Below are 122,021 nucleotides of genomic sequence, written 5' to 3'. Positions count from 1 at the left end.
AGAGGGAATTGCAGTAGTCCAGGCGGGACAGAACCATCGCTTGGACCAGGAGCTGGGTCGAGTAGGGGGTGAGAAAGGGGCGGATTCTCCGTATGTTGTATAGGAAGAACCTGCAAGACCGGGTCACCGCCGCAATGTTCTCGGAAAGGGACAGTCTGCTGTCCCTGCTCATTTCACGTGTCATTTATTTTTCGTATTTTCTGTCGTAAAAACATTCTCAAACCAAATTACAGGCATATTTTACTGGACATAATGGTAGCGTAATATATTAATTCATTCATTCATTCATTCATTCATTATCCTAATCCGCTTATCCTGAACAGGGTCACAGGGGGGCTGGAGCCTATCCCAGCATACATTGGGCGAAAGGCAGGAATACACCTTGGAGAGGTCGCCAGTCCATCGCAGGGCACACACACCATTCACTCACACACTCATACCCACGGGCAATTTAGACTCTCCAATCAGCCTAACCTGCATGTCTTTGGACTGTGGGAGGAAACCGGAGTTCCCAGAGGAAACCCACGCAGACACGGGGAGAACATGCAAACTCCGCACAGAGAGGCCCCAGCCGACAGGGATTCGAACCCAGGACCTCCTTGCTGTGAGGCGGCAGTGCTACCCATTGCACCATCCATTGCACCATCTGTGTTCAGCAGTAGTAACCTAGACCACGGAAGACCACTGTAGTGGAAGACTGAAAAATATTTTCAGTTATGAAGAAAAAAACCTTTTCAACTGTCAAACATATCAAGAACACTCCCCAGGATGTAGGTATAGATTTAGTAAGACTCAAAGCCACTGAATTTGCTGAAAAGTGCATGCAAACTATAGAGTACTGGAACAAAGTCTTAGATAAGTAGCCTAAAAAGAACTGGTAGCCTAAAATGGTGGATTATTTCTTCACTCTCAAAGCAGATGTGTTAAAAACAACACATTCAATGTCATTTTTGATATACCTCTAGTTAAGGACAAAACATGTTGTGTTACTATCAACAAAGTCTGTGTGAACAAGTCTTTCTTTGTAACACATAAATTGTTACTACAAAAGTAACAGACTATCTCATACCACCTCATTCCAGTCCCTTGAATGTCTAGAAGGCTCGAAATTGTAGGGCTGTGTTCAATTAATTGGATGTTCGACCTGTGGCCTGTTCCACAAAAGCAGGACTACTGAGTGATCCAAAGATAACTGCACAAAGTAAAACCTGGAACAACTCTTTTTACTTCAGATTTTGGTGGGGTCCAGATGTAATAAGTTATTCAGCTGACTCAGAATCATTAATCCTGTTTACGGAACAGGCCCCTGGTCTATCTCCATTACAGGATCCATCTATCTAGTTGTATCATGCACTGTAGCAATTTCACCCTATGGATTCACATTATGCTACATCACTTTCAATGTTTCATGTTTTCATTAGTTTTTCATTTGGGCATGGCTAATAACTATACTGAATTGTGTACAGCTATAATTATGAGCATCGGTTAAAAAAATGCGCTCCAACTGCTACATTGTTCCCCAACACATTTTTCAGTTTAAAGTTGCTCTTGTGGTACTTTATCAATGCAAAATTATTGGGTTGGTGCAATTTCAATAACGGTGATCAACCTCTCATTGGGAGACAACTGAAGTATATGCAAGAAAACAGACTTCCCTACCTATAATGCTATAATGATACTGAGTAGTATTTTTCACCGTATACTGTGTCAGAATTCCAATATCTTGAGCCATCATTTAATGTACAGTTGTGTCTAACTAAAACTGTTTAAATTTATTTAATCCCAATAAATTTACATTTAGGTTCACTGCATGGTAAATGTTTTTCTTTACCTTTCTTGTTTTGGAGGGCCAAACAGAAAAGTTTTTCAATAGCTTTTGTTTCTATAATTCTAATTGTTTCTGTAAAATATAATATGTTTTGGCTGAATTTGTATTGTCTTAAACCTTTTCTCTGCAATATGTAAAATTGTCTAGAATACAAACTTTTCTAGAGCTCTGATATAGAGGATATATTGCTGCATCCTGATTGAGTTTTTATTGGTATAGCACTTCAAAAATATTTATATTTTGATGTCAAAATTTAAAATGAATTACCAAATGGTCAGTTTATTGCTAAGGCATGTCCTTTTAGTCCGGAAAGCTAAAATTACATTTTGGTTAAAACTACGTTTTCATCTTGAAATACCTTGCCTGCAACTAGAATTAGCTGATTATTGTGGTATACTGATGGTCTTAAGGGCAAGTCATCAGAATTTTGTTAAGGATTCCTGAAAGAGCCTTATACGTGTTCTAATTCAGAGTTCAGTTCAGAGTTTAGCTGAGCGGGCTAACCATATCTCTTGTATGGTTTGGCCTACACTTCTTTAGTAATCTGTTGTAACATATAAATGTTGATTGTTGTAAGTTCTGTGCTGTTCTGTGTTTGCTGGTTTTGGGTTTACTGTTGCATGCAAGTGCTTCATGTAATTCCACATACCTTATTTCCAAGGCCTGTATGATTGAAGGCTGTTAGTAGAAGACACCACAAAAGCCTGCAGACAATGCAGCCCGCAGATGCTGAAATCTGAGGCCCTCGAGTGTATTAAATCACTTCTCAAATAATAAAACAGATTCTTTAGTGACATCATGACATTAGTGGGTCTATGTTACCTGGACAGATTCACTTAGAACCAACTCCGATTCCGGTTCATTTGTTTGTTTAAATTAGCAAGAAAATGTTGGCAAGCCTACATAAAATCTAATTTTAAGATGCCTCTTGTGTAAACGTGCAGGTGGAGTTGTAAAAACAAATTAATACAGGCCTACTGTATTGCGATAGTATTACTGATGACCTTCTAATACAATGTTCACTTTTATAATATTGATCAGACTGCTGTTTCTGGATCAAAGATAATACAAGGAAATAGATGTTCAATTCCTCAGTAGCTGTGCGCGTGCGCGTGCGCGTGCACGTCTACGCGCTCCCGAGACAAAAATACCACGTGTTAAAGTATGGGCCAATCAGTTTGTTGATAATAGACCACGCGCGCGCACGACCTCAGTGAAGAAGAAGAGGAGAGGTAGAAAAGAGCATACACTTTTTAGATTACCTTTATTTGGATCCAAATTCAAGAGCAGCATGGCTGACGACAAGCCAAAGGTACGGTATTATCGATAATGAGTGATTTGTTGAATATTTTCCCAATAGAATTAAGTTAGCGTTAGCTAACTACGAGAATACAGGCATGGTGTGTCGGGATCGTAGCTTCTCTATCTAGACATCTGCTGCAATTCCGCATTTTAATATATGAAATTAAGGTATTTCGAAGTACGAGAGTAATTATAAACGTTTCTGGTAGATGCATAATAAACGTGATGATTATTTATCCAAGATGCACGCAAAATTATGTGTTGAGGCTTTCAGTGAAACTGCGCCATTGTTTCTCTCCCGCGCAGTTCACCTCGGAATGGAATTCCGCGTCTCCTTTTGCGGATTTTTCTTTGTGTATATGTAGTGGAGTCCGCTAGCCACGTTACGTCTTTGGCGTAGAAAATGCCGCAAGAAGAGCGGCTCTAGTCTTGTAAGCGGAAAGATGCTCTGTATCCGAAGAAAATAAATGCTTGCTAGATAACCGCCATTTGAAAGGGGAACGGAAGCTCTCGTTACCAGTTGCTAGATAGCCAACACCACCTTAATCTTCGAATGTAATTTAAAGTTAACGTGAACGCAATATTCACTCTATAGCTAACGTTAGCTAGCCGCCTTCTACTGCTGCATAAAGCGAGGCCGAGGTAATTCCACTTATGCTAACATCCAGTTATGTAAGCTTGGTAACTTGCCGCCTCTTAATTTAAATTAGTCAAGTTAAGTACGATTGACTTTATGGGGTTGAAAGCCGAGATTGTTAGATAACGTTAGATGTAACTTCAGTTTATAGCTCAGCCTGCTTGAGCCGTTAATCTAAAGTCCGGTATCATTTGTCTGTTCATTTCAAACATTACAAAACTGTATGCAGGACTGTTGAGTTTGAACCGTGATGTGCTTGCATTACAGGAAGGTGTGAAGACTGAAAATGACCACATTAACCTGAAAGTGGCTGGCCAGGATGGATCGGTGGTCCAGTTCAAAATTAAACGACACACTCCCCTCAGCAAACTAATGAAGGCATACTGCGAAAGACAGGTAACCTTATGTCATTGCTTCGGAAATTGAAGCTGTAGTATATTTGAGGACCATTGCTTGCACTTGGAGAAACAAACCCATTGGTTGCGAGCTCCTCCCTCGCTGCCAATAAATGTCTCCCCAATACTGAACCAGACCCCATTCCCTCCATGTTCAATTGGCCATGCTAGACTTAAGTATGGTATTGTTTGTCCCACTCTGTAGTGGACGTTTCCAGAGTTCTATCCAGAGTCCCAGACCTATGCTCATGTTTTGAGTGTAAATGATTTCCAGTATGGTTTTAAGAGGCTATTGACCCTTGTACATCCATGAAGCAGTGGAATTTAGTCTAACAATCTCAATTCTGGTTAAATGTAAATTGTTGTACATTTTGTTTGAGGGACTTTAACATTTCTTAAATTTATTTCAGGGTTTGTCGATTAGGCAGATTAGATTTAGGTTTGATGGACAACCAATCAATGAGACGGACACACCTGCACAGGTTAGTAGCCCATATATTTGTAGGGTCTTAATGTTTTACGTGTACCTCTTGAATCTCAAAAGAAGCTAATGTTCTCAGTTTTGGTCTTGGTAATCCCCAGGAAGGTGGTTGTTTTTACAAACCCTCATACACTATTGCACTTGTTCTTTTCAGGTTTATCAGTATGTAGCTTAAAGGAAGTTTCATAAGAGGTCACTGCGTGTTTGTGCTTTTCTACATTCACATCCTCGGCCTATTGAGATCACCGGTGGAAACCGTGAACTCTGGGCCAGTGTTATTTGAGTATTTTAAATATATATATATATATTAGCGTTGACAATATTTCACTAATACTGAAATATTGAATGAAGCATAAATATTGTTTCACAGCAATCTTTAAATTAAAAACGAAATGACAATAAAGCTACCATATCATTTCCAGTCCCAACCTAATACTGTAAGGGGTTGATGCTTTACTCTTAAAAAAAGAATAACTACATCTTCACATTTTGCTGAAGTAAAATACATTTGGCACCATGATGATTGGCAGGTACTCATTAGTATTATTGTTTGTATGCACAGAATAAAGATATTGCATAGCCTACCAAAACATGGCAGGGTACAGCTCAACCCGAGTGTATGTGACTGAGCCAAATATTCATTCTTTTCGCGGCATGGCATCAGGGAACCAAACCATTAGATTCCAAGGCCGAAGGCAGAAGCTGCTAACACCCAACTTAACGAGTCCTTGGGCGTTTGCTTCCTTTATTGTACTGAAGAAAATTGCATTAACTCTCTTTTATGACCGGCTTTTCTCCGCGATCATGCTCCCTTTCAAAATGCACACACATCAACCAAAAACTCCACTCATTCGCCCAGGATAGCGGCCTCGCATGCACATACGGACCAATCGGAACACTTAAAACAGAAACAACCCCCTTATTCCCACTCTTGAAGCTGCATACCCTCGTTTACCAATAACGGCAATGGTCTAGAGAATCAAATCCATAATAGATTTTATGTGATGAGCCTTGCTTATGCAGTATGTACAAAATACAGAACGCTTTAACAAGATGGCAGATCAAACGGCTATGCCAAGTCATCTTACACTTCATGTCCATGCTCGCTAGGGGAAAAGCAAGCAATTCATACAACAGTGAAGATTGCCCACAAGTACTATACAGTGCTCCTCTTTATGAAAAGCTTTTTTCCGGTAGGCCACAGGTAGCTTGGCTAACAAGTAAAAGAGGAAATATTTTCTAGCTATTGAGTTTGCTGTTGCAAACCTTAGCTAGCTTGCTTAAGAAATTATTTCTCCGATAAAAAAAGAAAAAGATGAATGATATTGATTCCATGAAGCAGATTGCCGGATCCTTTTGTTTCCACAGTATTCCCAATTTAGCTAATGGAACTGGTACATACAAAACAATGTAGTGGCAATGTTAAAGCTACTAGACAGTGCCCTACCACCAAAACCTTTTCTAACATTCTGTGGTGATACAAGTAGCCCGCTGAGATGCAATGCTTCAGTGAAGGAAGTAAATATAGGGTATGGGAAAACTGGGAGTGATATTTAATATTGCTTCTACTTTAAAGGGAGAGTGGTTTTATCACTGATATAATGTTATATATATTTTTGTTAAACATTTTTTTATTTTTTATTATTTTTTAAGTGAGGGTCCTGTTCCTCTTCTGGAAGCGTATGGGTCATCCCATATAGTGTATGCCACATACTCCCCCTTAGCTGCATCAGGGTCTGGCTAAACCAGGCTTGCCTGGTCTTGTTTAAAAGAAAATAATAATTATACTTTTGTTTACTGAAAAAGTGGGAGGGTGAACATGGTGTTAAAGGAATCTGAATTGTTGCCGAACCATGTAGCATTTTATTTACAGCATACGTATGATCACATGATTTTGTCACAAAATATGGTAAATATTTCATTTAAATATTATCCTTCACTATAGGAAATCACAATATTCCTAGACCCTACTCTGGACCTAGCTATCAAGCAAAATTCATGGCTAATGTCAGCTCTTGATTACTGTATCCATCTGCCACGTCAAGAACTGAATTAATTTCATAGGTAGGGCCACAGGTGGGACCTAGCCTTAGTATAGACATCTTGATATTATGAGTGCTGGCTGTGGTCAGCAGCCCCACACAATCAATCATAATGGTCCATAACATCTTCCAGGGAGGTGGAGTTTTGGTCGGAAGGGTATTCCCTACCTCGTTGTGGAAGAGTGGACTCTGTCGCGTTGGCTGTGCAGATCGCTGTGGACTGACTCCGCATTCACCACGTGCTCTATCCGCACACAATGCTTCTGCTCCAGCAACATGCGTGTCGTCCTGTTCTGGGTTATTTTTGTCCGACTCTTACTTGCAACATTTTGGATCGCGACTACTTTGGCTCTGCTGAAAATCCCACACGGGCATCCCCGCTTTTAAGAACCCAAACATTTTCTGGAAAAATTGTAATTTGTCTAGCAGTGGTGCCCTCATTGTGACGTGTTTGTAATATTCTTTAGATTTGTAACCATGGGTTGTTGTTTTCAGCTGGAGATGGAGGATGAGGACACTATTGATGTATTTCAACAACAGACTGGGGGTTGTGGGAGCTGCTAAACGGTGGACTGCAGACCTGGAGAGCATCAACTCACATATTTTATTTGATCCCTTTCCTCCAAATGCTCTTTCAACTTTATTATTATTTTTTTTCCTGTTCGTTTTTGTTTCCCTGAACCCCCCACACCCTTTTCCAGTTCTTAATTGGGTTGGGCGGGGTTTGTTTTCAGCATATGTGAGAGGACAATTTTTTAAACTGAAGCCATGCCTTGCTTGGAGTGATTGTCATTGCGTCTGCTACAGTTACAGGGTCTCCGGTCACTATAATGCTACTTCTTTCCGAATGAAGTCATACTTGGAGGTCAGAACAAGAGGGGCTGAGGAGATTAGGCTGCTTTAGGTGCAATCGACACAAATGGGAGATGCTTGGTCCTTTCGTGAGATCCACCCCAGGCAGATTTGCTTTTTGAACGCCTTTAGTAAAGCATAGTGTATATTTTAGTGTTTCTGTTTTAGGTACATTTCCAGAAAGCTCAGTTGTCAGATTTTTCTCTTTGTAATCCGTACATTTGTTCAAAAGCTTACTGCTCTGAGTATTTGAGAGACTTTCGTTTCCAGGACTTGTTTATTGACAAAGCAATTATATTGGATTAAATGGGCTAGTTTATGGACCACATCTTACACGGACAGCATTCTGATCAATGTACATGTTATTTAAAAAAAAAAAAAAAAAAAAAAAAAAAAAAGCAAAGTGCAGGTTTATTTTAATGTCTCTGAAATATTGTTCTGTATGTGGGGGTGGGGGGAGGGGGGGATGGTCATGCTCATTATAAAAATCCCTTTGTAATAAACGTGTCATGCACCTCTCCCTCTCCCCCACCCCCCCTCCCGCCAACAGAAAAGGGAAGCTTTCCCTGACCTAGAATGAGGAGCCATTAATTTCTTCTAATCATGGTCCCGGAAATGACATGCTAAGAGTGTATCTCTTGTGTTTGTGATTTTGTTTAATGGGGGGAAGGGGGGGGGGGGGGGTAGTAAAGGGGTTGGTGGGGGTGGAGGGAAATAAGTTGACCCAGTCATGTTTCATGTTTATCTACAAATGTGGACATTTGTCGTCCTTTACTACTGTACAATAAATATAGTTTGGTACTCATTTTATTTGTCTGAGATGGTTCTTTTAAATGTCTGGCAACTTCCAGGATATTTCCCGTCATACTTTAGAGCAATGTTTCTGATATGTTCAGGTGCTGCTGATCCCTTTTGACAATCCAGTTTGATGAATACAGTCCCCTTAATGGTAAAAATATACACAAGTAAAGTTTCTGTGTAAAAATGTAGTAATTTCATTAGACTGAATCCATAATTATAGCTAAATGTAATGTTGGAAGGAGTAGGAAATGTAAATGTAATTCAAGTTTTCATGAAAAGAAATACTTTGGGGTAGTTCATCGAGGTAAAAATGTTATGGCCATAAATTAAAGGTGACATTGTTATACGGTGCTTTTCTGATCACATTTAGAATTGTGATATATACTCTAGTTCTAGGCAAATGGTGAGTCTAGCTTTGTCAAATGACCCCCCACCCCAAATGCACACAGACTCATGAAATGGGCAGTGGCTGTTTTTCTGAATTTATACAATACAGTTTATAGAACAATGCATCAAAAATGCTATTTATATACATAACAGATATCTTTACTTCATTTCCTTAAGTTCCTCAAAAAGCATTTGTGACCCATTCTTATAAATGCATCAAGTATCTTTTTCACCCTGGGGTGTTTCTTTGTATATAAATCTGAGATGTCAAGGGAATTTGGTGTCTGAAATCAAGAAAAGTTCCAGATGTCTTTTGGGGTCTACTGGTTTATTTACAACTGTGTGTTTGGATCCAGATGTTTATTTACAGTAGCGCGTGTCACCAACAGGAGGCATCTGGGTTTAAGGAAAGTTGCAATGCAAAAAAAAATGGTGCAGAATATTAATGCACCAATATTGAGCTGCCCCTTTGTAAAATCAGGCTGCAGGTGTGCTGTGAAGATATTCTTTTTTGTGCAGCTTTTTCACAAAGGAATGGAGTCAATCAGCTAGCATTCAATTAGAAAATATTTTAAAGCAATTAAGGGTTTCAAATAATCAGGTTTCATCCAATTGAAAATATTTCCGAATGTTAGCCGTCTCCAAAACCCTGTTCTCTTTCTCCAATTTACTTGTTCTGTGTGAGAACAACCCACCCAGAAGAAAAATCCTGTTTTATGCCAACAGTGGTTAAAGAAAACAGTAGGTAGTCCCACATTCATTGCCATCATGATTACACAAGATGGTTTTTAAACGGTTGTGATACGTTTGGTACTGCTAGTGCTGAAATCACTCTTCTGATAGACTGCTCTGTATGCTGATGCATGAATGATTTATGGCTTTCAGTTTAAACTCATACACGGCATATGAAGTACATTAAAAATAAGGGATAGGAGGCTGTGCTGTACAGGGAGAAAAACAAAATATTACATACAATAGTAGTTGTATCTGACAACATTTTTTGGTAAAATTACTATTTACAAAATGAAAAGCAACACCAATATTCCTTGGAACTCACGTAGGAACAGCCGATTAAATCCAATAATTTATTAAAACATTTTGTAAAGCCAGTTACAAAAAGCATCTTTTTTTTTTTTTTTTAAACAAGCACAACAACAATGATAAGTACATTCCAGCTCTGGTGTATCTGCCAGCAGTTTCCCAGAGACCTCTGTGTGACAGCAGTGAGAGACAGGACAGGCAGTGCTATATGTGAGGCCTAGGTGTGATGACAAATGTGCAACACTCTCCGAGACCACATCACCACAGGTGACATACAGTACCCAGGGTCGTTAGTAAAAGAGGTGACGGTCCAATTTATGGTGTCATATGGTGTTTATGAAGTCAAAAACTACGCCAGTTTGCCTTAACCCTATTTCAAAAATCCTCTGGCATCGCTGTGGTGTGTGGCCTCTCTGTCTATTCCAGGTGAATATTTAGCCTTTCTAGGCTCACAGTGTGCTTCCCCCCACCCCCAAGCATTATAATTATCATATATAATTATCATAAGAAATTGAATAAATACCCCATAATTCACTGACCCATTGGACAATTACTCTTCTTTAAAACACGTGTAAAACATCCTCCCAAAACAAAAGGACCCAGCTACATACACATGTTTACCTACAATAATCTTTTTCCGTTTCATCAAAAGCTTCAACACTCCGTCACATTTCATTACACAAACAAAGCGGTTGCATATCTATTAGCATATCTATCACACTGTACTGTTCAGTTACTCAAGACTTTTGTTGTACATTATCAGTTTTACACACATTTGGATTCACACTACTGTAGTTTTAGGAAAGGGGATAATATGAATGTAGTGGAAGAATATAATTATGTTATTCTATACTCTTCAAATTTGCTCAATGGCTTCTCCACCAGTGTATACAGCCAGTCACAAAGGAATGGAGTAAAAAGTCAACACTCAACACTAGACGTTCATGCCAGGATAAAGTTTTATGAGCCAATATTCAGTAATGGATCCACTACAATGCCAGGCAGAAGCAGCAAGTCTGTTTAAGGCATTAGATTCAGGGATGGAGATGGTTCTTACCAGTTTTGCATCTGGACTGATATTGCTCTCCAAACCTGAAAGACCTATACCTGAAAAAGCCAGTTTTTATTTACAGACTTATCATCCACATCCTTTCCTTCTTATTCTGTGGAGTTGATGGAAAACTTGGTTCCTGCTTCATCAAATAAAGACACAAAATGTGTGCACTGAATATAAAATGAAAATGCAATACAATGTAACTGGGTGTATACAATAAAAAAGGGTTGTTGAAATAAACTCTTGGAGGGTGTGTATGCTGGTCTTTGCTCCAAACTCCACTCTTAGCTAGTTCATTATTTGGTTGAGAAATTTCTTCAGTTTCTATTTGTTGAGTGTCTCATTATAATCCCTTGTATTCTGGGAACTCTACATCTTTCTGGTTCATTAACAGGAAGCTGTTAGCCAGGAGAACTAGTTGGATTAAAACTAACATACAGGCCTCTGTGAATTCTATTTTACACCCCTGGTGCAGAAAAAAAGGATTCAGATGCTGCTAACATTTGATAGAGTGTACACTCAGTGACCACTTTAATAGGTATTTATTAGACTTATTTTTGAGACGTATTGGTCTACTGTTGCTGTAGCCCATCCAGTTCAAGATTCAACGTATTATGTGTTCAGAGATGCTCATATTCATTCCACTGTTGTTACGTGTGGAGTTTCTGTGGCCTTCCTCTCTGCTTGAACAAGTCTGGCCATTCTTCTCAGACCTCTCTCAGACATTTTCAATTCTCTGCAGACTCTAGAGACTGTTTATCATGAAAATCCCAGGAGATCAGCAGTTTCTGGGATATCCAGATCACCCAGTGTGGCACCAACAATCATTGCATTGTCAAAGTCACTTCGATCACATTTCTTCCCCATTCCGATGTGTGGTCTGAACCACAGCTGAACCTCTTGACCATGCCTACATGCTTTTATGCATTGAGTTGCTTCCACATGATTGGCTGATTAGATAGTTGCATTAACGGGCTGATGTACAGGTCTACCTAATAAAGTGGTCAATGAGTATATATCATAATAGTCACAGATTGTGCAAAAAACATACAGAAATCTGTCAAAAGGCTCCAGTATTAGAGAGCTTGCCTGGAAAGGCTTAGTAAGACACCTGCATGGCAGCTTCAGTGCCATGGAGGGGTACATGACAACGTGGCACTGATTGTGAAAGTATAACTGAGACCTGAACTCAGCCTGGACCCCACGGATGAGAGACGCCCATGCCACTTTTACCACTGCTGTAAGGAGACAGCATCCAAGCCTGACTGGTAAGAGAGCGAGTTTGCATAACGTGGGGAAAACCAGGTAAAGCAAGCAGACGGATCTGTTATGGTTTTGGCAGTTAAAACAGGAGAGATCTAACTCATCGTATATTTGTGCTCCAATTGCTGAGATAGCCATTTGTTATTACAATAATGTGCTAGTTGTTTGCGTACGTACTGAGAGACGTAGCAAAATATTTCACACGTTTAAGACACTCTTTCCATCAATCCTTTTGATGTCAAAAGCTTCCCAACCAGGTGACTGACTGCTCTAGTACAGATTTCTTTCCTGTTGCCATGCACCTCCCCTTGCTGCAAGGAGACTGTGCTGATTGGGCCATATTGATCACCTGGTCCAGGCACTGCCACAGCTGGACACAGACATCACACTGCATCTCTTCTTCACAATCATGTTGATGTAGGCTTTCATGATCTTGGTGATCTCCCCAACCTGCAGGGGCAGAAGGCCAAATATTAACATGCTGTAATGAAATACAAAATGTGAGTATGAATAAAGCCTGTTGTGCCGTGTAAGCTACAGGTGATCATCTATCTTCATGATGGGGAAACTGAGCTTGCAACCTCAAGGTTGAAGGTTTGACTCAAGGTTGATGGTCTACTTCAGTGGTCCTCACTTCATACCCGCAGGGTATGCTGGTTTTTGTTTTCACCTTAATATCAACAGCCAATTCAAACCCAAGAAACCAGGTGAGGTGAGTCAATTGAGTAAATAACAAATTAAGTGCTGAGTAACAACAAAAGCCAGCACAACCACCAGGACCAGGAGTGAGGACCACTGGTCTACTGCCATAATGGAAAAGAGCATCTGCTGAAGGCCTGAAATGTAAATGCCAGATGTAAATGAGGCACGCTGTATTTTTATATTGAATCTGAGCCACACCTGTGGGGTTTCAAAGAACATCTCTCTCTCATCCACAGTGATCTTGTAGGTGCTGGCCTGGGGCGCCCCAAAAAAGACAATGTGCTCATACTGGAAGGTTTCCAGAGGTTTGGGCTCCCCTCTCTTGTACACAGACACATTTTCAGCACTCACACTCAGCCACAGATCATGAGGAAAGCCTCCCTCTCGACACTGCAAGGAAGAAAAAAATCAAACAGAGCCCGGTCAGATATGGGTGAACCCAGAACTGATGCAGTCTGGCCTTGTTTATCTCTGTTTGGCTAACAGCACCTAAGCCTACTCCTTTTGCATTCTGGCTTACTCCTATGCTGTGTTTTTCATAAGTTGTTCAAATTTGGTAGCTGGTATGCTGTGTCAGTATTCATGTTTCTATGGATGCATTTACTTGACTGATTTTACATATGAATCTATTCAACTTCAGCTGAAGTATTTCAACCCACCTCTTCTTCTGCCAGAACAAATGGTCATGTCCGAAGTCGAATAAAGGGCAGTGTAATTAGTGTCACTCCAAACATTCCACCTTCCTGCATGCTCACAATAATTGCTGTCACCAAAAAAACCACAATGTTCATCTTTGATGCTTTGCTCAGCTGTGACACGTTTGTAGTCATCTCAGAAACTTGGTCTACTAAATTGTAAATTGCCAACTTCCGAGAGGCCATTAATGCACCAACAGTGTGTGAATCACAAATCCAACTGCTGAACGCTAAGGCAGGGCAACTCAACTCCACGTCCTGATTTCACTAATTAGCTTATCTGAACCAAGCAGGTAAAATAATTTGTGAAATCAAGTGGTGTAGCGCATGGCAGGATTAAATGCCTGCAGACGCTGCGGCCTACAGGATGTGGAGTTGAATATAGGTCTTACCTCCACGTCAAAGAGGGTAGAGCCATAGCCGGGCCACTCCTTCATGATGGTCATGTACTTGAGCATGGCCTGGTGCTGGGGCAGGCCCTGCAGACGGGACCACTTCTCCAGGACGCTGGCGCGTGTGGCCGACGTCTCCTCCTTCACCCACATCTCCAGCATCTGCTCCTCCTCCACGCGCTGCTTCTTCTGCGCGCCCGTCTTGAAGCTGCGCCGCAGGGTCCCGTCCAGGAAGCTGGGCCGCCTCTTCTCCTGGACCGCAAGGCCCGCCACCCCTCCGACCCCACCCGCTTTGGTGGACTGCAGGATGCGGGTACGCAGACGCCCCACAGGGTAGATGTTGTCCAGGCTCCAGGTGGCACGGCCCACGTCCCCGTGCAGGTATTGGAGACGCAGGGCAGCCAGGTGTTGGAGCGTCTCTTCCAGAGCAGGGAAATGGCCACTGATCAGACTCTCGTGGGCCTGGAGGAGAACAACCACCAGGGTCAGCAGGTACAGACCAGACCTTGGTCAAATATGTGATTGTTTTGGATTCAAATGGTTTTCTACGCTTTACTGGGCTTTTCTGGTAAACCTATGAAATACTCTAAAACATTGCAAATCCTGCCTTCTGGTCCTCTTGGTTGGTTCAGTTGCACCAGGCAAGATCAACCCAGCATAGAAAAGCATTTTAATCGAAACCAACTACATATTGGACCCAGGTCTGGTCAGCAGGTTCAGACATAGAAGGCCAAGCATGTCATATATTTGAAATATTACAAATTCTGCTGATATACAGGACTGTGCAGAAGTCTTAGGAACCCTAGACTTTATTATATTATGTTTTTTTTGTGTGTGTGTGTGTTAGTATAAAAGAACACATTTGAGATTTCCAAATATTAATTTTCCAAAATATTTAATTTTACAGAGACATTTTTGTTTTTAATTAAAAGAAGTAACATATTACTGTAAGCAGTTGACTACTTTTTACATAAAAACTTGATCAAGGCTGTCTGAGATCAGAAGCAAGGAGCGTGCAGAAGAACTGTGGCAAGTTCTCCAACATGCTTGGAACAACCTCCCTGCTGATTGTCTTATAGAACTGCAGGACAGCATTGGCTATCTCAGAGAAGTGATGCAGTTTTAACGCCGAAGGCTGGTCACTAAAAATATTGATTTGATTCAGTTTTGAACTATTCTGCCACATTCAATATAAAATGTATAGTACATTTATTTAGGACCTTTCATTGAATTATTTTTGAAAGAATCTTATCTGTACAGAATGTTATACAGGTGCCTTAGACTTTTGCACAGTACTGTATACAACATGAGCCCTCATATCTGATATACTGGATTGTCCAACATTTTGATGTTAATGCATTACCCCAACTACAGGTATAACAATAAATGTAAATACCTGAGCAATGACAATGACACATGCTGTTTAAGCATAATGACTACTTACTAAATTGCTTACAAATTACAGGCTACTTTAAGTTTCCCACAGCCTACATTTTTCCATGGACTAAGTAAAAAGCAATATGTGCCCCTATTTCTTTGTTTTAAAAAGTAGCAAATGGAAATGCTGCAATATATATTAACATAACCATTCACAGATCATAAAAAAAACTGGATCTGCGAATAAGTACTTCCACAAAGGATTTTTTCTCTATCTGGCAGAGTGCCAAACATTGAAGAGTAAGCTAAACAGTGCAATTTTAACTCCAGAAATACTCTATAGTCAATAAACAAGATAAGCAAGATATTTACTGTACTTAAAATATCTTGTAACAACAGGGGACTGCACTGACACACACTACCACCCTTTAAGAGTGTATTAAGATGTTTCTGTCATCTGTAAAAAATGTTTGTTAAACGTTCTGAAGGTGTCAGTCCCACAGATGGTAAATGGAATCAGTTTTGTATTTCATTCATTTTGAACTGTCAGTGAGTTCATGGACTGACCTGTTCAAACATGAAGGCAAACTCCACCCCTTCTTTTGGCACACTCTCCACATCCAGGAAACAGTACAATTTGAAATAGAGCCTCCACTGGCCTTCCTCCTCCTCTTCATCACTCCCTGCCAGCCTAGTTATTTACAATGATGTTTCAGCAGCATTACATACAAAATCATATGCCTCAGTCATGCACATATAGACATTATTAATTGTGGCTAAGGTAGATGACTGGGACCCGGAAGGTTGGTGGTGTCTGCACACCTGTTGGAGGGTTAACCCTGCATTGCTCCAGGGGGGATTGTCCCCTGCTTAGTCTAATCAACTGTGACTTCGTATAAATAATTATCCAAAGTTAAATAACACATTACTATTAAATTATTAATTGCACAAAATGAATATTAAAGGGAGTATTTCCATTGGGAAGTGATATCTCACATTTGTAATAGCGGGTAAGTCTATGAAAATGTGGGGGAGTCTTCACTGATTAGTGTGACGGGAGACAAGGGGTCTGTGTTGTCTGGGCATGAGCAGTGTTGGTACCTCTCAAACTTGGCCAGCACGTCGGCCACGATTATTCGGCTCTCTACAGCGTGGTCACTTGTGGCATTGTGCTCAAAGAGGGCAAACAAGTTCCTACTCTCCTCCATGGCCAGACCTCGAATCAGCTTCTCCACCACCTAGAGACAGAAGACCATCCGGCTAACATCACTGTGGCATGGTTCATCACTAAGGCCATCAGTTTGTAACCAGATTAATGGCCCTCTTCATGATGCATCTTTCTGTCTCTTTTAATGCAATAGAGCAACATCAGACATGCCAATCTATTAAGCAAAAATAAATATATCAGAATTAATGTGAGCCATGGCTGTGTGGATGCCTTTACTTGGAGAAACTTAAGCAAACTAGAAGCAAACTAAGGCGATTGAGACTACACACACCTCTCCAGCAGTGGTGTGGGAGTTTATGGAGATCTTGCACGAGCCTCCTCCATGACAGTACACTGTAGTGGTCATCTCCTGTCTGGTCAGCAGGGCGGCGATCTCTTCCTGAGATGGCACATACTCCCTGGTTTTGGTCTTCTTCAGTGACTCGCCGATGAAGTGGGCGTACTTCTCAATCTCAGTCCCCGGAAACTGTTCCCTGATCCTGCCAGGTAATGCATACAGTACACAGACACTGAGCTAAGCTATAGACAAGGAAGGAGGATGCGCACTGTAGCAGTGCCTACTTTATATTCATTTATTTTCATGTGGCATCTCCACTTTTTGCTACCAAACAATGAAGACCCTGGAAGCATAGACGCTCAGTGTGTAGATCAGCACAGTGCCACACACCACTGACAGGTGCATGATGGGAGTCTGTACCTCTTGAGGTGGAACTTGAGGTAGCGCAGGATGGCCCGCATGGGCAGGAAGGTGCAGCTCATGCAGGTGAGCAGGTGCCAGTGGGCACAGTTGGCTGGGCTGTTGGGCTGGGGCACGTGATTGGTCTGTTTGATCAGCTGGCAGTACACTTCATCACGCAGGGGCCGCAAGTCCTGGCACGTCTGTAGGACACCCTGGATGATTGGCACCGGGTCTGACACGGTCTCCATCTCTTGCAGAGAGTTGAAAATCTTCACCGCCTCATCCTGCAGGCTGGCATAGCCCTTCTCCTTTTGAACTGGACCACAGAAAAAGAGATGCAGTTTAGAGGTTAGAGAAATATGTGGTCTGGTGGGGATATATCTATGTGCATTAAGTTACATCATATTATATACAGTATATGAAGACATATATTTTAAAAGTCAGTAAAGAGTGTAACTGAAACAAACTTCAATTCTTCGGCTCTTATAAATTCACAAGTACAATCCTACCATGTGCATATGACCAGATTAGTGCAGAGTTTGGAATTACAAAATTAGACTCATGCACGGCAACAGGGAATTCCCCAGCAAAACTTGTAGGATATCACAGGCAAGTAAGGATCTATGCCAAATGCCTAATCCCTCAATTATTAAAAACTTGGCAGGGCTTAAGTTAAAAAAACTATTGAAAAAATATTACTAGTCTAACTAGTGTTACTTGTATCATAATCTACAGAGGTGGTTCGGGAGACTCACGGTTTGTTTTTACTTCCCCGTATGGTAGGGGCAGCAGGGGGGAGTGCAGGGGGTGCTGGGTGTATCTCAGGATGGGATTCCTGCGGTACATCTGCTCCACTGCCTCGGTGTTCAGACCTGTCTCCTGAACAGGGCGGCAGGACCAACACAGGGGTTAATTAAACCCTTCCACAAGCATGCTTTACACACCATAGAGCAGGCTTCCCAAACGTTTGACATTTAAAGACACCCTAAATGACAACTTGACCAAGGACCTCTACCTCAAAGAACATTTGTTTGATACCTTTATCTAAGACCCAATACGGCAGGGCATTATGTTTTCATCACTAATTAATTGATACCATGAATGCATGTAGCATTTTGGAACAATATAAATATTTCAGAATCATCTACAAGCTGATAGGTTTGTTTTTGTGAATGACTTCATTCTTATGTTCTAATTATGTATGAAAGATGTAAATGTAAAAAAATATATGTAATCCAAAAAATATGTTTTTACATTTTGCTGAGAAACTCACTTTGGAAAGCCTAGATTATAAGTAAAACAACACTAAGGGTGCACAGAGGTATGAAAGTGCCACACAAGTGTCTATCCACAGCGACTGTGCCATGTGCTGCAGTGCAGTATTGCATGGGGCCAGTACCTTGATGTCTCGGATCAGTTGCTGGGTGGGAGTCTCGATTGCGACCTTGTTGTCGATGACACCCTGTATGGCAGATCCCCACCTCATGGCTTCATTCAGCATTTTGGTGTAGAGGCGATAGGAGTGCTTCCGCCCATGAATAATGATGTTCCAGTAGCCTAGTTTGAAGGTGGGGGGTAAGGGAGCAATTTCAAATTACTTGATTTAAAAATTACTTGCCCTCGGGGGCAATTTCCACCTATTTTGTACTAGTCCTATAAAAGTGTCAATATCTAAAAAAATATTTACTGGACATACATGCTTGTCCCATTCAGGAATTTGAGACAGAACAAATTTATGTCAGAGCATGTGCATACAGTGTACCCAAAATATACACTAAAATACCATCTGCTTATTCATTCTGCTATGCCAATATAGCGATATTACTAAACTGTCCATCACCTGAATATGACACATTATACCTTGTGGAAAGGGCAGAAACCCCCATATAAGAAGCTTACCATGTTTTACATTAGTTTGGTACTGACATTTTTAATGGGGCAGCACACTGGTACATTTACGCAACACCAAGAAGCAGTTCAAGAAGACATTCCCTTCGGTATAGTCCCAACAAAAATATAGTTTTTCCAAAATGCCAAAACAGATTATGAAATAAACTTCACAGTTAGTCAGAAAACAGTCGTAGTGTGGCCAGGGGGAGGCTGGAGTTTTATGGCCCTGCTTTGCAAATGAGAGGCTGATAAGTATCTAAACTGCTGTTCTCACTAGTGGAGAGTCCTTTTAACAATCTAGCATCGCCATGTTGCAGTTTTATTACGTCACAGTTTTTTGTATGATATAAATATGAAGGCAACAATAATGAGATGTCGACAACTCAACCACAAGGGGGCAAAGTGGATAGGGTTAAAAGCAAAGGGTGATCACAACAAATATCCATTTGATGTAGCTTTTATTTCACAGAGCACTGTGTATGAATATTTCTTATTTATGATTACAATGACAATGGTGTTGATGGTGTTATTGCTGCATCATCATTGAGCAGGGACTCACCTGTCTCCTTGAAGACCTTCTCATCAGGCTGCATCACAGAGCAGAGGCTGTTGAGCACCAGGGTGCCCAGCTTGGAGGCACTGCGTTCAGAGGACTTGTAGTAGTCCAGGGAGTTGTTGGTCAGGACGAACCAGCGCTTCTTCAGCTTCATAGAGGTGCTCTTCCCTCCAGATTTCACTTCCTTGTGCAGCCAGCCTGAGGAGAAAGAATTTCACACACCCAAGGGTGAGAACAAAGGCAAACAGAATATACAGAATACTGGGGAAAAAAGTTCACCAAAGAAACTAGACATGTCATAAAATATAATCACCCTTGCTCAGAGTTCTGAATTTCAATGAATCAATGAACCATTCTGATACATACCATTCACAAAAACTTGACCTGAGTTAAGATGAATGTTCATTTCATATTCAAATATTTTACTTGGAGATTTGATACAACTAATAGCAAATGTCCTCCAAGCTAAATGATTTGGATAAGGGCAACTTGGTGTTTGCCCAAGCTGTGTTTTTGCATAATATGTGTTTATAACCATTTATATTCAAAGTCTTGATGACCTCCCATAGATCAATCCACTATAACATACCCGTACCTCTGACAAGGAACTCCTGGCCCTCAATCTTATTGTCTCCCTTTGGCTTCTGCAGCAGGCTGATCCAATGGTGCATCTCCTCTGGAAGATCCGTATTACAGTGGATCACTCGATTGGCTGTGATGATCACAAAGGAGTTGGGCCTGCAAGTACATGTCACATGATCGCCAGTGCAATCAATTACTTGCCATAGGAATACTATCATCTTGCATATGCCATCTTGCCTGCTCTGTAAGTCACTGTAAGTAATCAGATTCAAATGATAATAATGAAAATCATCTGTAATTTTACACGGTGCCTCCAGGGAGCAAACCTTACCTATCCGGATTGTCTGAGGCACAGACCGAATCAATCAGCCCAACATCCAGTGTTCCCTAAGAGACGACAAATAATGTGTAAAGTTCATAGTGCTGAGGCTGACAACTACATGCAGTGATAGATTGATTTGTGCTGGCCACTGTTTCACAGATGCAGTGATACTGACCACAGCATCCTTAGTAACGGATATTGTGATACTGACCACAGCAGTAGTAACAGAAGCCCTGATACTGACCACAGCATTCTTTGGGTTGGCCTGCTCATGATGCATCTCCTGCAGCTGATCTGGGGTGGCACTCTGGACCCGACTCAGAACATTAAACCAGCCACTGCAAACATGCAACAGGGAGAGAGTGTTGTAGTGCGGGGACAGAGTGGGGGATGGAGAGAGCCTCACATTGACAGAGCAGTGCTCGCGCTCCCCAATGGAATATTGTGTGCTTGGAATGAAGGATATTTCAAAATCTGTGTTTCATGCCAATTCACTTGTGTTATGATAAAAAATAGGTAAGCTATTTGTGCCATAATAGCCCACATTAATAACAAATAAATGTAAAGCATGCCCTTGTATAGGCAGAAAATAATCAGTAATACAAATGCAACTTTAAAAGGCCAACAATGGCAAACAAGAATAACCTGTTATGGTACAAGACAGCACAGTTAGCGATGATGTTATAGCAACATTGCCACAGCAGGATGGATGGGAAGCCCGTAGCATACAGCGGTATCCCAGAGAATCAGTGGCACACCTGGCATCCTCCGGGGAGTCTGCAGCCACGTGGAAAGTCCTCTCCTCTGTCACAATGTTTAACGCATTCTCCTTCTCATGATTGTCCACAATTTCCCTGTGAACAAACCCAGAGAGTCAGCAGAATTCATCAAACACAGAAAGCTCCTGATGACACACAATGAGCACTTTGCAGGTGTACCATTACCCATTACCTCTTTTATACTTTTTCCCCCTTGAATGCCCCTTGTGGTCAGTCAGGGTACAGTTGTTTTCCTCATTTTAATTGTAGATGTGCAGCACCAGTATCTCAATAGAACTAGCCAATGAGGTTGCCTAGCTGCACCTTGCAGTAAACAACCTGCTACTTGTTGTTGTCCTTTATATTGTTATTGTTTAATAAATGTACTTTAGAACAGTTTTGTAATAAGTATTTCATGTTGCATTCTGCTGGAGGCTGGTGTACAGAGAAAGCGGGAACTTACTTGACTGTTCGTACGTCGATGGTGCCTTTTAGCTTTTCCTCAGTGTCGTTCTCAAAGTACATAAGCTTAGCTTCACGCAGCACAAACCAGCGCATTTTCCAGTTCCGCCGAGACAGCGTGGACAGACCCCCGCCCTTTTTGTACAGCCAGCCTGACTTCAGCGACTCCTGTTTGGCGCGGAACCACATGAACGTCTCGTCTTTCAGCACACACCAGCGCCGCCGCCATGGGTTCATCAGCCCACCTGAAAGAGACATAGCAATGAGTCAGTTTGCAAACAACCCATGCATTTGGTCAGCTCATCATCAGACCTAAAGTATACTGAATGTGATTGGTTAGTTAGTGATTGGTTATTCATTTTTGACTCATGAAAGAAAAATGCTGCCCAAGCATTTGGTTATTAAAAACTGCATGGGAGGAAAAGTAAAGTCCAACTTTTTAACAGAATTCGGAAAGAAATTCACATTTAAACTTAGATGACTGTGTGAGCACTGTACAGTCTATTCCAGACTCAGCTGAAAAAAATAATTGTCCTCTGTTTACTCTGCAGAGAAGCTGTTCTGATTTAGATACAAATACCACAACTCTAGAAGCTCACCCTTCATGTAGAGGTAGCTGTGAAAGTATGGGGGTCCATTCCCATTTAAGAGGTTCACTCTCTCGCCGGAGGCTTCCTCGTCCGTGTCTGCATTTCCTTCATTGTCATCGTCACTGTCAATAAACTGTAAAAAACAAACCTTTCAATGAACTCATGTTTGTTTTGCTTTTCCCCAGACTCTGAGCAAGCTTGTTTTGTCTAATCGTTTCAGTGTTTTCTAACTTAAAGTTCAGTTAAAGTTCAGTTCAAGGTGCACCTAATTGTTTCACATTGTTTTTTTAACTGACAAATCTGCTATTGACCAGAATAGAAGTCACTGCCACTAGAATTGTTAGCATGTCCCCAATCAGTTGAACGATGACTCCCACTTTAAGAATTAGATTGGTACCTAAGACTCAGTATGAGGCAATGATCTGAAATCTGAGTCTCATTTAGAATTTAGAATTCTTTATTGGAATGAAATACAGCTGCCAATATTGTCAAAGCAGATGCAAATCAATTAAATCTAAATCCAGTACAGTAAATAATAAGACTACACTCTCTCTCTCTCTCTCTCTCTCTCTCTCTCTCTCTGTGGAAGTGGTCACTCACAGAGTCGGAGCTGCCGCGATGTGAGTCCAGGCTGCTGTAGGTGCAGGTGGACTTGCGCAGCACCTCCTCATCAGTCATTTGACCTTCGATGGTGCTGCCAGCGTCCCCGGAGCTGCCTTGGGCTTCCTCCAGCTCGTCCTGGTCGTAGTCTGACTCCACGTCCGGCGGGACGGTGTAAATGGGCTCCGAGTCCGGCAGGCTTTCGCGTTTGGCCTGATCGTCGTTCCCTTTGCTGGTGCCCGGCAGAGGCGGGGGTGGGGGCGGGGGCGGATGAGGTACAGTGCCTTCTGCGAAGGCAGGCGGGGGAGGGGGCAGGTTGGTGAGGATATCATGGTCCAGGGAGCCCTCCGCAGGCGGTGGGAAGTCCGGGAGGGGGATGCACTCGTCCTCCGCATGGAAGCCTTCATCCACCTCTTCCTCAGGGACGCGGGCGGTGGCGGAGGGGTTGTGAGCGGCCTCCTCTCCGGACCGGCCTGGAGGGCCTGCAGACGCTCGAGTGGTCTTCTTCTCCTGTCTGAGGGTCTCGGCATCACGCCTCTGCTGCAGCTCATTGCGGGAGCTCTCGCACAGCTGGGACACGCCCTGCTCACGCTGCTTCTGCAGCCGCTCGATCTCCCGCTCCAGCCGCAGGATCTCCTCCATCTGACGGCTCTCCTCCACAGAGGAGCGGGAGCCTCTGTTTGGGAGAGCCCCGCCCTGGAGAGGAGCAAGTGGGGTATACAGACGGGGGCAGGGATTCAAAATCAAGACACTAATGCCACTCTGAAATTAAACACAGTTTTGTGAATCTCAAGCTATGTTTTAGGCCCTTAGCCATTTTTATCATCTGTTGTATCTTTTTTCTCAAATTGGAGTGCCAAATGTTTTGGTAATAATAATAATAATAATAATAATAATAATAATAATAATAATAATAATAATAATAATAATAATAATGCCTTGCATTTATGAAACACTTTTCTCTCCAGCCTGATGAGGGGGAAACTCGCCTCAACCATCATGTGTAGCACCCACCTGGGTGATGCAATGGCAGCCATTTTGCGACAGAATGCTCACCACACATCAGCAGAGGTGGAGAGGGAGGTAACATTTTATTTAGCCAATTAAATCAGGGGATGATTAATTGAGAGGCAAATCAGGAGAGCACAGACTAGGGCTCCCTTCAGACAGCCTGCTGGCAGCTGTTGCTTCCTTTTCTTTCTAACCTGCCAGCTGCAGTGATTCGATTCAGCGCTGCGCTATTTTCACAGCTGGTGCACACAGACTGCAGGTGCCCAACAACCACAAAACTCACTCTTGTGCAATGGGGCAGGGAATGCCAGTATACAGGCTGGAACCCTTCATCTCTGGGTGAGGCGAAGGCCAACAATGCTGCTCTTTTGCAATATAATTTAGCCCTTTGACTTCAGATTGTGAGGATTATGGGGAAACAGTGAATTACCTGGGAAGCCATCTGATCCATTCCCATATTATTCCTAAGAATCAAGAAACAAATGTGCTTTTAGAATTCAGTCAGAAATGGATGCAGAATGTGGACAAACATCTGAAAGATGTGTACCTGCTGTCTCCCGTCCCCCCAGCACCCATTTCCTGTCTGGCCTTCAGCTCTTCCTGTTTTCTCCGCAGCACCGCTGCCTCTTCCTCCTTCTTCTTAATCTCCTCCAGCCTTTTCCTCTCCTCCTCCTCCTCCCTCCTCTTTCTCTCCTCTTCCTCTCTCCTCTTCTTCTCTTGCAGCTGGTAGAATAAGGCTCGAGCCAGCTGTCCACGTCGGTGCTTCTGGAAGACCAGCGTGGCAGAGCGCAGCCGCAGGAAATCGCGTCTCCGGAAGTGAGCCCGGTAGTTCTTCTGGATAGTGACGATGCTGGCCAGGACCTTCCTATAGTGCTTCCTACAAGGAATGTATAGACCCAGATCATACAAGGTGAAGCAGAGTCTGTTCACTGGGGAGCAACTCTACTTCCCCTACATGGCTAGAACACAACAGAAAACAAACACTCACTGAGAACTTTATGAGGTAGACCTGTACACGAGCTTGTTAGTGCAAATAAATAATCAGCTAATCATGTGGCAGCAACTATGTTGTATACAGAAGAGGATCTCTGAACACACAATGTGTCACACCTCTTAAGTGGATAGGCTATGGCAGCAGAAGACCAATAAGTCAAAAGAATTATATTAAACACCTTAAACGTGTTCAATACCTAATAGAGTGTATACAAATTCCCAGTATTCTGTTATAAATGCAATTACCATCTCTATATTTTGAAATGATAAAAACTGCAAATGATGTTAAACCCTTTGCCACCACAAAAAATGAGCTATTATAGGACATTACAAACAGGGGCCCTGTTTCTGGGGCCATGTATTTTAGTTCTGTTAGAAACTGTGATGTTACCTGCGTGTCATCTTGTCGTACATTACATCTCTAGCAGCCTTACTGAAAATTCTTAAACACCCCAGACCTCCCGAGACTTTCTCTTTTGTAATTGAGACATTGTGAAACAAAGTAAAACAGAAGTTACACACAAACACACACATACACGCACACACATGCATACACACACATGCATGCACAACACAGACACAATCACACACCTGGCTGTATATCTCAGTATGTAGGCTCGTATCACTAAGCCCGCCGCACGCCGCACTTCCTCCCTGGCCTTCTCCAGCCTCTGCTCCAGGGACTCCTTCAGGAACACCTGCTCGGCCATACAACATACTCATACTGTTAACATACTGGAGGAGGATAGAGGAGACAAAGTATGGTCAGGTAGAGGAGACATGGTACGGCCAGGCCTGAGGAGAGGAAGACTGGCGTCAGCTGCTGAGTGGGGCCATTCCAAACAGATTAAAAGCTATTCCTCAACACTGCTAATGGACGGGCCTGCTGCTGTCTGTCATTGTAGCTGACTAGACAGCTCTGCTAGCTACTGCAGTAAAACTGTAATGTTGGTATTGGCAATCAATGAATGAAATCAATGAAATGCCAACATTAAAAACAGGTAAAGCCCACATTAAAGTGAAGTAACTAAGCACTAATCAAATTAAGGAAATGCAACGAGTGATGCATCCCTCTCACATCTGAGGATTTCCAGGCACATCCCTTGTAATTGCTGGTTCTGTCTACCCCTCGAGATTAATTTCCAGCTAATATTTCACTTCATTTATCTTCTTCTTGGGAAACAGGATGCATATTACTTCCTTGAATTCTTCCAGGAATCCATTCTTAATTTTAACTTTAAAATTTAATGGAAATGTAAAAAAACATCAGATCAATGTATTCCAATGAGACTTTCAAGGTTATCTGAGGTGACGCTTCACCTTCAATTGCTCTGACTGGTCGAGTAACATCATCATTGATTGGTCACTTGTAATGTTTCTGTATTTGTTCGGTATGTTTTCATGTTTATTCTTGTTTATTATTCATTTTTCATAGTTACCTGGTTTATGTTTTCCATTACAGTTCTCTATTGTCCTCCCCTGTTATGTCTGCGTCTGAATGTTTACCAGTCTAGTCACTCCCCTGTCTGCATGTCCCACTATTTGGGTGGTTACGGTAGTTTTCGGGTTTTCAACATTTCTTCTAAAACTCGCGATTCTTACTTCCTGCTTTTTCTTGGTAGTTAAATGTTGTAAAGCACGATTCTTACTAACTACTACTAATCTAGGTTTTGTACAGTACTAATCCGATTAATACACTTACTGTCTGCCTAACTAACTAACTAACTAATAATCACTTTTATTGGATAGTTTAGAAATATTCACGTAACTAACTCACTAACGCAATCTCTTAGTATTTCTGCACTGTTTTGTAACTCCGCCTCCCTATGCTATCCCTGATTACTCGTTTGGTTTCAGCGAAGTGTTCGCACCTGTCTCTAACTATCAATACGTCTTCAAACTATGCAAATGTCTACTCCCTAATCCTGAGCCGTATGTTTTACATGTTTTGTTTCGTGCATCCAGTCCGCGTTTTCGTCTCCCTCCCGTTATTATGTTATTACCCTATTATGTTTCCCCACCTGTTGTCTATTTGTTTAGCCCACCTTTTTCTCTGCCCTGCCTAGATTGTCACCTTCCCTCTTGTATTTAAACCCCATTCTCAGTATGCTTCTTTGTCAGAACATTGATCATAGTAAGTGCCGATTTTGTGTAAGCCTTATTATTGAGATTCTTGATAGACACCCCTTTGCCTTGACTTCCGTACCTGCCTTGCCCTCTTGTTTTGTTTGCACTTCTGATTTTCTGGTTTTTCGACGTTTTCGCTTTGTGTTTTTGACTACGAGTTTGTTTTTGCCCTTCTGTACCGTCGCCCTGTGATTGTCTGGATTTTGATTTTGCTTGTTTTTCGACCATTCTTTTGCTTTTCGTTTTTGGCTGTGTACTGGATCTCTTGGCTTTTGATTACTGAACATTAAAACTACGATTTTGGATTATCCTGTGGTCTGCGTCTGGGTTCTCTGCGCCGTACATAACATCACTTGTCTCTAACTCACATTATAATACAAACAAACTAATTCCAAGATTTATACAGCAGCTTGATTCAACACTATAAGGAACATAACCTTGTGTCTGACAGCAGGTCTAGTCTCTGTGCCTATGACAATATGACTGTGGCCAGGTAGAGGTGCAGTGGGCAGGATGAATGCTTTTGTAGAATGCTCGTACCTTAGTCCTCCCGAGCTGCCACTCAGCCTTGGCCTTGTCATACTGTGTCAGAAGGTCTGTGCATTTGCGCTTCTCCTCACTGGTGGTGCTTTTGTCCTTGAAGATAATCTTGTACCTGGAGCAGGGAGGACAGGCTCTGTGTCATCACTCTTTGCACCTGGCCAAGCCAGGTTCTAATGGCTTCAGGTATAACTTAACAAAAAAGTTTATGTCCCAATTATCTTTAGTAGGTTCTCAAATTGGAATGCCCAGTCTCATTTGTAAGCCAAGACCACCAGCACTTCAGAAGGATTTTCAACCATCTAATGTCAGTTCAGCAAATAAGTCCTCTGCACTAGGAGATTACACATCTTGCAAAGATGGGTGCAGGATAAACATGAATAAATGTATGTCATGAATAAAAAATGTTAAAAGGAGCCAAGATATCATTTGAAATCTTAACATTGCCGGGTGTACTACAAATGACCTGTGAAGTCTCTTACCTACTGAAGAAGTCCTTAAAAGTCCTCCGAACGGGGAACCCAGCCCGCCGGATCTTTACTGTCTCCAACATCCCGGAGTAACGGAGTTGATTCAGGACAACTTCTGGATTAAAAATACTTGCATTCTGAGGAGGAAGGTGAGCAACAAGGTGATCTGTGTGTATTATACCATATATCTACAGATGAAAAATAAGAACAGCCTTCACGCTGTCTTTTACATTACTCTGGCCATTACTCTGCTTAATTCACCTGGCTTATAGCAAATATAACTATACTGCTGACAGGAGTCGAGAGTGTGATGAGCAATGGGCCCTCTGGGCAGCTTGTTCCCAGTAAAGGTCAGACCAGGCTCCTGCGGATGCATAAACTAAGAAAATGCTGACCTCATTATCCTCCGGCGAAATGGGCAGTATGTAATTGCTGGTGTGTCTGCAATGTGAGAATAGGCACCACGTGAATCAGAGGAGTTATGTCTGCCATCTCCTCTTGACGTCAGCAGTATTTATATATATATTTACATTACAGTTATTTAGCTGAGGCTTTTATCCAAACTTTATCTGACTTACAGTTGATTAGAATATGCAGGGGACAATAACAGTTGATTAGAATAGGCAGGGGAGAGTGTATTTTGGAGAGTGCATATCTAGACCTCTCTGCCACTGCTATGTGTTTGTGCTTTTATGTTGCACAGTGGAACACGTTTTCATCACAGATTTTGTTATTTTTTATTATTTGAAATGTCCAGTTACTGTTTATTTGTAGCGCAATATCTATATACCTGACATGGGCAGTACCCTGCTGATAGCAACCCTGGGTGATGCTATGGCCAATAGTACACAACCCTGCCCCAGCATTGTCAGAATTCAATATCATACATTAGGGTGTGTCACTGCATTGCGATAGAACACTTTTGTGTGAACCTATGACTCTTAAAATGGCACAACTGAGCACTTTATTAGGTATTTATTAGACTTATTTTGTATTAGACTTCTGCTGCTGTAGCCTATCCACTTTGAGGTTTGATGCGTTGTGTGTTCAGATATGCTCTTCTGCATACCACTGTTGTAATGTGTGGTTATCTGCATTACTGTAACATTCCTGTCAGCTTTGACCAGTCTGGCCCTTCTCCTCTGACCTCTCTCATTAACAAGGCATTTTTGCCCATAGAAATGCCACTCACTGGATTTTTTTGGCTTTTCACAAGCTCTGTTGTGTGTAAAAATTCCAAACCACCCTGTCTGGCCAATAATCAGTCACTTAGATCACATTTTTCCCCCATTCTGATGGTTGATGTGAACATTAACTGAAGCTTCTGACCTATATCTGTATCTGTATTTGCATTGCACTGCTGTTACATGATTGGCTGCTTAGATAATCACAAGAATAAGTGTTCCTAATAAAGAGTTCAGTGCGTGTATATATCTGTTAGTGCAGATAGAACAGCATGCCTGTTGCCTTTTGTTTGGTGAGACAGTCATTTATATTGCATTATGTTCCATTACAATCCCTAATAAGATTACATTACTCAGAGCTCACACAGAAGGCCCATCTATGAACAACAATAAGACAAATAGATTTTATTTCAGTACTGACTGCGACAGGGCTCACCTTCTCCATGTTGGGCTTGATGCAGCGGACAAAGAAGGGATTGGAAGCACTCAGAGTGGCCATCAGAGCATGCAGGGAGTCCTGTGAATGAAATAACAATCATCATCATCATTATTATAATCATCATCATTGGTCATTACTATAATCTACATCTCACACAAATATGAATGGTAAATGGACTGCAGTTATGCAGTGCTTTTATCGAAAGTGCTGTACAATTAATGCCTCTAAGTCACCCATTCACACACATTTGGCTGTCATGCAAGGCACTAATCAGCTCAGCATTGGGGGTTAGGTGTCTCACTCAGGGACACTCCAGACGACTATAGCCCTTACTTCCTTAGCTAATGTCACCCCAATGAGCATCATATTAAGCACAATATTGACTGCAAATGTACATATACACTGCTAATAGAAACAGCAGAGGTGAGAATGTTCAGTGAGACCCAGGAGACCATGCAAACACACATACACATGTACACACAGACACACACGTGCATGCACATATGGAACCCCCGCACACACAAACACATGGGCATGCACACACACATGCACACAAATACACACACAGCCTAATTTCTTGGCCAAAGATTTCATCATACTTGATCTATCAACATGGTTGCAGCAGATATTTGCGAGGCAAACATTAATTTATACTTCATTTTTGTGTTTTAACATAATTAGGCATTAGAACAGAAAACACTACTTAATACAAAGGTGTGCCTGTAAAAACATATCATTTCCTACCCACAATTCCCTGGAAATCTCACCCTGAACTGGGAGCTGACTGTCGGCTTGCGTCTGGCAGTGCCCATCTTTACAGTCTCCTCAGTACTCCGGCTCCCCACTTGCTCAAACAGGTCATAAATGAAGTCCAACCTGAAACACACATAAATACACACAGCATTCACAAACACATAACATCCACAGAATGGAAGGAGTTTGCTAAATAAATGCTAAATAAATAAATGCTAAATAAGGTTAATAAATAACATTTCAGGACTTCTTTACTAAGCTGCAGTACTCTACATTTACACAGAGAATTTACTCAAACACTGCTTGACTCTCTCCACCTCTGATTTTATTGTTCAGAATTTTATTGTTTGTGTGGGCTTATCTTCTTTTTATATATGAATGCGCATTTAATAGAGCACTGAATGGCAGCACATTGGTGTGACTCACCTGCTCTCTTTCAGCATGTTCAGAATATCATCTCTAAAAGTGTCTCTGTTTTTCTCCAGAACCCCTCTCACGTCATACAGAACCTAGGAGAGACACACAGAACTCTCTTTAATTAAAACTGCAAGTATAAGACCTGAGCCAGACAGAGGACAAACTGGACCCTGCTGTAAGATCCAGTTATGCTCAGCTCACACCCAGCTAGACCAGCTCAGTTTTCAGCTGGTCCAACCATGTCAAGCTGGGAGCTGGTCTGAACTGGTCAACCAGATAAACCATGTCGAGCTGGTCTGAACTGATCAACCACCTACCAGCTGTTTCAAAACCTAGCTTAAGCTGATTTTTCAGCACGGAGCTCATCTCTTCATTCAAATTTGTTTAATTTATTTCAAACCGCATCGCTCTCCAAATGCATCGATCTTCTGATGTCATCCTCTGCCTGCTGTGCAGTGAGTGATTCAGGACCAGTGCCAATATAGTTGGCAAGTAGGCCAAAGGTCGCCCTGCGGCAGTCGCATGTGGAGAATAGCTGGGTGTTCGCAGTGATGGCTGGGTATTCGCAGCAGGAGATCCACAGGGAATGGGAACTCCCTCTTGAGCTCAGTGGCCTGTGACTGTGGATATTAATCATTTTAGATCATTTATACTCCCCAATTTGGAGCCTGCCATTATGTATATAGAGTATACATATGTATACACCACTGTATCACAATGGGATTTTGTCCTTGTGGTCATTGTCTGTTTTGTACTATACAGCGTTTTCACTAAAAGGGCCCGTCCAGCTATACCATACAGGAAGTATCTAAAACACTCAATTTCCCCGTTCCTAATGTGAATTCTAATGTTAGATAGACTTCAGAGTATTAGACTGGGTTCATCTTTGTGCTTTATTAATTTACACATAGATTACACATATAATGTAACTGCAAGACAAAACCAGTGATTTTGTTATTTAGATTTTTGTTATATTTTATGTTCTATTTTTCTTCTCCCACATCAAATTTTTCTGAATTGGTGGTAGGATAAAATCATGCATATAATCTCACATTCAATCAGTGGCTCTTTTGAGTGTGAATGGGGGGGGGGGGGCGTTGAAGGATTCTGACTGTTCACACTTTAAGAGTTTACAATGAATCTCAGGGTTCAAAAAGGCTTCTATGGCATAGTACTCTCCACTCACATCACTCTAACAGTACAGTTTAAACATCTGCTGATGTACTGAAATTTCAGAGGAACCATTAAGAGTTTGACTGCCACAGCAACTGTAACCAGAGCTTGTGGGCAGGTTTTGAGTTATTTTAGCATTTATTCAGTTCTATAGTGTGAAATGGCATTAGAAGGCTTCAGGTATAGAGGCAGAGTGTTCCAAAATCCTAAGAAGGCACAGTGTGCATGCAGTTCTTTGGGTAGTAATCTGCAAATGCATCTCAGAACACAAATTTTAATCATCAATATTAAACAGATAATTACCTCTCCAGCATAGTGCTTTATGCCAAACTGGTGATCTGCCACCCTGGGCTTTACATAATAAGGGTTAGTCTGTGGAGGCAAGCACATGTTACACATTACACCTCATAATATAGAAACAATCTCTCATGTTTCAAATCAATTAATATTGCAATCTCACATATTTCAGAGACTATTGAGCCATTATATGAGATGGGGAATATACAGTACTAATGTTATATAGTATATACCATACATGTAGCTTCCCTAAAACAGGGGTAATATGTATAAAAATGGCTACGATTCATACATGGTTCACCAGATATGGATGTAAAAGCTCAAATTAAAATGGACAGTCTAACCTCATATCCATTGTTTCATTTCAAATCCAATGTACTGGAGTACCGAGCCAAAACATCAATTGTGTCACTGTCCAAATACTTCTGGACTACATTGTATATATAAACTTACCTTGAATACTCATCAATAATAAAGATTGGATGTTCACTGTCAATGTCAGTACTAGCAGTTCAGTTTTAATACAATCCTCAGTCTGCTTTTCACTGCTTGCCTACACAAGCAAACAAAATATCCAATTCATAATAGATTATGCACGGAACTAGTGAGAGGAAATATTATATATAACTAGTTTCTCCAGGAGTGTGTTATACTCACTGCATGATGATTGCGTAGTTTTTCCAGGAGTGTGTTATACTCACTGCATGACGACTGTGTAGTTTTTCCAGGAGTGTGTCATCTGTGCCTTTGGGGAAACGACTCTCCTCATTGATGAGTGCCAACAGGCCCAGTTTCTGGCGGATAACAAGAGGCAGATACACTACACTCAGTTTCCTAAAGGAAACCATTCCTGGCTGTATAATATGTGTCCCAACCCTCAAATCCAAATCCAGCCCTGGTTTTCTCTTCTCCCGGGTAATTAGTGCTACCGATTGGTCAGACTGTCTTCATGACTGATTCCCAGGTAAAGGAAAGGTGGAAAACCAGCAGTTTTCAGCCTTTGAGGACCAAGAGTCGTCTGATCCCTGCACTACAGTATCTCGAGCTGAAAAGGCATTCCTTTTTTAAGCTGTTACACAGGCACAGTAGTGTATCTCTTCGGTATCAGGAGCCCATTCTTACGGTTTAACACTTATCTGCTCAAGAGCCATGATGTCACTGTACAGAATCATAAACTCTCATTACTAATCCTGTCTTAATATACTTAGACAATGCAGTACATGAGTTTAATTTGTGCATTTAATAATATAGTTTGTAAATTATCATGTACTTCATATCAAACTTTGATTATGCTCGAATTAGTATAATGAAACATTTAGAGCACACCCAATAAACAGTATAAATAGAGAAATAAGGCTGAGAAGAATTCATGGCCTTAATTATTTAAAAGCTTCCCACAAAACAACATTTTATTACAGACCAGATTCCAACAACTTAGATTCAGAGTTAGCATAATGGCTTATGGCTAATATCAGTGCAAGTCTCAGTGGCCTCAATGTTGGTCTCATTGGTTGTTTCATAATGTGTGCAGGACTTATACCTTCTCAATTAGATCCAGACACTCTGCATTGTCCATCCAGTCTATTGCATCCCAGCGTATACCCTCCCTATGAGAAAAATAAATGAGATCAGTGAAACACACGTTTGTTTAGTCAGTCATACACATGTACGGAGACATCCATGCACTCAACTTACCCAATTGTCACAGCTAATGCACTAATAAGTCATGGCTAACGTGCCAATTAAGCAGGTGAATCATTGCAGCGCTGGATTACTTTATACATATATTATCTTGGTTTAGAACCCAATTGTCACCAAACATGTTCTCAAGCCTGATAAAGGGCGGGTAAGTAATAGGCTGCCACCACCCTGCCTCTGTCACTGGTGCAACTCCGAGCAACTCTGCTTATTCAGTTGAACTCTACTATACAGTACGGTGCAAAAGTCGTAGGCACCTGTATAACACTCTGTACAGATAAGATTCTTTCAAAAATAATTCAATGAAAGGTCCTAAATAAACATACTATACATTTTACATTACATTTTAGTAATTTGGCAGAATTGTTAAAAACTGAATCAAATCAATATTTTTTGTGTTTTTGTGAAACAGCCCTGCATCACTTCTCCATGATAGCCAACACTATCCTGCAGTTCTATAAGACAATCTGCAGGGAGGTTGTTCAAGCATGTTGGAGAACTTCTGCAGTTCTTCTGCAGACTTTGGTTGGCTCCTTGCTTCTCATCTCAGACAGCTTTGATCAAGTTTCCATGTAAAAAATGTTACTTTTTTAAATTAAATACAAAAATGTTGTCACGTTTCAGGTATGTCTTGCCATGTTTTATGTTTACTCATGTTGTCTTAATCACGTAGTGTCTTATCATGTATTATGTTAGTCTAGGTTCGTCATGTTGTTGATGTTTCGTTACGATTTATTTTCTTGTCATGTCTAGTTATGTTTCGTACGATTATATTACCTTGTTATGTTGAATGGTTAACGTCTTAGTTTCGTTTTGTGTTATGTTTTGATTTATGTTTATTGTTACGTTATCTGGTCGTTGTTTATGCATACACTTTTACATGTCTTTCCGCAAACCTTGCGTTCTGCCTTTTCTCTCTCTCTCTTTCTGTCATTCACTCCCTAATTGTTTCCATTTGTCTATTTACTAAAACTACTAATGCTAGATCAGGATTGGGTAGAAACTAACAAACTAATCATGTGTTCATGTTACCTTACGTTTCTCGTGCATGTCATTTACTAATTTCCATCGCACCTGTTTTCCATTTCCTTGCTACCCTCTAACTAAATTGTCTACACCTGTCTACACCCGCATTTATAGCCCAGTCGCGCAACTGTTCTTCGCGAAATTGTCTGCCTCTGTTTACCACGGAACTCTTGAGCATTACTTACGGTTTGAGTTCACGTTACGATCCAAGCCTGTTACCGACCATTGTTTATTGATTTCTGTTTTGTTGACCACTGTTTGTTTTTGACCACGTCCTCGCCTACCGTTTTGTACTTTTGCTTCGCTGATTGTTTCATGGTTTCGACTCCCGCTTCGCCCACGACTACGCCTCTGCCTGCCGTCCGCCTGTTCGTCTGCCCCGCTGACAGCTCTCCTGCTACCGGACCTCCCTGCACGTCTACCGACTACGAGTTTGCCTCTTCCCTCGGCACCGTGCTTTTTGTTTGTTTACTATTTGTTTATTTGTTTGGCTGGATCTACGTGTACGGACTTTGCTTGTTTTGACTACGCTCCTGGGATTCGTCCCGAATAAAGCCCTGAGGGGTCTTTATATAACTATTGTTTCTGAGTCGTGCATTTTGGGTCCAACCCCCACGCACCCGTCTCAAATGTCTCTGTAAAATTTAATATTTTGGAAAATGAATATTTGGAAATCTCAAATATGTGATTTTATACTAACACACACAAAGAAAAATATATATAATAAAGTCTAGGGTGCCTAAGACTTCTGCGCAGTACTGCACATACAATGATATTATATGATTTATTATACTATACACTAATATAGAAATGTAAGAAACGTGTGTGTGTGTACTTGTATTTGTGTATGTGTGTAGCTTATATGGCTTATATTTGGGTCTTGTGCACTAATCACGCAACTGCAATATTGACTAATAAATGATGAATCATACCATGAGGAGAACTGTGGTGTTCTCTCATTGAATCCTACCTGTTATACTCCAGCTGTTCAAGGGAAAAGATATGCTTGTTGAAGTACTCCTGCAGCTTTTCATTGGCATAGTTGATGTTGAACTGCTCAAATCGGTTTACCTGTGAGACAGAGAGGGACACAAAACCATATGACCACATACCATGAACTGGTATCACACTTCTGTCACAACTTCAACTGGGAGTAAGACAGAAGCTCACTCTTCTATTAGCACCTTACAGGAAGTGGGAGCACTCACCGTAAAGTTCTCAAAGCCAAAGATGTCCAAGATGCCGATGGATTTAAAGTTGTCCTTCCCTTTAATCTTCTGATTGATCTTCTTGATGATCCAAGAAAAACACTCTGAGTACAATGCCATGGAAACTGAGTCACGCGAGTCAACTGCCTGTCAATCAGATGAGAAACAAGCACAAGAACCCACCATCTGTCAGCCAGAGAGGAAAGCGTCAACATGGCAACACATAGTGAAAAGCAATGAGCCCATTAAGAATGTAATAAACATTAATGTTTTATGAGTATAGCTGGGCATTCAGCTCTATTAAACTTGCAATATTGACCACAGTCAACTATTGCAGTGCAGTCCGTATGTATTTTGACAATTGGCTTCCTTCACTGTCATTGGCACAACTCCGGGCCTCATGTCAAGAAACGCCAAGAAGACAATCCAAAGCCTAGAATCAAGACTAGATACCGAAAGCTTTCTTATCCCTTTCATATTACAGAGGACAGTCTGCACTTTAACCCCACGTTTATTGTTTCATTTCAAACCCAATGCGCTGAACTACTGAGCCAAAAGAACTGAAATTGTACCAACTGTCCAAATACATACAGACTGCACTGGATATGCATTAAAACCTCTCTGTGTTCACTTGGTGTTGTTGAGCTGGAGAGGAGCTGCTTCTCCCTCATATGCTCCTCCCATATCTGTTTGATAAGAGACATAATGCAATGTCAAAGGCAGAGATTATCTAATACTTCCCTCAGAGACTCAGAAGTGTTTCAGAAAGTGGAAGCCACACATTACATTAAGAAGGGTACAGTCCTTGACCCGGTCTGTGAATCCTAGGACCATAGTCCAGAGGCCCCTCTCCTTATTTTTTCTCTCATTGTTTTCATTAGGATTAGCTGTTTTTTTTTCCATTTGGTTGGGTGAGGGAGAGGCCGGGGGCAGACATGCGGTGGACGATCCTGTCTTTATCTCTGTGTTCATTTCCTTAATGGACCAACTTTGAAACCTAATTACAATCCTTTCACAACAACATTTCAGTGTAAAAAATATGCTCCTTAGAATCTGATTGATTGCTTGATCGAATGTTCGATTAAATGATTGATTGACAAGGCGCCCGGTCCAAAATGCTAACAAGATACATCACACACCTACATGTACAAATTCCTTTACATTGCAAAATATCTTGAAAACATACACATTTAGAATCACAGTAGAATTTGTATTTACTTAATTTCTCCCTTGTTATATGTGGCCGTTTTATGTTGAGCATTTTTACTTGGACTAAAAATAATGATACGACATACGCAATCTAATAAAGCGATAATAATATTATGACACCACTACAGGTTTATACCGACAAGAAACAACCACATCACAATTGATTACATATTGCTGAGCTTTGTCATCCCCTGCATTGTTAGTGTAATGTGTCCTCTACTGATGGAGTCCTGTGCTGTCTGACTGTAATGCATCATTCCAGTCATTCTCTGTCTAATTCTGAAGGGCAGCAGTGGCTCCATATTCCTGGTCTGAGAGTTAAGAGAGAGTTTGTGCAGGGTCAGGGAAATAGACATCAGAGCCTGGCCAGTGTGAGGATACATTATGAGGAAGTGCTGTAGGACTCCATTAACAGAGCCAGAAGAACATCTCCTAGACAAAAACACTCTGGTTTTATGTCTCTTCTCACAATAAGCAGGGTTGTTAATGGGGGCAGACCTGGGTGAAATAAATAATGGTTTTGAATTGACCATGTCTGCATGCTTTTATGCATTTAGTGCTGCCATGTGTTTGACTGATTAAATATTTGCATTAACAAGCTGGTGTACAGGTCTACCTAATAAAGTGGTCGCTGAGTGTAGATATACTGTAGGGCAGGCAGGGGACTGAGGGTGTGTCTGGGCGTGTCAGCTGAACCTACCTGCTCCACAGTCAGAGGAGAACAGATCTCCTCTCCTCGAAGGATCATGGAGCGCTGGGTCAGAACCTCAGACAGCTGGAAGCAGTCCAGGCCCAAGAGATCACTCACAATACTGACCACTGCGGACACAAGGAGACATTAGTGTACACACCACAAGGAGAACCCACACATACTGTAAGCACACACACACACATGCACTCACAATACTGACCACTGCGGACACAAGGAGACATTAGTGTACACACCACAAGGAGAACACACACATACTGTAAGCACACACACACATGCACTCACAATACTGACCACTGCGGACACAAGGAGACATTAGTGTACACACCACAAGGAGAACACACACATACTGTAAGCACACACACCCATTATTCCATGCACACACACACATGAACTCACAATACTGACCACTGCGGACACAAGGAGACATTAGTGTACACACCACAAGGAGAACACACACATACTGTAAGCACACACACCCATTATTCCATGCACACACACACATGAACTCACAATACTGACCACTGCGGACACAAGGAGACATTAGTGTACACACCACAAGGAGAACACACACATACTGTAAGCACACACACCCATTATTCCATGCACACACACACATGAACTCACAATACTGACCACTGCGGACACAAGGAGACATTAGTGTACACACCACAAGGAGAACCCACACATACTGTAAGCACACACACACACATGCACTCACAATACTGACCACTGCGGACACAAGGAGACATTAGTGTACACACCACAAGGAGAACACACACATACTGTAAGCACACACACACATGCACTCACAATACTGACCACTGCGGACACAAGGAGACATTAGTGTACACACCACAAGGAGAACACACACATACTGTAAGCACACACACCCATTATCCCATGCACACACACACATGCATTCACAATACTGACCACTGCTGACATGAGAAGACATCATTATACACACCACAACACACACGCACACACACACAGGCACACACACACTATACTACATCGAAACTACAAAGCCTGGCAAACTAATAAGATCAAAAGTTCTTGATTGACCCCTAATCACTGTCTGGCTGGGGTGCCTTGCTCTCAAACAGAAGAATCCCTCATTCCCCGTCTCTGATCAGGGGCAGGGTGAGACAGCAGGTGCTAGTGCAGGCTGGAGCAGGTCTGGTTCAGGGTCCTTACATGGAGAGGGTCATGGCAGGCAGTGCTCACCTGCCTTGGTGGTGATCTGGGCCCCCCCTGCAGTCATGAACTCAATATTGCCCATCTGCAGGACTGCCGAAAGCAGCTTGAACACGTCGCGGATCTCCTCGTCTTTGAACTCCATGACCTTCAGTGCTTCCTGCAGTCAGGAAACGAGAAGAAATTTAGCACACGCTACTGCTACCTTAAAAACCTGCAACACCCACTTTTCCAACACCCATCCCTCCACAGAAGCTTGAGCTTTTCCTTTTATCCACACATTAGAATGCACATGCCATAATGTAGAGCAAAAAACAACAGGATAATGCTTGACCCCAGTTGCTACATGTGCATATGCTGTTTGTACATATGCTGTAAGCCCTGTTTGTACGGTGACTATGCAGGGTAAGAGTCACTCACCATCACGCTGTCAAACAGCCGCTTGTCATCCAAGCTCCTGTCCTTCACACAGCCAGCCTGGCTCAGGTAGTGGTATGACTCTGGCTCTGTCAGGAAGTATTGCTCTGAAAAAGACATTCATTTCATCACCACTGTCATCCCAAAGAGCAGTTTACATAAAAATAATAATGTCTCAGTGTGCAAGAAGTGCACAAGAAGGAGCCTTGAAAAGTGTATAACACTCAGTGCCTTCACTCTTTTTTGAATGATGAATGAATGATATCTCACTTCAATTCAGTTTCTTGTATTTGTGTATGACTTCATATCATCCAAATATGCCAGCATGACCAGCTTGACAATTGAGCTGGTCAAGCTGGTCATAAAGCTGGTCTAGCTGGATATGAGCTGGTCAACCAGCATGGCCAAGCTAGTCATGAAGCTGGTCTAGCTGGGTAAGAGCTGGTCAACCAACTAGTGCTGGTAGCTTGTCTGAGCTGGTAGCTGGTCAACCAGCTAGCAGCTGTTTCAAAACATCGCTTTAGCTGGTCAAACCATGTCAACTGGGCGCTGGTCTGAACTGGTCAACCAGCAGCCAACTGTTTCAAAACCCGGTTGAGCTGTTTTTTTCAGCAGGGATAACTGGAACTTCAGCACTTGGTCTGCTGTAGTGCATATCAAACTTTAGACGTGTAACCTATTGTGATTATTCCGTGACAAAGTTACCACCCCACAGGGAAGAGGAAGGGTTTGCAGTTCAGCCTATGCCATTGGTGCTGTACTCCTCCTGTCCAGCAGGCTGCACTAACCTATTTTGTCCTTGTCAGCTCCTGCCAGTAGCGCATAGAAGATGTGAAAATTACGCTCCTCTGGGTTTTGTCGCACCACTCGGTTCTAAACAAGGGAAGAACTTTTCATAACAATCTTAAATCTCACAGATGTCCCAGTCTGCAGTTTAAGCCCTTATATCATGGGATGTTTTAGCACTCACATAAAGCATAAATGTTCTTTCAGGCTGATACTAAACACCACTGAAATGCATTGATATACACAGGCAGGAAATTAGTTTGAGAGGCAAAAGATGATGAGGTCACAGCAGGTCATAGGGAAAAAGTCACCTTTTCAAGTAAATCTGAATAAGACATGTTAAGGAAATACAAGTCAGTCAGATGTAGGTCTTTATAGGTCATGCAGGCATGAACTCTTCAGTAATGGAACAGGAAGAGACAAGAAACTTCTCCCTGTTTCTCAGTAAGTGTGTGGATGGGTGTGTCAACAGCAGAAGGATACAGTCGATTATGCAGCCTCCGTGGATGTTGCCATTCTGGGAGAAGTGCAGCAGGATAAATTTCCCAAAGCGACTGGAGTTGTTGTTGTACACAGTCTTGGCATTTCCAAACGCCTCCATAATGGGACTGCAGAAAAAGAGAAAAGAGCTATAACTAATGGCAGTTGTCTTTTAACTACATATAGCTGTTCTGCTAGTTTTTTCTATGAGTGTGTGTTTGTATGTGAGAGAGAGAGCGAGAGCGAGTATGTACAGGTATGGGTGTGCAACTGTGTATTTGTATGTGTGTGTGTGTGTGTGTGTGTGTCTCAGAATGAGAGAGACCGTGTACTTATTAGCAGATATTTAGGTTATTATAGATTATGTAAATTGCTGCTTTTGTGGACATGCTAATAAAGCATAGTTGAGTTTGAAGGAGTGTGCAGTGTATTGAATCACAGGCATGTACCTGCTTTGTACAATGGCCTCCTCTACATGCGTGGTCCTCTCAGAGGGCGGGGTCCCAGCGGAATTCTGGCTCATGACTGACAGGAACTGCAGTAGCAATTTGGTGCTCTCCGTCTTTCCTGCACCACTCTCTCCACTGCGTGCACAAACAGTGTTCCTCAACATCACGCTCTCCCCACACACTCCACACACATACACAACACATGCTATTCCTCCGCTTTACAAACACCACTTTATTTATTTTATTTTATTTATCAGGGACAGGCACATGAATCAACATTTTCAGTTTCCACATCAATGTAAATGCGCCAGAGTTAGCTAATGAGCTCATTGTCATCTGTAGTCCCAAACCTGCATATCTTTGGACTTCCATCTGCCTGAAGCGCAGCCTCAGCCATTTCTGATAAAATCAATCCCGTGTATGAGAGGGGCAGATGAGAGGGGCAGATTACTGGGACACATTCTTGTCAGCAAGGTAGAGTACGACCCCTATCCGCTATCACAGAACAAATTCCTGACAGGCTGGAAGTGTTCGGCAGACAGCCGTCAGTGTGTGAGCTCTGTCAGTCAAGGAGACCCCGCTCACAGACGCTCAGAACAGAACAGTGTGTAATGGCAGAGGTGTACACACTCCAGTAAGCGTCAGCCTGGAGTGTGTGAGCTAGCCCCAGCCATATGGGTCCGTACGAGGCCAGAGACCCTCGGGGCCTTGGGCTCACCTGATGAGGACGCACTGGCTGTCGTGCCTCTTCCACAGGCAGCGGTAGCACTCGTTGGCCACGGCGAAGATGTGGGGCGGCAGCTCGCCCAGGTGGTGTTGGCTGTAGAGGTCCACAGCCGCCAGGTCGTACAGACCGGCGATAGGCTTGTAGGGGTTCACTGCCGCCAGGATAGAGCCAATATTGGTCTGTCAGGAGAGAGAAGGAGGTGAACAAACCTGGGACAAATATGTAAGTGTTTGGGATTCTAATAGTTTTCTACGCTTTACTGAGCTAGCCTGGTGTATTGGAACATATGAAATACTCTCAACAAGTGTAAACCTCGCATTCCAGGCCTTTTGGTTGGCTCAATTGCACTAGGTGAGATCAATCAAGAACAGAAAGGTATTTGAATCCAAAGCAATTACATATGTGACCCAGATCTAGAGGTGAGAGCAGAATATCAGAATAGATGAGAAATAAAGAATAAAGAGGCAGGAGCAGAAAGAGGACACAAGGAAGAGAAGTGAGAGGAATGAATGGTATGTGTTCATGGTACTGCTGTTTACCTCATGCTAATCTCTCTCCTCTGCTCTGACCAGAAAAGAGGGCTTTTTTCGCTTGCATGTTTTATTGCTTAGGTAAATCAATGACTGATTACTTACACCGGTACAGAATATAAAGGGCTGTGATCGGCTTATGATAAACCCCTGATAAAGAATATTCATCATCTATCTGAGATTAGTTCAGCCCTCACTGCAACCTGCTTCAAAATATCTTGTTTTCTTAAGCATTCCTGGGACCAGGCAGTAAATAACCATTAAAATAAATAAATTGAGCCTTTTTATAACCACCCTGTTATTATTTGAACATTAATTTCAGTTATACGCTATTCTTTGCTTTTACCATTTAATTATTCATTACACACTATGAATTATTCATTATTATTTCATGCATGTGTAAATCCTTTAAGAGGCATGCATTGTATTCATGTGATTTTGGAGCATTCTTTATTGTACTATTACAAGCATTCTTTTAAAGATCAAGTATTTAATTGCTTGACAAATCCACCCAACTGTGTATTAGATTCTCATAGCATCAGGCTAACTGACTATGGCTCTGCACAATTATCATTGCTATAAAAAAATCAGAGAACACACTTTAATTTATTAAAGGAAAGCTTGTTAAGAAAATAACATGATGTGATTGATGTCATTTGCCATGTATGGGTCTCCTCCATTATGAAGCTGACTTGGTGTCTATAACAGATCTCCATTATGAAGCTGACTTGGTGTCTATAACAGATCTCCATTATGAAGCTGACTTGGTGTCCATAACAGATCTCTATTATGAAGCTGACTTGGTGTCTATAACATATCTCCATTATGAAGCTGACTTGGTGTCTATAACAGATCTCCATTATGAAGCTGACTTGGTGTCTATAACAGATCTCCATTATGAAGCTGACTTGGTGTCCATAACAGATCTCTATTATGAAGCTGACTTGGTGTCCATAACAGATCTCTATTATGAAGCTGACTTGGTGTCTATACCAGCTCTCCATTATGAAGCTGACTTGGTGTCTATAACAGATCTCCATTATGAAGCTGACTTGGTGTCTATAACAGATCTCCATTATGAAGCTGACTTGGTGTCTATAACAGATCTCCATTATGAAGCTGACTTGGTGTCTATAACAGATCTCTATTATGAAGCTGACTTGGCATTTGCAGTCACAGATGCATGAAGTGACAGCTGCTGCCAGTCCCTTAAAAAATGCATTTATTTGTCACTTTTGAACACAAGGGGGCAGCAAAATGAATAGTCATATTCTGGTAACCTTCTGGGTTCTCACGTGTACATTCTGCAATCCATCACTGCTGTCATCTACTCTCAGATCAGCAACTAATATACGTAATAGCCATTTTCATGTACACATACAAAATCATTCATAAGAACGACGGCAGGAAATTTTATATTGAGGAGTGCGAACAAAAGCTGTTCTGAGAGCGAAGGAACATTACCTAATTTAGGTACATTCATCCGGTTAAGGAAACAATAATGTCCATAAAACAGTTAAGTGAAATAACCATGTGTAACAGGTGAGAAATTGCCTGAGTCCGAGGTGGGATTTGAACCCCGGCCTCTCACTTGTCCAAATATTTGTTGAACGAACGCGTTACCAGTCAGCTAAAGACGAACACGCCGCTAGCTAAGGGCAACAACGTTCTTTTTGAATTCTGAGGGTTACGTCATCGGGGAGTGTTGTCGAGGTAATCTGCTACCAGCCTTCGCTTTTCACTGCACCATCCGTGCTTACTAGCGAACTAGCTGAGCTAACCATGCTACACATGCACATACTGCATATAATAAGTGAATTATGGAACACAATTTGCCAAATATATATGTATATGCACAGTATATATGCATATGAATGCACATACAGTATGTATTATTGATTAATAAAAAGCATCTTCACTGTCCAGTAAGTCAACAGCGGGCATATCTTATCAGTGCACTGCATTTTATCTGCACCTGTTTCCGGTTTAGGTAGACCATAAGAACATAAAATAATAATGATCAGAAAAGGCTAATCAGTGTTTATACGGTGTATAGTCTGTCTTTATTTATTTACTCTATTAAATTTACACTGCCCTCCCCATGTGAGGGCAGTGTAAAAACCATGGGAGAGAGATTGTGCTGTCATATTTCATCCATTCCACACCCATTGTTACATTTCTAGCACACACTCATACCATGCCTTGTCCAGACAAAATTGGAAGCAGAAATTAGAACATAACATTACATAATAATGAGAACAGGCCATTCAGCCCAGCAATGTTCGCCTTTTCTTACCACTAAATTGTACCTAATGCTAAGTTTACCTAACAGCTATAGTATCTACCACCATATCAAGCCAGGTCTTGGAGTTTCTGGGTCCACTACATGACATGGTAAATTTATGAGGCTGAATAGCAGCTGCCTCAATCCAGATTTCCTTAATTTTCAGAATATGCACTGCAATGCTAGAATAAAACCACACCCAGTTTTATCACTTCAAATCTACATAAACAGACATGGTGTCAGATGTGTTACTTCCTGTTGCATCCTGGGGGAGTAGGCTGTCATTGAGAGTGGCATGTTTACATCAGGGGGTCTCTATCTCTATCTGAGTCAGAAGCTTTAATGGAGGGTCAGGCAATAGGGCAGTAGGGTCACAACCTAGTGTTAACATGATCCTCAGAAGGACAGTGATGTCACCAGTGCACAGAAGAGGTCACCACACTGTGGAGGATGTTCTATGACAGGTCAAAACAGGAAAACATGCTCTAGAAATATAGACAAAAAGTCACATTTTTAAAGGTAAATGTTAAGCCATTAAGGCAATACACCACACCAGCAGAAACAGCTGCGTAAAAGGAAGGGTCATTTTTATTGAACGTGAATTGGATGAACATACACTTCTCTGCTGATTAATTTTACGTACAATAATTCACAAGCATACAGTATTACAAGCTAACTAACTCAGAATGTCGAAGAGCTGCATCCCCCATTGATGACAAGGTTAATGTAATCTATAGATGACTGGTGAGTATCTAGGGAGCCCTTATGTAGCAGCAGTCCCTTGTAAGTTGAAGCCCATTTTGTTGCAGCTATATTCAGCAAATTACACTGATACACTGTACAGTAAAGAATGCAATGCTTGCAAACTAGCTAGTCTGCGGTACCAGCTTAATATTTTTTTTACAAAATGTGAACCATTTTAGAGGACAGGGATAGACATGTAGAATGGGAGTTATGGACAAGGTCTTACATAGATGTTGTCCTTCTGGTAACGCTGGTAGAGGTTATGCATGATGGCAGCTTCGTGGAGCTCAGCCAGCGTCGACATGTCCTCCACCCCATCGATGCTGGTCTGGTGCATGGGGTACACCTTCTCTCTGCTCACTTCTCCTGGCTGCAGGCAGATCACCTGAAACAAGTGGGGCAGTCATTTCACCATGGGTCACAGGAAGTTGTTGTCCCTCCTCCATTTTAAGCTCAAATTTTGATGACTGTCCTGACTCTCTCCATGGATATTACAATCATTATCACTGCATCACTCTCGTCCTTCACTACTGTTATAGCATACAGCAGGAAATAGTCTGAATAGGGAAAAAATTAATCAACTGACAGCGCTATCAGAAATAAATCTTTCTCCAAATCAAAAAGCAGAAGAAACCCAACTTCAAAGAATTTCAGTCAACTAGCGTGCTTACTGTATATGATGACATTATGGCTCTTCTCTTTTAGAGAGATGTAGAGCTGTGCCAGATACATTTCAGCACTGATATCCCAGCCAGCCGGCTTTATGTGATGTTTCTTCCATGCTTCATTCACAGATGAAAAGGTTTGTCTTGCTGAGCTCTGATGAACTGCACATGATTTACTGGTGCCAGACAGGGAGGGTGTAAATCTACTGGTTTCTCAAGGTTTGCTCGCAAAGCCAAGATTAATGTTGCGCTCATCAGTGTGAGTGATACAAGCTCCATGTTCCTGCAGCTAGCAAACGCTTTTAACGCACAGCAATACTGAAGCCTTCTCTTCAGTCAAGAGGATGACTGAGTGCCACACTTGATGTTGGGAGAAGATGGGAGAAGGCATTGCTAGTAGCCCATCACTGCAGGCCCAATGCTGTTAATGCAGGAAGGTTGAATCTTTGCTTCTCTTTCCCACTGTGAGAGAAGTACAGACACCATGCAGCGATTCTGTCTGGGGACTGGAGGTGTCTCAGGCGGAGCTCAGAAGAGGAGTGATCACCTCACGGTAATACCATCTGTCTTAAGTGTTTTAGTCTTATAATGAGACTTAAAATCGTATTTTTTCTCTAAAGTACAAAATATTAACTTGTTTAAGTTTTAGTTTTTGCTTGACAAGTGAAATTTTCTTACCCCATTGGTAAATCTTGAAATGAGTTAAACGGTCTCACCTTACTGGCAATATACTGCAAAAAAGTGATAGAATAGTCTAAATATGTGGCTAAAATACTTGGTAAGACAGACTTATTTTGAGTTTGCATGCTTATTATGACAACTCCATCACTGATTACTGCATTCAATTGAGATCCTGCCTTCTGTGCCATAATCATATGCTCTGATACACAGTATTGAAACTGCGTAATACGTTTACATGGAATTAGACATATATTTTGAGATTCAACAATGCCCACTCACATTGATCCAGCTGTCATCATATAAAGTCATGGGTATGAGGTGATGGAAGACATCTTATCTCCACTGGGCTCCTCGTATTCTTAACAGACCTGCACTATGGTGCGGTTTCTCTGGCCTTCTCTCCAAACAGCTTCACAGCTAGAGAGAGGTCCATAAGTATTTGGACAGTGACACTTTTAAAGGGCTGTAATTCCTACACAATGGACGTAAATACCCTCAAATTAAAGTGTGGACTGTCAGATACCTATGTTCATCCAAATTGAGTGCACTGTGTAGGAATTGCAGCCCTTTAAAATTGCGTCACCATCCAAATACTTACAAACCTCATTGTTGTTCATTTGACCATATTCACAAGTATGAATTTGGTTAATTAGGGCTGTACTGTGTGTGACACAGAGATGTAATCACACTAGGATATGATTCAAAGCAGCCAGTCCATTCGAATGTAAGCTTGGTTTTTGGGATGTTGTCCCATGGGGTATTTACTGTGGGCGGTATGAGAGTAAATGCTTTCAAGTCCATCTGCCAATGATGAAAAACAAAAAAAGACACCAACTGTGGTAGTGAGATGAGGAGTGGTGAATTGACATATGCCACCAACTGGCTCCTCTCTACAGTTGTGTTTGTGAATTTCAATACGCAGAAAAAAACACCTTCATCTTTTCCAATGTACTTTACCTGGATTACCCTTATCCAATTAATGAGTAATAATGAGAGTATTCATCCTTAGAGGCTGTAACTAATTATCATTTGTAATGGATCATTTTAATGGCTTAAATGCTATTCCCAATGAAAGAATGAGATACAATTTTGAATGAAATGTAAATAATCAATGCCCCACTAAATAGTAAAATTAAGTGCTAAATTTTTTTACACATACACAAATGTAATCCTATGAGGAAAATTATGATATACACATCCTACTTTAGGCGCACAGAGAGACATTAATGTCTCCATAGTAATTGATGTTACAACTGCAGGATATTTATATGGTCCAATGCGGCTACATAATACAGATGTGTTGCTTGTCAACACCTGAGCTACTCGCAGCCCTTGATTTACCATATATATGCTTTGCAAGTACAAGTTATGCCACAGAGCTACGCATGCTGTCTGACTGGATGTGTGAATGGGAGGGAAAATCCATGCTACCACTGTAGTGATTTCCATATCACCTCTGAAGCCCTATAGCCAGTTCTATGAACCCTCCCACGCCTGAATTAAGTCACATCTCACATTAGTTCCTGTGATTTAGACAGGAGTCACTTTGATTAGGCAGACCCTCCACCTTCTCTTTCGAATTCAAAATGCTTTACTAGCATGAAATACATTGTTACTGCAACTATAGCCAAAGCATACACACAGAAACAGGAACAGGAGTAGTGATATCTCTCTCATTCTCCCTCTATGCTTGACAAGCATATGTGATATGCTTGTCAGTCCCAGAAGAGACCAGCCTGCATTTTCAGTGAGCCCATCCTTCCCTAATTCTCCATCAGCAGAATCACTGGCAGGATGGAAGCTCACTGGCTAAATTGCCTTCTTTATCTAAAACCAGTAAAGAAATTTAGCTTCGATTAAAATACACATGAACACACTCCTACAATGTTACTTTTCTTTTTTTTGTATACAAAAATACACACAAACAAATGCATGAATGTGGAAACACAAATAAGCAGGCACATGCACACACACAAAACATTCAATGGGGGAAGTATCATAGATATTTAAAGTGTGTGGCAAGCAAAATAGGGTTTAAATGAGCATGATCAACCATGTTCTCCTATTCTTACATGCCACAGTGTGTGTGTGTGTGTGTGTGTGTGTGTGTGTGTGTGTGTGTGCGTGTGTGTGTGTGTGTGTGAGAGAGAGAGAGAGAGAGAGAGAGAGAGAGAGAGAAAGAGAGAGAGAGAGGCTTTCCCAGCTCTGTGTGAGCAGTCTTCTTGTGATCAGGAGGTGATAAATATGTATGAATTTATATGGGACAGAGCTGAAGATGGTTCATAATGAATTCTGGGAAGCTGAGGACAGTGCATACAGGAGGATTGTACACACACATATAGCACAGTGCCCAATCCATCATTTTATCATTGTTTATATTTTTTGTTTAATTTCTAGCATTTTTATTTTTTATTTTTTTGCTGTTCAAAAATGAGTATGCAGAAAGAAATAATCACATACTGTACGTGCATTTGTGGATTCGAATACACTCTCCAACGCTCAAACTCAGACAAACAAACATGTATATACAACACACTCACACACACACAACCAGATACAGGCATTCACAATGTAGTAGTTTACGAGTAGAATCTCTTGAAAGACTATGTCTTGCCATTTGACTTGACTTCACTGCCAGATTAAGCAATAACCTCATAACCTAATGAGAACCTAATGAGAAGGCTAAGCAATAACCTTCTCAAATGCAGGTGAAACCAGTGAGCTTGCCGGACATTTAAAAAAACTACCTTTCACTGTATCAATTATTTTACCATTTGCTCAGAGTAAAACCAAAACAGGTTTCCTGTTCATGCTATTAACAAGAAGGCTACAGCTGAATGACTGCACATCATTACTTTAGTATAAATAAGCAAGTTTGGAGAAACATCTCCAGATGTATACTTGTGCTCAGAATAAGTGAGAGTAAGCGGTGCTAAGAATTGATTGGAGAGATTTTATGTATGCTTATTTGCTGTTGACAAGAGAGCTTTTCTGTGTGGGTTACTGTGCTGTTGGTAAGAGTGACAGTATTTCTGTGTTACTGCATTGTTAATAAGACAGCTTTTTGTCTATTACCGTGATGCAGATTAGACAGCATTTTTGTGTTACTGTGCTGTTAATAAGACAGTGTTCCCATCTGTGTGTGTGACTGTGCTGTTTATGAAAGAGACAGCATTTCTGTGTTACTGTGCTGCAGTATTGGAGCATTACTAACTGCAGCCTTGGGGAATTCCATACTTGCAGTGTGCTAGTAAAAAAGGTCAGTAGATGGTCAACTAGACAAGAAGCTAGTACAGACATTTATGAAGCCCAATAGGATCGGCATGGTTGCTTATGTTTCATAGCTGTCACTAGTTGTTATATATCACAGAACAATAAACCTATAATTGTAGAAGAAATATGTAAATTGTCATATACTAGATGCACACTTTGACCAGACACACACACAGCAATGCACACAAACACACATACAAGCATGCATGCATGCCCACACATGCACACACACACACACACACACACACACACACTCAGGGCAGCTCTTCTCTGCTCTATACTGTAGCAGTCCAAACTGTTCTGAGAGAAACCCACAGTATACTATAGAGGTTGCATATAGCGTGTTGGAAGTTACTTTATTTCACTAATGATTTGATATAAGATAAAACACATTTGTGCTGGGCAGTACGATGTAGTCAATACAAAAGGTAAAAGAGACATTTACTGTGTCCCTCTGAGGCATCTCGGTGGACAGTGATGCGTGGCAAGGAAAATGTGAAATACATAGACCAATCCCCCCTGGGTAGAAACCACATACACATGCCCACACACACAGACACACATGCCCACACACACACACACACACACACACATAGGCATATGTGCATATAATAAACAACATGGATAATGATCTATATTTTATGTTCAAACATAACTATATACTTTTATTTCAATACATTTACACTCGTTTCAATGTTTCTTATTTAGTAATTTATTTTTTTCTGAAGACCACAACTGCCAAAATTATTGGCATCCCTAACAATTATTGCAAAAAAAGTGAAATTGTCAATACAATTTTACTTAATTTTGTTAATTTCAGTCTAAAGTAACTATATTGTGTCATTTCATCACTTCCTGTTTCACTAGAGGATAAAAATAAACTTGTGAGTAATCATGGTATGTAGGACAAGAGAGTGAAATGAGCGACTAATATTAGTTAATTTAGAAAGAATTATGCAAATACAGCCACATCAATTTTCCATTCCAAATAAGGAGATGTTACAGGAGATGTCCGGTCTGAGATGATGTCGATGGTCCACAATCCATCTTCATAAAACTTACAAATCACACCAGGTGCCTATGTTGTTTTTGGAAAGTACACACAGTACTTTTTATAGGTAAGCCACAAATATTTACTGCTTAGTGTAAACTTCTTACAGGGACACTTGCAGTACAGGCCTTGTAAGAGTGTCCACTCCAGAAGCTAATTTCTCTATTACAGACAGGAGAGGTCATTTGATGTGGTACCGTTTTATCTGTTCACACCTCACCCCTGCGAGTGCCCTGCACCACACTGTAAATACACATATTATACAGATGCTTTTTCTCCACCACCTACCCAGCTCACAAGATACACTACAGCGACTGCAACCAGAGAGAGACTGTCACACAAGCAGCCCGGTGACGCAAAAAGGCCACGAGACCGTTAGCTTCGCAACAATTTAGGGTGAGATTCTGATCAGCTGCTGTGCGGATTGGCTCTCCCACGGTTTCCACGGTAACCGGCCCAGGCTCTCTCTCTCTCTCCCTATGCAGTGCTGGGGACGTGCAAAGTCCCAGCCCCTCTGTCTCCCACACCCTTCTTACACGCGCAGTCTCTCCATTTCACCTCTGTGACCAGTTAGCATGAAAATAAAAAATAAAATGTTAGTTTAATCTTTATTATCTTTATTTTTAAAAGGAAATCAGAAGAAAGCTTGTGTTTGTGTATAGTGTTCACAGGAAGAAACATAACAGGGTTACGGTTTTGAGCCTTTCTTTACTACTGCAATTCAAAAGGACTTTGCATTCATATTGTTTACTGTGATATATGTGGCAAAGGGGTGTTGTCTTCATGATTCACTGTAGAGGTCTTGGCGAGATATGCAGATATACAGTCTCCTTTACCTGAGCGATCTGAAAGTGCTCTCCAAGCCCTCTGTATACAAGAACAGCATTACAATGAGATGATGCAAAGGCTCCACTCAGTCATTCTCACTGAGACTGCACCTAAGGTCACAGTCAGCAGGGCATTCCAAGGCTTAAAATAAACATGTCCATCAGAATATGATTGATCAGGCCCTGCTTGATTGTGAAAATAGACAGGATTTTACAAGAATAATCTTATAGAGAGACAGTACTGCTCTACACTGGACATAATATTCACCAAAAAACCTACTGTTTTCAGTGTGTCAAAAAGATCTATTATATAATATTATTATACTGCATGCAACTGCATTGCAATTATGATGAAATGGTGTTGTATGCCGATGGCAGTCTTATATAGCTACACCATAGCTGCACCATGGTATACATATAGATATATACCTCTGAGCTTGATCCAGTTCTATAGAAAACATAATATTGCATATTAAAAAGTATGGTTTAAAAATACAAATTAATGCCACGTTGACATCAAACCCCATCTGAGTACATTTCATGTAAAATATTATGTATAGATAATTATGAAATTTAAGCCATTTCAGCTAAAGAGAATTTTATTTGTTACCTCTATTTGTCTACTTAATTCTATTTGTTGTAAATGACATTTAACATAAAAATGAATAGATTGATAAAAGCTTTGCTGCCATTATTACAAAATAATTGTCCAACCATCACCTTACTGGCAACTGGGTCACTGCAGCCCATGAATGCAAGCTGAATAATTCACAGTCACACTCCGCTCTTCGGAGAAAAACCCATCACGTTACGGCATCAAAAATTCAGGAATGCAGAAAGGCAAGCATCTAAACACAAACTATCTAGCAGGCTTTATTTTCATTCTCTCAGGAGGAGAACCTCCCAGAAATAGACTCCAGATGGAGAAGCCTGGAGTCCCAGTAAGTGTAGCATGCCGTGATACAGTGGCTAGATGTTGGGAAGATCACTCATCATCTCCCTGTGGTTCTGGGTAAGGAGTATTGTATATTGTTTCAGGAGTTGTAGTTGCATCATGATGCATGTTGGAAGATGATGCATAATTGGTAGCAGCGTCACCCATGGTTAGGGCATCTGTCAACAGGGATCCTCATGGTTATTCCAGCAACCCCCACTGGTTGATCGGACACCTGAAAGTTATCCTGTTAAGCTGCAGACAAAGCGCCTGTTCTCTGTGCACAAGCTGTGGTTTAAGTGTTTGACATCACATCCTTCAGAGGAGGGCACATGTCTGTCTGTCCTCTCCCAAATTGATAGCATGGGGACCTGTCATGGAAAAACATGGAAAAGCTGTTGGGTCTTAACTATTAAGACACTGTTCTAGCACATGAATGGGCCCCACCATCTGAATCCAGACCATACCAACAGTGGTGGTGGCCGGTGGCCCTGCAAGGCAAGCAACATGCAAGACGGATCTTCCGTCTACTTGCATAAGCCCAACTTGTGAACTTGGTGACGGACATACATACATTGCTGGAGAGCACGTTTGTCTTCACTTTCCCAAAAGAGTAGTGGAGGGTATAGCAACTGATAAACATAATTACACATTCCAATTCTGTTCATCAGTGGGCAAGAGAACATTTACATCTTCTGATAATTCACTTATTTTGCACACCACTGTCCTGTACTAATGCTTTCATAAAGACACGGTCCACAATACACCACTGTTCAACTAAGGCTGCTGCATAATGTTCTTTCCGGAAGCTTCTTAAGTAGCAGGAGCTGCCAGGACTTCACACTGCATTCCATCATACCCTTGAATAGACTACCTGCAAACAATCAGGTTCTGGCACCCTGTCGCCTTTAAAATTAATTCTGTGGAACAGATTGCAGTGGTGAGAGTGTGGCATATTTCAGTAGTACTGTAATTGTTAAAGAGATCATGTTTTTGAGGAAAAAAACAGATCACAGCACTGAACCAGGCACAGTGGTGACAATGTTAAGCAGACTGCAGGGGTGAGAGTGGGACACTTCTTTCCCACAGAGTCCCCTTTCCTGGGTAATGCAGACGGAGGGTACCTGGTGTGCATTAGAAAATGTACACATAACCGCACTCACTCCCCCAAAAATCATCACTTCCACACCCTTCAGGTGTACCAAATTCAAACAAAACCATAACATTTTCACTCCACCTGTTTTAAAGTCTCCAGCGGGTATTAGACTTAGCTCCAAGTAAAAGTAATGTACCACACCGCTACAACATCATAGAATGTTCCTGGTCACAGGCTTGTGTATTTCAGCTCAAGGCTGAAATTAAGTGGGTGGGTGGGAAAGTATTTGTGTACAGTGAGCTGATACTGATTGGGACATTTTTTTTTAGATTTGGCTCTGTACTCTGTACTCAATTTTAGATTTGGAATCAAACAATTCCCATGTGGTTAAAGTGCACGTTCTCAGCTTGTATTTAAGGGTAATTATACACTTTGAGTTCACTATGTGGAAATTATGTTTTTTATACATACCCCCCCCCCATTTCAGGACACCATGTTTGGGACATATCAATGATATGTAAATGAAGTGATGTAATCATGTTGGCAGCTTGAAATCTGTGATCCACAAACATCACCAGGTGCTGAGTATCTTCTCTGGTGATTCTCTGAAGATGGGCCTGTACTGCAGCCATCTTCAGCTCCTTTTTGTTTCTAGGGCTGGCTGCCCTAGGATTCAAGTCTGGCGAATGAATTGGCCAGTCAAGAATTTTCCAGTTTTGGCTTTGAAAAACTCCTTTGTTGCTTTAACTGTATGTTTTGATCATTTCCTTGCTAGCATGAAGCACCATTCAAGTTTGGAGGCATTCGCTTGGACTTGAGCAGAAAAGATGCTTCTGTACACCTCAGAATTAATTCTGCTGCTGCTATCAGCAATTACATAATCAATGAAGACAAATGAGCCAACACCTGTGGCAGCCATACATGCACAAACCATAACTCCCTCACCACCATGTTTCACAGGTGAGTGGGGTGCTTTGGATCTTGGCCAGTTCATTTTGGCCTCCACACTCTGATACATGTGAATCTTGTCTACAAGACCTTTTCCAAAACTCAGCAGACTCCTTTAGGTACTTTTTTAGCAAACGGTAACCTGGTCATCCTGTTTTATGGCATCTGTCGGACTAATGTTCAGGTGTTTTCGTTCAGTATGGTGAAAACGCTTCAGTCATTAACTGTAGAGATCTTCATTAGCCTACTTGGCCCTTTGCAATAACTGAGCTCACCAGTGCTTTCTTTCTTCTTAATGATGTTCCAAACAGTTAATTTTGATAAGCCTATAAGGTTTGGTGTATGCCTGGGTTTGGTTTTTTCCAACTCTGGCCCTGAAATAGGGGCAGTTCTACAATGCATTGACAGGGTGGGAATTTCAGTCTTACAACAGGTCAAACTGTTTTTAGGCTTTAGAAAAACAGCCTCAATGAAGTGTATTTCTTATGTTTTGCTAAATATGCACCAAAGCAGTGATAACATGTGTAAGGTCACACCAAACCAATATCCTATCCTTCAATACAAACTATAATCAATAAATTGGGTAGGCCTATGTATGTAGAATTTATACTTTGGTTCTTAGTTACTGTAGTTAATGTACACTGGTGTTTTAACATTAATTGCTTGTTTTGCTTATAAAAAGCCTCTGAAATGTTTGTGTCCATCTATTCTTCTTACCTGTCCATAGTCGGTGGTGATAAGCACGGAGCCATCAGCACAGGTACTGGCTGTGGAGGGGTGGAGCTGATCCTTATCTCTTGCCCAAACACGGGCCCCCTGTAACAAATCAAACAACAGTACAGAGTGAGACTGCTGTAACTGTAAGGTACAAAACTACAGTCTGAGACTGCTGTAACTGTAAGGTACAAAACTACAGTCTGATACTGCTTTAACTGTAAAGGCCCAGACACACCAAACCGACAGTCGGCCGTCGGACGTCGGTGGCGCCCTGTCGGCTGAGTCTTTCCGGTGTGTCCCGCACGCCGACACTCCGTCGGCATTTTTTGGAGGGCTCCGACGCCGATTCAACATGTTGAATCGGCGTCGGAGCCCCCGGAGCCGTCGATGAGAGAGAGCTCTCTGATTGGCTGTCCAGCTAGCGAATCAGTGCACGAGAAGAGAAACGGAAGCGACGAAAGCAAGCCATTCCAAAGTTACTATCACTACCAGACATAATTTTCGATTAGTATTACTAAATAGCGAGAGAACAAGGAAATTGCTGCAAACTGTTTGTTGTGAGCGAGACAATGGCTGCTTCTAGGTCCAACGCAATGCAAACGCCATTTTTTGAAAGACAAATACAGACTACCGTCACCTGCTGGTGTGGAGAGTTATTACCTCTCACGCAGGCGCAGAACGTACGTGCAACTTGGCCGTCGGCGGACCGTCGTTGCGGTGTGTTCGGCACAGCCAACATTAACGACGCGTATCGACGCGAGGCGATCTTTGTCGGCGCTCTGCGGCCAACCATCGGTTTGGTGTGTCCGGGCCTTTAGGTACAAAACTACAGTCCGAGACTGCTGTAACTGTAAGGTACAAAACTACAGTCTGAGACTGCTTTAACTGTAAGGTGCAAAACTACAGTCTGAGACTGCTTTAACTGTAAGGTATAAAACTACAGTCTGAGACTGCTTTAACTGTAAGGTACAAAACTACAGTCTGAGACTGCTGTAACTGTAAGGTACAAAACTACAGTCTCAAACTGCTGTAGCTTCTCATAAAAAAATGAGAGTGAAACAGCTATAACATTACAATACAACACAGAAAACTGCTCAGTGGAACCACTGATTGCTGTTGCCTTGTGCGCTACAGTAATGTTCTTGCACTTTGTGTTGGGTGACCATATATTGGATTTCAGAAAAAGAGGATATGAGTGGGCAGGCATTATGAACATAATACAAGGCTTTGATTTGTTTCGAAGAGTGCCGGCAGTCATCACAGAAACAAAAGTGATTATCCATGCAATAATAAACATTTATCAAAAATGTTTGGTCAGCAACACCCTTTTAAAATATTTATTAAACTATAAGGATGCTAGCAGGTTTTTGGAGATAGATACCTTCATCCAGGTATAAAGACAGTGATCACAACAGTAATATGTATGTTATCAGGCTGTGAAGGCCATCATTAACACTGAATGATATAAGGCAGGGACCCTTGAAAAGTCACAGTGTAATATTGTAAATAAAATGTGCAGTCCAATATAGTAGTTTTCAGTCACAATTGAGATTTTAATGGATGATATTCCAAAACATTGTATTACTCTTTATACTATCTATAAATAAGAAAATGTTTTCAACTGTTATGGACTGCTGAAATTAACCAAAATTGGGGAAAAAAGGATGTCTTTTCAGCTATGTTGAGCCACTATAACACTACCCAGTGGTGTGTTGCTGTTCCATGTAAAATGGCCGAAAGCTACTGTACATTATTCTCCTTGTCTTTAAATGTAACGAAACTGAGACTGCTATAACTTCATGGTACAGAACTACAGACTGAGACTACTGTAACTTTACAACAGTACAGACACACTGCTATAACTACAGAACAGTATCAACTGAGACTGCTATAACCTGATCTCTCTCTCTCTCTCACACACACACACACACACACATATGACACACAGCCATTACTCCACCACAGGGGGCTCTGCCCTGCCCTACCCACTTATTACCGACATTAATCCTACTGGACTGAAACTGAACTGGCCATAAATACTGTGTGTGTTTCAACCTATTATTCAGCCTTTAAACTGAATGAGGGCCCCCTGTAGTCTGTCTGCTAATATGTACTCCTTGTCTATACGTCTCCTTTCACACCCAGCAGTTTCACAGTCCTTCTCTCTATTTCTCTTAGAGATGGCTTCTAAATGATCCCTCTCTACTGTATTAGTTTCTAACTAAGATTGTTTCAGATTATAAATTGTTCTATGCACATGAATAGCTGGCTGTTTGTTTGTTTATGAAAGAACACAATTACACTTCACTTGTACTTTCCAGGTGCCTCTAAGATGCTTCAACTTGAGCCAATCAAAAATTTGGGATAAAGATCTATCCATTAGTAATCATGAAAATCTGGGATCCGATTTAGAGCAATCTTTAATGGGTATCTAAAAATCCTGACCATCAGCTCCGCACTGCAACTTTCTTCACAGAACATACACAACACTCAGAAAATGTCATATCATAAAACTCGCTCATTCTCCAATCTGTGAATTGTGTCCTCAGCAGTCCGTGGGCACCTTCATGCATATGTTTTGGGATTGCCCTGCTGCAAATCAGTTTTTTATTATTAGCCTTGATTTATGCAGGGTAGGTTGACTGAACATGCATGCCCTTTTGCAGCTATGATGTGTTAATGCCCCCCCCCCCCCCCCCCCCCCCAAGTAGCCTAATCTCATTTCTATTGTAGGAGAAAACCGTGAACCTGAGAAAACTGAGAACCGAGTACGGCCTTTTCTGAATAAAAAATCACTTGATTACTAAAATAAAATTGAAAAGAAATGAAAGGAAAGCAGTCCAAGTTGTCAAATAAATAAAGTAAAAAAATAAATTAGTTATCCATGTGAAGGGAGGATTCAAGACAGGATTGGCAATCATTTTGTCACCAATTTGGGAAATAAAATGACAATATTTAAAAAAATTTGTAAGACATGTGGCACAGTCAGCCACATTTTGAGGCATTCACAGTACAATGCGGGCAGGGGTCTGGTCACAGCACCATGTGGGCAGTCATTTGGGAATGTTATCTTTGAGTTAAGTACAGTAAAGTTCTCTTTGAGTAGAAATGAGTATGTTTTCCGAGCAAAAAAAGGTGTAAATGAGTTATATATTGCTGGCCATACCCATTCATACCTTCATTTCTGAGAGTGTACACTCTGAGCTGTGGTCACTTCTCTTTTGCCTTCTCTGCTTTCTTATTTCCTGAATAAAGTACGGTGTAATATATAAAAGAAGAGCAGACTCTTTGCTCTCCTTTATTAAGAAATTCTTTGAGCAATTGAATTAGGATAAAATAATATATTTGAGCGTACAATATAGCTCATTGCCTTTATTTCATGCAGTCCATTTTGTTCGTCTTCATGAAGGTTTTTTGAGGACATTATATATTGTTTAATTTATATATTTACCAAAACAGGGGTTTCCACACAGCTTTTAGCAAGTATCATATGACTTATTATGTGAAATTGCCACATGTTGTGTCTGCTATAGTTTAATTTTCATGATACCAAAACAATTGATTTACTGCCATACTGTTATACATTTATTTATTTACTTGGCACGTGTAACTGGCTCCTCTTTGTTGAGAAATGCTTCCTTAACACTGGAAAGACAAATGTAAAACCTCTGTAACAGCACAATGACCATTAGGGATAATACCAGACACTGACCTCTCACAAATAATTAAATCTCTTCTCGACTAGCAAGAGCTCTGGAGTGCCATGCCTTCCTCAGCACAATCTCTGAGATGGCAAAATGACAAAACAGACACGTGTTTTTACATAATAATTGGGAGAAATTAGTCACAATTTTGGCATAACTGCTGAAGGAAGAGACTGGAGAGTCAGGACTGAGCACATCTTAGAACAGACACAAATAGCTTCACAGAAATTTAAGCAAATTTCATGACACCATTTCCCCAGAGAGAGCAGTGAAACAGCACAATAGCAGATTACCTGCTGGCAGGTAAACCTATGAGGTAATGATACACAGCTCTTGAAAAATTATCCCCAGGGAAATGCTATGGATCCATTGGAATAGATCTACGTACTGCATATCTCCCGGGTACAGACCCATGGTGCAAACAATCAAGTCGTTTGTCTTTGCATTTGTTTGTTTACTGTTCATTAGCAGGGCCTTGTTTGTTTGTCAAAGCAAGATTGATCGGACAGCCCTGTCCACTTCTATCGCTGAGCTACATTCTCAACTCTACGTCGCTTTCTACAAGTGTTCTGCAGTAAGAATTTCCTCAGGTGTTAACATGTTTTCCTATAGTAAGACAGGATCTTTCAATCTCTCTGAACAGATGTGCTTAACAATGGCAGATGTGCTCAAGGTTGAGTGGGTGAATGGCTTCTTCCACTTGAATGCCATCAGATGAGAGCTCCCAGGATGCGTGCGGAGTCTGCAACAGCATGAGGAAGGACTGCAGCGGGCGCTTCAGGCTTCCCAAAACCCTCTGCTGCATCAGAGACATAACCCCTTCTCTCAGCTCAGCACTGCAATGCTCAGAGCATTAAAAGGATAGTTTACAATCTGGATTTTTACATTTATTTTTGTATTATTTCAGTGTAGGATTTCAATTGGCATAGACAGTTTCTGTTTGTGATGAAGGGCATTTTAGATCAGGGATCAGCAGCTCATGATCCTTGGTCTTTGAGGGCCTTTACCTGGGAGTCAGGTGTAAAGGGCCAATCAGTAAAACTAATTACAGAGGAGAAAAGAAAACCAGGGCTGGATTTGGATTTGAGGGACAGAGTTGATGACCAGAAACTTGGTTGGTATACAAAGAATGTCAGGATCTGTGAGTAAGTAAGTCCAAAGCAGTGTGTACAGTGATTTATGCCTCCAAAACCTGTACTGTATGTGTGTATATTACCAGATTAATACTTTGTTGATGTCATTTGTTATTGGAAGTACACATGAAACCTGAGACCACTGCGTTCAAGGAACGAAGAACCAGCATAATACTACACAGATATGTATGTTTATGATTGCGACTAAACACTATACAAATAATGTGCTCATATCTACAGCCTCTGGAAAATAACATCACTGTCCAAGCTGCTTTAGAATTATACCTACTTTAATTGTATTTCTGAATATATACACTACCATAGTCCCCCATTTATCAATGCCTCACTATGAAAGCATTAACACACCTCTCTCTGCTCATCACTGTCATTATAAGGGTGCTAACACACCCCCTTGTGGTCTCTGGGGCTTGGACGCTTCACTCGTTACCATTTTAGTTCACTGCCTCAGAACTCAACAGTATCTGGAGCGTAATGGGAGCATGGCATTTGCTCCAGGCAGAAAGGACTGCGCAGACTCTCTTAGAGGAGCCACATATCCATGGCTCCTGCCTGGATTCTTTGACTGGGGCAGCAACAACAACAGCTGAGAAGCTCAGGTCCCTGATAAAATCTCTGTGTACTGTTTGTACTCTCTGGGTAGCCTACATCTCAGGAGAGGAGATGCTCTGTGTGGTGGACCCCTTCCCTTCGCTGGATATCTAAACTATGCTAAGCATTGGCACTTCAGAAAGATGTAAGAGCTGCTAAACTGTGGTGTAATATATACTACAGATTCATAACATGCAATGTAGGAGACTATTCTCACTACTTTTCCTGAATGTTCTAGCAGCCTAAGCTAAACCCTTTTTTTGAACATAAAAATGTTTGAAGACAAGAATGGGCTGTCTAGCCCTTCTAGGTTTATCATGGTTTGAGAACAGATAAAAATGCTGATGGTTTAGTCAACATTTGGGATGTGCTTGAGAGGACTGGTAAAAAGATGCAAACTGATCAATGTCTGCTATGTGAGGCACATATTGTGTATTACAAAGGTAGGAATTATGAACTTGAACATGGTAAAAGTCAGGAAGATGACTGGACTTTCAGAGTGCATGTCAAAGTAAGCATTGCAGAGCATAGTTATTATCGCCTGAAATAGCGTTGACTGCAATAGGCTCATTAGCTTCACTGGGGGGGCTGCGAGGAGGGAATAAATTGAGGAGGCTTTTTTAATAGCAGATGGCCTGCCAGCCTCCATCTAGCACCACCCACAGCCCTGTGACCTCCCAGTGGACAGTGGCCACCTCAGGCCAGGACTAACACAATAGAAACTCCCACAAAGGAAAAAAGCCAGCTTGCAGCCTGTGGAGAAAGTTAAGTCCAGGCCTTTCATCTATGTCTGCCCCCGCAAAAATGCTCACCACCGACCCCCTCCCCCTTTTCCAGCAGCGCCGAAGAATCTGATCTCGGGTACTATCCTGTGAGATTACAAGGCCTACTGTATTTCTGCCTAGTTCCTCACCCAGTACTGCAGAGCAAGGGGATCCTGCCACAGCACCTCTCAGCAAAGTCTGTGCTACAACAATAACTGGCCGTTTGCCATACGGTTACACAGCACCAGTGACTGGCTATATCCAAGGACATGCTGCTTCAGGGAAGCTGCCCTCATAACGGATTGGGAACAAGCTCCAGAGTTAAAATGCTGAATAAGAATTTGACTCCTTTGACACTATATAGACTATATTATATTCTCCTTTGAGAAATCACCTGAGTGTAATTTATACTCTACCAAACCACACCTGCACCTCATTAGTCTCTCTACCAAACCCCCACCTCGTTTCCATTACCCATTCTATCGCACCACACCTGCCTCGCATTGCCCTTTCCATCAAACCAATATTTACAGTTTTACGTCCTCTTGCCGCATCCGGCCAACGGTTCCAGGAGCAGGGGACTGTGTCTCCGTGAATCAGCGTCCGGCGGAGGTATTATTCATGAGTTTTCTCTTTTGCTGTCTGAGTCCCCCTTCCCCCACTGCCCAGTGCAACATGCAGCGATACACAGACGCTGCAGTGCTTCTGCACCACACAACCGCACATACAGCATGGCACATTTTTACAGAGCCCACACCTACCGCATAAAAGCATGTTATCATGAGCCTGTCATCAACAGCATTCTTTCAATGTACGAGGGATGGAGGGACTAAAGACTGTGAATACTGTAAAACTCATGAAGCCAATCTGCCTGAAGATTTACATCATCCATCCCTCACTTGTTCACTGTCACAGTTCTCCATTCCTGTTCAGCCCCATCACAGCTCTATCATGCCTGATTGAACAGGCTTGGTCATGCAAGACCAGGCCATGCAGTCAGACTCATATCCTAGGCTGGCAATGAGGGTAATGAGAGGGAGGCAGTTTCATATCCTACACTGCAACACTGGGCCATGCAGCCAGACTCATATCCTACACTGCAACACTTGCCCATACAGTCAGACGTATATCCTACCCCTAACATTGGGCCATGTTTAATCAGTCTCATATCCTACCCACCAACACTACCTACAAAACCCAAAAAACCTACAGCAACCTAGCAGCAAAACCTTAGCCCTGAACACCGCGCAGCAAACAAGCACAGATCAAACTGCTTCCACACCCAGGGATTCTATCACAATACAAATCCCCGCTGCCGATGAGCAGATCATGGAAGAATCCGGGGAACGGTCCGGATTAAAGCTGAGGCGGACCACAGTTCTGAGATGAAAACCTGCCGGGAAGAGAGAGGGCACATGGAAGCAGACAGCACAAATCAATCCTGCTATGGAGCCACACCTCGCCCACTATCCCAGGAGCTCTGCAGACAGCTCCACGGGGAGAGAGGGGAACAGTGAGTGTGCAGGTCAAGGTCACAGGGTCAATTCAATAAGTGCAGCTCATCACACTCCCTACAAAGAGGCATGTATATCAGCCTGCCATGACGCATCCTGAAGCAGGTCTGTGATTCCCTAATGCAAAAGGTTTGTAAAAATCATATACAGTGGATTGTTTTGAAAATGTATTAAAAATCATAAGCTGAAATCTCTCATTTACATAAGTATTCAGACCCTTTGCTGTGGCACTCCAAATTGTGCATCCTGTTTGCTTAATTATCATTGAGATGTACTCAAGGATAATTCCACCTGTAGCAAATTTAATTGACTGGAAGACACACACCTGTGTATATAAGTTCTCACAATTCACTCTGCATGTCAGGACAAAAACTAAGCCATGAAGGAAATCTCTGTAGACCTCTGCAATACAATTGTGGCAAAGCAAAGATCAGGGCAAGGGTATGAAACCATTTCGTGCTCCCAGGAGCACAGTGGCCTCAACAATTTAGAAACCACCAAACACTTCCTAGAGTTGGCTGTCCGGCCAAAGTAGTAACCCGGCAAGAAGGGCCTTGGTCAGGGAGGTAAACAAGAACCCAACAGTCACTCTAACAGAGCCTCGGAAGTCCTCTGCAGAGATGGGAGAACCTGCCGGAAGGACAACCATTATGGGAATAATCTAATTTAAAATGTAATCCCTCAGTATATACTCCTCATGTACTGTAAGCATTAAAAAAATAGGTACAGCATTCTACAATCTACTATTAAATGGAATACGCATTGTAATGTCTGTCAATATAAAGAGTGCCGGTAGAAGATAGCAGGTCGAATTTGAGAATGAATCACGCTGTATGTTGTTTTTCTCTGATGCTGTGACCTTTCCCGAATCTGCCAAAGGCAGTCTTTTAAATGCTAGATCATGAAGTCAGGGATACAGAGATGTCACATCGAGTGATGGGGGTATTTAATTGCACAAAGTGTAATGCAAGACACAAGAGCTAAAAGGCTCTTTTCTGATTGGCATAATTTGATGATGTCCAGATTGTGTACTTGCAGAACTGCACCTCAGACACAAGCATCTTCAAAAGGCAGCGGTGCAACACAGAAACAACGCAATTTAGCCAGGCAGGACTAATCGTCCAAGAGCTCCATATTTCATCACACCAGTAAGACATGAAGCCATATCCTTTTTCAGCCCTAATGAAGAATTTTATAATAATTTTTTATTTAGCTTACACTTGATTAGACTAATTCCTCTTCACTTCACATTCCACCAGAGATCATCTGAGTCTCCATCCAGTGAGCTACATTCAATACAGAAACCTTCCTTTCTGTTTAGTTTTGAATAAAATATAACTTAATGTTACATATACATAATTATACCATCTGCCTTATATACTTCATGATGAAGATGATAAACTGTACAGTGGAAGTGCATATGTTGAAGATAAATTATATCACATTTTCAAGTTTTCTCTTTTCTTGGATGCATTAATATCGTGCTATTTAATTATGGGCAGCTGGTAAAAACAGATGTTACAGGTTTTTTGTCAGAAGTGAAAAGCCAAACAACAATAAATCTTTAGGCACATGGAACAGTTTCTTTATTAAAAATGAAAAGAAAAAAACTACATTCATGGGGTGATGCGTGGGAATCAAATCTGAGCAATGTTTTCAAATGTTCCTATGTTCTTTCAGAAGAACTGCTGAACAGAGAGCACACAGCCTTTAAAAGAAAACAATGCTGCTATATTGACATTTATTTAACATAATAAATACAAAGTTCTTTCTAAAATCTAAAACCTTTACAGCTATAGGTTTTTCTCCACCCATCACAGCATTCCTATAAATAAATTATATCCTTTATTTCATGCTTCTGCTTCTACATATGCACTAATCGCAGCAGCTTTAAACTACAGAGACATTCCAGTACATTTAAGAGATTTTCTTTGGATTAACCCTTTCAAAAGTTGCCAGATGAAAAGCAGAGCCTCTAAGGACTGTTTTCCCTGCCTGCTCCACCCCCACACATTTCTGACTGATCAAGCAATATTTTTTCTGTCTTTTCCTGCAAATTTACTTTAATACTTTCCAACTGATTCCCTTCTATCCAGCAAAGAACTGACACTGTGCATGTTATTCAAGTGACGACTGAAAAGCATTTTAGCTGATGACATTACGCTTTTTTCACCTGTAACAAAACCATAGAATTTTTAATCATTTCATTTGTGGTGATATTGTCATCAAATTTTAAATGGGATTTGTCCAGTGTTGTGGCTGTGGCTCCATTGTCTTTCTAACCACATCAGCAATAGCCACAATAATCTGTACCCATTCAGAAACAGAAAATCTTTTTAGTGAGAATAAATGTGTCCTCTTTCACTGTGTTTGGGCTTCTTTAACATTGCTTTAGTAATATGTAGAGTAATTCTGATGCTAGGGAAATTGGGTATGTTATTTTCAAGCTTGTGTCAAGAAAAGGGCGATAATTAACCAAGGGGTTAAGGGGTTGGAAAGCCACTATATAAATCAAATAAATTAATTACTATTAATATTATTATTTTATTGTTTTATTTATTGTAAATCAGTAATTGTGGAAACATTTATCTAAGAAGCAAGTGAGTTACCTATTGATGGTTAGCATATGCAGGCTAGCATTATTTAGCAAGATAGCCACTGTATAGCAATGAAATCTGCTCTAGACACTCCACAGTCTAACACTCAACTTCATCTTCATCCTTCCTGATACTCCCCCATGTTGGATTTCACCAGATTATATACCACCTCAGCCTCATACTCCATCTCCATTTCACACTTCTGTCGTAGGTAGACCCCACCCTTGAGAGATTTTATCAGTTAGTACATGACAGCAGACAATCAGGAATGGTGCATTCCAGAAGGTGCATCCCTTCAAGTTGTTACACAACCCTGCTCAAAAAAAAAGAGCTCAAGCCGGTTTTGAAACAGCTGGTAGCTTCAAGCTGGCCATAGCTGTATTTTACACCGGGGAAATGTATTGCATTATGACAATATGAAAGAAACAGCCCTGCTAGTCAGCATCTGTGCAGAGCCAGATATGAATTCATAATGGAGGGGGCAGCTGATCAGAATTAGCTAATGGATGTGGTACCCTAGGGAGAGATGCCCCCTCCCCCCAGCACTCAGCGGCAGGAGGAGAGTAGTGGGGAGAAACTAAATGCATCAGATTCCTCCTGAGAGAAACATTAACCCCAGCCTTTCTCACATACACCAGCCCTCTCAATACAGATGTGCAGAGAGGCCAGCCCGAGGTCTACAGTGTATTCCTCTGCCACCATTAACAGCAGCAACCTCCCCCCCTGTGCCCCAGAGACAATCTATTCAGCAAGCCCGGCCCAAATCCGACTGTCACCTGTTCACAGCACACAGATGGACGCAAAGGCTTGATCACACGTTAATCTTTGCTCCACCTTCTGTTGGACACGGTAATGATCTGGAACAGGATCACCATAATGCAATTGTGTGTGGTTGCTGTGGGCTTACGACATGGTTGCAGGCAGTACGTGGTAATAGCAGGGACACAACAGGACTACAGTGTGGTTACAGTGTGGAGACAAAAGGGCTAGTGTGCTTACAGTGTTGTTGCAATGTGGGTACAGTATGGTTGAAATGTGGTGCCTTTGGTTAGAGTGTGGATTCAATATGCACAGTGGTGTTGTTACAGTGCTTTACAGTGTTGGTGCAGCATCGGTTGGGACAGTGTGGGACAGTGTGAATACAGAGTGTAGATATTGTGCATTACATTACATTACATTAATGGCACTTGGCAGACGCATCCAGTGTGCATACAGTGTGAATACAAAGTGTAGATATAGTGCATTACATTACATTACATTAAGTACAGTTGATTAGACTAAACAGGAGACAATCGTCCCCTGGAGCAATGCAGGGTTAAGGCCCTTTCTCAAGGGCCCAACGGCTGTGCACATCTTATTGTAGCTACACCAGGGATCAAACCACCGACCTTGCAGGTCCCAGTCATGTAAATGAACCACTACGCTACAGTGCACTGTGGTTACAGTGTGGTGGGACATTATAAGGGGTATGATTGAGTGACCCCTGGCATGATTTTCATTTTTATATTGGAATAAAACATAATAAATTAGAAAGGAATAACCTGCAACAGCATGATCCTTTGAGTTATAATTGCTTCATAACAAAATAAAGATATACAGGACGGCTTTATTTGGCCTGTCTGGGAAGAGCTACAAGCTGTTTGAAATCAAAAGATGCAATGGTGTCACAGGTGTCAAAAAAACAAACTGTTAAAAGGCAAAAACCTTGCTATCTGTCAATCAACTACTTGACCTTCTGCAGTCATAAGTCCCTGAATGTATTTTTATCTGACCTAGCCTGAGTTTAAAGTTCTTGTGTATACAGAACAAAGTGAACTTCTGCTGAACGTGTGCTGACCGTGGGCTGATGTCAGCATTTTTGTGGCATTTCAGAAGGGCAGCTGGTCATCCTACCTCAGCTCAGATCACAGCTGACTGGTAGGGTCACTGAGCAGGAGTGCAGAAGCAATTTGGGGAATGAGGCTAAATCACAGACACAAGTTCACATTGCCCTGGATGTCTGGATCTGAACCAGCTCTACCTCAGGGTCAGGGTCCCCAAAGCAGTCACGGGCTGACTGATCCCCACCCCTTGAGCCCTGTCTGCATGCCTTCTACCTTCAATAGGCACAATGATGAGTTGATGAGTGATGTTATAGCATGTGTAAAACTCAACATTGCTTATAAGTACAGTTGTGTTCAAATAAATAGCAGTGTGTTAAAAAAGTGCAAATATTTTTAGTATATTGAGTTCAATATTTCAAATGTAGTGGAAACATTACACATTCAATTCCAAATCAAAGCAAATTTTATGAAGTCTGCATTATTCTTTTACAGGAAGCAAAGAAAAGGAATATTAATCTGTTCAAAAAAATGACAGTGTCGACATTTTTCTCTTTAAACTCTCTTCAAACTATATAAACTGAAGACATTTTTCAAGATTTAACTTCACTTTAAATTACGGAACTAATATTTAGTTGCATAACCATCGTTTTTGATAACTGCTGCGCATCTGCGTGGTTCATTTAGTCGAGTCAACCAACTTCTGGCACCTAGAAACAGGTATTTCAGCCCAGGATGAACAAACTACATTCCACAGTTCCTGTGAATTTTTGGGTTTTGCTTCAGAAACTGCATTCTTAATGTCACCCCACAAGTTCTCAATGGGGTTAAGGTCGGGGGATTGAGCTGGCTACTCCATTACCTCAATCTTTTTTGTCTGGAACCAAGATTTTGCTCGCTTACTCATGTGTCTTGTTGAAACAGCATTTCCTCTTCGGCATACGGCAACATAATCTCTTCAAGTATTTTGATGTATTCAAACTGATCCATGATCCCAGGTATATAAACCCAACACCGGAGTATGAAAAACATCCCCATACCATGATTTTTGCGCCACCATGCTTCACTGTCTTCAGTGTACTGTGGCTTGAATTCAGTACCCGGGGGTCGTCTGACGTACTGTCGACGACCACTAGACCCAAAAATAACAATTTTACTCTCTTTGGGCCAATCGATGTGTTCCTTGGCAAATTTTAACTAATTCTGCACATGCCCTTTTTTCAACAATGGTGCTTTATGGGGGCTTCTTGCTGATAGCTTAGCTTCAATCAAATGTCTTCTGACTGTAACAGCACTTACAGGTAATTGTAGATCATCTCTGATCTTTCTGGAGCTGATGAATGGCTGAATCTTTGCCATTCTAACTATTCTTCGATCTGTTTTAACAGTAGTTGCTCATTTTCTTCCGCTTGTTAAAGCATTTGAGATCATTTTAGCTGAGCATCCTATAATTTGCTGCACTTCTTCATATGTTTTCCCCTCTCCAATCAAGTTTTTAATCAAATGACGTTGTTCCTCCGAACGCTGTTTGGAACAGCTCATTTTACTTAGGAATTCAGAAGGAAACATATTTTATAACAATGTGTGAAACATTTGCTTCCCTTCTTCTTTAATAAAGGACAATTAATGACACCTGTTTTTTTCACAGAATTAATGAATTCTCAATTAAACAATTAAAAAAATTATTTTGAACACACCCCTTTCAATTAATGAGTCAATTACTCAGAACTCAGAGCATGCATGTTATGACAGTTGGGTCTGTTGTTTTTCTATTACACTACTACATCTACAAGTAGAGTATTTGCCATGCAGAAATATCATTACTACTAATAACAGTGGTTCATCAGGTTACTGAATTTGTGTTGCTATTTTCTTGAACACAACTGTATGTATTGTGTTTCTATGGTGTTGTATAGGTTCAGTATGCAGTGACAATTCCTAGACCTGCAGGCATGAGTAGTGGGTTGCTAAGACTCACTGGAAACTTGTAATCATTATAATTGCTATACAATCTTTTTGTATGCTGTTAGCTAGGCAGATATACCACTTCGAAGTTAGACTTATATGAAAATAAGGCAGTCTAAAATGACAAGAAATGAAATTATGAATGTTGGAACTGAACGCAGAGCCCTTGCAGTACCCCACTGATGTGATGCCATAAAAACAACCACATTGAAACAGCCATTATGCATCCCAACAGGTCACACAGAGACCGATGGAGCCAAAACAGGAAACTCCCACGTGTGTTCTTTGTGAAATAATATCATGCTGTGTTTACTAGGATGGTATCCTTGTGCATCTAAATCTGGGATTTGTAGGTCTCTGTAGGCAGATAATGAATGGGTCACAGCGGGTGGATGCAGGCAGCTTACAGAAAAGGCACTTCCGCAGAGGTGGGGAAGTGGGGAAATCCAGCTTCGGAAAGTAGAGGAGTCCTCCCCAGTATTTTGCTCCAATCATCTGGATTTGCTAATTAGCACAATGCTTCAAAAAGGAGGTAAAACTAACGAGTAAAACACATAGCAGAACATTTACTTTCTGACCCCTGGACTTTCCACCTCTGCACTTCCCTTGAACTGAGAGGGACTACATGTGTATTTCCTGGGGAAAATGGACAGTTGGAATGAGGTGGTATGAAAGAATACTGAGAGCTACATGTTGATAAGAACATGCCATGCTTTACAGTGGGAGAGACCCCACCTCACCTCTGCCGTTCCACCTTGCATTAATATTATATCATCTTACCCAGAGTGCCCTCTCACATTAACGTCTCATCATCACCCTGTCCTCACACTTTAGCAACCCATCTCCCCACCCCCACAGCATAATACCTGACAGATGCTTGAGAAAAAAAAAACCAGGGCGGAATTTACATGTCCAGTCATGACTTATGTTATAAAGAAAGCCGTGTATAGTACACAGTATGAGGCAGTTTTGCAACGATGGCTACAATAAATTGATTTCCAGGTGGATTAACAGGATATCTTGGTGGACGAATGGCACAGCAAGCAGAGAGAAACAAGTTAAGGGGTTTAAGCCCCTGAAAATCCCTTTACTCTGGTCTCAAAAGGGCACTCCTCCACTGTCATGACAACCATAACTCAGGGTCAGGGAAGAAACGTCTCAGACTGTGGCAAGAGCCAGTCACATCAAATATTATATGATTCTATGACTTATATTTCAGCATGAGGCAATAAAATCACACTGTCCAGATGGAAGACTAAATGTTTAATGGAGACTAAATGATGAGGAACACATACTGTATATACACATTAGAAAACATACACCAGTGGACAGGAACACATTTAAACATTAACATACTATGTATACATGCACTTACATGTTTACACATGGAACATGAACATGGCTACATACTTACACATGTCCAAATTCTTTACATTTATTCAAGTAGCAGAGCTGGGTTCGAGGCAGAGTTCCAGGAAATCTACCGAAAAACACTCTCTGAACAGTTCAGACTGCGGAGTGCTAATCCCTCCATGATAAAAAGCCACTGCCACATAAAAGGCTTTATCTATGTTGTTACCATGGAAACAGAAGCATGTTAAATCACAAGTTGTTAATATGAATTAGGTCTTTGTGAATTTGAATGATTAGAGAAAGAGTGAGAGTAAAAGAGTGGTAAATATTTAGGGTATGCCCTGGATTGATGCCTGGTACACATTCCCACAGCTGTAATTTAATAAACAACGGAATTGTATTAGAAAATAATCACATTTCTGAATAAATGCTCCAAGACTATTCATTGAGAACATACATACTTAAAATGAAAGACAGGAGAAGCGTATGCCAGCTGGGTCATTAAACTGATCTTTCTCTTGCTCCATGGATAATGGCATGGGTGGCAGAGCCGCCCCCACACTGCGTCCAGCCTCTCACACCTCCCCTCTGCACAGTGTGAGGATTTCGATGAATCATTCTCTTCCTAATTCTCTGCCTCCAGTGTGTGTGTTTGTGTGCCACATCCCACTGTTGTTCTGCTTGTGCTGTATCCCTGCGCTGTATCCCTGCGCTGTATCCCTGTGCCGTATCCCTGTGCTGTATCCCTGTGCTGTATCCTTACTCCAGCACACACGTACACACTCATATGCACAGACATGTGCGTATGAACACACACACACACATACACACACTCTTACACACATACAAGTACAAGTGAGACACAATGAATCATGAAATATGGTGCACAGAAACAATATCTGAACCTCACAAGTGTGTCATTTTATGACATAAAATTCTGATTATCATCCCCCTAATATCAGAAGGCGGCACGGATGGTGCAGTGGCTAGCACTGCCGCCTCACAGCAAGGAGGTCCTGGGTTCGAATCCCCGTCGGCCAGGGCCTCTCTGTGTGGAGTTTGCATGTTCTCCCCGTATTTGCGTGGGTTTCCTCCAGGTACTCCGGTTTCCTCCCACAGTCCAAAGACATGCAGGTTAGGCTGATTGGAGAGTCTAAATTTCCCGTAGGTATGAGTGTGTGAGTGAATGGTGCGTGTGCCCTGCGATGGACTGGCGACCTGTCCAGGGTGTATTCCTGCCTTTTGCCCAATGAATGCTGGGATAGGCTCCAGCCCCCCTGCGACAGGATAAGCGGGTTAGGATATTGAATGAATCCCCGTAATATCTTCAGTATGATAAATACACTTTTAAACCTAATAATTATTAGGAATTATCTGCATTTTCTATTGTCATTAAATTATGTCTTTTATGATATTGGCATTAGTGTAATATTGGCGACACTGTAAACTGTAAACCAAGACTTTTTAAATAAGATGTGTCAATGTCTTTGAAACTTTGTGGCTAAATAAAGGTTCAATCAAATAAAATCTTCTAAGCCTCTCCCATCTCTTCAGCATTAAGTCTGGTTCAGAGTGGCTGAAGCCATTGTATAGGATTAGGTGACTCCTGTTAAAGTAATCTCAATCCATCGCATTCAGTGTATACGCCTCTGAGCAGCTTTAGTGTTAGGTGTTACACATACAGGTTTCCCCAAGCCAAGACGACCCCCTGCAGTCAGAAAACAAAGCTCACTCTACCGGCATGATCGCACTACCATTACACTCAGAACAAAACCATGCCCTCATTCCATCCATTCGCTGCAAACATTAACACAAAATATAATGCTCTGACCCGTATAACACATCCTCCTCCTTAATATTACATAACCATGCACAACAGCATGAGGGAAACTGGTATCAGGCCATTGCTTTTCACTGCGAATTTGTCTCACAATTAATGCAACATGCAGAATCCTCAGACTGGACAGGTCCAACAAAGGCTGTTTCAGTACTGGGGACAAGATGGTGGGTCTGGCATGAGAAACAACCATGCTGAGGATCAGGGTGGCCATAATCAGAATTTTTCTGAAGATGCAATCCCAATTTGGGAAGCATGTGTGTTATCACTGGGGACAGTGTCAGTAGCCTTGCAGTGAATACCAGAGCACTGGCTACCAGTGCAGTCAAAGCAGATGTTCTACAGTACATCTGGCTATTTTCCAGCCCTACATAAAACAGCATGATGCCAAGAAGGCATGCTAAGGGTAAACCTGCTTCAGGGCAAAGCAATGCTATTTTAATCGAGATGGCTGACTACACAAAGGGGAAAAAGTTATATTTATTCCACATTGTTCGGGTCACTAATTTCCCCTTGCTTTTGCAAATGTATTTTTGCGAATGACTTTTGCTACCCCCAAATCTTTAAAAAATGGATATTTATTCCACAGTTTTTTATATTGACTGCTCATTAATGTACAGTGCATTAATCTATTTGCCCACATGCTCTTCTAAATCTGTCTTATCTGTTCTATTTTATGTCCCTAAATTGTTTTGAATTCTCATCAATGACCTGTTTAGCTCATGAATGAAAACTATCACTGCTTTAATTCACACCAGTTGGAATTACCTTTGTGAAAAATCATATTTATTTCACATTGTTCAGGTCACTAATTTCCTCTTCCCCTTAGGATTTAAATACTGTAAGTGGTATATTGGTTTGCAAGACACTCAAAGCTTTCTCTATGCAAAATATACTGTCAACTTAATATTATCTGATATTAAAACTGTCAATTGTTAAGATGGTGTGCATTAAAGTAATCTGCTGTGTCAAGCTACTGGCCATTAGTTAGCCAGTGTGTGTTTATCTGAGTGATAATCTGCTATCTGTTAATCTGTTTTGTGTTCATTTGCTGCGGGTCAATCTGCTCAAGGGTAATTAGACAATGTTAATCTGCTGTATGATAATCTGGTTTGGGTTAATCTGCTGTGTGTTAATATGGTACGTTATTCAGTCCTTTGCTAATATTTATGTGTTCTTCTAATGAGTGTTAGTCTACTATGAGTTCATCTGTTTTGTGCTAATCTGGCGTGTGTTCATTTGTGTGTTAATCTGGTACATTATTCAGTCCTTTGTTAATACATATATAAGAGCAGCTGTATCTAGGGATAGTAAACTTCACAGAGTTTGAATATTATTTCATATTATTTACATTTTTGAATGGTGCAATTGTTTGTGTGTCTGATGAAAAATAGACTAAATGCTTACAATTGCCAGCGACCAGCCGGCTTTACAACAGCCAGTATAGTATTCTTGAGTTCTGGTTACCAAGTACCAAAAATATCTTTCATCACACAAAATAATTGTCTGGGCCAATTGAAAGTACACAATAAAACTGGAATAACATTTAAAAAACCCTTTTAATCAGTTGTTCATTAAGGTACAGTGCATTCATCTATTAATGCAATACTTAATCTGGATTATATTTTATATTTTATGTCCCTAAAATGTGTCATCAGTGACCCATAAAAATATATAGGTATGTAGTAGCCTTAAATAAAATGCCATGGGTGCAATACTACCTACCATCATTCCGCCAATAGGAGACATGGCAGAAGAATGGTACTTTTGTTTAAATACCTTATCTAATTTGTTTTGGATGCTGAGATGTGATTGAAAATACTTTTTTTCAATCATCACTGTCAACATTCTGCTGCCCCCATCACTCTTCCTTGCTGCGTTTCAGCAGAATTTGAACACTATACAGTATGTGTACAAACTCTCAAATAATCCTGTTTGGTTTTAATTAGTTCTTGCTTTCAGCTTCTTACTTGAGAAAATCTGAAAAGATATTTCCTTTCATAAGTTCTCCAAAATCTTCATTGACATGCTATGATAAGGAAACTTCATGCTGATTGTAATAACTCAGTTAACTTTCTTTAGCATCATAATCCTCCCTGAAGCAATTTGTTTGAATCAATTATTCACATACAAAAGATGTACGCAAACTAGGTCAAGCCTTAGAAGTCCAAGAACTATAATTTTAGTAATGCAATGGAATATTCTGGTGTGTTTACCATTGCTTTGTTGTGTTTCAGGAAAAGTAAAAAAAATATATATAAAAAAAGTGGTCCCAATCTTCCTAAGGTTTTTTTGCCTGTTAAGTTTGACTCCCTTTGATTAACTACAAAGATTGGACTAGAAATAGATTTCTACATTCTCAGTTAGACAACTACTTAACCCATCATGATGAATGAAATAGTTTTAAAACAAGAAAATAATTCCAGATTTGGGAGAGTTCCGGGTTTTACTTGGTATAGATATCCTGCTAACTCAGTAATCCTGCTCTATGGTATAGGCCCCGGGTGAATGGAGAGAATGAGATAGAGAAGCCTTATTCTTTCCCCTACCATTTTGAACCAAACAACAATAATCAAAGGCCCATCAGAGATCACTGTAGCCTCACAATCGTGTGCTCTCTTCCACAGTATATACTGTCAGGTCTTTGCTCCTTCTTACTCCCCAGTCCACCAGCTGAGTTGCGCAGTCATTGTGGCTCCTTACACTTCATACACAACAAGTGCAGGCACCCAATCATCTATAGTCACAGTCACATTTGTGAGATGAGATCTGGGAAATTCCAAATAATTATCTCCCTCCCTGCAAGGGACTGCAACCAGTTGTGGGCCATATAGTAGCCTGAACTATGGTCAGGGTCCAATAACAGATCATGAGGCACACCCACAAACTGGAAACCAGTGTTTTAGCAGGATAATCCATCTGTCCCAATTCATTTATATTTCTCAGAGCTTAATACCATATTTACAAAAATGAATTTGCCTTGTTTGTCAGCGTAAGATGAGAATCAACAAGGGCTAATTGAAACGTTCACCCAAAAAAGATAAGTTATATTTCCACTTCCACGGAGTGCTACCTATCAATTCCAATAGTTTTTCTCTGATTTCTTACGGTCACTCCCGAACATTCTCCAAACTTTTTCAGCATGGTTAACAAAAATTACTTTCTACCGAAATACAGCAACTGTGTACACACACCAAACAAAGTCTCAACCAAAGAACAACAGGGATGTACACCAGGGATGTAGTGTCAAAATTGTTTTCATTGTTTTATCTAGAAAACCCATCAAAGGCTGCATTAGTGACTGTGTCTTTAAGGCTCATTGATATCAATGAACCTCTGTTCTGATTGGTTGACTAGCTCAAATGAACTGAACATATTCTGTGCCGAGCGCTTAGATTTGTTCCTGCTATAAGGTGGGCCGCCTTGAAGCAAAATGAGCATATCATTGTCATCATCACGGAAGTCCAAAAGGCTTATTTAAATTTTCTTCACACGCATTGTCTGAATTTATTTGGGTTCTGAGCATTTTCATACTTTCACAGTGTGTTTATAGCACTTTTATAACTTTATAATCCACATACCAAGGGAAATGACATTTTCCACAATATTGGACCTTTAAAGGCAGCAATCTGTTTTCTGAACAGAAAAACATTGTGGAGGGGATTGGTCATTTTCAAAGAACATGAGGGCTAACACATGCCAACCTGGGAGAGGGGAGATAGAGGTGACTGAAAATAGCCTGACTACCAATGTGCAGGTGAATTGAAGAGAGGGGGAAGAGATATATCCAGGTGCTTTAAGGAGCTGGCATATCCATAAAACTGTTCGATCATCATGGTAGTTGACAAAATATAAGTAGTTGTTGGTTTTGCATTTGAATAATAATAAGCAATATAATTTGTTTCAATAAGGTTCTTCATGAGCATATAGAAATGAATGAAAGCAACAGTTAACAAATGTCGCTATGGGTTAGCAGTTGGCAGTGAGGGCTGAGAAGCAAGAACCATCTTCTATTGTTTTCCTTCTCGAAATAAACCAGTGAGGAAAAGGGGAGTTGAGGTCTGGAGAAAGTTCTGGGTATTCAGAAGGAGTTCTATTAATCCACACTTAAACCAAGGGCCTCATTCAGGTTTAATGTATATGTTATTTTTTTATACAGTCCCCTCCAAAAGTATTCGAACAGCAAGGCCAATTCCTTTGTTTTTGCAATACAGTGAATACATTTAGGGTCAAGATAAAAAGATGAACACGAGACAAGAGTTCAGAATTTCTGCTTTTATTTCCTGGTATTTACACCTAGATGTGATTAACACCAGACAAATAAATATCAGACAACCCATTCTTTTGGTGAGAAAAAGTACTGGAACAGAGAGTAGTAAGTAAATTAAAGTATATAACACTTATTTGGTAACATATCCTTTTCTTGCAAGAACTGCATCAAGGCTATGACCCATTGACATCAAACTGTTCACTCTTTATTTGTGATGCTTTTCCAGGCTTTTACTGCAGTCTCTTTCAGTGGTTGTTTGTTTCAGGGGTCTTCAATCTTCTCTTCAGGAGGAGAAATGCATGCTCAATTTGGTTATGGTCTGGTGATTGACTTGGCCAGTACAAAACCTTCCACCTTTTCTCCCTAACAAAGTCCTTTGTTGTTTTAGCAAAAGCTGAAATTTGGATCTGTCATCTCATGTACATCCGTTTAACTTAACTTAACAAAGGAGCAGACCTTGCTGTTCCAATACTTTTTGAAGGACTGTAAATACATTTCCTTCTTCATACCTCTTATCATTGGTACTTTTAGACAATAGCAAATACATTTATCATTACATCATAAATATCTCTGCATTAGCTATTTTCAGCCCCTGGAATAGGCCAATATTGAAGCCGCACAGGAAGTGATGTGTTTTACATATTCAGCACAGCACCATAACCCATAGCAACATTTGTTAACTGTTGCTTTCATTCATTTCTGTATTCACAATATCTTTTAGTAGCGCTTACTATTTTAGTAGCGCATAATTAGCTATCTTCATACCATACCAAACGCTAGCTTGTTGTAGAAACGGATCTATTACCGTATTATGCCAGTAACCTAGCTAAAATGCTGCAGTGTCTAAAAATATGTTCTCATATCCTATTTTAGAGTTCTGTGTTGGTATTTGGCTGGCGAATGCTGTGATTACATCTTTAGTTTCATAACTTTGGAGGGGGAAAAAACATGAGCTTTACTTCTACGATACTTGGGCATATGCATGTGCATTTGTTTGTATTGATGAACGATGCCTTTATATTTTGTATTCCTTTCAACAAAAAACGAGAATATTGCCACTTTAAAGGCATGCTATGCAATAATTTCACCTTGCAAATATTATAAATCAAACGTACATGCTCAGTTCAATACAGGAGGAGGAGGGCAAGAGGAGATGTGTATGGATTGGCTACTACAGTGGGGAGCTGGGCTTGCAAGAGATTAGCCCTGGTGGCTAGCCAGCATTTGGTAATGTTAATTAGCTGCGTTATAAACTATAAACTAAATTCAGTTTTGTATGTCAGCTGCACAGTACTACTGCTTCTATTTTCAGGAGATTTTCCCAGTTTATTTCCTCTCCTGGGCAGGGAGCTTATGTCTAAATCCAAAAGACTTTCAGAAGACTTTAAATGTCTGATAAAAAATAAAAGCGACTATGAATTGATGTGTTTGTGAGTATGCGTGTTAATGATACAGAATTGTGCTCCTTCCAGGCAGACTAGAGCAGACTGAAATCCACTGGTGTTAGCAGCAGGGGCTAGCGGCAGGGAACAGCTACTACAAAAGCAGATATTATTAATAATTCATTATAAATTAATCATATTAGACCGCGGTTTTCTTGGCTCATCACGGCACACGGTAGTCTGCAATGGAGTTAGCTACAAAGCTACTAAGACCTAGCCAGAACCTGAGCCAGAATAGTCTTTCTTTAAGAAATACCTGCTTCTTTGCTTGGAGCATGCATATTCTGCCAGCGGTACCACTGTTATCGCTTCTCACTAAAGTCATAAGCATACGGCAATCACATAACATTACTGCAACAATGATTGGTGGATTGAATAAATGATTATGTTAAGAGTTACCTGAAAGTAAATGCCAACACCCTGCTTAGGATGGGAAACCCAAACACACCCTCACCCCATTTACCAAAAAACATCCTCTCCCTCAATCACTCGAACACACCTTCTCCCTCCATTACCCAAACACATCCTCACTCTTCACAACCAAAACACACCCTCACCCCCTTTACCAAAAAACATCCTCTCCCTCAATTACACAAACACACCTTCTCCCTCCATTATCCAAACACTTCTTCACTCTTCACAACCAAAACACACCCTCACCCCCTTTACCAAAAAACATCCTCTCACCCCCATTATTACTAACGCACACTCCTGTTCCAGTGTGTGGGTGCCCTTCATGGGCAGGTATCAAATCGAGGACAGTTTTCCACAGGGCAGTGCATAACAGGCAGTAGTTTTGCCCAGGAAGAGAGGGTATTATATGTGTGAAGCGCATCTCAGCAACCTCCTCTTTTCAACCAACTGACACTATAACCATGCAGCCCTGCCAGTGGCGGTGCAGCAGGTGCAACGGCACCGGAGCCCGTGGTTTAGGAGGGCCCATGTCTCTCCGTGTCTTATATCAGCATGTCCGCTTTTTTTTTTTACAGGTCTTTATATTTTAACCACTCACCAAAAAATAACACAAAGACGACATTTGCTTAAGAGTTTGGTGTGTGCTTATATATCCTTAAATAAGCGAACTTGTCTTGGTTATGCTTATTACATTTTCTTTGTACAATAGCTAAATTAATACCGTGAGTCTATTTTACAGAAAAAAGGCGATAATGTATAAACTATTAAATTAAATAACATGTGGCAGGCTAATTAATTTTGTGTATTATTTTCTGATATGCAAAGAGTGCTGCTGGGAAATATGTTTTCCAATGTGAACTGTCTTGATTGTGTGTTGAGAGCTAGCCTAATGCGAATAATATTGTGCGCCATTTAGCTGCCTAGTGCCACTAAAGCACAAAAGTTGGTCACAGAAAAGAAGGATAAAAAAGGACCAGGAGGAAAAGGTAGCAAAACTACCTAAACTGGATGGCTTTTTGAAAAAATAATTCTCCCATCTTACTGTGAACTTGAATTGTTTGTTAAATTACTGGACTGGGTTTCTGCTGTAAACTCAGCATTCCACCAATGTTAAGTATAAATTGTATTGCTTAACAAAGAGGAAGCGACCAAATAGGTGAGTGGACCTTTGATTGGCAAGTTTGGATAAAACAAAAGCTAAGAAATTAACAGAATATTCAAACATTAATTCATATTTTATTGTAAAAATGCACTCAGTGAATGAGGCACAGTGAACAGTATATCCAGTGAATGCATTGTGTTGTGCTTTTTCTCTGATACTGACACATGAATAGCCTATAGGCCTAAGCTTCATTTATGTAAGCATCCCAACTATCGTTAGTTGATTTGTTGACTTGTTGATTTGATTCTATGACCATCCACGCTGGTCCATGGTCCTGACTTGATTTATACAAGTATCGCAAATGATGTAACCTGTGTGCCAATAACCAGTTACTCATGACCCAAATAAAATCCAAAGTATTGTCTGTGAAAAATATGTGTCTAACGGTGGTGTGTGTGCGTTTGTGTGTGCGTTCCTGCGTCTTAGAGGAAGGGCCCATAAAAAATCTTGCACCGGGGCCCATCCTAACTAGCTGCCACCACCGAGCTCTGCTACTGGATTATGGAGTGAAATTGAGCAGTGATGAACAGCATGCACATCAAAGCACATCAAAGCTTTTCAGTGAATCCCAAAATTTCAGTAGGGTATTACAGTTGTCAGCAAATACAACTATGAATACAACTGAACATTAAAAATTGGGAGAAAAATCTGGGTTAAAAACTGAATGCATACATTTAATTCTCTGTATTTAATTTGCTGTCATGGGAAATGTGTGTTTTGGGGAAATATGCTATATTGGGGAGGTAAGCTTATTCATCCAGGCAAAATAGGATTATTCCAAATAATTCATGTGCAGTTTCACAGTCACAGAATGCAGAAACTCATCAGAGGCTGGAGGGAGAGGAGATCCTTCAGTTCCATAGCTAAACAGTTGACATCAAAGGGAGATGAACGTGAAAAATAGGTCATGCATCTCGAGCAGCTCCTCGGAACCAGCCTGCAACAAGACGCCTGTGCAGCCACTGAGCAAAGGAAGGAGGGGGAAGGCGAGAGAGAGGGAGGGAGAGAGAGAGCGTCCTCAGTCGGGCAGTGGTTCACACCACAATGAGGGATGCAGCAGGAGCCACACAGAAATGTGATTGGTAGCACAGTCCATAGGGTGGTCTGTAGAGCCACATCCGAAACCCCCCTGTGGGGTTGGTGGTTTGTTCCATGACACCTTTGGAGCTGTGATCCCTTCTCTATCTCTTACCCTCTCTGTTTTCTCCCTGTCTAAATACAGAAGCAAAATTAAAGGAGTGGAATGTCTGCTCTCAATTTAAATGCTGGTCTCACCTCGGCATTCAAGAGCACAAATAGAGGTTAACACCTCATCTGATCTGGAAGGGAATGTGCCCCATCGCAGACACAAAGACAAGATCACCGTGAATACGTTCACAAGACCACAGACACGCTCACACACTCCCTGTGCCCTGCCGTTTCTGTGCTGTCCTGTTCATTGGCCCTATGGGCTGGCTAACAAGTAAATCTGTACAAAACTCTCTAAGCAAGCCTCCCTCCTCACATACAGTAATTAGCCACAGCACCATCCAGAGAGGAAGGGCTTAATTCAGCAAGGTGTTCCCTGCCTCATCCCGCAATAGCAACTCAAAACCCGCACCAGCCTGCGCCGGCTATGCCTGTGCTGCAGTCCTCTGCAGCAATGGCCGCACAGCTCAGCTGGCTGACTACAGAGTGAAACAAGCTGCAATTGGCTGCCTGTGCAAATGATCGGCCAATCTCCTCTCCCAAAGCCAGACAGTCACAGACAGCCTCCGACGGCCATATTAAGAGTAACAGACGTGCTGCTTGTTGTGGATTAAATTTCCTTCACACTGGAAGGAGTGCCGCATCACGTAGCTAACACTAATGGAAATGAATGACCCGTCTCACTGTGTCTTTGAGGGCTCAAGCGGCAATTAATAAAAATGTTTTCACCTTGAGGAGGCCACTCGATATCCACAGCACAGACCCCGGAGGTGCAGCTAGGTCTCTGACCTGAACATCGTGCAGCAGCAGGGGTTTCGGTGATTGTGATAGATGGGGGACAGACCACATCACTGGGACTTGACCTTGACCCCAGCAGGATGCTCTGTCTGTCTGCCTGTGGCTGCAAAGGCCAGGCACTGGCAGCAAGGACACTATGAGTGACCATTCATCTGGAGCAGGGGTCCTAATCTTCTGATAAGGGGTGCAGGTGTGGGTGCAGGTTTTTGTTTTAGCCCAGCACTATGACACCTGATTCAGCAAATGAACTAATCGTGGTCTTTAATCAAGACTCTGATAAGCAGAATCAGGTGACTTGGCACTGGGCTAAAACAAAACCCTACACCCACTTTTTGGATAAGATTAGGCACCCCTGGCACTGATCAAGGAAGAGCATGGCTTAAGGCAGAGGAAGAGGTTTCAACAGAAGGGAAGGGATGGGACTTGACTGTACTAGGACCCTAGTCCTTACAATGAAAGCACCCATGGTCCTCAGGAACAGTCAGTGTCTGGAATAAGGCCGTGTGGGGCACTGGTTGGAGAGAGATGCAGTTTCCTACCTTACTGCCATTACCCATCTTCCAACTTAATAAACAGACGAAAAGGATTTTCATACATTAAAAAAATAAAGATACACATTGATTTGCCTGGACTTAAAGAACAACATTAGTAATATCTTCTCATAACCTTGAACACTGACAAACATACTGACTTCAGCTACCGAGGATGTCTTGGATTCATCATAATCTTCCTCTGCCATTGCATGGTATTGCCTTGAATTCCAGATTAAATAAAGGCGCACAATGCTCTCTGTGGTGTACCTAACAAGACCTTCCCTTCACAGCATGTGTCTATAGTCATTAACTGTAGATGTTGCCACTTGCAGATCTGTTGTCCCCAGTGTGGACACCAGCGTGTCCGTCCACTCTGGGTATTTGGTATTTCGGAATCACTCCCAGGGGAGCCCACTGTAAGACAAGGGTGGAGGCTGGGGACAACCCCTTTCTCTGGAGCCACATGCATTTTTCAGTTTAGTTCGGTTTGTCACACTTACTATATCAGGTCCAGTGCCCATGGTTTAGAAGAAGATGGCAGGTATTGGAAGACAAGTTATGGTAAAGAAGCACAAGTATCATATAATTTATTAGCATAACTAAAGCTACAAACACATCTTTGAAGTGGACATTAGCGGTACTACACACACTTAAGTTTGACGAACAACCAGCAGGAGGTTCATATCTCTCCTCTCCAGTAGGAGAAACACAGAGGAGGGTACAGCATGAAGGCTGTAAAGTTTATTGCACACCGCATCAATTCAGTCCCATAATCATCCTGTCACAGTGGTCATTCTTGTCGATTTTCCCCAGAAACTTGTGCCAGTGCAGCAGCAAATAAGGCTGTGCGGGAGATGACTCCTGCCCAGAATGTGAGTACTCTCCAACCAGACCACCAGCTTTCTCTGAGTCAGCAATAAGACTTGCCTGTTCAAAGATGCAATTTTTCAAAATGACTTTGGGTGGAAAAGCATTCATTTGAGCCATGACATTTTTCACCTGTGCCTCAGTGTAAGTGATCATAATCAAGAGGGCTTCAACTGTCAACTCATGCTCACTGCCACCTCTGACTAAGATCTCTCCTGCTTGTGCAGCCATTTATTTTAATTGTATTCAGTAAATCATTGTACTGTACATATACTGCAGTGAAACTGAAATAGCTTTGTTGTCCTGTCTTGTACAGTATATAGACAATTAGTACGTAGACCAGTCTGTGGTACACAGGAATTTGACAAGACAGCCCCAAAGAAACCTTTTTATTGTTGTGCAGACAATGCAGTCCCCCACCCCGCTAACCTGACCTGGGAGAACAGCATTTATGACCTAGTGTAAAAAAAGACGGCAATGTCGACTTCACTCTGTGTCAATTGCTACTGTCTTAACAGTATGAACAATTTCCCAGCAGGCACTAGGACCCAGGAAAGTGAAACGCCAGGAGACCCTCCAAAAGCTGAACATTATGGTTTATGGAGGGGAGGGTGAAGAGGTGTCATGTCAAGACATGGCTCATGTGCTTTCATCACTGAGAGAATAGCAGTGGATGCAACACAGAGAAGGTGCACTCTTACACCACACGCAGCTCAGATCCTGGGGGTACATTTTGAGATGATATGTCAAAGATGATCCCTAATTTCAGTTCATTGACATTATACATAACACACTGCAGTGAATTTCAAAGATATTCGGTAACATTAGACATTAGGTGACAAGCTGCCCCTCCTGGCTTTTCACCAGACCGAAAAACAGGCACACAGGAGAGGTGATGTCATGAAGCCTTAGTGAATCTGTAGCTGGGCATCGTGGTTGGATTGACCAGGTAATGAGATGAATGGTACAGATGCGAAGGAGCTCTTAAGTGGAGACAACATGAAAGATGCTACCTTGCAGATACGTCAAAAATAATTATAATAAAAAAAGGTTTCTGCCGCATGCCTCCAGCTACTGGCAGCCAATATAGCTGTCAAAATGTCTGTTATAATTTTGTCCCTAAATTAAATTAGCTTCTATTTTTAGAAGTATATAGAGCTATATATTAGAAATATATTTTCAACTGCCAATTGAAAATATTGCGCGAGCACGGGCACCTACAAACGCTTTCCTTACGTGCACACGCCCTCTTCACACTCCAACTGCCAGTTAACTTGGTACAACGCTGCTGACCCACAATTTATACCGATGCACGCAATATCCCAGCCCTGAAATGTGTACGCAGGGAATCAGGGAATCATCAGGGGAATCATCAAATGTTTGTATGAGTATCCAGACATTTATGTTGAAAATCAGCTGTATTGACTTTTTGTGAGGTTGCCTGTTTGGTCCGTTGTGATGCAATTGCCTAGGGATATTCACTTGCCTAAGTCAGTTATGTGTCGGTAATTAGAGCATTTATTGCAGTGGCCCGTGACAATCGATGATACCATACGATGTATCAATAGCATCGAGCTTCTGCTTGGTGCCTTTTTTTATCAGCATGTGTCGCGAAAATGAAAGACGCATAGCCACATTGTTCGCGTCTGCATTCACAATTCAAAACGAAACATCTGTAATATGAATGTAACGAAATGGTCAACAGAAAATCCTGTGTATTTGCTAATAATATGCAAACATTGGACATCAGAGGCAAAATTTGTGCAAATTGCACACTGACACGCCGCGTAAAATCATGCAAACCTGTTTCTTACACGATAATCCTTTTCCACACGAGCGGCGCCTCATCTGTTCTGTCACCGCTCCATAAACATCAGTAATAGCACTGTATCACCTACCTCGGCGAAGAAGGTATCCATCCCACTTTCCAGGAGACCAATGCCTAAACGACGTCCGTTCAGTAACCACTTGATCACGGCACCAAGATTTGTACGCAGAATGGAGAGGTTATGTCCAGCTTGGCGATGCTTTCCATTCACGAGCTAAGCACAGATGGGGAGCAAACCTGCATTCGGAGTAATAAGCCAGTAACGAAAGGCGAGAGTTCCTTAAATTCTAACCACCGCAGTGAGGCACTTCTCAGCTTTTCTTGGGTTATATGATAGTTCCTCGCTACTGACGTAGGATTAAGCCAAATTCGTATAGCCTACTAGCCCTCGCGCAATCTTTCAGCGCTGCAGCACCACACCGTTACAACGGTGTGTCGCTATATTTCCGACTGTAATGAATGGGTCAGTCTAACGCATTTCATTTGATATGACGGTGCTCAACACTTAAACCCTGCCCACGCGCACGCCCACTCCTCTCCTGCAGCATAATCAGCATCATTATATTAATTACGAACTACTGTCATTATTACAGTATTTTAATATTCAAATTGTTTGGTGTAGATAGGTGGAACGAGGCAATGGTTGCTATTTGCAATGTAGTGATTCGTTTAAAATTCATATTGAAAATGTATTTTATTTATTTTATTTATTTTCATAAATGTGGCTTTTTATGCCACCCGGTATTACAGTCTATTTCAGACTGTGTACAGCAAGGGCCAGCGTCACAGCTTTGGCGCTATTGAGTTTACATTCTTACATCTGCCGTAGCTGGAGTGATGCTGTATTCTCCAAAGGCGTTTCCATGGCAGCAGTGATATCGGCATAGCATGTCACTCCAACCGACAAGAGGACAGTGGATGACAGCATCTTGTGGGCAGAGATGAAGTTCAACAATATCAGAGCCACAGAAGATCTGGCTGAGGCAACATTTGCTTCGTTGCAGATAAACCATTATTACTGTTCCCCTTCACAGGCATTGAGGTTTCTCCACAGAGACATGTTTCATGTGTACCATAAAGAAACATCTGCAGCACTAAAATATCTGGTTTGTACACACTGGTTTTGTTGACCACATAGAAAACATCTAGTGAAGTGTAACATGAAATGTAACTATTTACATGAATAGCAAAAGTTTGCTGAAAAGTGGGCATACAGAAATTAGTGTATTATAATGGAAGCCATTCCTTTATCAAAATTTAAAAATTTTTGATTTCTTTTGCTGAATTTAGCTAACAATGTCCTGTCCCATGATTAAGAAGCAGGGTCATAGTTTTCTACCTGAAATATGAAAATAAAAAGTCATGGTCCATAAGGGGCACATTTTCCAGAGAATGTTCCAAGACCGTTTAAAAAGCTGCAATGATTTAATAGCACATTCAAATTCTGTCCATCATTCCACAATATAGCCTCCAACAAAAAATACATCCGCTTTTTTCAAGCTATATTTTTTTATTGTATATTTCCTAGAATTCAGTGTGGTGGTGGTAGTGGTGGTGGAAGGGTGTTGGGTTGATGGTTGATTGGTTTAAATACCTCTGTCTTTCTTCAGTATGTGGCATGTGGTGAGAGAGTACCTTTATGTTGCTCAAATCACACTGCCAAAGATAGCTGTGGAGGCAATTACTGGAAGAGGACACCATGCAATCAGTGGTTCCAGTTTAATCTACACTCACTGCCATTCTGTGACTAATGATCAATACATCTTCAAACTGGATCTCCATACTATGTACAGACCAATGTACCAACCAGGAACCTGAAATGAAAAGTCATACAAATATTAAATGAATGTGTTCTACTGTATGCATCAAGCACACACATAGTTAATAACCACAAATTTTGAATCGAATAACATACATTTTTGAATCTGACAATTTTAACCTGCCACCTATTCATCCCCAGTTAAAATGTCGAATAATTCCATCCTTATCCACATTATCTGATGTGTGCTGTGTGTTCTGGTAAAAAATGCTAAAGTTTCCCACTTCACTGTGAATAACTTTGACATCGTGAGATATCAGCAGTGTACTGTATACACACACACATTATTATTATTATGATGATGATGATGGTTGTTGTTGTCATTGTTACTGTTGATAATAAGCTTTTCTTACTATCATCAGTATCTACCCACAGTTCTGTGCTTAACAATCAGACCCCCAACACTTGCAGCAGGTACCATAAAACACTGATAACTCACTGATATATTGACCTACACAAATATACTACCACACATTTTCTTACATACTAAAAACACAATGTAATAAACTCAAAAAGGAACTAAAACCACAGACCATACCAAACTGTATGGACAAAGAATCGATAGCTCATATCTAGACTGGATCTTGGGTTGGTTTTATATATATGAGCAAAGAATAAGCAGCATTTCAGTCATTTTCAGAGAGTAGCAGGCTCTCTCTGCTGCTTCAGTGTCACCTGAGCTACGATTTGGGATTATGGGCAGTCATGCTGATGATTGGCAGCAGTGATTACATTTAATTCTCCCCAATCTGTATTGTGGTGACTGTTGTTGCTGAACAACATACTCTTCGGCTTATAGCCTGCATTTCTTATATACCTTCACTCATTGCCATACTTCAGATTTTCACATACAGTAGTGAATAGTTGTTCAAAAGGCAATAATGGGGTCCTTACGCCTTTTGACATGGGTCACAAGTGACCTGTGAGTTTTTATTTTCTATATCTGAGCATAGCTTGTGCATGAAAAGGTTAAAATAGGTTCTTAATTGACCCATTGCTTAGTGCTTAGTGTACCAGGAACTGAATGAAGATTTCCACGAAACATCCTTATATCTGACAAAGCAGGTGGCTAAGAAGAGTCTGAGAAGCTGCTTGAACCTATAGACAGTCATGTCATCGCAGTGCTCTATGCTGACAAGTATATACAACATTGCCCTTCCCCTCAGTCAATAAAGTTACAGCCTTGCCTGACCCTATAGACAACATTTGGCCCTAGAGATAGACATGCACTAGCATTTCCACAACCCTAATGCCGTAGTATTGCTGCGCATGCACTTGGCATTTGGTACAGTGCCCTCCATCCATCATGATTATCACCTGTAGGACAACCTGAAAATAAGTTTCGGATGATATTGATAGGTCACAGACATCAGGAAGTCATGGCATGTAAAGGATATGCAACAAAATCCTAAACAAGACTACTTTAATTTACATAACATTGCCGTGTTCCAAACGTTATGGTGCCCTGAAATGTGAAAACACTGCTGCAATTTCTACAGGGTGAAACCAAAATGTATAAACATTTTATTAAAATCTGACAATGTGCACTTTAACCACATGTTTTTTTTTTACAAATCTCAAATAGTAATAAATGAATGAATGAATGAGGCAAATAAAGAAATGATAAAACATTATGGAGGGCACTGAATATTGAGTTCTATTTACACAAATACATTGTGAACATTTGAGGTGTTGACCTGAGTTCCATGCACTGATTTCAGTGTCTATGGTAAAGCAAGGCCTTTCAGGGCCAGTACTGTATCTTGACACGCTCTGGTCCTGAGGACAGAAGATTGTTTCCGGGTTCCTCGCAGTCTATTTATAATTTCCGTATTCTTGAGATGACATCATGTGGTCAGGTTAACTAGAAGAGCACACCCTACTGTTCTCGCTCAGTCAAATTACATGGTGCAGATGCAGCATTTAGTGTCGGGGAACTTTCAACTTGCCTGTCACAGGCATGTCATCTTTGGAAGAGACTGCACATTTACACTCAGAAAAAAAGGTACAGTGCAGGCAGATTGTTGTTCTTCAAACAATTTTCCCAAAGGTACAACAATGTTCTATTTGGGCATTAATAAATAAGTTTACTAGCAAAAAAAGGTTTATGAAAGTTACATAAATAAATGAACCATCCCAGTGACAAGCATTTGTAGCTTTTCAGACACTTTTTCTCTGGGGTCTGACAGCCATTTAATAACAATAACTGCATTGCACTTAGTCACTTACTCCCAGTTTCCACTGTGTATTTGTGGCAGCGAAGCACACAAACGGCCCATCTGCATGGCCAGGTGCTGATGGCAGAGGAGGGAAGGGTAGAGCAGCTCTCTGCCCCATTGTGTGCCTCTGTCTATCCCTGACTGGAGACCCGGCCTCTGTGGCCCCCCTTCAAATGAAGTGGCCCCTGTGCCGGCTGGCGTGGTGCCCCTGGTGACACCCCTCGGTGCCGGCGGCAGGCAGGGCCCAGCTGGGATTAATGGAGAGCTTTTGTTGGGGTGCGCTTTCAGAGGGCACGCCGTGCCTAGTGCCTGTTTGACTCCTACTGGGTAGAGGATGAAGAGCTCAGTTCTTAATTAGTCACCCCCCCCCCCCCCCCCCCCCATCCCAACCTACGATCCACAGACGCAGGCATCCTCAGGAGAGCCCGTTTCCCCCACGCTTTATTTCCTGGGAGGACCAAGTTCAAAGACAATGGGGCCTTTTCAGTATTAGAAAGTGTTACCAGAGGGGGAGCAGGGTATGTTTGGCGATCCCTCTTGCCTTGCTTTTTTCAAGATATCTGCACTAAGGGTGACAAGTGCTTTGTGTGGGATAAAGGCAATGACAGTGTATACTGGTTTATGTAGTTATTAACCATAGCCACAGTTAATAATCAATGTCTGGGACAGGCTGTAGTAGTATCCAGTTTTATATATTGTATGGACAAACCTCAGTTTAAGTTATAGTATAGTGTTAGCCAGCAATAGTACTGTCCACTCATTTTATAGTCGCAGTATGGGCCATAGTTATTGAGTGTTGGACTATGTTGAACCATGGCCGCACATTTATGTCATAATGAGCCATAGTTGGACTATTGTGGGCAGCCATAGTGCTCATTCATTCATATAGTTATTATCAATGATACATGGGGCAGGCAGCCATAGTTGAAAATTGCCTCTGGAATAGTGAATTAATATTCTATGTGGACATAAATATAAAGGGGTTACTTGTCCATGATGTATTGGATTAGATGTAGATTTTTACTATTATTTTCATACTTTCATAACAAAGCATTTTTTTCTGATGTGAAACTGGAAGCTGGATATTTTTGTATGGGTACAGTGTTACTCCCGGGCAAACAGAACTCTGATAATCAGGAAGCCAAAATGGCTGAACGTCCCAGATGCTGATCAGCTGCTCACCCTGACTAGTGTCATCGTGCTGATTAGGGTAATAAGATGCTGACATCATCATCTGGAGTGTGAGGACACCAGTAAGGTGATAGGGGAAATCTTCTCATTGGACAAGTGCAGTGCAAATATAAATGCATAAATCAACACAAAGGAAATGACTGCAATAACAACAGTACATTTGGCAATAGTGATATTTTGATTCACATTCGTTTGATTATTCAGTTGGTGATTAGCGTTATTAATTTGAAGTTGTGTTTTAATTACACAGTTCTATGTTCTACTAATGTACTAATAATTTACTGGACATTCTACATTACATGATTAATGTGATTAACGGAGATAGCTGCTCTGTGAGAGCTGGCCTGCCCCATCTTTGAAGCCCCTTCCTCTTTGACAATGACACCGTTGACTCTCTTTGGACTCATACAAGGGCCTCTGATGGCCACGTGGTCAAGGGTAAGATTATATCTCACAGCTCTGAAACACTGGGGTTATATAGATTAGAGGCTCTGTGGATCCTTTGGTCCCTGTTTCCATTCTAATGGGGACATATTGCGAGCTGTGGTGAGAAGAGAGCATGTAGAGTCTCTGGTCATTGAGATATGAAGGGGAGGTCATGGGGTGAGGGAGTGTATGGGGTATCAGTTATCATAGAGATGTGGGAATGGGGTATGGGAGTGTATGGGGTATCAGTTATCATAGAGATGTGGGCAAGGGGTAAGTCAGTGCATACATCATCATAGACATGTGGGAATTGGGTGTGGGAGTGCATGGGGTCTGAGTTATCATAGAGATGTGGGAATGGGGTGTGGGGGTGTACGGGGTCTCAGTTATCATAGAGATGTGGGAATGGGGTGTGGGGGTGTACGGGGTCTCAGTTATCATAGAGATGTGGGAATGGGGTGTGGGGGTGTACGGGGTATCAGTTATCATAGAGATGTGGGAATGGGGTGTGGGGGTGTACGGGGTATCAGTTATCATAGAGATGTGGGTATTGGGTCTGGTGGTGTATGGGGTATCAGTTATCATAGAGATGTATGAATGGGGTATGGGAGTGAATGGGGTAAAGGGTATAAGTTATCACAGGGATGTGGGAATACTCTAGATGACATAAGGGAACGACAGAAGTGGATGAAAATGGAAAGTGCAGACAGCAGACTATGGAGAAACAAAGATTTAAGAGGGAGGACAGGGTGTCTGACTTTGCCTGGTGTTCAGAGTTCATCCAAGACCAAGTTGACCCCAGAGGCGGCTGATAGAGTGTTTTGAGGAAAGGTCAAGCATCCATGAAGTGTGGTTAAGAGGGTGCTCTGAACCAGGCACACGATGAAGCGGCACTCACTGAAAGTGTCTGTGTGATTAAACCATACTGGACTCACTCACGCAAGACCAGCATTACACTGATTACATAAACCCATCCACCCAAAGAACCGCAGAAACACCCCACGTCCCTCCCCCTCTCCCCACAGACATTGTCAGAGAACCCCAAACATACAATAATACCTCTTTTGCCAGAGTAATGCGCATTTTGTCCTTTGTGGCTGTTGGCCTTTCTTTTTATGCACAGAAGATACCATTGTAATAAATTAAATGATCACCGGTGAGGTGGACAGATTATCAATACCAGTCTTGCTCTCTTCTTAGATGGTGTAAACTGATTACTGTCAACGTGGAGTGCCTGCCAATAGTAATGAAATAAATCTTATTATGGTAAAGGTTGTCTCTGTTGTCTCATTAGCTAATGAATGTACTCCTTTCCCTTGCATTTTCCTCCACTGAGTTGTACAGACCAGAGCATGTATCAACAGGAACAAGCATTATAGACAGAAGACAACATAGATCAATGTTTTATTTCTTTCTAAAAATGGTTTATTAAAAGAAAAGGCTCCAGTTTTTTGTGGAAACTATAACTACTTGAGTCTTGACCAGACTGACCAAAAAACTAAACAAAACAAAAAGATTTTCAAATGCTCTTCACTTGGATAACGGCAAGTTAAAACAGGGGAATAACATTTATTTTTTACAAGAATTCAGACAAAATTGTATTAAAAAGGGTAGGCTACTGTACATTATATAAATATCTAATATATATATATATATATATATATATATATATATATATATATATATATATAATATAAATTGGTAATAATATTACCCATAGCAATGATAAATGAGATCATATTTCATATGAATACCATTACTTAATTCCCTTAAACCATGCGGTTGATATATGCAGGCTTTGTAGCAGGCACTATTGCTTCGGTCTCTCCCAAAAGGACAGATTTTATGTTTGTCTGACAGCTGATAGAAATGGCATGAAAGAAATGAGAATGTATGTTTTTCAAATTTGAATATAGTTTTTACCTGTGTTGGAAGTACTCTTCTAGTCTTCATCTCTCCCAAATCACAGTGTGTGCACATACTGTACAGTGCATCGTTGTCGCCATACCTTTTAATGGCAAGCTGCTTCAACCTCCAGGCTGTGGTGTCTGCTGTGCATTTTGATTAATCTTTCTTTGTCACGGGTCAGACCGAGATCAATCATGAGACTTGAATTAACCTAACGCTGTAACCTGGCTGAATTTGAAGGTTCAGGGAACGTAAACACGGTGAGGTGCTTGATTTGAAGCAACACATTGTGGTCCAGACATTCACCTCTATTAAGAGCCCATCAGTGTCTTGAGGTTAGCCATATTGTTCTTGCAATAGATGGTAGTCACTATCTCCCAGGATGAGAATGGTACATTGCTGTACTTTGCCTATGCAGCACTTGGCCCTTTCGATTGTGGATACAATTTAATTGTCTTACTGCAGTTGGATCCTTGTCACTCACCACTGCAAAACCCTACATCAGTTTGGGAAAGAACAGGTAAACATATACTCCTTCTGAATTCAGTACATCCCACACTGTTCTATCTGTCTTGATGTCCTTTAAAATGAGGGTCAGTTCAGTTAGGAAATGCCATGCAACTGCAGATTCCTCACATGCCATTTGCCTGATGCTGGATTAAACTTTAACAGTGTCTCTTGCCTTTGTATTTAGGCAACTAACAACATAGCTATCAGTTTCTTAGCTCTCTGGCTGAAACTTGTTATACACAAAAATCAATCAATTTAAATGATCAATACAGCATGAGGGTCATGTTGGAACTGTACTTCCCTCTAGGGTCTTCAACACCCTTGTCCCTGGTTCTGATTTGCACTTTATTGTATGCCACTCTTGATAAAAGCATCTGCTAAATGACTATAATGTAATGTGATGAAGTGTGTTTTTGCTTGTGTAGTGTGTACATAATGGTGCATTGGAAAGTGTAACATTGTAATAAGGAGGGGTGGGAAAGTAAATTGGTTATGCAATGATATGTGAATTATGTTGAAATTGTTTCTTAGAATTGCTATTGTTATGTATGCTTAAGTTGTCTTTAAAATATTTTTAAGCACAAGCAAGAGTTGTTAAGCACAAGCAAGAGACTTGTCAGATTTTTCCTGGGATTTTACACAAATAATCTTCTTGGAGGAATGAGATTTGCTGCAAACTTGACATTAGAGATATGTAGGGCCAATAATACATTTTGAGAAACCTTCCATCAAAATTAGTAAAAGTCCTACAGGTGATTCCTTTCAGAAACCTTGTTTATGAACCATCCATTGGATTGACAACTTGGTATTTTAATAATGCTTATAGGATTCTGAACTGTGAGGGAAAGATTTTTTGAATTATTTTTTACAGTAATTTATACATTTATACAAAAAGTATATTAGTATTTCAAATTTAATATTGACATATTTCAAAATATTAATCTTGAAATATTATAAAATCTGAGAATTTTGTGGCCAAATCCAAAGAGGTTAAATGAAGCCACTGTTTCTGCTTTGTGTGTTGATATACAACAGGGCCTCGGGCAGCTTTGTTTTGGGGGATGTCACCCAAATTGAATTAAGCCTATAAAAGAGACATCTTCTATTGGCAGGCTCAGCCTCTTCTGGCAACTTAATTCTGACAGGTCTGGCAGAATCTGGCCGTCATTTACTATAAAATAATATTGTTTACCTTACATCTTTTTCACACAATACAAACAATGAGAAATTTGTGCTTCTTTGGCTACTTGGTCAAGTGCATGCTACATGCTTTGTTTACAGAGTTATACTGAACGTGTAGTTTTTTTTACAGCTCCACATTCACTTTTCAGTGTTTTTATCACAAGAAACTGATGGTAATACAGTCTTATAACATTGGGGAAAGTAAATGATTCAGCAAATGCAATGATGCAACTCTAATTCAGTGGGCCATTTGCTGCACAAAAGGTGAAATCTCATCTGAAAGGTGCTCCCTTTTCTTCCCAAGACAGACATCTCTGGACATGCAGTATAAACTATGTTCTGACAATGGCTGTGCTCTGTATCAGATCTTATTTACGTCCTGGCCTAAGCAGCCGGTGAGCTGCTGTGCTGACCAGCCTCAATCTCTCTTGCAGATGGCCAGTACATGTACTGCTGCAGACACACTGGTCTCTGAGGTGTTTACACAGAAAGTCCGCCATTGTCGCACCCCATCTGTTGCAAAGTAATGTGGTGGTGCATATGAAAGAGGCAGGCATTCAGACGTTGTTTTGTTTGTGTGAGAGTTATGTGCATGTGAAAGTGTTTTTCAATTAAAGTGTTTGTGAAATCTATCGAGGTAGAAAAGCCTGTTAGATGATGCAGTAAAACTAAAATAAATTCAAAACCTGAGGTCAGTCTCAAGTGTCAAGTAGAATATATTTTTTTGTTTCAAAAGGTCTCCTTAAGATGCAATAAACGTGAAGATTGTATAAATTACTAGTATACCCATTTTACAGCCTTGCTATGCACCACACACATTCAAGCTATTGCACGACCGATGGACATGGGATTGACACGTATCCAACTTATTTGAGGAGCAAACAAATAATTAGAACATACCCCAGTCTCAATACTGGTGGCACTTGCAGCTCTAGAGCCCATTATGTAAGAGCCAGGATTCACCCCTAATCTGCCCTGTAGTCAACCCAATATTATATTTTCAATAAAATATCAAGCCTGAAATATATAACTACCAGAGCCTGAAGACTTTCACAAAATAAATGTGGCGATAATTCACTCAAATTAAAGTAATATATAGGTAGTATTGAAATCCAAAACTTACTTATGTCCTTGAGGTCCAGCATTTTCATGAAATCAACCAAATTTATTCTCATGATGCACATAATACTATTTGCCAAATGTAATTCATTTGGGAATCACAATTTTGGGGCCTTGTAATTTATTGCTAATGGAAAAATACTGTAGTTGCTGATGTTTTTGGTGCATGGCTGTTCTAACCAAAGCCCTCTGAGAGCCATATTGTTGCCTTTTGTATGCTATCCCCAGGCAAGTCCTGCGTGCACAAGATTCCTGAAATTGGAATATCCTGTTGTTGCCATAGCAGCTAATGTGATTGCGGTAATCTTTGTGATGGGGTATTGGGGGTAGAGGAGACCCACATCACTTAGGGACGTCACCTGAATGAAGTCATCCCCCTGAGCGTCTTCACGATCCTACCGCATAGTGTGTGTGTTTGTATAGCAGGGTTAGCTCGGCTAGTTCACCAATAAGCACAGTGAAGTACAGGAAAGCAAAGGGTCGTAGCAGGTTACCGAGACAACGCTCCCTGATGACGGAACCGGCGAATTCAAAAGATTTCGTCTTTCGCTTACCAATCGCGCGCTCCCGTTTCCATTTTTCATTCCATTTCTTTCCAATTGCGTGCATTTGCTCGGTCTTTCCAATCAAATACCCCCCTCTCTGCGGCTCCAATTCTTACCAATCAGGACTCGTTCTGCGTGTCCAATTTTTACCAATCCAGTCTTCCCTTTCTCGGGGCTGCTTTTCTTTCCAATCACGACTCGCTCCGCGAAGGTCAATTTCTTACCAATCAAATACGGCGATACTTTTAAACGCATGAATGATGACTGTATGATTCTCAAGGTAAGACCCCGACTATTGTTCCCCATTCAGGATGCGACTGGCAACGCGTTCGTCGAACAAATATTTGGACGAGTTTGAGGCAGGGGTTCAAATCCCACCTTGGGCTCAGTCAAATCTCTCTCGTTAGCTTTGGGCCTTGGGTCTTTCTCTACGTGAGCATCATATTTCCTCAAGACCTCAGGAAAAGCATCAAAAGACCAAAACAGAGAGGCTCAAGTCAGACACAATGCGTAATTTGCAGATTTATTGCACTGCTCCTGTCTGCATAAACGTTGGTCTTTTTCCATGGCAGCTCTCCACTCAGGGCACCGCCCGTGGGGGAGACAAATTAATTTCCTGCTGTCAACACAGAAACTGCAGCGTAAATCAGACCTGAACTCTTACAAGGGCAGCCAGCTTGGCAAGCAGCCGGGTTATTTATTTTTATTCTAATAACATTTTCATATTGAGGATTGCCAAGGATCAGGATATATAGGTCATATATTTTTCCATGCGACATTCAACTGATATTAATCTGTCCCACGGCAAACACAGCGCTTTCGGTGTTTCTTACCGAGCTGTCTTTGGAACAGAGTCCGTCGGTTTAAATAGTTTACTCCTGACTGGGTTTCAGTCAAACCTGGTGGCTGTTGGGTTATTAGCACCCAGTAACATCTTTGAATCTTTGAAGGATTATTTCTGAATCATTAAATTTCATGAAGGATCACAGGGTCCACACCACAAAGATAATCTTTTTTTCAAAGATTTCAGACAATATGAATGGCTTGGAATTGTAAAATGAGAATGTGGACTGACCAATTCCAGGTCAGGATTATTCTGTATAATCTAGAACATCCCATTTGAACAGTGACATCTCATTCAAACACTTGAGGTAAAATAGTTCTCTCCCAATTTTGGTGGCCAATTGTACCCTGTTTATTCCCATGTACTGTATATTGAGGAAACACTGCTACAATGCAGCCTTCCGGCAGCTGCAATCGAGCCACATCGACTTGAGCCCTGGGCCGCAATCAGGGGTGCTCTTATGCAACGAACCCAGCGGGTCCTTGGTGAGCAACTGCATCGAACGACAGTCTGATGCCTTAGCCGTGCGCCACCGTGGTGCATATTTCTATTACTGTTTTAATAAGGAAGAGATTTTACAGCAGCTCCATCTCCTGACTGCCCTGGTGAAGAATTCACCTGTGAGCCTCCGATATTTTCTCTCATGGGGAGACACAGAACAGAAGCTGTTTCACTGGCAGCCCTCAGACTGTAACTAGGGCCAGAGGGTAAAACGGAAACGGCACAAATCACATCTCATCAATATCTGCGTGTGTGTATGTGTGCGTGTGTGTGAGTGTGTGTGTGTGTGTGTTTGTGAGAGAGTGTGTATGCATCTTCAAGCAATCTGTATTGCATTTTGCAACAAAGGATCTCTCCACCTGCAGTAGCCACCTCTAATTTCAGAATGCAGATCATTTCCCAGAATGCTTTGTTTTTGTGGTAAAGGCTAAATCAAACTGTGATTAAGTGGACTGCTTTGACTCAGGTAAGATGAGTTCTGTTGTATATCACCTGTGTTCTCTCATTGCTGACCCACTGTGAGTTCACTCCAGTTCAGGTGTCTGCAAGATGCACATACTTCCAGTGTGTGTTCTACAGAGATCAGTGCTCATTAGAAACTGTAGATAGCACATTGTTTGCATTAACACAGTTATTAACACAGTTGCTGTACTTAATCTTACAGGTCCAAATTATCTCCTCGGCCAGCTATTCAAAATGTCACATTCCCAGAAATGACCAACACAGATCACTCTACATGCCACTGAGTATATGTACCCTACCATCAAAATCCATAAGCCAGTGACTCTACTGTTCCCAATGCAATCAATGCTCAAATGGGGAAACAAAAGCCCCAGTGTATGCTGATGCCTCACAACTGGTAAAGGGCTTCAATCAATACTGCGGTTAGACCACATACACAAAGGCCAATACATATCTTTTGATGTTTAGCGTATGTATGGCACATGTATGGAAATGTATGGAAAAACTTGTAAAATAATATTGCAATTCATGCCATGCTGAGGACTCATTTTCTCATGGATGTTTTCAAGTACAAATAAACAAAAAATAGGCTAGAATACTGTATATGAGAAGAAGATGGTCGACTGTATGTTAGAGAGCATATTTATTTAATAGTTTATTTATCAGGGACAATAGAAGTAGGCATTGTTACAGGTAAAAAAAATATGAAATAGAGGGTTTAGACTTTTCAATTCAAATAAATTTCAATACATAAGAATGACATTAAGGAAGGGTAGTTATTTACAAAAAAAGGAATAGAATAAATGAGAATAAATGCAATTATAGTTTTATTTCATTAACAGGGTATGCTCTTACATTCTCCAAGTGTACATTCTTACTTTCTCCCTCACACAAATGATCAACTAAAATGATCAGTGCAGTCACCCACTGTGCGACCCCCCTTTCAGAATACACTTTTGTGACCCCACCCGCTAGACACTGGACAGAGATCGATGTGGTGTGGTATGACATCAGTATGACTCAGTCAGGCTTCTTCCTAGGTGTAAGTCCACAGCAATGCATAAGATATCGCCTTCTTTCCTCTTCACACAGAATATGAACAAGAAGAGCCCTGAAGGTCAACGTCTGTACCCTTAAATCCACAGCACAGGCCAAATGTTGGAAGTATACAGTATGGTGCAGGGCTGTGATTGTATATGAGGCAGTAAGCTGTGATTTTAGCAGCATGGCTGGTAGTGGCAAAGATGTTCCTTTGGCACACTTAAAAAAATGTCCACTCTTTCTTTATCACAGGCCCCAAGTCTGCAATTTAAAGTACTGTTTCTCCACCACAAGTACATTCAACAATACTGTCGTGATGTTTTGTTTTTTTTGTGTGTTGCAATACCCCTAATCTCCCACATGGTGGCAATAACACCTTGCATGCACATTTCAACACTACTATGTCCTCCTGCATTTCAGAGGGAGTGTGGAGGAGGCAGGACAGGAAGGAAACGTTAATGCCAGCATTCTAAATCCACACTCAGGCTAAAGAGAAATGTGGTGCAGTATAGTATATGAGAATGATAACTGGAAAAGGAAACTGTCTCTTGTAATACCACTGTGAACCACAGAGCGCCAGGAGAATGCCATGGTAAAGTAATGGTGAGTGGAGATTTTTCAACCCCAAAATGGATAGGGTCAGGGAGCCATTATGATTACTGATCACTGAAGTGAGCCTGTTGCGCTGCTTTTCTGTGTATAAGAATTCATTTTTAATAGCATGTAAAAATGTCATTGGCATGAGACCATTTTACATGGGTACCTGAGCTTTGAGAAATTCAATACAGGTTTCCTGGTTTTCAATTCAGGAAGCCTTAGTTTTGCAACACCTCTTTACAGCATATTACAATTTATAATGAAATACCTTTCTTAAGAGCACAGAAAAACTAAATTTTCATAGGCCCTATTTGTAAATATTTTAATCACAGATAACAATTGTCCCAATGTCATGAAGAAAAGGGGAAATGGTGTGTCTACTGCCTTTCAGAAATTCCCTCTTGACATAGAAAATGTACCTCATATGGATTTGGATTTTGGAATAAAAATTATAATGCATCTCAAAATGAAAATAAATGTATGAAAAATGTACATTCCTTTTCTAAATGTTGTTCAGTCACAACACTAGATAATATGGACACATACATTGACAAAGCATGTCTGTTAAGTATAATGGAGAAATCCTTTCCTGAACTGGCTACATTGTTCCACCATCATGCCAACCACAATAGTGATTGTGTAGGCTACTCTTTGTAGTGTTCATCTCTGATGATCGGTTAGCAGTATATGTGAGGTGCCACAGTGTGACAGAGAAAACACATGAAGCATTTCACTCCTACTGAACCCAAGTTTGTGGACACGTTACTCTCTCTCTCTCTCTCTCTCTCTCTCTCTCTCTCTCTCTCTCTTTCTCTCTCTCTCTCTCTCTGGCCCAGTACACTGAGTCACATAAGCCTTTAATTCTCATTAAAGTGTTGAAATACTAAATGGGTTAGAGAACATATAAAATAAAATATAAAATAAAAGTCAAGTAAATATACAAAATAAATATAATACAAAATAAATATATTCACGAAAATATAAAATAAAATAAAGGCGCAAAATGAAAATATCCCTGTACACTCAAGCAGTTGTAGAAGCAAAAAACTGATTCGTGGGCTGTGTTTCAAATATACTCTACTGAAGCAAAAATATGTAACGCGCACCAAGTCAGCTAAATGCGACAGCGTTCCTTACTTCTGGCTAGTCCGGGATAGGATTCCATCACTACTGCTCAGAAACTTTTTTCCGCTAGTATTAAACAGAACATCTCCAACAGCGGAACTTCTCTGCTCAACTCTTTGAAAGCAAACCGGAACCTTATTAGTGTAACCAGGAAGAAACAATACGTACACCCTCTCAAACAAAATAAAATAGTCTCTGCATATTTTCGTTGTAGACCTAGCAGAAGCTGCACGAGAATCACATGATAAGCATTCTCTCACTGAGAAGCTAGTTACATGGAGACAGTTACCTCTTACCTGTCCCCATACAGCAGGGGAGGGCAAGCTATGTGACTGGATCGCATTTAATTTGACCATTACAAAAACTGTCCTCTACAACATTTAAAGGGCTAGCTCATAGGCCTACGTCGTAAAAGGATACATTCAGGGAGATGATCGGGTCGTGTGATTTAGGGTATTAGAAACTATGAATGCCGCGTTTGTTTTCACTGCTGTCCTTAGTCTGGCTTGCTTTGTAATTAATACAGATGCGGTAAGTATCTTATTTCTTTACTGCTAATTATCCAATGGAAAGTAACTCCAAGGTAGTTATACAATTCACTAACTTTTATTTACTGAGTAGTTAATTTCCAAAACGAAAAGAAAGTTGCATTTTCTTTTTTTACAAAAAGCGTGGATTCCCTTAGAAATGAAAGTTTGTTTGTTTGTTTTAGTTTGATCTGTGTTAAACGTGTTTCAGTGTAGCGCACAGGTAAGATTATCTGATGAATACTGTCCAGATCCCTGTCCTCTTTTGTTAATAAGTTGTTTATTCATCTTTTATTTCCACTGGGGATTCTTAGTGTTAAAGCAACCCAATATTTATTTATATTTCAAATTGGGACCAAATATACAAATATAAATAAATATAGAGTTAAAAGTATTGTCATAATTTATTGTACACTGAATGTACTGTATTTGAATGTGATTTTCCTGTGGTCTCCAGACATCTGGAGCCAGAACTTTCTCTATAGACTACAAGAACAACTGTTTCCTGAAAGATGGTGCACCATATCAATACATCTCTGGCAGTATACACTACTCCCGTATTCCACGGTTCTACTGGAAAGACCGCCTGCTTAAGATGTACATGACTGGACTCAACGCCATTCAAATGTAGGGTCAAATCCAAATCCAGTTCTAAGACAAATTTTAATTCTTATAAATGCAAAATAACTTAAACTTATAAGATGTCGATCTCATATGCTGTTTTACCCGTTGTAGAGAACTGTAGAGAAACAGTATTTTGACAGTATTTGCTCTATCTTCCTCTAGTTATGTGCCCTGGAACTATCATGAGACTGTGCAAGGTGTGTACAAATTCAGTGGAGATCAAGACCTTGAACACTTCCTTGACCTGGCTAATCAGACAGGCCTTTCGGTCATACTTCGGCCCGGACCCTACATCTGTGCAGAATGGGAGATGGTGAGACCGACTGTAGACTTCACGACACTACACTTTCAGCTATTAACAACTGATTTGTGTGAGCAAAGCCGCCAGGCAATCCACATGCACTGTTTCTAAGAGTGAAAGCGCCTGATCATTTTCTAGCTCCAAAACTAAGTAGGGTGTGTTTAGTAAATCTTTTTGATCTTGGAGATTGCTTACTACTGATAAGAAACAGGGTTTAAGCTAAAGTTACAGTTAAATTTTTATGATCCCCAAAACTGCAGCAAATAAACTTTGTGCAGTTTTTGGCTGAAGCAATGCTCGCTAATAAGTAAATGTTGTAGTATGCCTGTAATTTAGAAAAAAAGAAGAAGAATATCTCAGGGAAAGAATTTATTCTAGATTTAGCTATATTATATTATTGCTCTACATCATGAATTGAAAGGCCTAAATGTAAAAAAAATTAAAAAATAACTAAGGTTAGCCAAAAGGCTCTTTGAAAGGCAACCGCAGAAGATGCTAAATGTGATCTTGAGCATTTCCTTCAAAACTGTAGTAAAAAGGGAAGTTAAAGAGTAGTGTATTAAGAGTAGTGAAGGAGCATGTGTGCTCATGTGTTAAATGGCTACTTTGTTGAGTTTTTCAAATTTTTACTAATAGGCCGGAAGGTATATTCAATACTCAGAATGTGTTAGATAGGGGATGAAGAAGTATTAGATAAATTACTAAAGACAAATAAGGCAGCAAGACCTGATGGCATATAGCCATGGGCACTCAAAGATTTAAGTGAGCTCAAACTAGGTAAAAGGAGACTTCCAGGAGATTTGTTTGAGGCTTTTAAATTCACTAGCAGGATTAGCAAAGTTAACTACAGGAGATTCTTCATGTTGAGTTTGATTAGCAAAATGAGGGGGCGTAAATGGAAATTGGCTAAATTAAAAAAAGGATAAATTCCACATAGACATTAGGAAGTATTTTTTCACACTGAGAGTGGTCACTGTGTGGAATAGCTTACCAGGACATAGAAACACTGGGGGTTTTCAAGACGGGGCTTGATACGGTGTTTGATACTATTTAGCTTTTAGGCAACTAAGCAGTAGGTCGACTTAGGGGTAGGAAAGGCAGTGCTTGGCATGATGTCATGATGTTATGTTATGTTATGTTATGTTATCTAAAGTTAACAGAAATTGACCACTTTCATGGTTGCTTGATGGTATAGCTCACAAACTAATTTTTATTGTAGCTTTTTCAATAAAAGCAATATGCTGTATGACACTGACTTTAGAGATCAGATCAGGAAGTAAACAAGGTCGCAGTTTAGTCATGCCCACTGAACTCATCAAGAGAACATGAGAGAAAAGAGGAAATTTGGAAACAACTGGCAGCTATTATACGGGACACACTATTAAGGTCCCGAGTTTCTTCTTTTGCCAGAGGGAGGTCAGACATAGGCCAGCAGCAAAAATTCCCAAATGTTTCGAGCATATGGCCATATGAATACAAAAGTTAAAGACCTAAAGCACCTGCTTTGCTGTTACGACCTCATAAGTCTTTCAAGTACATATTATTGAGTCTACTTTGAATGTGTCTTTCTTCCTTAAGGGCGGGCTACCTGCCTGGCTGCTTGAGAAGCCGAATATCATTCTTCGCTCAGCAGATCCAGGTATAGCACAAGCCCGGTCCACACAATTCTAGGCCCTCCCCATAGAGCTCTTCCTCCGACAAAACATAAGCCATAACCCAAGCCACTCCCACACAGCCTAATCCTTGCCTAGTTATGATAAATGCTGCAGAGGATTACATTTAGCTACATTTTCTAACACTACTTTTCTTCAGACAGAGGATTTGTATGTCATCAATACAAGTTTGGACACATCTAGGAAGTGGTTGAATGAACTTTCAAACCTTTATTATACTTCTTTTTTGAAAATGGTAAGAGTTTGTTCACCTCTTTATATAGCCAAATATGACTTTTTTATTAACTCCAAAATGTAGGTCACTATCATCTGAATTAGGTCACTATCCTATCCTGTTAAGTATTTTCTGACTATTCACTTCTTACCTTGTGACATTTGAGATTATTTACAGAAGTTTAACTGCTTAAATCTTTACTAAACACAGTGAAATCTGAGGTGTACTAAAATGTTTGACCTAGAGATAACTGTTAACAAATTAAGCTCTGTGGTATAGTATTTGAGTTATAACAAAGCAACATAGGTTTTTACCTCTTAGGGCATCAATAATACCCTAAGAGGCAAAAGGGTTATGAAAGAATCCTTTGCCATTTAAAATTTTTCTTGTCATGCTATCTCCTGTCTAACAGAGGTAAATGAAAAAATAAAATAAAATAAAAAAATAACAGGTAATGGGTATGACGGTGGCGGCACGGATGGTGCAGTGGGTAGCACTCACAGCAAGGAGGTCCTGGGTTCGAATCCCCGTTGGCCGGGGCCTCTCTGTGCAGAGTTTGCATGTTCTCCCCGTGTCTGCGTGGGTTTCCTCCGGGAACTCCGGTTTCCTCCCACAGTCCAAAGACATGCAGGTTAGGCTGATTGGAGAGTCTAAATTGCCCATAGGTATGAGTGTGTGAGTGAATGGTGTGTGTGCGCCCTGTGATGGACTGTCCAGGGTGTATTCCTGCCTTTCGCCCAATGTATGCTGGGATAGGCTCCAGCCCCCCTGCGACCCTGTTCAGGATAAGCGGGTTAAGATAATGGATGGATGAATGGATGGGTATGACGGTTTCATGTAAGATTAAAACTAGGATACATAATGAACTGAAGATGAACGGTACAGGTGGAAATGGGAGCAGGTGGAAATAAAAGGAGCCAAAGGATAAAATGAGTCATTGGAATGAGCCCAAGAAGTTTGTTAAGGGCGACAGCGTAAGAAAACAAGACTTAAAATGTTACAGGTTCATTCCAAATGTCTTCTTCCCTGGAAGAAAAAATGATCAATCATGAGTAATAGGGAAGTCAAGTCAGCCTTCAATGAGAGTCCCTGTATTTGAGCATCATGGTTGTTATTCAGTCAGTGAGGAAACAGAAGCAGACTGAGGAACCCACAGCTGGATACTGATTACACAGATCTACAGTGAAATCATTGTGTGACATCCCCGTCTGTTTCTGTAGACTACCTGCAAGCAGTGAGCAACTGGTTGGCCATGTTGCTGCCCAAGATCAGGCCCTGGCTCTACAATAATGGAGGGAACATCATCAGTGTGCAGGTGAGCAGAACTCTGGAGGTCTGGTGAACAGGAATGGAAATCTGGGAGGAAACATATTAAATAGGTTATAATATAGACGGACAGCAAGTACAGTAAGAACTGAATAATAGTTTTGGCGGAGCAGCAAGAGAATATTACAGATACAGGTAAAACATAGAGTGTAACCATATAAGAAATAACACCGCAATAGTCCAGTGCATACTTGTTTGGACAGTGACACATTTTCATCTTGTTTCTTGGCTCTGAATATGAGGTTACAACAAGAGGCAATATAACAAAAATTGTGTTACTGTCCAAATGCATGTGCACTGCACTGTATGTGTAAATAATTTTAAAATTTCAGTCATGATTTATTTTTAGTTGCCTTATTTCCTAAAACACCTATAAGCTTTAGTTTAACTTAACAACTAACATTCACTCCAGTGCTAATCAGGATCTTGTGAGAATATTGAGAATTATTTTTCTACATAGGTTTGTCCTCTTGTGAACTGAATGATTTTGTTCCAGCTCTTAACAAAACCAATAGAATTTCCCACATTGTATTCTTGGGCGATTATGATGAATGCCCCTTTGTCTAATGTTCTGAGGAGAGTGCGACTCATGTCCATTTAATGCTCACCTCTTTGTGTGAGGAACTTGATAAGGTGTAATTTTGTGCGCTACTTCTGTTGCATTCTACTCCTGTACTCTGCAATTCATTTGACCGAACACTAAACAATGAACAACAGACAGGGTTAGGATAGAGGGGAAAAAAGTCCCTTCTAGATCTTTCCTCTGGCAATCAGGTGGAGAATGAGTACGGGAGCTATTTCGCCTGTGACTACAACTACATGCGCCACCTGCGCACGTTCTTCCGCTTCTTCCTGGGGGAGGACGTGGTTCTCTTCACCACCGACGGGAACACCAACCGGGAGATGATCTGCGGGACTCTGCAGGGCCTGTACGCCACCATAGACTTTGGGACAGGTAAAGTATGAAGGAGGAGGGGACAGCAGGTCATAGATATTTAAAGATACACATCGTCTCATGTACATGATAATGAGTTCAGTGTTCTTCAGTGGCCTCCCAGTCACCGGATCTGAATCCAATAGATTGGGAGCCTGAATGTGCAGCTGACAAATCTGAAGGTATTGCTTGATGCAATCATGTAAACATGGAACCAGAATCTAAGCGGAATGTTTTCAAACCCTTTGAAATCCATACCATGAAGAATTGAGGCTGTTTTGAGAGCAAAGGGAGGCCCTACTCAGTATTAGTATAGTGAAAGACCTGCACAACTATGTACAATTGTTTTCAGAATTTTGTGTGTCTACACTTTGCCTTTCCTAAAACTTCCATTGTTTTTGGGAGACTTGATTTGGGTTTTTTGAAGAACTCTTGTTCCCATGATTCCAATTTCAGTCTAAGAAGCTGGTTGCATTTTATGCTTCTCTCGATCTAAAACGCATTCATTGATGTTGAAGCCTTCAAGACGTTTCTGCCGTATTCAAATCCAGATTTTTTTTCATGTCAGATTGTGAAGTGTAAATTGTGTTGGTGTTAGTTTCAGTTTTATGGTCAGCTGCACATGACAGCCTGTCTTGTTGCTCCCTTATCTTGAACTCAGACACAAACATCAGCACAGCTTTCAAGCGGCAACGGAGATTTGAACCAAGAGGTCCTCTGGTGGGTGACTTTGTTTATTGGCCGTAAATACCTTTGCAATTACACAGTTTATACAACATAATCTTTTTCTGTGAATTACAACTGAATTGGCTGGATGTTTACAAGGGTAACCTTTTGTTGCAGGTGAACTCAGAGTTCTATACAGGCTGGCTGGACCACTGGGGAGACAAGCATGCCCAGGTTGACACTCAGAAGGTCACCAAGATGCTGGGAGAGATGCTGTCCATGGGTGCCAATGTTAATATGTGAGTAACACCTTACTCTCTTGGCAGAGAGTAACACAGAGAGGAGAGGGGGTATAATGGTATGATCAAAATGACTGTATCTCTGAGGATTTTCTGTACTCTTGTTCTCAGATGGTTTTGGGGAGAATGCATTGTCATGGTCACATTCCCTTGCCAGTGGTGAAAATACCACAACACCGATCACTAAATGTCATTGTCTACTATATTGACATATCTCTACAGAGGACACTAACTGCTGCTGTAGCTGCACCTCCGTCAGTATACTTTCTTAGTGATGACTGAATTTGTAAATCCAAAGTCTGTACCATGTAAATTAGTACAGTCACTCTACATTTGCATACAGGCTGAAGCACAGTGAGAACTGCACTTCTCCGTTTAGCAGGGAGGGAACACGTTATTCAGTGGATATCTGCTTCAGTAGTTTTACAGATATGAAACCCCCTATTAAATGTTTTTACCTTTGTACGAAACCTGAGAACGAGCAGATTCACGGAAACTGAAACTTAGCTGCAATGCAAGAGAAAACTATTACACTCTTTAGTACTTGAGCATGTGGTAGGGCATGGCAAGACATTTACAGAGGAATAGCACCCACTTCCTCTGAAAATGTATAATACTATATAGACATGCTTACCTTTGTTCTCTCCCTGTAGGTACATGTTCGAAGGAGGAACAAACTTTGGCTATTGGAATGGTTTGTCAGTTTTTCATGAATCACCTCTCTTAATTACATTCTTCCCAGCTACCAGTCACTAATAAAAATAAAAAATCCAAATATAAACATTCATATGCCTTATGTTATGTGGTAATGACTGACAGGACTGGCAGACATGTATGGCTGCTCATTGGACGTTTAATTGTACAGGAGCTGATCACGACACAAGGTTCCGTTCGGTGGTGACCAGTTATGACTATAATGCCCCTCTGTCAGAGGCAGGAGACCCCACAGAAAAGCTACTGGCCATCAGAGACGTAATAAAGAGAGTAAGTCTGAGGGAGTCCAAAACTATCCCACACCGACCCATAATAACTGATGTACCTGGTATTCTGTCATTTTTCTTGAATGCCTGCTTTTTCACTGTAGCCATATACCATAATAAATGTTATACAGCTACAATGACAACAGACAACAATTGCTGTTATACTATTATAAATGTTTAAAGCAGGGGTCTCCAACCCTGGTCCTGGACAGCTACTGGGTCTGCTGGTTTTTGTTTTCACCTTAAAATCAGCACCTGTTGAGACCCAGGTAACCAGGTGAGGTGAGTTAATTAATTAAATTAGAGCAGTTGATTATAGTTAATTGCAGGGTAAGAACGAAAACCAGCATACCCAGTAGCTCTCCAGGACCAGGGTTGGAGACCACTGGTTTAAAGTGACTACAGTCTACAATTTCTGTTAGAACATTTTAACAAATACATTCCACCCAGTTGTACACTGACTACTACAAGTATTTGTTGTCTGTAATGTGTTTTTATCCAGTTTTACCCAGTTCCTGAAGGCCCCATGCCCCCTGCCACCCCTAAGTTTGCCTATGGCTTCGTCACCCTACAAAAGGTGTGCCTACATCCTCTGTGCTCTAATTGGGCCATTGATATCTAAACAGCCAATCACAGTGAGTACAGACCTCACCCTGAATGTGCTGGTGATATTCATTTACTCGGGCTCCACTGTCTGCAGGTGGGCAATGTCAGCAGCCTGCTGGACGGGCTGTCACCCCCGGGTCCTATCCAATCACAGCACCCCCTGACCTTTGAGGAGATAAAACAGGTAGGACCCTGCCTTTAGTTAGGAAGTTACTATGGTCTGTATTGCAGCATTGCAGTTAATATTGTATGTATTGCAGGGTTCTGGTTAATATTGTCTGTTTTAGTATTGGGGCTAATATTGTCTATTTTGCAGTATTATGGGTTCGTACTTTATCGGACCAAAATTCCCAGGACCCTGACTGAGCCAACACCACTCATCTCTCCGCTGAATGGTGTCCATGACCGCGCGTACGTCTCTGTCAATGGGGTGAGAGCACAGCCAGAATCACCTAGACTGGCTGCACTGTCCTAAGCAAACCTGACCTGGCACAGTATAACGCATTCACAAGTTAAAAAGTGCATGCATTTGTAGATTTTCAGTTCCATTAATGATTTTTTGTGAGGCAGTGTGAGTGTTTCAGACTGTAATCTCAGACATGTGTTCCTTTGTGACCAGGTGTACCAGGGTCTACTGGAGAGGGACATCACCCTGGCTATGAAGGTGACAGGACAGGCTGGGGACCAGCTGGACGTTCTGGTGGAGAACATGGGAAGGGTCAACTTTGGCAGCAAGATCAATGACAACAAGGCGAGTCCGATCTAAACCTGCTTCTGTACCACAGCCACCACCCAACTGCTCTTTGATTAGGCCAGACCTGAGTCAATTACGTCATTGTTTTGGATTCAAATACTTTTCTAATCTTTGCTGAGTTTGTCTGGTGTATTGAAGCCGATGAAATCCTCTCAAGTGCAAACCCCACCTTCTGGTCCTCTTGGTTGCAGTTGCACCAGACAAGACCCATCTATCACAGGAAAGAATTTGAATCCAAAACAATGATGTATTTGACCCAGGTCTGGATTAGACATACAGAGGTGTACACACATACTGTTATAATCTCACGCAGCTCACAGACGTCAGTGTAGTCATGTAAGATTTTGTAACACTGTTTAGCTGTGGCTGGTCAAAGTGTTCTTTCTGGTTTATAAGGTAATGATGGCACATCTGATATGCACACAGTCGCCATCCCGTGTGACCAGCGAACACAAAAGGTTCTCAGTTTTGTTGCCATGTATTACATTACATTATTGCTCCCCTGGAGGAATGCAGGGTTAAGGGCCTTGCTAACGGGCCCAACGGGTGTGTGGATCTTATTGTGGCTACACCGGGGATCGAACCACCGACCTTGCGGGTCCCAGTCATGTACCTCAACCACTACGCTACAGGCCACCCTAGTGTAGTGGCATTGTAGTGGCAATGTTATAACATTGACAAAGTAACATTGTGAGAACATTTAACTGGGTTAACTGGGCAGCCAAAAAAAAATTATTTTATCATTCCTAAAACTAACGGAGAGCCAGTGCAGATAGAAGTGCTGCAGTAATGTGTCCCCACTTCTTTGTCCTCATCAGCACTCTACCTGCTGCACTACAATCTGTTATTCTCCAATTACATCACTTGCGAGGCCAGAAGGGCATTGCAATAGTCCAGTCTAGATTATATAAATGCAATCATGACTCATTTTCACTGCATCAGACATTATACATTATCCTCATCCAAGACCAGCATGTCATTAGTGGCGCCAGGTCAATTAAGTTTGACCAAACAGAACCATGTAATACGCCATTAATCACTGTGAATCATTGTCTCTAGGGCTTGCTGAGTGACCTCATTCTGGGCAAAGATGTCCTTACTGATTGGCTGATCTACTCCCTGGACATTGATGGGGCTATAGCCAATGGGTGGCCTCACTCAGGCCCCAAATATTCCTTTCCCAGCACTGGCGGCGGCGGTTCAGATGGACCCATGTTCTACATGGGAACACTGGATCCCATGGGCTTTTCTTGGGATACCTTCCTGAAGCTACATGGATGGACTAAGGTGAGTGGAACCTCAATAACAAATAATGGCACATACAGCCAAAACACTGGTCCAGGGTGTAGTGCTGTACCCTAGTCCTGACCCCATCAGTGCTAAATGTGACTGGCAGTCACGTGAGCAGTGTGATAGCAGGCATGGGATCAGGATGGGGGAAATGAGGGATTTCAAACTGGGAGAAAATAAAAAACCCAGGATTAAGCAATATGCCAGTTTTTTTGTTTGCGTTTAACAGGAAAAACTGTAACATTTGCTCAGACAAATTAATCCAGAGTGCCCAGAAAGGCAGCTGAGCAAAACAGGCAAAGCTCACGGTGAAACAGAAACCGATGAAGGATTATAAATGAAAACATTTGCTACAGAAATATGGAGATTGCCGGAAGAACTGTGGCATATGTAAGGTATTTTGGGGGCTTCCCATGTAACCCATGTTCCCATGTTAATGCTGTGTCTCAATCTCACTTTCTCCCAGGGTCAGGTGTGGATTAATGGTGTGAACCTGGGCAGGTATTGGTCAGAAAGAGGCCCCCAGCAGACTCTGTACATTCCAGGACCCCTGCTCAGTCCCTCCCTACCCAACAACATCACAGTGCTGGAGCTGGAGAGAGCTCCGCAAGAAGCCAGGGTTCTCTTCATGGACCGGGCTCAGCTGAACAACACCGCCGACAAGTCCTGAGCCCTCAGCACTGCCATGGAGAATATGCCAGACAGGACCTGCTTCGCTCCTGTCAGTGCAGCCCTAAGGCCCAGATACCGCTGAGAGCCAAACAGTATTTTAATCCTCAACCAGTCCAGGAGAACATGCTTCAGCATGTAACTATCCACCATCTGTCATGTCATCATCCACGTTCAAATAAGCATTCATGTTTCCGTTAAAAGGACGTTAAAAGGACAGTTCACTTAATGGGAGTTCCTGATTTTATTTCAGGATGGTCTGTTACCCAACCAAGTTCTTTGAGAGCCCACCAGAGGTTTTCATTTCAACCCTTACTTGGTACACATGATTTTACTAATTAGCTGCTCAATACAATCTCTAGCTTTTGAATGAGGTGTGCTTTGTTAGGGTTGGAGTTAGAATTTACAGGATGGTAGATCTCCAGGAACAGGGCTGGGAACCACTGGTTTTCCTTTGGGCCAGACAATGTTTTGTGATTTTAGATACAGAACTTACTGCTCCACAATGACATAAGCAGGATTTATGGCTGAAAGCAGGAAAGTGCATTTCAAGTAACACAGCTTGTAGAGTGAGATTATGCCTCCAGAGGTTGTACATGTGTATGTTACTAGATTCCTTTTACCAATAGCATTTTATTCTCATCCTTGTTTTAAACGGTTTCCTATGAAACATTCAGCTAAAGACTGCTCCCAGTGAGAAAAAGATATCAAAGTAATAACAATTGAATGGGACTAACAATGCTTACTGCTAGTGCAATTATATGTGGCAAAAACACAGATTTATTGAAATTCACCTTTGGAACTCTTCAGATCCTAAATTCAGGCTCAAATAAGTAACTTTCAGCAAATTAGATGAAAAAATTTGACATAAGTTACATTTGTAGGAAGCTTGGCTTATGTTAGGTATGGAAAGAGAACGGTAAGAGAATTTGCCACCTACAGTATGAACTCATGAAGAAGGGACTGGAAGCAATGTCGCTGTACAAGCTGCGTATGTGTATTTTTCTTGTTTTAACCCACAAACCTGTCAATGCCCCTATGCTAGCCAATGTAAAGTCAGAAACTTCTGTATCCAAATTATCCTTTATTGCACACAAAAACTGTTTTGGTCAAATGCCAGAAATTGATCACAAATTTACACTGGAGCACTACAACCAATTGTTTTTATGCACAAAAACACCCACCAAGATCATTTTTTTCATTTCTTTTTTTTAGGAAATAGTGGTGTCATATGATTAGGTCAAGCCTCACATGATGCAATCAGTAATGACAATCGTTTGGACATATTTTGATTTCTTTTTTTTTTTACATATCCAATAACCTGGGTACTTTGCATATTCTTTACAGTAGTTATGTCACGTGGCACCTTTTTGTTCATTTTTGAACTTGCATATTTGCACAGTGCTCACTTGCTTTAAGTCTCACAAAATTGGAAATCAACATTCTAAAGTTGTATAAATTCAGACTAATGCAAATGTTGTGATGTCACTCCACTGTAAGAGCAAATGAAACAAATCCTGCTTCCATTTATAAGCCATGGAAACCTGCCCTGCCTCTTCACTGCAACAGTTTATGCTCAATTATATACCGTTCCAGCTTGCAAAAAAACATCATCATTGTTAAGGAGGTCTGCTTTTCAATCAATGACTCAGGAAAAAGCCTCAAACCATAGGACTGGTGTTGAGATGTTGAGTTGGTGTGGTTCAGATGTTTGCTGCCCAAGCAAAATTTGTTCATATTGTAACTTTTCATGCCTTTCATTAAAATGCAATATTAATGCAGTGAAGCTCCACGTCCACTTACGGTGACATGAATGAAATAAAAAATAACCAGGTGCTGAATAGCTTTCCCCCCCACTTTTTTGTTTGCCACAATTTGGTATCAGACTATTCATCTTGAGAGTATTGCCACCTGCACGTCCCCAGCAGGAAAACTGAGACTGAAGTGCAAGCACTCCGATATCATGCCTTGCTGTGGCTGGAGTTCAGATGTGTATATGAGCTGGAAGCAGCTATTTAAAATGAAGAAATAAACACCACATTGTGGTGAGGAGACAGAATTAGAGGAAGGGGATTCTTGGTGGTTTTGGGACAATGCTGGCCAGATTAAATCTTTTTTTAGATTTTTGGCTCCCAACGGGGAATATACCCAATCCTACCCCAACCACAGCCACATACATTCCACTGCCGTGAACCCAACTGCTGATTTGGGAGAGTACATAGATCAACGGTTCTCCACGTTGTCACCAGCTGCTTATTTACACATCACAGATAGGCTCACATAGAGTGGAGTCAGAGGAAGACTTTTCATATGTGGCTTTGACTGTAATCTATGTCTGTTGGATAGACCAGCGGGACCATTCCTGGATAAACCATTCCCTGGGTAATGCAATAGCCAATTGCGCGACATCCTACAGAGCTACCACAGTCAACACTGATATGGTCCAGACACCACGGGACTCATCCATTCACCACAGCCTAGAGCCTTAACGAAATGAGCTAACCAGCAGCCCAGGCCAGATTCAATCTTTATTTGGCATTTGGAAAACATTTAATTCATAATTCATACAAATCCTGGTTGTACAAATATTCATATGTTTTTTTTTTATCAAATCAAGTGGTAATTACAGACATAATTACATTCCATAATTACACCTGTAAAACCTCATCATGTGCGTTTTATTGCAGTTTAAATGCTTTTCATTCATTTCCAAGTGCTGTAATCTAAATGCACCCAGACTGCCAGACCATCACGGAAGTGGACATTGAAGTAAATACTAATTATTATATGATTAAATATTACAATTATTTAATAATAATTGTGTATTGCATTATAATTGCATTAATACCTGTAATTATATTTTTGTAAACCATTATGACACAGCTGGTCATGTGAGATGCAACATGCATGAGATTATGAGACCCTGCATATGCAAAATCATTTTGAACCATTAAACAAAACATTTCTAAGTCAGGAAACTACATTTCCCTGAGTATTATCGGCTGAAATCCAGATCTTCTGTCCATAGGGGGCCATAGACAGGAGGTGAGGTGCTGGCAGTAGCAACAGGCCTCTCTCATAATCAGACTACTTTACTTCTGGTAAGGTTCAGATGTAATGGCAGGGCACAGAGGTCAAAGGTCATGGTTTGGTGTCAGAGGCCTTGGCTTTGCGGTGCTGCTGGACACATTGAGTTGTACAGAAACAGAAGTGCAGGTATTCAAAGGGGATCTTTCCCAGCAGAGACTCTCCACATTGCCAGCATCGCCTGGGGCACAGAGAAACGAAGAAGACGTAAAAAAGGCATCAAGGAGACTGATTTTTTTTTTTTTTTTTTTTTACATGAGCCTGTCTGCTGTGCAAGAAAATGTGAACATACAAGACCTGAACCTGTCCCACATACCTGATGTTAGGAACATTTACAGACAAATTCATAAGTCAGATACTTTCCATGAACATGCACGTGAACTCACCTTGCAATCAAATTTTAAAAACATAACGGCAAACAGGCCATTCAGCCCAGCCTTTTCCTACCACTGAAGTGTATCAACTGCTTAATTTGCCTAAAAGCTAAATCGTACCTAGCACTATATCAAGCCTTGGTCAGTGTTTCTACTTCCACTACATGTCCTGGCAAGTTACTCCACACAGTGGAATACACCACTATCTGTAAGAAAAAATACTTCCTAATATATGTGCAGAATTTATCTTTTGCCAATTTCCATTTATGCCCTTGTTCTGCTAAAACTCACCCTGAATAATCACCTGTAGTTCACTTTGTTAATCCCTTTAATTAATTTAAAAGCCACAATCAAATCCCCCCTAATGTTAGAACTTGCACGATCATTTGATAAATGGGGTACATTCATTTGTGTAAATACCAGACCTGGGTCAAATATGTAATTGTTTTGAATTAAAATATTTACGCTTGTCTTATGTATTGGAACCTGTGAATTACTCTCAAAAAGTGCAAATCTCGCCTTCTAGTCCTCTTGGTTGGCTCAATTCCCCCCGGCAAGATCAACAGACCACCATATCAATTATGTATTCGACCCAAGTCTCCCCGAATTGGCCCACAGAGCTTGAGATGAGTGGGGGCATCGGGAGTGACGGTCATGATTCCACACTGGGGAAACACAAACAGACTCTGCCAGCAGTACCTGGTGTTGGCGAACTCTGTCCCTGTGGAGGCCATCTGCTGAGCCAGTCTCTTCTCTGCAGCCAGGGCCCTCTGTGCCAAAAGATCAAACAAGGTCACAGTGGTCAGGTCAGACGACACGAGGCAAACCGAACACGAGCCCTCACTCCACACAGCCCGTTACGGTCTGCAGCGCCCTACCTTTTCCCGGTCGCTGAGAGACGCAAACTTCCTCTTCTCTTCCAGCTCAGCCTGCTCTTTCTGCCTCCCCTCTTTCTGCTCCTTCTCTCGCTGCTTCCTGGCAGCCTTCTGCACACGTCTCTTCTCCGCCTTCTTCAGCTCAATCTCTTCCGTCAGCGGCCCTGGGATCTAAAATGGCACAGGAGCAAAACAACAACAAAGGAATTTTACTAAGCCAAAAACGGGGAAATGATTGGCAAAGTCAGTCACCGAATGTTAATCCAATTGAGCATGCATTTCATATATTGAACTTAAGGCAACTAGCCTCAGAAACAGGAGCTGAAGATGGCTGCAGTACAGGCCTGACAGAGCATTGTCAGAGAAGATACTCAGCACCTGAAGTCGATGGGTCACAGACTTCACGCATTAATTGCATGCAAAGGATGTGTGACAAAGTACTAAATATGACTACTTTCATTGGCCGAAAATGTATACGCTCCAAACATTATGTTGCCCTAAAATGGGGGGTGGGGGGGCTATGTACGCGCCATTATTTCTACACGATGAAACCAAAATCTATAGAAATGCCCTTTAATAAAAGGTGAGAATCTGAACTTTAACCATATGTGGATTGTTTCATTATAAATCTTAATATTGTGGAGTACAAAGCCAAAAAAAAACAAAAACATGGGGACAGTACATGAAGCATCATGGGATGACTGCCCAATTCTTTAATTTCCTACCTGCTACTATTTTAAAGTAGCATTGTAACCCTGGTAATATTTACTCTTTATGGCACTGTTTTCACTGTGCTACTGAAGCAGAGGTTCTATATTTAGCACAGTGTCAGGAAAAGCTCACCTGTGCTTTGATGTAGTCGTACTTGTCAGGGTGTTCAGCCATGTATTTGCGGAAGACGTTCCTGGTGTCCTTGTCAGGTGCCACAGCATAGGGAGTCTGTCCCTTAAGATCTCTGAACACAGTGATCACAACCATGACTGTCACAATCTCAAATCATAGGCCGAGGGACATCCCCCAAGATATGCTATTTTGGGGCTTAGGGCTGATATTTCCCATTTGTCTTCCTTTCTGTTACTATGCAAATTGTCTCTGGGACAGTCTCCTGTGAAAAGCGCTATACAAATAAAATTGAAATTAATTGAATTGGGATGACTACAATTCATTAACACTTAAACACCAACCTATTATTCCCATCCTGCACTTTGGAAATCATCCTTAAAACATGCAGGTATAAACCTGGAAGGTAAAAACCTTTCGTTTCCGTTTTATATATTTTTTCCTTTCAAGTGACTAATGTAATGCAATAGAATTAAATGCATGTTTTTGATGGGGGAGGGTGCTGTCTGCATACGTTTTATTAGGGTGGGGGAGGGGTTCCCTGAATGTCATATTAGGTGGGGGAGGGCGTTCCCTTCATGTTTTATTCAGTGGGTGGGTGTTCCGTATGTACATTACATTATATTACCGGCATTTGGCAGACGCTCTTATCCAGAGCGGCGTACAGTTGATTAGACTAAGCAGGAGACAATCCATACAGTGGCTTCAGAAAGTACTCTGTACAGAAAGTACAGTGGTTGTGGTTGCGACAGTGAGCCTAGGGTGTTGCTAAAGTATTACTAGGTGATTGTTAGGGTGTTGCTAAGGCTTGTTAAAATGTTACTAGGTGGTTGTTAGGATGTTGGTCATGGGTGCTAAAATGTTGCAAGCCGGTTGCCAGCTGGTTGCTAGGCCATTGCAAGGGCTTGCTAAAGTGTTACAAGGTGGTTACTAGGGTGTTGCTAGGTGGTAGCTTGGTTGTTGCTAGGTTGTTGCTAAGGTGTTCCTTGGTGGTTGCTAGGTTGTTACTAGGTTGTTGCTAGGTATTGGTAACAGCTAATCAGAGTGGTGGGTGTTTGGCTATTTGCATAATACAAGGCAATTGAGGCTATGTAAATATATAGAAGTGCTAAACGCTAGCCTGCTGATATTATCAGCTGGCAGCAGTTCAGCTGCAAGAGGCCATTGTTGTGTCACAATGGTCAACATTCCACCACTCATTCTCTATTGGGAATTTTTTCCCTGGAAAACATTAAATATCTTGGAAATTATTCGAAATATTGAAAAGCTGTGAACAAGCACACCATTCGGAAACAATGCCAGGGGTTATCCAGTTGGTTTGGTGTTGATATCTTGAAAACTGTAGGAGGAGTATAAGGACAAAATACCCGGCAGAATAATAATTTACACTTTCGAATAACAGTAGTGTATTGCTTCGCAATCACACTGAAAATACTGAAAACATGCTTTCACTTATTATGTTATTATGGGTTATTGAATGTAGATAAATCTACAACACAATGAAGTGTGAAAAAAGGGGTCTGAATATTTTCTGAAGCCACTGTACTTATCGGTGTTAGGCAGACTTTTACATGACATAACATTACAATCATTTAGCAGACGCTCTTATCCAGAGCGACGTACAATAAAGTGCAAATCAGAACCAGGGACAAGTGCATTGAAGACTCTAGAGGAAAGTACAGTTCAAAGTCCAAGAGTGATCGCATAGATAAAGCTTGAAGCCCTGAAAATCAACTTTTTAACTAGCATACCACGGTTGGCAGCTAGAATATCCTGAATACTAAAATAATTTTACATAGCTGCAATTATAACCTATACCATATACATGGCTAATTATAGCAGTGAGATAGGGAAGGAAAAGTGCAATCTGAAGTGAGTTTTCAAAAAGGTATGTCAGAAGTGGGATTCGAACCCACGCCTCCAATCGGAGACCAGAACACCCATATCTGTGGAAGGCATACACCTTGAGTCTGGCGCCTTAGACCGCTCGGCCATCCTGACATGCACAGACTCACATACAATCTAAGTATAGAGCTGCTCAACTACTTTGTTCAAGGACAAAAGGGTATCACTCCAACTGAAAATTGAACCCACAATAACCTTCGAATTACACCCCCTAACCAGTCCCTAACCATTATACCACACTGCCACCCTCCACTGAATAATCTGCATGTTTAACTAGAGATGTGTATTTCCTTGAGGAAATGCAGTGTGGTTGCAGCAAATCGGTGGACTATTGCTACTACTGCTAATACTATGGTGTTTAAATATTTGCATTTACAAGCTGGTGTACAGGTGTAACAAATAAAGTGGTCCGTGTATATATGAACTCTTCTATTAGGCCTCGCAATCACACTAATCACAGCGGGGAGGGAGTTACCTGCATGCTGGGTCAGCGCCAGCATCCAGCAGCAGCCTGACCACATCGCGCTGCGCCGCTGCTGAAGCCACATGCAGGAAGGTGAACCCAGAAGAGTCCACCTCTCGGTTGAGGAAGGCGGAGGAAGGTCGCGCCCGGGCGTCCTCTGGGGACTGACACCCCCGGCCCTCCTCCTCGCCCCCCTCCTCCTCGTTCCCCTGGTCCTGGAGCTGCAGGAGGCTGCGCAGGGCATCCAGCTGTCCTGTCTTACAGGCGGTGAAGACGGCGTCCAGCACGCCATACTCCCCACCGTCTGCACCCCCACCTGGATGGACGCAGAGCGGGGTTAATTACTCCTCCTAAAGGAGGCGCTGCCAGGAGCGACGCTGGGGCCTCACCTTCCTCTGCGGGCTGCGTCTTTTTAGCCCTCCTGGGCCTCCTCTTCGCACGCCTCTCCTCCCCCTCCACAGGGTCCCCACCCTCCCTGGGCTCCTCTGGCTCTCTGGGGGCTGAACCACACACACTCACGGTCACGGCCCCAAAGGTTACCCTGTGCCCTTCAGCAGACTTGGGTCAATTACATATGGTAATTGTTTTGGATTGAAAAACTTTTTTCCTGTGCTCGTTGGATCTTGTCTGGTGCAATTGAGCCAATCAAGAGGACCAGAAGGCGAAGTTTGCAGAGTATTTCATAAGTTCCAATACACCAGACAAGCTCAGTAAAGTGCAGAAAACAATATTAGTGAGGTCCATAAGTATTTGGACAGTGATACAATTTCTGACCGGATTAACAAAAATGCACCATTATTCACTCAGAGTGACTTTCAGACAGCAACTCAAAAGGAATTGGAAAAATTGGAAACATTGAATCTGATGCCAATGCCCTACAATTTTCAGTTACCTTCCGCCCCTCTGTGTCCCTCCTTTCTCCTCCTCCGGCGCCTCCTGCTGGGGTGAACCTCAAACTCCCGGAGCTCCAGAGTCCCCAGAGTCACCTCCACCACCTCCAGCTGCTCCACGTCCCCCTCGTCTGTGCTCCCATCCTCCTGCTGCACCTCCTCTGCTGCCACAGGGGGCGCTGCGCATTTGGAAAGTAACACAACCTCAGGATAAAGGACTAAGGTCCTGCCGTTGCCTCATAGTGTCATGTGTTCAGGGGAATTATGAGAAACACTGAATCCTGTGAAGTAGTGATCCAACACACTAATCTGTCATATATGGCCTATAAAAAAAGGAAGAGTGCTGTACATCTCACCAGTAACACGAGCAGGGCTGGTCTGTGCTGCTCTTTCTGGTCTACTAGGCTTCTTTCTCCAAGCTTTCTTTGAAGGGCTTAAGATGCTGGAGACATCAGTGTCCTTCCCTAAATGAGAGAAATAATGCTTTGTGAACACGAGGCGTCCTCCACCTCTAGACAACGAGGGCAGTCCGACCTGCAACATAACATAAGGTAATGGCAAGAACAGGCCATTCGGCCCAGCATTGCTCACCTTTTTATACCTCTAAGTGTACCTACTGCTTAATTTGCCTAAAAGCTAAATAGTATCTAGCACCGTATCAAGCCTGGTCTTGAAAACCCCCAGTGTTTCTGCCTCCACTACATGTCCTAGCAAGCTATTCCACACATTGACCACTCGCTGTGTAAAAAAATACTTCCTAATATCTGTACGGAATTTCTCCTTCCATTTGTGCCCTCTCGTTCTGCTAACCAAACTCACCCAACACTAAGTTAGATTTGGCGTACCGTAGACATGTAAGGTGGAGAGTGTCTCGTGCACCCTTACGACTTCCCGAAAAGTGGCCCGGCGAGTGGCGAAAGGCAAGGTGCGAACACGGGGGTCAGTCTTGTCGAGGGGTGGTGTCCGTCCCCCGAAGAAGATGGTGCGGTTGTAGCTCGGGGCACGGAGGAAAATTGCGTTTGCCTCCCTCAGGGAGTCGGACCAACTCTCCAGCAGATCCTGTACATCCTGGGTCAGACAGGGGAAAGGACCGACGCTTTGATTAAAGCGCAACTTAATTATTCATTAAATACAGTCACTTTGCATACAGTCTCATCCAGTGAGATGTACAGTAGTGGAGAACATCACTGTTACTGTCAGGAAGATAAAAATGTGATGTCACCAAGAATGCAAAGAGGCCCATTCATAATCAATAAGTGTAATGTAAGCCTTACAAATGAAGGCATGACAAGACAGATAATCGTTACACAGCTATAACAATAACATTAACTATAAGGAAATCCAGAACAATTATCCAGGGAAAATGATCTGCCAATAGACTTTCACATAAAACTCATGGCCACTGGCCATTTCAATATTGGACACTGTATATAATAAATAAACCAGCATTCAAAATGC

The 122,021-nt window shown here is 41.5% G+C and overlaps 4 protein-coding genes and 1 non-coding gene across 6 annotated transcripts in view; 2 read left to right on the top strand and 3 right to left on the bottom strand.

Moving 5' to 3' along the window:
* The first annotated feature begins 3,016 nt into the window (after nt 1-3,016).
* LOC133123928 (small ubiquitin-related modifier 3-like) lies at nt 3,017-7,942 on the top strand. The gene is made up of 4 exons (XM_061234656.1): nt 3,017-3,140; nt 4,035-4,163; nt 4,573-4,644; nt 7,181-7,942. Exons 1-4 carry the CDS (start codon nt 3,120-3,122, stop codon nt 7,247-7,249), a joined length of 291 nt encoding a protein of 96 aa, XP_061090640.1. The 5' UTR covers nt 3,017-3,119; the 3' UTR covers nt 7,250-7,942.
* A 1,854-nt stretch (nt 7,943-9,796) lies between these two features.
* On the bottom strand, nt 9,797-85,971 carry myo10l3 (myosin X, like 3). Its single transcript, XM_061235017.1, has 40 exons — nt 85,848-85,971; nt 55,980-56,078; nt 46,014-46,172; nt 42,221-42,408; nt 41,503-41,637; nt 41,057-41,181; nt 40,885-40,898; nt 40,576-40,660; nt 39,791-39,894; nt 39,401-39,530; nt 38,162-38,280; nt 36,253-36,399; nt 36,015-36,115; nt 33,861-33,927; nt 33,022-33,114; nt 32,327-32,395; nt 30,860-30,942; nt 30,448-30,556; nt 29,678-29,758; nt 28,070-28,194; nt 27,588-27,702; nt 25,512-25,618; nt 24,500-24,804; nt 22,917-23,590; nt 22,326-22,449; nt 21,728-21,971; nt 21,265-21,360; nt 20,751-20,844; nt 20,516-20,571; nt 20,198-20,340; nt 19,606-19,800; nt 18,556-18,713; nt 17,912-18,035; nt 17,175-17,472; nt 16,749-16,956; nt 16,351-16,487; nt 15,817-15,940; nt 13,873-14,334; nt 12,984-13,175; nt 9,797-12,533 (listed from the first exon to the last, which is right to left on the bottom strand). Exons 1-40 carry the CDS (start codon nt 85,866-85,868, stop codon nt 12,429-12,431), a joined length of 6,015 nt encoding a protein of 2,004 aa, XP_061091001.1. The 5' UTR covers nt 85,869-85,971; the 3' UTR covers nt 9,797-12,428.
* Nucleotides 85,972-101,502: 15,531 nt separating this feature from the next.
* glb1l (galactosidase, beta 1-like) lies at nt 101,503-113,972 on the top strand. The gene is made up of 16 exons (XM_061234838.1): nt 101,503-101,797; nt 102,251-102,420; nt 102,580-102,730; nt 104,297-104,357; nt 105,826-105,920; nt 106,706-106,886; nt 107,527-107,585; nt 107,709-107,830; nt 108,484-108,524; nt 108,696-108,814; nt 109,313-109,387; nt 109,511-109,600; nt 109,733-109,846; nt 110,036-110,167; nt 111,230-111,457; nt 111,927-113,972. Exons 1-16 carry the CDS (start codon nt 101,732-101,734, stop codon nt 112,128-112,130), a joined length of 1,908 nt encoding a protein of 635 aa, XP_061090822.1. The 5' UTR covers nt 101,503-101,731; the 3' UTR covers nt 112,131-113,972.
* Nucleotides 113,973-114,644: 672 nt separating this feature from the next.
* ankzf1 (ankyrin repeat and zinc finger peptidyl tRNA hydrolase 1) overlaps nt 114,645-122,021 on the bottom strand; it is an 11,056-nt gene continuing 3,679 nt past the window's right edge. For both annotated transcript variants that reach the window (XM_061234836.1, XM_061234837.1), the window contains exons 8-16: nt 121,409-121,631; nt 120,920-121,027; nt 120,566-120,742; nt 120,063-120,173; nt 119,686-119,989; nt 117,309-117,420; nt 116,469-116,636; nt 116,290-116,360; nt 114,645-115,397 (exon numbers count right to left, since the gene is read on the bottom strand). In XM_061234836.1, coding sequence (XP_061090820.1) covers nt 115,271-115,397; nt 116,290-116,360; nt 116,469-116,636; nt 117,309-117,420; nt 119,686-119,989; nt 120,063-120,173; nt 120,566-120,742; nt 120,920-121,027; nt 121,409-121,631 — 1,401 coding nt within the window. In that variant the 3' untranslated portion in view covers nt 114,645-115,270. The remainder of the gene's footprint in view (nt 115,398-116,289; nt 116,361-116,468; nt 116,637-117,308; nt 117,421-119,685; nt 119,990-120,062; nt 120,174-120,565; nt 120,743-120,919; nt 121,028-121,408; nt 121,632-122,021) is intronic.
* On the bottom strand, nt 119,197-119,306 carry trnal-caa (transfer RNA leucine (anticodon CAA)). The gene is made up of 2 exons: nt 119,269-119,306; nt 119,197-119,242 (listed from the first exon to the last, which is right to left on the bottom strand). It is a non-coding gene; the product is annotated as a tRNA-Leu (tRNA).

The sequence above is a fragment of the Conger conger genome, chromosome 3 (assembly GCF_963514075.1).
Source record: "Conger conger chromosome 3, fConCon1.1, whole genome shotgun sequence".
NCBI lineage: Eukaryota > Metazoa > Chordata > Actinopteri > Anguilliformes > Congridae > Conger > Conger conger.
This window is presented reverse-complemented; position numbering and strand designations above follow the sequence as displayed.

Bases quoted from the DNA above. Each gene is read 5' to 3' on its own strand.
- LOC133123928 (XM_061234656.1), top strand. From the start codon at position 3,120: ATGGCTGACGACAAGCCAAAG. The intron at 3,141-4,034 runs GTACGGTATTAT...CTTGCATTACAG, and splicing joins TGGCTGACGACAAGCCAAAG to GAAGGTGTGAAGACTGAAAA. The intron at 4,645-7,180 runs GTTAGTAGCCCA...TGTTGTTTTCAG, and splicing joins AGACGGACACACCTGCACAG to CTGGAGATGGAGGATGAGGA.
- myo10l3 (XM_061235017.1), bottom strand. From the start codon at position 85,868: ATGGATACCTTCTTCGCCGAG. The intron at 24,805-25,511 runs GTGTGTGATTGT...CATTCCTTGTAG, and splicing joins ATACTGAGATATACAGCCAG to GAAGCACTATAGGAAGGTCC. The intron at 20,341-20,515 runs GTAAGGTTTGCT...ATGTACTTGCAG, and splicing joins GCCTCAGACAATCCGGATAG to GCCCAACTCCTTTGTGATCA.
- glb1l (XM_061234838.1), top strand. From the start codon at position 101,732: ATGAATGCCGCGTTTGTTTTCACTGCTGTCCTTAGTCTGGCTTGCTTT. The intron at 101,798-102,250 runs GTAAGTATCTTA...TGTGGTCTCCAG, and splicing joins TTGTAATTAATACAGATGCG to ACATCTGGAGCCAGAACTTT. The intron at 102,731-104,296 runs GTGAGACCGACT...TTCTTCCTTAAG, and splicing joins TCTGTGCAGAATGGGAGATG to GGCGGGCTACCTGCCTGGCT.